The sequence below is a fragment of the Schistocerca piceifrons genome, chromosome 7, assembly GCF_021461385.2.
Source record: "Schistocerca piceifrons isolate TAMUIC-IGC-003096 chromosome 7, iqSchPice1.1, whole genome shotgun sequence".
Taxonomy (NCBI): Eukaryota; Metazoa; Arthropoda; class Insecta; order Orthoptera; family Acrididae; genus Schistocerca; species Schistocerca piceifrons.
In genome coordinates this window covers 419233847-419378025 of record NC_060144.1, presented here as the reverse complement: position 1 = coordinate 419378025, position 144179 = coordinate 419233847, and the positions used below count along the sequence as shown (strand labels likewise).

General features: G+C 41.8%; 1 protein-coding gene and 1 pseudogene across 1 annotated transcript; one reads left to right on the top strand and one right to left on the bottom strand.

The window, feature by feature from the left end:
• Positions 1 to 33307: 33307 nt before the first annotated feature.
• LOC124709164 lies at positions 33308 to 33425 on the top strand (annotated as a pseudogene).
• A 15399-nt stretch (positions 33426 to 48824) lies between these two features.
• Positions 48825 to 124821, bottom strand: LOC124805752 (myrosinase 1-like). The gene is made up of 11 exons (XM_047266320.1): positions 124662 to 124821; positions 123399 to 123532; positions 114399 to 114533; positions 113272 to 113394; positions 89209 to 89392; positions 77189 to 77283; positions 70209 to 70353; positions 68308 to 68456; positions 63597 to 63731; positions 55225 to 55331; positions 48825 to 48951 (listed from the first exon to the last, which is right to left on the bottom strand). The coding sequence occupies exons 1-11, from the start codon at positions 124819 to 124821 to the stop codon at positions 48825 to 48827; spliced, it is 1494 nt and encodes a 497-aa protein (XP_047122276.1).
• Positions 124822 to 144179: the final 19358 nt, after the last annotated feature.

The following is a 144179-nucleotide window of genomic DNA, read 5'->3' as shown; positions in this document are numbered from 1 at the left end:
CGTGTATTCGTCATCGGTATACTGGCGTATCACCCGGCGTGATGGTATGGGGTGCCATTGGTTACACGTCTCGGTCACCTCGTTTTCTCATTAACGGCACTTTGAACAGTGGGCGTTACATTTCAGATGTGTTACAACCCGTGACTCTACCATTCACTCGATCCCTGCGAAACCCTACATTTCAGCAGGATAATGCACGACCGCATATTTCAGGTCCTGTACGGGCCTTTCTGGATACAGAAAACGTCTGGTCAATGGTTGCCGAGAAACTGGCTCGTCACAATACGCCAGTCACTACTCTTGATGAACTGTGGTATCGTGTTGAAGCTGCATGGGCCGGTGTACCTGAGCACGCCATACAAGCTCTGTTTGACTCAATGCTCTGGCGTATCAAGGCCGTTATTGCGGCCAGAGGTGGTTGTTCTGGGTACTGACTTCTCAGGATCTACGCACCCAAATTGCGTGAAAATGTAATCACATGTCAGTTCTAGTACAATATATTTGTCCAATAAATACCCGTTTATCATCTGCATTTCTTGTTGTTGTAGCAATTTTAATGGCCAGTAGTGTATATCTAGATTGACCTATTGTATTTCCAGTTTCAGATTTCCTAGCTTTCCTGCCATATTGAAACTTGTGACATTCCACGCCCCGACTCGCAGAACGTTGTCCTTTCTTTGATAAATGGTCACCTCCCCTTTCGCAGCCCCCTCACAGAGATCCGAATGCTGAACTAGGTCTGTCATCTTTTGCCAATGCAGAGACCATCATGACACTTTTGATTATTGGCGACATGTCCTATGGATACGCATTACGTGTCTCTAATGGAGTGGTTTCCATTGCCTTCTGCATTGTCATGCTGTTGATCATAGCTGATTTTTCCGCCTTTTAGGGTCTCTTTCCGACCCCAAGGGCAAGAGAGTGCCCTGAAGCTCTGTCCACTCTTCCGCCCCTCTTTGACAAGGCCTTTGTCAGAATGAGGGTAACTTCTTATGCCGGATTTTTATTCAGTAGTTAAGCAGGTGCGGTTTTCGAACCGAGAACGTTTTGATTATCACTTTAACATGCTGCCCCATAGACCAAGGGCAGCGTATCTGTAATGAAAACCGCCTCCCGTCAGACAGCGATATCTTACGGAACAGTACTATTAACCCTCTACTGCCCACCGTGACTCTGAAGTCACGTCAAATTTTATCTTTGTATTTCGCATTAGGATCGTTATTTCTTTCTTGACCAGTGTGACTTGAGTGTTACAATATGGCTGCTTTTTATTTACGTTGTTTGCAGTGGCACCAGAACAATATTATCTTTGATAGGTAGCATTGAATGTTGGACTGCAGTCATTTGTCGTCTTCCTGTGCTGGTGCAAGATTAGCTATTATTTACAGTGATGCTATTGTCATTTCTCAAGAAACAAAAATACTTAATTAGAAATGTAAGTGTCATTATTCATTATAAACACTGCATTTCATGTAACTATAAATATTGCATGTGCTACGAGCGAATTTGGGTCTGTTTCTTTGAAGTCACGTTGGGCAATAATGGAATCATAACCTCACTTTGTTACAGAGTCATGGAGCCCAATAAGATTTAGGGAAAACGTAAGAAAGGTGAAGAATATGAAGTTAGAACTATTCCTGTGTATGAATCAGAAGATTCTTAGATTCAGATAGTGAGGATGATATTGAGATAGTAGAAAAGCGTCAAGGTGACATAATAATAGGCGAGAGTGATAATGATAGTGCAGAGGACGGTGATAATGCTGTACTTGTGAATAATGAAAGTGATAACGAGAATGTTAGTGATGAATTTCAAATCAACTATGATTGGAGACGTTCTAGCAACCGTATTATTCGTCCTGTTCATCCATGGAAGTGTTGTCTCCCTTGTGCACCGGAAGAACCTCATCTACCTATGACCTATTTTAGGCAGTTGTTAGACGATAAAATTGTGGAAAATGCTGTAGATCAAACCAACTTATATGCAATACAGAAAGACATTTCTAAACCAATAAACACTGATAAAAATGAGATTGAACAATTTTTTGGTTGTTGTATGTACATGTCCATTTATGGACTTCCATCGTCTCGTATTCATTGGAAAACTACTACTCGGATTCCAGCTGTTGCTGATGTAATGAGCCGCAATAGGTGAGAGCAGCTAAAATTAGGACTCCATTTCAATGATAACGAAACTATAGATCAAGCTGACACATTGTACAAGATCAGACCCTTTCTAGAGCCATTGGTTGAAAATTTTCGAAGAATTCCCATGAGTGAAAAACTGTCAGTGGATGAACAGAGGATTCCTTTCAAGGGAAGACACACCATGAAGAATTATGTCAAAAATAAACCTAAAAAATGGGGTCACAAAGCATTTGTCTTGTGTGTTTCACATGGAATTGCACATAATTTAGAGATATATTCAGGGAAAGTGAAACATGACCCATCCTTAACTGATGTAAGTGTGAGTGGAAATGTTGTTCTCAGATTGGCTTCCGTAATACCTAGCCAGATGTTTCACAAACTGTATTTTGATAATTGGTTCACAGGAGTTCGGTTAGAAGTTGAACTTGAAAAGATGGGTATTCAGTCTTAAGGAACTGTGAAACCTAATCGGCTCAAAGGCTGTATGTTCACTTCTGACAAAGTCATGAAAAAGAAGGGTCGAGGGAGTTATGAGGAACATTTATCTAAAATTGATGGCATTACTTTGAGTGCAGTAAAATGGTATGATAACAAGCCTGTTAATTTGCTCAGTACTTTTGCTGGTGCTCATCCAACATCAACAGTGGAGAGATGGGATCGTACAAAGAAAGAAAAAATAATTGTTGAATGCCCCAGTATTGTTCACTATTACAATCAGCGCATGGGTGGTGTTGATCTGTTGGACTCACTGATAGCGTTGTATCGCATCAATATCTGGTCGAAGAAATGGTATTTGAGAATTGTGTTTCACTTGCTTGATCTGACTGTAGTCAATGCTTGGCTACTATACAGAAGAGATTGTACAGAGTGTAACGTGCGAAAACTAGATCAGCTCAGCCTATTGGACTTCAAAGCTACTGTTGCTGCTTGTCTTTGCAAACAGAATAAGGATGGACAGAAAAAAAGGGGAAGACCTAGTAGTTCGTCAATGGAAACTGCAATTTAGTTGAAGAAGAAGACTGGGTCAGCAGCACCACTGCCTGAAAAATAAGTGAGGATGGATGGAATTGACCACTGGCCTCAATTTTCAGAAAAAAGAGGTCGTTGCAAAAAAACAGGATGTAATGGTGCACCAAGAGTGTTTTGCACAAAATGTAAAGTGCATCTTTGCTTCACACCAAATTCTAACTGTTTTTTTTTTTATTTTCATGCTCAGTAGTTCGTGTCAGAAACTAAAAATAACCAGAAAATTGCTGACATTAAAATCAATTTTTAAGTTTGTATTTTTTTAATTATTGTATTGCATATTGTATTACTGATGGCCTTGGGAGAGCCAGTCATGACAAAACTCTACCATCTGGAGAGCAAGATGTATGAGACAGGCGAAATACCCACAGACTTCAAGAAGAATATAATAATTCCAATCCCAACGAAAGCAGGTGTTGACAGATGTGAAAATTGCCGAACTATCAGTTTAATAAGTCACAGCTGCAAAATACTAACGCGAATTCTTTACAGACGAATGGAAAAACTGGTAGAAGCCGACCTCGGGGAAGATCAGTTTGGATTCCGTAGAAATGTTGGAACACGTGAGGCAATACTAACCTTACGACTTATCTTAGAAGAAAGATTAAGAAAAGGCAAACCTACGTTTCTAGCATTTGTAGACTTAGAGAAAGCTTTTGACAACGTTAACTGGAATACTCTCTTTCAAATTCTGAAGGTGGCAGGGGTAAAATACAGGGAGCGAAAGGCTATTTACAATTTGTACAGAAACCAGATGGCAGTTATAAGAGTCGAGGGGCATGAAAGGGAAGCAGTAGATCGGAAAGGAGTGAGACAGGGTTGTAGCCTCTCCCCGGTGTTATTCAGTCTGTATATTGAGCAAGCAGTAAAGGAAACAAAAGAAACATTCGGAGTAGGTATTAAAATTCATGGAGAAGAAGTAAAAACTTTGAGGTTCGACGATGACATTGTATTTCTGTCAGAGACAGCAAAGGACTTGGAAGAGCAGTTGAACGGAATGGACAGTGTCTGGAAAGGAGGATATAAGATGAACATCAACAAAAGCAAAACGAGGATAATGGAATGTAGTCAAATTAAATCGGGTGATGCTGAGGGGATTAGATTAGGAAGTGAGACACTTAAAGTAGTAAAGGAGTTTTGCTATTTAGGGAGTAAAATAACTGATGATGGTCGAAGTAGAGAGGATATAAAATGTAGAAATGAGACACTTAAAGTAGTAAAGGAGTTTTGCTATTTAGGGAGAAAAATAACTGATGATGGTCGAAGTAGAGAGGATATAAAATGTAGACTGGCAATGGCAAGGAAAGCGTTTCTCAAGAAGAGAAATTTGTTAACATCGAGTATAGATTTAAGTGTCAGGAAGTCGTTTCTGAAAGTGTTAGTATGGAGTGTAGCCATGTATGGAAGTGAAACATGGACGATAACCGGTTTGGACAAGAAGAGAATAGAGGCTTTCGAAATGTGGTGCTACAGAAGAATGCTGAAGATAAGGTGGGTAGATCACGTAACTAATGAGGAGGTATTGTATAGGATTGGGGAGAAGAGAAGTTTGTGGCACAACTTGACTAGAAGAAGGGATCGGTTTGTAGGACATGTTTTGAGGCATCAAGGGATCACAAATTTAGCATTGGAGGGCAGCGTGGAGGGTAAAAATCGTAGAGGGAGACCAAGAGATCAATACACTAAGCAGATTCAGAACGATGTAGATTGCAGTAGGTACTGGGAGATGAAGAAGCTTGCACAGGATAGAGTAGCATGGAGAGCTGCATCAAACCAGTCTCAGGACTGAAGACCACAACAACAACATTGCATATGTTTTTATCTGTAATTAATTGTTATCTCATTATTCTTTACTTACTTCCAATTTTACCGTAACATGCAGCTCCATTCTTGTCTCGAATTAGAAATACTAAATTATTTGTACAAGACTGAACAAAAAATGTAACTGCCCACTGTGACCTCAGAGTCACAGAACTATTTTTAAAAAAATACATTAATTCAAAAACAAAAATTTACGTTATATGTGTTAAATACATTATTCTCTAACATTCTGTGCATATAAATATTTTTTTCTACAGGAAATAATAATTTGTGCAATAGAGGGTTAACCAAATTTCTATTTGTGTGCTACTGTGTGATGGTCATTATTCATATTAATCATAATTTGAAGTTATTTGCGTGGAAACCAATGTAAAGCTACTTATTTTAACTAATAGTAAGAAAGAAAAGTACGCGAAATACAGCTATACTATGTCAACTGTCTTTTCAAATAATAATTATGCGCGTTAAGAACGATGACGCACGTTTTTAGATTGTTTTTCATTATCTACTCGTTCCTTTCCGGACACTGAATGCTGCTGATCTAAGTTCACGGCGCTGTAAGATTTTTATGAATAATAACACTGTGTTTAATTCAGATCTGTGTTTTTTCAGCATTCTGCTTAACCTATTATCCCTTTACGTTGAATAAATCATGAAAATAATATTTTGGCCGTTTCATTTGATGATGCAACGATCGAGCGACATCAGCGCTCTAACGTTAGCTGTTTTGTTACTGAAAGCCGAGCCTGCAATTTTAATACGAGGTGCGATGATATTTTTTTTTAAAATATTTTCCTTTGCATGAATATTAATTTACTTGCGCAGTCACACGTCGCCAAACATACCGACCACCAACATTTACTTTTGGCATGTAACTTAGCCTTCTAAACGAAAGCATATAAACAAATAATTTACATGTAAATTGAATAAAAGTAATCAAAATTTCAGTTGTAATAAAATGTTGTGCAGAACAGTCTTGATTTGCATAAAAACACTTTTATGCGTAAGTGATGACCGGTTTCTAGTCGATATGGACCATCCTCTGATCATTCTCTTCAATTCAGAGTGCATCAGAACTGAGAGAAACACGCAATGTAATAAACGCTTCGTTAAAAATAAATTACGTGCTGTTATATACAGTGATGTCGTGTGGAGACGACGGCATGGAGTAGGTGCTTGTACTGACTGCTGACTACGCAGTGCTGTCATAAACAGCAGATTCCCTGCCCCTAACCGGCCACCATATGTCACTTTTGCCAATAGAATACAATGCGTGAAACATTTTATTTCAGACAGCACAAATGTAAATCTTAATACTACGCTATGTATCATCGACAGTTATCTAAATAGCGGATTACGCCGGCGGGAAAAAAATCACAACGCTTAATTATAGCTGACGTAAAGTAACGAAACTACCTGTGTCTAAGTAACGTACTTAAGTGATTAAAATTTCAAGATCACAGGTTAATGCACGCACGAGATAAGGCATTCCAATTGTGAATTGGTGGTACATTAATAACCGGTGTGACCGCCAGAATCTTGAATGCAAGTTTGCAAACTTGAACGTATTGTGTTGTACAGGTGCCGGATGTCAGTTTGTGGGATGGATTTCCATGGCTGTTGCACTTGGCCGGTCAATACAGGCATTGGGATGACACTGGAGTCCCATATGTGCTCAACTGGAGACAGATCTAATCACAGAGCAGGCCAACGCAACATGTCGACACTCTGTGAAGCATGATGAGTTACAACAGCGGTGAATGGGCGAGCGACATCCTGTTGAGAAACACCCCTCTTCCGGAATGCTGTTCATGAATGGCAACACAACAGTTTGAATCACCTGGCTGACGTACAAATTTTAAATCAGGGTACATGGGATAGCTACGAGAATGCTCCTGCTGACACATGAAATCGCATTCCAGATCGTAACTCCAGATTTGGGTCCAGTGTGTCTCACACACAGCAGATTGGCTGCTAACTCCCAAATGGTCTCCTTCAGCCCAACACACGGTCACGCGGCAGAACCAGCTTTCATAGGAAAACACGATAGTCCTCCACCCCGCTCTCCAACGAGCTCTAGCTTGGCGCCACTGAAATCGCAAAAGTCGGTGGTTTAGGTTCAGTGCAGTACTCGCTACAGGACGTTTTATCAGTGCTGCCCTTGAAGTAAGCGATTTGTAACAGTTTATTATATCACTGTGTTGCCAACTGCTGCTGAAATTGCTGCTGGAGACGCAGTACGATGCGCCAGAGCCATACGCTGAACACAATGGTCTTTGCTCTCGGTAATACCAAGGGGCCGTCCGAAGCCCGGTCTTCTTGCAACTGTACATCCTCTTCACCACACAGTGGTTAGCACACTGGACTCGCATTCGGGAGGACGACGGTTCAATCCCGTCTCCAGCTATCCTGATTTAGGTTTTCCGTGATTTCCCTAAATCGTTTCAGGCAAATGCCGGGATGGTTCCTTTGAAAGGGCACGGACGATTTCCTTCCCAATCCTTTCCTAACCCGAGCTTGCGCTCCGTCTCTAATGACCTCGTTGTCGACGGGACGTTAAACACTAACCACCACCACCACCACCATCTTCACCACAGCTACTATCAAACAGGTACAGTAGCTACATTCCTGCCAATCCTTTCTGCAATATCACATAAGTAACATCCAGATCCTAGATCCAGTCTCGTTAAAACTCAGTGACGTGTTGATAACGGTGTCTTTGTGGCCTTAGAGCCATTCTTGGCTAATGTCAACGCACCACATTCAATTTCCAGGGAAACTAACGCTCACGACCATGACAGTGTGTATTTAAAGCACATCTGATTTGAATCCTTATAGTTGTGCTATTAGCGCCACTCTTATGTGACTAGCATGAAATATGAATAAAGATTATCTTCCTGATATAGACACACGCCTACCAACTTTCGTTTATGGCACACTGATATGAATCCTCATAGTTGGCTATTAGCGCCACTCTTATGTGACTAGCATGAAATATGAATAAAGATTATCTTCCTGATATAGACACACGCCTACCAACTTTCGTTTATGGCACACTGATTTGAATCCTCATAGTTGTGCTATTAGCGCCAATCTTACGTGACTAGCATGAAATATGAATAAAGATTATCTTCCTGATGTAGACACACGCCTACCAACTTTCGTTTATGGCACACAAGTGTTCCCTAGTGTTGCGAATTTTTCTTCGCTTTTTTCGTCAGTTTGTGTGCCATACTGTTAAAATTTTACATAATATAATGTAAAAGAGTATAACAGACGAGACAGTGGCATCAGTTAACACGTCTGTGGACTGTCTCTGTGGGATTTTACGAACACCAATGATGGTCTACAGGACGCCCTGGTTCCCTAGCGACGCGGACTATTAATTAACAGCAATCAAAGATGCTATGCCACTGCCTTACTCCATTCCATTTGGCCTCGTATGAAATATATATTTGCGATGGTCAAAAGTTGCCCTTCAGCCCCAAGCACTCAGGCTGCTTTCTGTGTTATGTACTTTAGAAATGTGGATTATGGTTGCATATGACGCTATTGGTAATTTGGTTTAACTCAGTTATATCATCTTTTGTGTCACTTCTTAAATAATGGTATCATTTACTCAGTTAATACTAGGCAGAAATCAAATCTGCATGTGGAATGCACTTCCTTGACTCTTGTGCAGAAAGGAGTGCAGTATTCTGCTGCATCCATTTTCAATAAGCTACCACAAGAACTGAAAAATCTTAGCAGTAGCCCAAACGCTTTTAAGTCTAAATTGAAGAGTTTCCTCATGGTTCGCTCCTTCTACTCTGTCGAGGAGCTCCTGGAAGAGCTAAAAAATTAAGCAAATCCCAGTGTTACGTTCTTGATTTTCTTTATTTAAACTAACGACGTGTCGCCTGAATATATTTCTTATATTTCATTTTATCTGTTTCTACAATCTACAACTGAATATGTTTCTTATATTTCATTTTATCTGTTTCTACAATCGTGTTGTAATTTCATGTATTGGCTCGTTCCATGACCATGGAGACTTCTCCTTAATGTGGTCCCACGGAACAATAAATAAATAAAAAATAAAATCAACATATCTGTAGTACCAGATGATGTTTTTAAAGATGCGGTGGTTGGAATTCAGAATTTTGTCTCCAAAGTTGTTTACAAATACTTATGAGTTCCAACCAACACACCCTTGAAAATGTCATTTACTTTTGCTGTGGGTTACAAAGACCATATAGCCAACAACGGTTATATAGTGCCAAAAAAAACATAATCGCAAAAAAGAAACAGAATAGCAAGAAATTAGGAAGTGGACATATAAACATTCGTAAAGTGAAATAAAAGTTCAGATAGACAAACAACAGACACACGACGGCAGTGATGACAATGACACTGGAGCAGAATTACTAATAACCACTATACAGCAACACTATGACTAATATGTATATGCTCTTATAGTAAAAGACAAAACATGAAAGGGAAAACATCGTACATCATGCAATAAGTATAAAAATAGCTGAAGAGCAAAATTGCATATAAATTCGTAAAACAATGTGAGAAGTCTAGTATACAGACAGACGTACATATAATGATACCATCACTTTAACCATTAGCACAATAGATGATATTAGTGAGTTAGAGTAGTATTTTAATCATTCTCACGAAAATACGAAGAATTGAGTCCCAAGTAGATGGCAGCATAAACTTTCTAGACCTGACCATTTGAATAGTGAATAATAGACACCAACTTGAAATTTATAGGAAGCGTTCCACAGTACACACTTCTATCGACAACTCCTTTTCTTGAAACTTACAGAAAATATATACTTACATGACTAAACATCAGATAATCACCTACAATATCCGTCTTGAACATCGAACGCCATTTTATAATAGCGCTTGGCAGGCCCTATTATAAAATTTCTACGACCACGAGCGTAGTAAAAACTGTGCTTTGTTTCATATTACTAGTATTCAATACGAGAACAAAACCAGTCTTATTTGACGTCAATTTGCATTGGATAAGGTTTCTAATTAAAGTAGACCTTAAACTGAAGAATCTGAATAAATCTGACACGTGCAACAGATTCGTCAATCGACAAAATAAAAACTAGCCTAAAGAGCAACTGGCATTCTAGCTTCCAGAAAAAAATACTGAAATCTGCACTTAGCCTATATTTTGATTTAATCACAGATGGATTACTATTGGTATTTTTAGGTACTTCAGTGATGTGTATCTGTAAATAAATCACAGTTATGAATCAGAGGTGTCTATCGATCCTTTTATTCGTTTCACAGATACATTAACATCGCATGCGTTCCACTCACAATGATAACTTGAACCTGTACCATGAAATAATTCTTAAGATTTCCACTAATTAATCTTCTTAATGAGCGCTAACGCTGAAGTGAAACCTAAGCAAGATTTATGGCAGAAGTGGGGGTCCATAAAATGGCTGTCGTGTCCTGCATAACTTCTAATGATCAGTGAGTAGAACGAAAATGACTACAACGATGTTTGAACTCCGCTAGCAAACGTCTTTGAAATCTAAATCGATCGACAGTCTAAGATTTGGAAATCGTGAAAAAATTCTCGAAATGAAATGTTATACCGTCACGCATTCCGGCAGCCAACCTCACACCTGCAGCTATGCCGCCCCAGCCGAAGTGCCACATTTGAGACAACAGATCTTAGATCACGTAGCGAAGACCCGACGATCGACTATTTCGCGCCATGGCGAGCGCTTCGTTTTCATCCACAAAGCTTTGGACAAATGAACTCACATCTTTCTTCGCACGGGTCTTATCATACCGTCGCTCAATCACCGTATATCGGCCGCTTTCCAGTGCTGCGACGAGGAAATCATACCATAGAAATCGGAAAACAGCGAAACTGGAAAGGTCTCTAGCCTCGCCATTCCCCAAGAAGAGCCTTGCAGACGTCATCTGCGGTTACCACACCCTCCGCCAGCCACCAGCCACACTGCCGCCGCAGCAGGTGCTGTTCCGCAATAAGGTAGGGTGCAGGGTTACATAGGAATAATCGACACAACGATCTACTTTGTGTGTGTGTGTGTGTGTGTGTGTGTGTGTGTGCGTGTGTTTTACCGCTGGTTTAAAGTTCATCTCTGAAGCTACCCTCAGTGTCCAGTTATCCCATTTTATTTACAGAACGTACGTTTAATGGGGTGACTAACAAAATGTAGTTCTGTACTCTTAAATGAAGTGTATATCATATTCTGTGACGTACAAATCTTAACCACAACTGTACTGTCGTAGCAAACTTCTTTGATATGTAAATCTTTTGTGATTTGAGACTCGAAAGTTTATATATTTTTCCTTTACGCAAGGCATCTACAGTCAAGCGTTTATTCATCGTTAGGTAACTCACATAGTGGTTTCCAGTAGGAAAATTTAGTATTTTCAGAAGCTTATATTTCATACTTTTGGCTGCGGTACATATTACAGAATCGTTCACTACCTTAGTTTCCATGTCTAAAAATATCTCAAAGCTTTAAAGTTGTTTTTGTTATTTAAACTCGTGTACGTAAGTGTCAAGTTAGTATCTAAGAAATTTGTAAAACTTAATTTCGATATCGAAATATATAAATCTCACTGTGGGCCGATATGTCTGTTTGAAAATTTATTGCTGAGAGAAAATACACGGAGCTCACGCCTTACGAGGTCAAATCCACACCAGCCGCCACATCAGACAACTGGTCTGCGAGAAAACAATCCGTTTTCAGTTAACTTTACAAGCCCCATGTGACTGCAAAACAAAATGACTAAGTTTAAAACGTTGGCCCTGAATACTGCTAACCTTTATCTTTACCCTTGTAAACAATCGCTGTACCACAGATGTTACTGTAATTACACGGAAATGAACATAAAAATTAATACGCATCTGATAAAACTGCTTGAAAATTCCCAAGGTACTGAACTTAAGCCGATATCATATTCACAAATACACTCTGACAACCATTGCGCCTTACAGTGGACATGAACATTGAGGGTAATTAGAATTACTGGCCTACTTGCGCGCACGGAAAGCTGCTCTGCTGCTATTAGGGAAAATGATGTTCAAATGGTTCAAATGGCTCTGAGCACTATGGGACTTAACAGCTGTGGTCATCAGTCCTCTAGAACTTAGAACTACTTAAACCTAACTAACCTAAGGACATCACACACATCCATGCCCGAGGCAGGATTCGAACCTGCGACCGTAGCAGTCGCACGGTTCCGGACTGCGCGCCTAGAACCGCGAGACCACCGCGGCCGGCTGGAAAAATGATGTGACTCTCAAAAATCTAGTATCATTTGCCGTACTTACGACGTGCAGTGCAAGACGGTATCTTGTCAATTTTCATAAATGCTTCTCAGTATTCAACTGACATTGTGCAATCTCGTGTGCAAACCGAGTCGTGAAAGTAATTAAAAATGGAGAACTAATCTCAATGACTGAGAAGAATGACTCCAAGTTTAGCTATACTTCATTACGCCGTAACAATAAAACACCTTTTTATAAAATTCCCACACCTAGACAAGTTAGCAAAATGTTTCTTAATAACTCTCCTGTATACAACTGGCTTCCTGGAGACTTGTTTCGACTATAAGACAGGACGATATGCTTCATTACGAAATTTCTTCATCAAACTTCAACCATACGCAGTGTTCTAACAGCGAGAAGATACACAGTTACAAATATAAAAAAAACTTGACTACGTTAGAAGTTAACTTTTATCATTCTTCCGTTAGTACAATCCCATTGCTCAATATCGTTCCTCAGAACACACAATTACAGAATCCTTTTATAAGTAACGCTGTCCCCACTACAAAGTAGGTCGGCTTCCATCCTTTTTAAACCATGTGCATTGCCAGACTGATCATCATACTCTGTTATTACTACTCTCTGAGTTACTCTGACAAAGCAAATTTAACTTCTGTGAACAACGTCTTTGGTGTCAAACACACTCTTACAAAGACTATGAAAACCATATTACGGAGGTTGAGTACATTTATTAACTTAGCGACTACATTCATAATTATGGCCAAAAATTTCCTGAAAATCGTCGTGGCAAATCACGTAATTCGTGGACAGATGTATGTCCTACAACGACAGTGTGCATGGAACAAACAAAATCAACTTAATGGTGGGCGTACTCTGTTAAGCAATAAACACTTAAGGTGAGGACTGTGAATTGATAACACACAAAGCTGAATTCACACTTCGTTTATCGACGACTGTTATGTCAGTAGCGATTACTGCGAATGGCCAGAAGATAACAGAGTGTAAAGAGCAAGGTTATCAGGTTTCTCTCAGCAACTCACAGTTGCTTATACCAGCATGGTATCTTACGTCCGTGGTCACTTTCCATAAAATCTTTCTGGTAATAACACCGTATTCTCGTAGCTATCGCACTAGCACTTTTTCTCGGAAAAGGAGCTTCCTATATTTTTCGCGTAAAAGTGTTATCAGAAAATCAATAAAGGTGAAAAGATTTGAGAAGAATACATTGCCTTGGCGCTGTTGTGAAACAAAGAAATTGATCTCTACTTCAAGAATTTCAAAGCGGAGCTTGAGAAAAAATTACCGGGGGATGGAGTTGTACATTAGGACACTTCTCAGACTATCGCTTCCAGCCAGATCTGTGGTATAAGTCAAATGTATTTCATTATTGCATATTTAAATTATGTCATTCACTTTCTTATGTGCTGCAACTTTTTCCTGAAGTTACGAAACTTACTCCTCAAACTGAAGGTTTTTACAAAAGAAGAGCATCTTCCAAGCTACGTAAAGGCCATGAACTTAGGAACAAATACTCTATTGACACTTAAGAGCGTTGCAATCGAGAAAATCTTACCAGTACTTTATTTAGTAGTCCATCTCTCACGTTATTATTTCACTACACAACAACAGTCAATAAGTGAAATAAATTCAAGCAAAACTATTATCAAGAACCAGGTTCAAAACATTTAGGAAGTGAAGCTATTCGAAAATAACATCAATTTTCATTTTCGAGACAAGTGAATTAGTCAAATTTAACAAAACTGATTTAATTTGCAAATATCCCATGTTCCACTGAATAAGACATTCTTCTGTTTCAAAGTACAACGACCAACGAAGCATGACATTAGCGTCTACACCTGGGGCAGTCAACTACACTCCTGGAAATGGAAAAAAGAACACATTGACACCGGTGTGTCAGACCCACCATACTTGCTCCGGACACTGCGAGAGGGCTGTACAAGCAATGACCACACGCACGGCACAGCGGACACACCAGGAACCGCGGTGTTGGCCGTCGAATGGCGCTAGCTGCGCAGCATTTGTGCACCGCCGCCGTCAGTGTCAGCCAGTTTGCCGTGGCATACTGAGCTCCATCGCAGTCTTTAACACTGGTAGCATGCCGCGACAGCGTGGACGTGAACCGTATGTGCAGTTGACGGACTTGGAGCGAGGGCGTATAGTGGGCATGCGGGAGGCCGGGTGGACGTACCGCCGAATTGCTCAACACGTGGGGCGTGAGGTCTCCACAGTACATCGATGTTGTCGCCAGTGGTCGGCGGAAGGTGCACGTGCCCGTCGACATGGGACCGGACCGCAGCGACGCACGGATGCACGCCAAGACCGTAGGATCCTACTCAGTGCCGTAGGGGACCGCACCGCCACTTCCCAGCAAATTAGGGACACTGTTGCTCCTGGGGTATCGGCGAGGACCATTCGCAACCGTCTCCATGAAGCTGGGCTACGGTCCCGCACACCGTTAGGCCGTCTTCCGCTCACGCCCCAACATCGTGCAGCCCGCCTCCAGTGGTGTCGCGACAGGCGTGAATGGAGGGACGAATGGAGACGTGTCGTCTTCAGCGATGAGAGTCGCTTCTGCCTTGGTGCCAATGATGGTCGTATGCGTGTTTGGCGCCGTGCAGGTGAGCGCCACAATCAGGACTGCATACGACCGAGGCACACAGGGCATCATGGTGTGGGGAGCGATCTCCTACACTGGCTGTACACTACTGGTGATCGTCGAGGGGACACTGAGTAGTGCACGGTACATCCAAACCGTCAGCGAACCCATCGTTCTACCATTCCTAGACCGGCAAGGGAACTTGCTGTTCCAACAGGATAATGCACGTCCGCATGTATTCCGTGCCACCCAACGTGCTCTAGAAGGTGTAAGTCAACTACCCTGGCCAGCAAGATCTCCGGATCTGTCCCCCTTTGAGCATGTTTGGGACTGGATGAAGCGTCGTCTCACGCGGTCTGCACGTCCAGCACGAACGCTGGTCCAACTGAGGCGCCAGGTGGAAATGGCATGGCAAGCCGTTCCACAGGACTACATCCAGCACCTCTACGATCGTCTCCATGTGACAATAGCAGCCTGCATTGCTGCGAAAGGTGGATATACACTGTATTAGCGCCGACATTGTGCATGCTCTGTTGCCTGTGTCTATGTGCCTGTGGTTCTGTCAGTGTGATCATGTGATGTATCTGACCCCAGGAATGTGTCAATAAAGTTTCCCCTTCCTGGGACAATGAATTCACGGTGTTCTTATTTCAATTTCCAGGAGTGTATTTTTACCGAAAGATCACTTTTGTCACTTACGTTGTGTAGCCGCCCTCCGTCGATCTGCTGTCATCGACTTCTCTGACGTACGACATTTATGTTGTTATGTATTGTATATACCTCACTGTTCGTTATATCTGCACCTCAGATGGAGCAGCCAGAAACATCTTTGCTGCAACGGCGACTAAATTTTCATGGTAATTACTGTTAACTTTTCGCTCAGTCGTTCACCCTCCATTCGTTGCTCCGTTACCGAAGACACGATGGTTAATAACGTCTTTGGATCTTATATATTAGTTGCCAATACACACTTAATAATGGAAACCAGTTCATTTTTTACTAACAACTCTCAATAATAATTAAATCATCATGAATGATTGCGTTTTGTATGGAGGGAAAAGGATGGTTGATCCTACTATTATTCTCAGCAATTACGGCAACTAAAAGGTCTGTGATTTTTAGTTTGTCACTCAAAGATATTATAGCAAGGACTATGGTCCGTTATTGTATTTCGATACAGTCATTCAAACTTGGTACTCTTTTATTTTCACAATATTAAGTGTCCAATTTCGTTCCTATATTCGATTTAACGTCCCTTCGTCTAGTCCACAGATCATATTATCAGTTATTCGGCATGCAATAGAAATTAACACTGAGCGCTACCATTCTCGCTCACACAATCCTCAGATATTCTTAGTCCGTGACCTTATGGCAAAAATTTGTCCCGTATAAATTAACTATAGTGATTTTTATTGCAGTTTAACAAAAGTGCCCTGATTCCTTATAGAGCGTATCACACGGAAATGCCCTCTACATCGCACGCCGCAGCTACGTAGACTTATTCAGAGTGCAGAAAACAAGACAAGACAACTAAAAATACCTACGCATGGTTTATATAGTAAAATTTAGAAACAAAAGCAGCCACCTTGAACCCTCTTTGATGCCCCCGAAGCGCTACTTTGCTGCGGGTGTTATTCTGATGAGAGATTACATGTCGGTAATTTTAATTAAAACTTTTTCAATGCTATTAATTATTATCGATGTTATCGATCACCTCTCCCCTATATGAAAATAAGCCTGATAATATTGTTCTTTTTATTCATATTTTGTAGCTTCAGGCGTGACTGTGCTTAATACTCTCTAGGTATGTATGAAAAAACACGAAAAGTTGTGACTGAAGGCCTTTTTTTATTCATGCCTCGAGAATATTGTTCATAATTTAAAGAGCGGTTATAGTTGGCAGTAAAATTTCCTAACTACGCACTGGTTACACAGCGATACCGATCTATAAAGCAGGGAAGTGACTTCATTTTATAAAATTTATAAAGCAGGGTTACTACAAGTCAAAACATAGAATAATAATTACTTAACATACTTCACGCCAAAATTTTATGAAAACCTAATGAAAATAATTTTAAAACCTTGACCGCTCATAATGAAAGGTGGAACGCCCATTTGTGAACGGTAAGGACCGGGTTGACGACTACTGCGCTTTACGTTGAATAACTATTTTTAAAGGAGTACAGAATTTTACTTGAGAGCTTTAATATGTTACGGAGCACTTAAAGGTGTACAACTCGAAATATGTACAAATGCTGCATTAAATACAACCTCATGTTTAGCAACAGCAAAAGCTGTAGAAAATATTGGTAACCGCTAATGGTGGGATCTAGTGCACATTCCTTCATACGATTCCAAAATCAGTAGGCTACTGAAATACCGAACAACGAACGTCAGATGTTTCTAGGTACACTATCCTCTAGGTACACTACTCTTCCCCACTAACGAGTAGTGATGGGCAAACCCGTTCATCCTTGCAAACTAGTCCACTGGTGATCGCTCTTTTTTTGGGAAACTTTCATTTTTACTCGTTAATCGTTCATTTGCGCGTGGTATGTGGTTCTTATGAAAAACTGAAATTCAGTAGCATAGGTGACAGAAGGATGGAAGGCGCCAAGAGGGGGCACTTGTCTCCTCCCTGGAGTACAGAGTTTTTATTCATTACAGATTTCTCACACACTTGTAGAAGTAATTTACGTAATTCTGCAAAATCTCTCGTTTAGCCAACTGTAACGTTATGAGGGTGATCGCAGTGAAATAATATAACGCGGCGCACGAAAAACAAGCCCCGAGTACAGACTGCTCGTCAATTACACACGATTTATGACCGTTATGAGCACAATAGATAAACAAGTAATAATTAAGCAGTAAAGCAATAAGAAATAACCTAATGCAAACAACAACTTCGAAACAATAGATGACGTGTGGTGGGCGACAGTGAGCATTCTAGTATTCGGGCAGATTTTTCTTGCGCCACACTGTGCCACTGAATTAATACTGTACAAGTTATCATATTCTCTTTACAAAGTATGAGACCAGACAGTCGATTATGAAGCGCGGGCTTCTTTCGGTTGTATGTCGGTCTGTCTTCAATAACAATGAACATGCTGTTTTACCTTGGATCAAAAAAAGACAAAAAATGGCCACTAGTGTGTGCCGTGCCAATTTCCTTTGCATGTGTAATAACAGAAAAGTTTCCTTTTTCTGAGTATGTCTTCTGCTGTTTATAAAAACAGTGAAGTAAGCTGATAAGCCTTTTTGTTACCTGAAAAGATGTATGTATTACATAAATATGAAATACTTTTTAACCATCGGTCGTGGACGCTGAATAGAATACGAAAAGAACTAAAAGTCCAGAGTTCAAGAAAGGTTTGAAAAAATCCAGAATGGGCGTGAGCAGCGAACGAAACGAACAACAACTCTGATACTGAACTGACTAGGAGCAGTCGGGAGCGGATATCCGTAGAGCTGCCACGCGAAGAAGGACGAGTCCGGCCGAGGGAGACAACCGGGAACGGGACCGAGGCTGGAACGAGACTGGCCGACGTGCCGTTGCGAGAACGAGACCGACCGTTTCCCGTTCCCGGGAACTATAAGTAGAAAGCCGCGATCGAAGTGAACTATGACAGACCGTTCCTTAGAATTCGTTGCTCGCTCCTTCCGTTCATCTTGGTGAGCCATTCCTTTGGACCCGTTAGTTCGCGAACGACTCATCTCTACTACTGAGAACTGTTAGCGAAGCAGACACTATTGAGGCAGAAACTATTGCGTCTAAAGAGTTATTGTACACTATGTGATCAAAAATATCCGGATACCTAGTAAACAACATTACTAAGGGGTATTAAAATTTTGTATTTGTGGGGATCCACAGCTTCCAGATACATAATAAACGAAAGCAAAGTCCGTAGTAGGCTGTAATACGATGTTAATCGCACGATCAAATACACATCGTATTATAGTTTACTATGGACCATGTTTACGTTTATTAAATACGAGGTGTGTCCATCCTTCAACCTTAGGATGACTTGAAATCTGCTGGGGATATTTCAATGTGATATCTAAATGTCAGTGCAAGAATGGCAGGCCATTCTGTCTCAAAGGCCGAGAGCAGACTGATTAGGGATGTTAATAACTGGGGTCTGGAGAGAATTTGAAAGTCTAACTCACCTCAGAGAGGTTCCATTGGGTTCAAGTTGGGGCTCTGTGTAGACCAGTCCATTTCAGGAATTTTACTATCCGCCGATCATTGCCTCACCAATGCTGCTGTATGACATTGTGCATTATGCTGAAACAGTTACTGTTTGTCTACTGTACGCTGTTCATAGTGTTGAAAAATGTGTTTATATCCTTCCACATTTATTGCTTTCTTAATAGCAATATGGTTACGACGCTCTAAGCACGAATATGACACCCATACCGTAACATTACCCCCTCTGTACTTCACTGTTAATACTATAAATGATGGCAGGTACCGCTCTCCAGTCATTTGCCAAACCTAAACCATTTCACCGGATTGCTACAGGTGTAGCGCCATTCATCACACCAAATCACTCGTTTCCCGTCAAGCATTGTACAATGGCATCACTCTTTACACCAAATTAAGGGTCACTACAGCAACCTGTGGCTTACGAGGAGCTGCTCGATCACTATGCCACATTCTTTATAAATTCCTAAGTACAGTTAATTTTGCTGCTCTCCGAAGTCGTGAGTGAATCCTTGATTTCATGCAATATTTTACAAACGCCAACTGCAGTACTATACGCTCCCAGTTAGTCCGTACATAGCTCTGCCTGGTAGCTGTAATAATTTCTTCGCGTTTCTGTTTAACAGTCATATCAACGACAGTCAACTTAGGCAGCCACAGAATTGTTGAAACGTCGCTGATGAATGTATTACCCAGGAGGGATCCTATGACTAGTCTAAATTCGAAGTCACTGAGGTCTCCGAACCAACCAGTTCCGCTATTACCACTTCACTACTAGTAACACAGTTCTCCACGCCTTTACACTGGCGAGTCCACATCTCGTGACATCTAGAGATCCGTTCTCTAGTGGACACTTCCATATTACATGGGATGTCGGAATACTTTTTTTGAGTCATCAGTCTTCTGACTGGTTTGATTCGACCCGTCACGAATTTCTCTCCCATGCCAACCTTTCCATCTCAGAATAGCACTTGCAACCTACGTCCTCAATTAATTGCTGGATGTGTTCCCATCTCTGTCTTTCTCTCCAATTTTTACCCTCTACAGCTCTTTCTAATACCAAGGAAGTTATTCCCTGAGATCTTAACAGATATCCTATAATTTTCTTCCTTCTTCTTCTTAGTGATTTCCATGTATTCCTTTCCTCTTCGATTCTGCGGAGAATCTCCTCATTCCTTACATTATCAATCCACCTAATTTTCTACATTCTTCTGTGGTACCACATCTCGTATGCTTGTATTGTTTTATTTCTCTTATTCTCCCACAATCCATGTTTCACTACCAAACAATCTGTGGTCCAAACTTACATTCACAGAAATTTCTTGCTCAAATTAAGAAAGCCCGTTTTGCCAGTACTAGTCGGCTTTTTGTGTCATCCTTGTTCCATCCGTCATAGGTTATTTTGCTAACTAGGTAGCAGAATTCCTTAATTTCATCTACTTCGTCATGACCAATTGTGACGTTAAGTTTCTGGATGCTCTCATTTCTGCTATTTGTCATTACTTGCGTTTTTCTTTGATTTACTCTCATTCCATATTCTGTACTCATTACACTATTATTTCGGTTCAGACAACCCTGTAACTTTTCTTCACTTTCACAGGGGATAGAGTATTTTGCCTCATTTTGGTGATGTCAAAATACTCTTCCAGACGACTTCCCACAATACAAAAGTGAACATGAACTATTGACGCTAGACAGCGTTACTTGGCTTCGCATATTGCTAGTGGCATTGCTACCAACTAACGAGAGTATACATTCAAGGGGTTCTATATTGGATTTCATTCTTTTTATGTTATGTTTACAGAAATGGCGTATTCTAACGAAGATGTAGTTGGTACGCTGAATATCGTTTATCTTATTGGTTTCGTGATGACAGATTCTAAAGGAGAGACAGCTGGTTCGAAAACGGTACTAGCAACGAGTAGCCAGAAGTTACTACAGGCGGAGATATACTGAGATCGTCCATTTCAGGCGCGAAACGTTTCTCTGCGCTTGGAGGGACGAATTCACTATAGCGATCACGTGTAACCGACCCATAATCGTAAAAAACAAGTCAGAAGGGGTGTTTGTATATGTTCAAATGTTATTGCTGAAATACATGTGTACCACATCTTTCGACACGAAAAATATAACAGAATTCCTGGATGTCCGGAAATATCATCTTGTGAGCTAACGAGCATTGCGCTCTCATTTAAATATATGACCGAATGAGTCAGCCTACAGGAATTGTGAAACGAACCCTGTCGTCGAGGACCGCGTGCCACAAAGGTCGCAGATTCACCACGAGATGGGGAAATTCACAGGCGTCTATTGTCTATTGAGGTCTAAGCGCTGTAGTGTGCGAGTGAGACAGACGGGAACCTGCGTCATACGGAAACCCAGTGGAAGCCGTTTGTGGCCGAGGAAACGTAGCAGTGTTAAGCATGACTGACCTAAGATTGACTATAAAGGGAAACATTTATGGAAACTATTTAATTATGTAGAAATGCATGGAATGGAGACACAGTAATTTTAAACTACCATCATCCATAAATTTTCATGGTGATCTCAATGAAACTTGAATATTGATTATATGTATAATAGTTTAGGATTTACTGTTAAAGTGAAATTAACAACAACAAGGACCTGAATGCTAAAGTCTGGACGCTTTGGTCGATCTTAACGATCGATATTTCATATCGAAGAGCATCATTAAAATGACAAACCTTGTAAATATCAACTCTGTAACTTTATTTGTTTAAAAGATATAGTACATTTAAATTATCGGTATTTTCAGTTAAGCATCAGATCATCATTTCTTCCACACAACACACACTGAACGATGACAGCATGACACCTTATTGAATCATTAAATAATAGAATATTTGTTGTAAAATTTAGTGCATTTACTTTCGTTCTTTATTTATTTATCAGAAAGCACATTGGTGCAAGGCTACTTGGCCTGGCCTCCAAAGGTAAGAAGGATATCGTATTGGTTTTATGTAAAAGAATTTAACGTTTATTATGTAATGTATATTATTGTTACTTTATGTAAAACGTGAAAGTGGTCAAGTTTGATTATTTAAATATGTTAAAATGTAAAATAATGTAGAATAAGCTCTAGCCAATCAGATGGATGGCTTCAGGAAGGGGAACTGCCCTAGTCAGTTGAGCGAGGATATTCGGCGCGCGGGAAACGCCTGCACGGACGGGCAGAAAGGCACAGGCTTCAAATGGCTCTGAGCACTATGGGACTCAACTGCTGAGGTCATTAGTCCCCTAGAACTTAGAACTAGTTAAACCTAACTAACCTAAGGACATAACAAACATCCATGCCCGAGGTAGGATTCGAACCTGCGACCGTAGCGGTCTTGCGGTTCCAGACTGCAGCGCCTTTAACCGCACGGCCACTTCGGCCGGCGCAGAAAGGGACAGTTTGGAGACACCAAAGGGTACTACAGCTCGGATGCAGACGCGAAAGCGGACGGTCGGTCTTTAGGCAGCTAGGAAGTGAAACGACTTAGAAAATTTCGCGTTGTATGGCATCGCAGAACTTCGTCTCTGAGCGGTGAGCAGCCGCGCGCACCTGGCATAGTTAACGAGGTGGAGGATCGAACTTGTAATTCGCGATGAGATTCTGAATGATCGAACTGTGTCAAATGGACATGAACTCGAGTATAACAGTAAGTCTAAATACGCCAACTTTCGCTACAAATTTGCTTTCTGAATAAACATTAAACATTATTCAAACCGAATCGCAACTGTGTGGCCTACATCATTTATGGGTCGTTAATTTAGTTCCCTATATTATTATTATTATTATATGTTATGTTAACTTTGTATTTCGCAAACTTGCCGTCCGCAGCTCGTGGTCGTGTGGTAGCGTTCTCGCTTCCCGCGCCCGAGTTCCCGGGTTCGATTCCCGGCGGGGACAGGGATTTTCTCTGCCTCGTGATGACTGGGTGTTGTGTGATGTCCTTAGGTAGGTTAGGTTTAAGTAGTTCTAAGTTCTAGGGGACTGATGACCATAGATGTTAAGTCCTATAGTGCTCAGAGCCAAACTTGCCATCAGCCAGACAATTTAACCAAAAGGTCACAAGCGTCTAATTTAGCGCGTGTAATGCGACACGTGCGGTTCAACCCCTAGACGAGTTTGAGCGAAGACATTTCGACGCAGAGGAACCGCATGTGAGCCCAAACATCATCGGGATGTTAGCTCGCAATCTGGAGAATTACTTACATTCGTTGCACTTGTATGATGCCCAAAGCAGAATCATTTCCTCCACCTGATTTCTACACGAAATTCTAGACTTATCGATTATCACACTGCGGACAGACGACGCCTCAGTTAGTTCTAATGACAAGACAAATATCCGCCGTGCTCACATTATTGGTCATCAGAAAACCCATCTCATTTCGACAATGTGTTATTTCAGTCATGATACATAGACATCTTTGACTAGACCATAGTTAACAAGAGATACAATCACCTATCCTGTAACACAGAAATAGCTCGTTAAGTATAGAGTAAAAATTAAACATACTACAAATCGAGAAAAGTGCGACCATTACGCAGGAAACTTTGACTTGACTACTGAGGCATAGAATTATCCTTTATTTATTTATTTGGTAGATGCAAACAATTTAGTAAACAGTTCGAGCTGGTGATACTAGCCAACAGGTAACTATAGACATGCCTCAGAAATAAGATGGATAGATTAAACAATTTTCACTGACAATAAAGTACAATTCGTAAATCGGAAGAATTACATCTGCGTTCTATACCCTTAGATTCTAAAATCAGTTTGGAATAGTGACAGCAACAAGCCCACACGCATTGACAGAACTCAACTCAAGTAGTACCAGGCAAAACCTTCATAAATAACACAACACTTACATACATATATATATATATATATATATATATATATATATATATATATATATATATATATAAAATAACGGGCAATCAGGTTACGGCGTCAAACTAGCCACCAAGCGACACCATGTGACGTGCACACTAATCGGATGCTCTCCGTGATTTCTCGTAAAATCCAGCAACCCATTGACAAACACTTGCTTAGAGAGCGCCGAAAGAAGGATGTAGCGAAGATTACTCTCAGTCGGAAACCCACGGGTATCACCCATCAGAGAGCATCGCGTCCAGTACTGGCGAAGGTCAGGCAGGACTCTAACCCGGCCCCACAATGGATGCAAACTACTTCGAACTTCAATAACAGAGGACACGCCGAATACAGTGCGTCTTACCGAAGTAGCTTTTAATGAGCAATGTTCACCGCCACGACCAACACTCGGCCCTGCCAAACCCGCAGTGACCAAAGGCAGAACTCTTCCCAAAGGGCAACAGCAGACGCTTGGCCACAACAGCAAGCCGCCTCACTTGCGCTCTTCGGTCGTGTCACACTCTCCTCCTGTCCAGGTCGCCACAGTCCTTAACGACCTTCTCCTCCGACCTGCCCTCTACCGGCGACATTAACGCTTCATGCGCTCTTGCGGCCAGATTGATTCCAAATCCGCGGGAATTGCTCGAAATTAAACGCAGGCACACGGCACAGGGGACAGATCTGGGAATGCTGATGGATACGGGAGCACCTCTGCGCAGTTCACAACGGAACGTGGCATTTGAGGACGAGCGTTACCTTTTTGAAATATGGCACAACTTTACTGTCACACGAAAAGTGATATGTGAAGACGTAAGATGTACAAAATGGCTCTAAGCACTATGGGACTTAACATTTGAGGTCATCAGTCCCCTACACTTAGAACTACTTAAACCTAACTAACCTAACGACATCACACACACCCATACCCGAGGCAGGATTCGAACCTGCGACCGCAGCAGCAGCGCGGTTCCGGACTGAAGCGCCTAGAACGGCTCGGACACAGCGGCCGGCACGTAACATGTCTGTGACGTACAGTTGTGCCGTTAGGGATCCCTTAATCACTAGCAAACGTGATCTAAAGTCATACTCCATGACCCCAAACACAAAGACTCCAGAATTAAACACCTCTGTGCCTCCCCGAAACGCTGGAAGAGTAGGACGTCTCCCCAAGTCGGCGCCATTCTCGCCGACGATGCTCAGCCGGAGAAGGGCACAACCGCCTTTGGTCGCTGAACTCAATGCGACGGCATTCACCAGCACATCGTGCCATTCTCAGCGCAGCCATTAGCGTTAGCGGGAAACTATGGGTGAAACGAGCGTCATGTAAAAGAAATTTGAGGACCTGTTAGACGACGATCAGCCTGGCTATAGGAAATGCGAAGGTACCAGTGAATCCGTTTTGAAGTTGCGCTCAATGACGGAAGAAAACCTGAAGAAAAATCAAGACAATTTAATAGGATTTGTCGACCTAGGAAAAGCGTTCGACAATGTCACATGGTGAAAGATTTTCAAAAGTCTAAGAAAAATAGGAGTAAGCTATAGGGAAAGGCGGGTAATATACGATATGGACAAAGGCCTAGAGGGAGCAATAAGAGTGGATGCACAGGAACGATGTGGTCTTATGTAGAAGGGTATATGACAGACACGTAGTCTTTCGCGCCTATTGTTCAGTCCATACATCGAAGAAGCAATGATGGGTATAAAAGATAGGTAGAAGAGCGGAATTAAAATTCAAGCGAAAGTGTATCAAAGATAATATTCTCTGATGACATTGCTATCCTCAGTAAAAGTGACAAATAATCACAGTATCTGTTGAGTGGAATGAACACTTTAATGTATGCAGAATATATATTGAGACTAAATCGAAGAAAGACGAAAGTAGTGAGAAACTAAACGTCAGATTTGGTGATAACGAAGTAGATGAAATTAAGGAATTCTGTTATCTAGGCAGAAAAGTAGTCCTAGAGGGACGGAGGAAGGAGGATATAAAAAGCTGACTAGCACTGGCAAAAAGGGCTTTCCTGACCAAGAGAAATCTACTAGTATCAAATGTAGACCTTACTTTGCAGAATAAATTTCTGATAACGTAAGTTTGGCGAGGAGCTTCGTATGATAACGAAGGGTGGACTGTGGGAAAACCGTAACAGAAAACAATCGAAGAATTTGAGATGTCGTGCTACAGAAGAATGTTGGAAATTAGGTGGGCTGGTAATGAAACGAATGAAATAGAATCAACGACGAAAGTAATATATGGAAAACAGTGAAAAGAAGAAGGGAGGGAATAATAGAACATCTGTTAAGATATCAGGGAATAACCTTTATGGTATTAGCCCGGCTTGAGTAAGATTGGGTATGTCATACCCGAGGTGTTTTGAAGGGCCGATTATTGAATGTCATAGTATCCAGTATCCACACAAATCTTACTGTCACAGTAGCTGGAGGTAAGAAAGAGGGAGCAAGTAGCAGAGTTTAGTTTATTGTTGCCCCAGTGTCAGAGGGAGATACACGTGTTCTAAGGTGGCTAGGGTACGTCACACCCGACCTGTATTACATTTTGAGCTATCAGCGAGTTTGTGAAATATATAGTCATTTACAATATTCTTTGAATGATTTTTAGATTTTGTATTTCTCAAGAAGTCTTATGAAGAAAATGAACGTCGGCTACAAGAACTACTGGAAGAAGTTTTAGAAAACTGTTCAAATGCCAGTTCCTGTGACTCCGAAAGCGAAGAAAGATTGACAAAGTTTCTCAAAGAAGTGAAGAAAGTGTTTAGGTGTAAGAGCATATTTTGCATGATTCGGAAGAGCCAAAATCTGCATTAGCGGCTCCTAGTGAGTGTCTCAAAAAAGTGAAGAAAGTGATTCGGTGCAAGAGTGTATTTTGGATGATTCCGAAGAGCCAAAACCTGTGTTAGCGGCTCCTAGTCAGTCACCTGAGGTACCTGGGATTTTTTATACGTCCAGTGATGGTACAAACCGATGAAGGACTGTACTACGCTATGTGTTGGTACTCGTTCGGAGAATATTATTACCAATCCTCCAGGCGTAAAAGGTGCTGTAAAACAGGCTAAAACATAGACTGAATGTTGGAGTCTTTTTATAACAGACAGTATATTGAATACTGTACTTACACATACAAATAATCATATAAGGAATATCAGGGGAAAATATCCACAAAATAAAGAGCGATACCGTATGAACAATGCAACTGAGGAGGATTTGAAGGCATTTATGGGACTTTTGTACATGGCAAGCCTAAACCGCTCAAACAGACAAAACTTGAGCGATTTTTGGGGTACAGATCTTACTGGAGTTGAAATCTTTCGGACTACAATGTCACTGCGGAAGTCTTACTTTTCACAAAATTGTTTGAGATTCTATGATAAGAAGGCTGGTATAAGAGTTTTTTGATAATTTTTTTGAAAATATTCAACAACTCTATATGTCACTTACTATCGATGAGATGCTCTTATCTTTCCAAAGGAGATATCCTTTCTGTGTACACACACGAAACAAACCAGCGAAATACGACATAAAGATATATGCTCTTTTAGATTCTGTATCCTCAAACTGGAAGAATACTCGAGAAAACAACCACCAGTCTATTACCAGCTTAGTAATAAAATATACGATATTGTAAACCATTTAGCGGAGCCAATAACGAATACAAGTAGGAATTTGACGTTCGATAATTGGTTTACTAGTTACCCACTTATGATCCATCTCTCGAGAGAACATTCATTGACTTCTGTCGGCACAGTCCGTGAAAACGAGAAAAATGTACCTGTTGTTGTTGTTGTGGTCTTCAGTCCAGAGAATGGTTTGATGCAGCTCTCCATGCTACTCTATCCTGTGCAACCATCTTTATCTTCCAGTACCTACTGCAACCTACAAACTTCTGAATCTGTTTAATGTATTAATCTCTGGGTCTCCCTCTACGATTTTTACCCTCCACGCTGCCCTAAAATACCAAATTGGAGATCCCTTGATACCTCAGAATATGCTCTACCGACCGATCCCTTCTTTTAGTCAAGTTGTGTCACAAATTTCTCTTCTCTCCAATTCTACTCAATACCTCCTGATTAGTTATGTGATCTACCCATGTAATCTTCAGCATTCTTCTGTAGCACCACATTTTGAAAGCTTCTATTCTCTTCTTGCCTAAGCTATTTATCGACCACGTTTCACTTCCATACATGGCTACACTCCTTACAAATACTTTCAGAAACGACTTCCTGACACTTAAATCTATACTCGATGTTAACAAATTTCTCTTCGGCAGAAACGCTTTCCTTGCCATTGCCAGTCTACGTTTTATATCCTCTCTACTTCGAGCATCATCAGTTATTTTGCTCCCCAAATAGCAAAACTTATTTACTACTTTAAGCGTCTCATTTCCTAATCTAATTCCCACAGCATCACCCGATTTAATTCGAGTACATTAAATTATCCTCATTTTGCTTTTGTCGATGTTCGTCTTATATCCTCTTTTCAAGACACTGTCCATTTCGTTCAGCTGCTCTTCCAGGTCCTTTGCGGCCTCTGACATAATTACAATGTCATCGGTGAACCTCAAGGTTTTTATTTCTTCTCCATGGATTTTAATTCCTACACCGAATTTGTCTTTTGTTTCCATTACTGCTTGCTCAATATACAGATTGAATAACATCGGGGATAGGCTACAACCCTGTCTCACTCCTTTCCCAACCACTGCTTCCATGCCCACTCGACTATTATACTACTCTCATAACTGCCATCTGGTTTCTGTACAAATTGTAAATAGGCTTTCGCTCCCTTTGTTTTACCCCTGCCACATTCAGAATTTGAAAGAGAATATTCCAGTCAACACTGTCAAAAGCTTTCTCTAAGTCTACAAATGCTAGAAACGTAGGTTTGCCTTTCCTTAATCTATTTTCTAAGACAAGTCGAAGGGTCAGAATTGCCTCACGTGTACCAATATTTCTACGGAATCCAAACTGATCTTCCTCGAGTTCGGCTTACCAGTTTTTTTCATTCGTCTATAAAGAAGTCTGAGGGTATTTCGCCTGTTTTCTATATCTTAGTCACTAGATGGTAGAGTTTTGTTAGGCCTGGCTCTCCCAAGGCTGCCAGTAGTTCTAATGGATTGTTGTCTACTCCTGGGTCCTTGTTTCGACTTAGGTCTTTCAGTGCTCTCTCAAACTCTTCACGCAGTGTCATACCTACTATTTCATCTGCATCTACAGTCTCTTCCATTTCTATAATATTGTCGTCAATAACTTGTATAGACCCTCTATATACTCCTTCCACCTTTCTGCTTTCCCTTCTTTGCTTAGAACTGGGTTTAAATCTGAGCACTTGATATTCATGCAAGTGGTTCTCTTTTCTCCAAAGGTCTCTTTAATTTTCCTATAGGCAATATCCATCTTATCCTGTGTGATATGTGAATCTAGAGCCCTACATTTGTCTTCTAGCCATCCCTGCATAGCCATTTTGCACTTCCTTTAGATCTCATTTTTCAGACGTTTGTACTCCTTTTAGACTGCTTCATTTACTGCATTTCTATATTTTCTGCTTTCATCAATTACATTCAATATCTCTTCTGCTACCCAAGGATTTCTATCAGCCCTCGTCTTTTTACCTATTTGATCCTCTGCTACCTTTACTATTTCACCTCTCAAAGCTACCCATTCTTCTGCTACTTTATTTCTTTCCCCCACTCTTGTCAGTCGTTCCCTAAGGCTCTCCTTGAAGTTCTCTACAACCTTTGGTTCTTTTAGTTTATCCAGGTCCCATCTCCTCAAATTCCCACCTTTTTGCAGTTTCTTCAGTTTTAATATGCCGTTCATAACCAGTAGATTGTGGTCAGAGTCCACATCTGCCCATGGAAATGTCTTACAATTTAAAACCTGGTTCCTGAATCTCTGTATTACTATTATATAATCTATCTGAGATCTTTCAGTTTCTCCAGGCTTCTTCCATGTATAAATGTATATAACATTCTTTTATGATTCTTGAACTAAGTGTTAGCTATAATTAATTTATGCTCTATGCAAAATTCTACCAGGCGGCTTCGTCTTTCATTCCTTACTCCCATTCCATATTCACCGACTACGTTTCCTTCTCTTCCTTTTTCTACGATTGAGTTCCAGTCACCCATGACTATTAAATTTTCGTCTCCCTTCACTATCTGAATAATTTCTTTTATCTCATCATACATTTCATCAATTTCTTCGACATCTGCGGAGCTAGTTGGCATATAAACCTGTACTTCTGTGGTAAGCGTGGGCTTCGTGTCTATCTTGGCCACAATAATGCGTTCACTATGCTGTCTGTAGTAGCTTACCAGCATTCCTATTTTCCTATCCATTATTAAAGCTACTCCTGTATTACCCCTATTTGATTTTGTACTTATAACCCTGTATTCACCTGACCAGAAGTCTTGTTCTGCCTGGCACCGAACTTCACTAATTTCCACTGTATATAACTTCAAACTATCCATTTCCCTTTTTAAATTTTCTAACCTACCTGCCCGGTTAAGGGATCTGGCATTCCACGTTCCGATCCGTAGAATGCCAGTTGTCTTTCTCCTGATAACAACATCCTCCTTAGTCCACGCCCAGAAATCCGAATGGGGGACTATTTTACCTCCGGAATATTTTACCCAAGAGGACGCCATCATTATTTGACCATACAGTAAAGCTGCATGCCCTCGGTAAAAATTACGGCCCTAGTTTCTCCTTGCTTTCAGCTGTTACAGTACCAGCAGAGCCACGGCCGTTTTGGTTAGTGTTACAAGGCCAGACCAGTCAATCATCCAGACTGTTGCCCCTGCAACTACTGAAAAGGCTGCTGCCCCTCCTCAGGAACCACGCGTTTGTCTGGCCTCTCAACAGATACCCCTCCGTTGTGGTTGCACCTACGGTACGGCCATCTGTATCGCTGAGGCACGCAAGCCTACCCACCAACGGCAAGGTCCATGGTTCATGGTTACTACATAAGTATATAGTCCTCGATTTTGGTTCCAGAATGACGTTACATTGATGTCCTGCGTACCAAAAAAGAAGATAAAGTTGTGCTGGCTTGTCAAATTAACACCATGATAAAACATAGACCAACAGACAGGTGATAAAATAAAACTGGAAATCTTTACTTTTTACAATGCAACTTAACCTGTTTTGATGTCGCAGATGAACTGAGTGCCATATACTTATGATGTTGCTCACAACAGCAAACATTTGCCTATGACAATTTTTTATGGTATACTCATTACGGCTGCCATAAATGCCATCAAAGTGTACAGAAAAAATAACAAAGGTGACAAAACAAGCAAGAATCGCGGAGATTTCATTCGTAATTTAGGTTTGATCTGATAAATGACAGTCTTTGCTTTAGACAAGAAATCGTACATCTTCCAAGGGAAATTCGGAAGTGGATAGATGATCTACTGGGTGAAACTTTAACGTCAGTTCCAAAAGAGATGACTGTTAGATATGTCAGGTGTGGTGACTGTACTGAAAAAAAAGACAGGAAAACAAAACATTGTTGCTCGAAGTGTGAGAAGCGATTATGTATGGAGCACGAGATTTTTATGTTCGGAGAATTTGCTGATTTGTAGGTGTAATGTTGGTGCTGAGCTAACTGATCTCATAATACCTTTTATTTTCTTTTTCTGTTAACAAATAGAAGATAATATCGTTATGTTGATTAATTGTATGAAAAAAATCTTAAACTCCTGAAACTTGCACTTTTTCTGACAATATATAGACACAAAATTGTTAAGGCTTTCGTGGCCACTTGTTGACGAACTGCCTATTGGCTTCTGTCTCGGGTTCTTCGGCCGACGTTCATCTAATGAGTTTTCTGACGTTTCGCCAGCACGAGTGGCTGGCCTTGTCAAAGCTTCACTCTCCATTGCCGGTGGTGAATTGGAGGCGAGCTCGCGGCCGCAGACTATATGTACCTGGCGCGCCAACGTCCGAGGGCTTTTCCGCGGTCATTTCCGGTGCGGTTCTCCTCTTGCTACCTGCGACGGCCGTTCGCTGCAGAACGGGAAGCCACGATCCGTTTACCTTAAGGCTTTCCTCTTTCTTGTTCAAACTGTTCGAGTGTTTTTGGATTTCTACAGATTCTCTGAACAAGCGCGTGTGATAGTGCTTCTCTACAGCCAGAACTTCCGTGTCGGCGAATTTTATTACGTGGTCGGTCTCATTCAGTGCGTGCTCTGCCACGGCCGATTTCTCCACCTGCCCCAACCTGCAATGTCGCTTATGCTCTTTGATCCTGGTGTTAATTGATCGTCCAGTCATTCCGACATAAACTTTTCCGCATGTGCATGGTATACGGTATATTCCCGACATTGCAAGTGGGTCTCTTTTCTCCTTCGCCGATCTAAGACACTCTTTGATCTTCCTTGTCGGTTTGAAAATCGTCTTTACGCCTTGTTTGCGCAATATACGGCCGATTCTGTCCGTCACTCTGGGAATGTATGGCAGAAAGGCCGTACCCGACATTTCTTTTTCTGGTTCCTTACTTCGGCGAGTGTTTGGCTCTGTTACACTTCTAATGTAATTTGTTGAGTACCCATTGCTCCTCAGAACAGTTTCCAGGTGTTGCATTTCACGTTTGAGGTGTTGAGGCTCACATATTCGTCCTGCTCTCGTTACGAGCGTACTAATCATGCCTCTTTTCTGGCTCGGGTGGTGGTTTGACAGTTTGTGCAGGTATCGGTCCGTGTGTGTCGGTTTTCGATACACGCTGTGTCCCAGTGTTTTCGCCGTCCGTTGTGACCAGCACATCTAGAAATGGCAGTTTCTTGTCCATTTCTACTTCCATGGTAAATGTTATGTTGGCATGGAGGCTGTTCAAGTGTCTCAGGAATTCACCGAGCTGTTCTTCACCATGGCTCCACACCACGAAAGTATCATCGACGTACCTGTACCACACCTTAGGTTTGCAAGTCGCCGAGTCCAGTGCCTGTGCTTCGAATTGTTCCATGAAGACGTTGGCCACCACTGGACTGAGAGGACTACCCATGGCGACGCCTTCCAGCTGTTCGTAGAAATCGCCATTCCACATGAAATAGCTCGTGGTGAGACCTGCATGGAAGAGCTTTATGATGTCTTGCGGGAACATGGAACCGATGTGCTCCAGAGCGTCACTGAGTGGCACTTTCGTAAATAACGATACAGCATCACAACTGACCAGGATTTCGTTTGGCGCCAATGTACAAATCCCTGGCAATATTGGGTAGGAACTCGGATATGAGCCCAAGAGATTAGTATAATGTATAAGGATAACATGTCGACCGAAGAAAATATGAGCAGAGCGAACTTACTGAGGGCCAACGGCCTTGCCGCAGTGGTAACACTGGTTCCCATCAGATCACCGAAGCTAAGCGCTGTCGGGCTGGGCTAGCACTTGGATGGATGACCATCCGGTCTGCCGAGCGCTGTTGGCAAGCTGGGTGCACTAAGCGCTTCTGAGGCAGACTGAGGAGCCACTTCATTGAGAAGTAGCGGCTCCGGTCTCGGAAACTGACATACGGCCAGGAAAGCGGTGTGCTGACCACATGCCCCTGCGTATCCGCATCCAGTAACGCCTATGGGCTGAGGATGACATGGTGGCCGGTCGGTACCGTTGGGCCTTCATGGCCTGTTCGGGAGGAGTCTAATTTTTTAGTTTAGAACTCATTGAGCACGGAAGTAACCCCATTTTGTTCAAAGATGACGATTGACACTAATAGGAAGCAGTTACTTCCTATCTGGGCTACTATTCCAACGCTATTGAGGCACGTAAACAAGATTAGTAATATTTTGCGACAGCAGTGGATTGTACGACGATATCAGTAAACAGAGGATGTATGTCGATGTAGAAAATTACTCAAGTCATTAATGGTCGTGTGAATGATAAGTAGGAAATCTTCTTTTATATACTGTTTCGAACATATAATAAACAGTTTAATCAAATTTAGACCAAATGTTTCTACTCCAATATTTCGTGATCTTCCGAAAGTTAATGACTGTACATATATTTGTAGTGGTGCAAAGCGTACGGCGACAGGAAAAGAAATAATTACTAGACGTAGTGTACTCACCGTTAACTCTCCAATTGCAAATTCCGAATGGCAAAAGTGTAGCTCAAAAAGAAAAATGCAGTTGTGCGATACAGAAGATAGTGTCAGCCTATAATATCTCGAGTAAAGGATGTTCGAACCAGAGTCTTGTGGGTCAGCTACTCTGGCCTCTCTCCATGTAAGTAGTATTTTCTGATAGGCAGTGCACAATTGACTACACGGAAATACCTGATGTGTCGCCTAAAAGGTAGGCAGGAACGGTAATTAATATTTCGAAATATTCTGTGCTGGTGATGTTGGAAATCGGTCACAACTGTTAGCAAAAAATTTGGAAATTTGTGATAAATTCCTATGGGACCAAACTGCTGAGGTCTTCAGTCCCTAGGCTTACCCCCTACTTAATCTTACTTAAAGTAACTTACGCTAAGAAGGGAGGACTCGAACCTCCGACGGGGGAGCCGCGCGAACCGTGGCAAGGCGCCCCTGACCGCGCAGCGACCCCGCGCGGCAGAAATGTTAGTAATTTCTCTGTGTAACACACATCTGCGATCATTATTTTATTTAGCTGTCGATACGGTCAGATTCAGACTTACTTCGGCTCAAAAATCATATTGTCTTGTGTATTTTATTACTGTAGTGGAATGCCTTGAGACAATGGACACGTTTGTCATGAGACATACAATACCTAAGTAGCACATTTCTGATATTTGAATGAGTAGTTCCTGCAGTTGTGGAATACGCAAGTGAGCAGGTTTTAAAATTTGATAGTCTGAATGAAAAATAAGTACAGCTATGCAGTTTTTGATATTTAATTTTTCTTTGTATATTCAACTGCCACTCGATTTCGGATTTGCAGCGCAAAAATAAGCACAAAAGATTTTTTAAAACTACGTTATATCCGTGTCCTGCTTCATATAACAAATGCAACAGGAAATACGTATGATGCAAGCGTGCAGAGTAACATTTGAGGTATCTCGCAATATGACGGGCCGCAGCAACGAAGGACCGAGAAACGAGCGTCCGTCGTAATTTTCCAAATGCCGGTGATTTATGGCTGACCTGGCGAGAGGCGCTTCCAGAGGCAGATGCTGCTGTTATTGAAATCGGACTGCGCAAGGAGGGAGACTACCTCCTAGGAGGAGTTTCGGGTGGGGGTGAAGGAAGGCGCCGTGGCGGGAAGGAGGGAGAGGTATAATACCTGACCTAGGGCGCGACCTGGCCTGGGGGGGGGGGGGGGGTTGACTGAGACCTGGCCATCTACACACGCGGTATCACTGGTTCCTGGCGAGCTCACGCTAACACCAGCAGATGAAAGTGTCTACTGCGAGAACGTACCGATCCCTTTGCTGCGTCGTCACTCCTGTCTTCGCAGCGCACACTCTGTGATTTCACGTGGTGACCCATACACCATAACTTCCTGGGAATCTGTATGTTACGGATGCTGCAATTCTTTGAGTTTGGTATACTCTTGAAAGTCTCAGAACACTATGGACAAAGTTCTTTAAGGCAGTTTTGTGAGAATGTACTAAATTATTATACATTTCGTCTTGTCATACCACACTTTTCTGTCACACATGTGACAGGTAGAAATGATACCATTTTACTCGTTATAGTTAGAGAACACCGCAAGTGTTTTCATAAATTGCGCTGTAGGAAGTACTGGAACCAGTCGTAAAATTATATAAATGATTTTATTGCACCGTTAATACTTTCGGGCCCGCTCACATCGTCAGACGGAAGTGTTTATTTCTTGGCAGGTTTTACATTCTTGTCTTCATGAAAAACTCTCCAGGTTTGATTCTCTATTTAGATCCACGGTGACCTACAATTAAAACAAATACGTAAATGTAGCTTTTATAAAACGAATGCTGCTCAGATTCCCTCAAACCTGACTCTTTCTGCCTCTGTAGCATATCCCGCCAATCCCGAACAGACTTTTACAAGTAACTGCTACCTTTTGTTATGAAATGAGTCACCGATGGTGATACCTTTCTGCGTATTAGTTGGTAGAGTGTTTGGAATTATTCTCATATCGCCGTAAACTCACAGAATACCCAATTTTTCCTCGTTACCTATACCTCTTAATTCACATACTGTCTCAAGCAAAGACACTGTAACGACTGGCACACACTTCTCCTACGTCGAGAACATATCCGTATGTTGAGCGAAGTTCAAGCATTCAGCAGAGATGAGACTGTGTCTTGCCACTTAACGACGCAGAAACTATTTAGTAAGTAACTGATAATTAAAAGTCAAAATTTCACTGCATACATTAAGAAACGTGTTTTCATGAGCTCATTGTAAGAGCCTTCATATGTAACGAAATTACCTATATTTGTATTTAAAATGCAGTATTTGCTTTAATGTTTCTGAACGTAAGTGATACCAGAGTTACAAAGAGGAGAAAGTAATTCCTCCCAGGTGCTCTCTTATTTACCAGGACTTTTGTTTCTTTGCCTACCAGAGTTCAAGAGGAAAGCGGAGTTCTGCTGCAGCAGAAGTTTGCTGACATGTAAGTGTCTGTGACAACGAAAAGTTAATGCAAATTGCGAAGACAGCGTTACTGTGTGACAATGGCTTGTCGGCACCGTCCTCGAAAGGGAGTCCGACGAAGCAGCATAGATCGGGAGCATTGAGTGATGATTTGTAATAATTTCTGACTGTTGGTGAGAGGTCCCTGCTTGGACCCTCTCATAGAATTAAACTCAGTTTGAGTAGAAAGTGCAATGACAATAATAAAAGTAAACTCAGTGAGAACAGAAAATGTAATAGCAAACTCAAGGAAGGCAAAACCAGCGGTCATTTATTAATGTAACACCTGAAAAAGCCTACATTTCCTGTGTGATTGCATAAATCAATATTCCATGTTGTATGTGTGTGTGTGTGTGTGTGTGTGTGTGTGTGTGTGTGTGTGAGAGAGAGAGAGAGAGAGAGAGAGAGAGAGAGAGAGAGAGAGAGAGAGAAAGATATTAGCACAATTTCAGTACTGCAGCAATCGATAGCGTCTGCTGGACAGAGATTTAAGGGTGCTCCAAAGAGAGCAATAGCAAGTCGCAACTTCAGGTCTTAGTCAAGCAGAGATGAGTAAGGTTGGCAGCAAGAAGGGAGCTCCTCTTAAGATACTTTGGAGGACATCCGGGGCGAACAAAGAATTCTGGCTGATGTGCTGTTCTACGGGGCTCTGGCAGCGGACTTTATGGTCAATAGACGTGGTAGGTAGCTCCGCTGAAAATGCGTGGCGTGGTTGGTGAGTTCACGTTAAATGAGCCAGAACGATACTAACTCTTTTATTTCAGCGTTAGGAAATCCGGATAGGTTTTAAATTAAGGTGCATGTGTGAAATATTTAACAATCTTTTGAATATTTTAAGATATCGTGTGAAGCTTTGTAATGGTAAATCTCTGTGCTGCACAAGAGCACGATGAAATGGTAAGACACAGCTGGTAAAGCATCTTAAATTAAGATGCGTGTGTGAGATACAATTCGGTTTTGAGATTGGATAGAAAGGCACGTGTGACTTATAAGTTCATTGTGCATGAGCGCCCCAGTGCCGAGAACATGGTATGTGTAATGTGTTTCCATGTTTTGTGATATTGTTATGTGTTCTGGGAGTTTTGTATCGTGAAGGAAGGGAATAGTAGTCACGACCCGAGATTTAAATTGAATAGTAGGCTAACAGGTGGACTTGGTGGCCACGTGGTAGGCAGAGTGTAGATCCACCGTTTGCTTAATACAGTGAATTAGTTAGGATGGCAGAGAGTTTCTCAGTTTAACTGAGTAAATTATCCGTTGGCTTATAATAGTAAAGCACCCATGAGATTGACATTATTAGTATATTGTAGGGCGATTTTAATATTTATCATGTGGCCAATGTTTACGAAGGTTCCAACTAACACGTGGGTTCGATCTTATACTCCAAGGAATGCCACGTGCCTTGCGTGAATTAGCTTGTCTTATTAGCGTTGTGAGTAGCGAGAGCACTATTCCATTCTTGGACAGTTTCTCTTAGTTAAGCTACACGTGCGGCTCCACCGCAGGAACAGATCCTAGTCGGCAGTTTGCTTGAGGAACCCTCTTACCGTTCGAGTCTGAAAGGAGTTGGACTGCGAGGGAAAGTACCGCATTGTGCAGAAGGGACAGAGGCTGCACTGGACCAAATTCTGGTCGCTCCGTAGAAAATCCGCCGTCTCGGAGGGAAGCAAAAGAGACCCTCTAAGCGATGTGTAGCGCCTCGTTAGTGTGCGGAGTTTTCGGCCAGACCTCTGCTAATTTGGAATCGCGGAATGCACCTTAGCTCGGAACTTCATAATCAAGTCCCGATAGCGTTCGACTGTGCTGCAGTACTTGTAACTTGTTGCACCATACTAGTCGTGATGCATGAAATAAAATCCGATGTGCAATAAATGTTTGACTCCTGCTCGCAAGTATTAGCATGAATGTGAATACATCCAATCCTCATCCATTAACTGAGTAAATTATCCATTGGCTTATAATCGTAAGGCACCAATGAGGTTGACATTATTGTCGAGATGTAAAATGTTGCAAACATCAAAATAAATTAATGTTTAATTCATTGGTTTGCTATTATTCCAAACAATTAAAAAAGAATCCCATATTTATAATGAGGATGAAAATCAGAGAAGTAATTACCAGAGAAAGAGAGCATAATAAATAAGCTAGAAGCGTTAGATGGAGAAACATTTTATTAACCCTCCACATGACCAAGAACCTTTCTACTTGTTCCATTAACAAAGATATTTCCATGAAACGAACCTTCCCCGTAACAGGAGCCTTTCAAATATGTGCAGGAGTCTTTCAGTGGATCACAGCAAGCAGCGTCATATGAGAAAGCGAGTGAGTGTATCCAGGGTTTGGACTACGTCCTTTGTTGTAGTCGTGCTCTTTATGATAAGTGACAATCTGCTGCTCGACCAGCACGTCTCATGTTTCATTTTCAGGTTCCTATTTAAGTTCATTTTTTCACTGCCTTCGATGTCATTTGATAAGCGGTCACGTTTACAGCAAGGGAGCTCAGTGATTTCGAAAATAAGGATGTCAATTAATACGAGTCACTAATGCACCACATATTTCTCTAATTGCCTGACATTTTCAGAAGTAGAAAAGTCTCTACAGCAATGTAGGCTTCCAAAACAGAAATTTTAGAGACCAGATCGCAGTAGATACGCAGCTTGGTTACTAGTTGAAGCAAGGTTATTGCCATCTTAAGATCATCGCACATGTGAATTATAAAGTTCCAACGTCTGCCACATTGCTACCTGGCCTTTGAAAATATGGACGTAAACTCACGGAAACGACAGTCCCATGCAACCTCTAAGAATTTTAAAATAAAAGTCGTAGATTTATCATCAAGGCAGAGAGGTGACAAAAACGTCAGATAGAGCACATCAACTACTGTCAGATGTGTGATGTTGATACGGAGCCTAGGCAATAAAACTTCTATTTTGGAAGCCTTAATTTTCTTTTTCTCCGCTAGTTTCGGTAGAAAAATTTGGGAATTGGTTGTGGACATCGTGGAATATTCCCGCTTCAGCCCCTATAGCTTCATGAACTTCTGATAGGTAGCGGCATTTACACGGGTTTCAGAATAGGTCTGTGAAGGAGGCGCGTTCCAAGCAGAGAACGGTCATTCAGTTTCTTTTGGCGGAAAACCAGAGCGTCGCAGATATTCGTAGGCGCTGGCAAAATAGTTACGGAGCCCTGGCAGTGAACGAAACAACTGTCAGTCTTTGGGCGGGGGGTCTTCATCATCGTAACATGGCGCGCAAACGTGTCTGACACCCGAGTGCCGCCAGGTGGCACACAGCTGTGGCCCTGCAATGCTGGAACTTACGGACACTCTCATTCTCTCATTCGAAGGGATAGACGGATCACAGTCAAACACCTCATTGCTAGTGGGGTGACAGTCACCTTCTACTTCTTCACCGTTGAAGCCAGGCCGCTAACTGAAAATTTACACCGAAACTTCTCATTTGTTTGCAAAGTCACTCAGCAGAGGGGTGGAGCTGAATGCTAATTATCAGAAGATCGTGATGTGGAGTCTAGCCTATTGGCTGGCGAGAAAACTCGACAGTAGAAAGGGGATGTCAGAGTTGTTAAGAGCTGCCTTCTAATACAGATTAATACTGAAAAACTCGGAATTTGTTGGTTTATTTACCGCTGTGACACTGGCCAGAATACTGCAAAAGCCATCTCATTGGCGCACAGAATCTCGTGCAAACTCAGAAGCGAGACTTAATCTCGAGAACGAGTAGAGAAACACTTCTCCCATGGCAGCCAACGAGAGGTGACTTCTTCCACTGGAGGTGACAACTAAGGGACTTCTTCTTCAGCAGTCAACGAGTGAGGACTTTCAGCTGTACTTCATGGAAGTTTGTGGTAAGGCCTTATGGGACCAAACTGCTGAGGTCGTCGGTCCTTAAGCTTACGCACTATTTCATCTAAGTTAAACTAACTTACGCTAAGGACAACACCCATCCCCGAGGGAGGATTCGAACCTCCGACGGGGGGATCCACGCGGACTGTGACAAGACGCCTAGACCGCGCGGCTACCCCGCGCGGCGCAGATCATAGCACCCGCAGTCTTCCGCTCAATGACTTTCAGAATTTGGTGAGATCACGGAGGTTTAGGCAGAAGGGCGACGGGCATAGAGGCGTTTTCACTATTCACCCTCTGATGTAGCATACGTGTTATAATTAAACACCGAGCAGGGTAGCGTAGTGGTTAGTATACTGGACTCCCATTCGGGTGAATGATGGTTCAAACCCGCGTCTGGCCATCTTGATTTAGATTTTCGTCATTTCCCAGAATCGAAGGATATGGTCGAATGGTTCCTTTGAAAGGCACAGCTCCTTTCCTTTTCCATCCTTTCCTAATTCGAGCTGTGCTCCGTCTATAATGACCTCGTTATCGACGGGACGTTAAACGCTTATCTCGTGTTTCTCCCTCTCCTACAATTAAACATTCTTTCGGCGTGATCAAGTAAAAACTGAGTAGGTACGGAGAGAGTGTACTTCTATAGTTAAGTTGTTACTGGACGATTTCACACTATTCCATTGTCTTCCGGTCTCTACGAAGACTATTGTGTCTTTCATGCAGACTGTTTGTTCATTCTGTCTTCGTGGCACTTCAGAATTTTAGTTAGATCTTTAATGTGTGATGTTCACGCAAGTTTTCTGGCAAGGCGCCGGCGATCGGTTGGTGGAGTGCCGTTTCCTGATTTTTGGCCTGGAGATTTGCCAAGCTGTGAAGGCCGTGAGCTGCCGCCGAAAACGCGGGTGTCTAGGCTCGCGTAGCATGAGCAGAGTTCAGTTGTGTCTGTGTCTGGAGACAGTGTGGAGGCCTGTTGTAGTGCGTTGCGGACGGCCCCTGCGCTGCTGCTATCTATCGGCCGAGCGGGTTCGTAGGGAGGCGGCAGATGCCGGAACAAGAGGTTGCCGTGCCGTGGCAGTCACGTTGGACTGCCGTTTGAAACTGCACAGACAGAGGCTGTGCGTAAATTTTCTGATCTCGTTACAGGCTGGACTTTATGGTGACCGTGCTGGGCGTCTGATCGTTAAGTAGATTTTGTTATTCCTGTCACCGAGGCACTTGAGCTGTGTTCATTTGGCTGTGAGCTAGGCTGACTGCGTTTGCCCGTTGGCAGTACCTGGTAAATTACCACAAACCTGGTGAACTTTCATACAGTGTGAACCAGATTAACGCGTCGGCACGTCGTAGGTGTTGTAATCCTGTCCGATGAGCGTTCGGATTTGTGTTTTGTAATTATTGTGATACATAAATTTCCTGTTAACTGGAGAGAATAGTGAGCGCTTAAAACTGTCTTGTTGTCTTGCGACGATGTTATTTCGAAACTGTGTGGTCTGATGTATGTCAGTGTCAGTTCACACGTAATCCTTTTCACCGTGCGCATAGGGATTTGTATATTGTTTTGTATCCCACCTGGAAGATGGCGCGTGGATCTGCTTCTGAAAACATAAAGGCTGGACGAATGAAGGAAGCGAGTAGGAGCAGGTGAGCTAAAACACGTCGGTACTGCAAGTAAGTAAAGGGGGTTTACTAGTGTGTAAACATAGGAAATCTGATTACATAACTTTAGGTGAAGAGCACGTAGGTGAGAAGCCTTAGACCAGTCGTGGGTATTGCAAAGTCTTTATTCGAAACGAAGCTTAAGGGAAGTGTCGCGGCCATTGCTCTTGAAGAACTCCGCGAAAGTGGAGCGGCGCTCCTAGAACTGTCCAGCGTCGGCTAGAGGGCGCTGTGGTCGGCGAAGATCTTCCGCTCTCGTAGTGCCAACCTACGCTGTGGGATCGGAAATATGGACACCACATATTGTACTTCTGAAATTATTGTTTCTCATATTTTTGTTCTAGGCCGACGGTTTGCTGGTTATGGTTTCTACATAATCCTGAGTACCGGCTCGTCGGTCGTGCCATTGAATCTGTCTACCTGTATTATGTCTGTTAGTAAAAGGTTTTGGTATGAATCATGGTCAACCAAAGGAGCAGGTTAAAGAGTTGTTACGTTCCTGTACTTGATACTGAGCCTTGGGTGTTAGACGACTTAGTGTTAAACTGTTCCTTTTGATTTTATAAATGTGTACCGTTGTTTCACCAGCTGAGACACAGTCGCGTATACGAACAGTGATCCAATACTGTAAAATATTTTTTTATTCCAATCTTTGATCACAATATCAATTCCTTAGATGATGAACGGTTTCACTCCGTAGTGACCATCCTCAGATGTTTTCTACACAATGTCTTGTAGTGATAAGGCCATATTGACATTGTCAAAACTATATTTATATGTTTTTACGCTTACATGATCAGATCTGAAGGAGTGAATACAGTCTCTTGAAAAGACGTTAAGAGCATTTTTATCAGTTTTTTTTAAATAGATATACTTTCCGTTTCTTTTTGATGGTTGTAGATGTTACGGTATTCAGCCTAGTAACAACTGCCTTGTGGTCGCTAATCCCTGTATTCGTCACGATACTCGATATCTGTTGTGGAATGATTTCGAAGGGAGAGTATCAATGACAAGTGAGTGATATATACCACATAAATTAATAATTGATGATACTGATCCCCCATGGTACACAAAACGGGTCAGATGGATATTGCAGAAACAGCGAAAAAAGAATGCCAAATTTAAAAGAGCGCAAAGTCCTCAAGACTGGCAAAGTTTTGCAGAAGTTCGAAATATAGCGCAGACTTCAATGCGAGATGTTTTCCACAACGAAATTCTGTCTCTAAATCTGGCAGAAAACCCAAAGAGATTCGAATGATACATAAAGCACACCAGTGGCAAGACGCAATCAATACCTTCACTGCGCAACAAAAACGGTGAAGTTACTGATGACAGTGCTACTAAAGCAGCGTTATTAAACAGGGTTTTCCGAAACTCCTTCACCAAAGAGGACGAAGTAAATATCCTGAATTCGGATCAGGAACTACTGTCAAGATGAGAAATACAGAAGTAGATATCCTCAGTGTAACAAAGCTGCTTAAATCATTTAATAGAGCCAAGGCCTCCGGTCCAGATTTTATAGCAGTCAGGTTCCACCCAGAGCATGCTGATACAGTAGCTCCATATTTAGCTATGATATACTACCACTCACAGAGAGATCCCTACCTAAAGACTTGAAAATTGGTCAAGTCACGCCAATACCCAAAAAGGGAAGTAGGAGCAATCCGCTGAATTACAGGCCCATATCACTAACGTCGATTTGCAGTAGGGTTTTGGAACATATACTGTTTTCGAACATTATGAAGAACCTCGAAGAAAACGATTTATTGACACACTGTCAGCACGGTTTCAGACAACAGTGTTATTGTGAAACACAACTAGCTCTTTATACTCATAAAGTAATGAGTGCTATCGACGTGGGATGTCGAATTGATTCCATATTTTTAGATTTCTGGAAGGCTTTCGATACCGTTCTCATAAGCGTCTTCTAACCGAACTGCATGCTATGGAATATCGTCTCAATTGTGCGATTGGGTTCGTGATGTTCTCCTTCTAATAATTTTCGGGTATGCAGCCGGATTCCGTCGAAGGGAAATTATTAGAAGAAGAAATACGCCGGGAATATTTCAGAAGCCACATCGTGATTTTCTGTCAGAAAGGTCACTGTTCGTAGTAACAGCTGGAAAGTCATCGAATAAAACAGAAGTAATATCAGGCGTTCCCCAAGGAAGTGTCATAGGCCCTCTATTGTTCCTGATCTATATTAACGATATAAGGAGACAATCTGGGCAGCCATCTTAGATTGTTTACAGATGATGCTGTCATTTACCAGCTTGTAAGATCATCAGATGACCAAAACGAATTGCAAAATGATTTAAATAAGATATCTGTATGGTGCGGAAAGTGGAAATTGACCCTGAATAAAGAAAAGTGTGAAATTATTCATACGAGTACTAAAAGAAAATCGCAAAATTTCGAAGTTACACAAATCTGAAGGCTGTAAATTCAGCTAAATACTTAAGGATAACAATTACAAATAACCTACATGGGGACGGTCACATCGATATTGTTGTGGGTAGAGCAAACCAAAGACTGCGATTCACTGGCAGAACACTTAGAAGATGCAACAGGCCTACTAAAGAGACTGTTTACACCACCCTTGTCCGCCCTATTCTGGAGTATTGCTGTGCGGTGTGGGATCTGCATCAAGTGGGACTGCCGAATCACATCGAAAAAGTACAAAGAAGTGCAGCTCGTTTTGTATTATCGCGAAATTAGGGAGATAGTGCCACATATATGATACGTGAACTGGAGTGGCAATCATTTAAACAAGGCGTTTTTCTTCTCATGAAATTTCAGTCAGAAGATTTGTCCTCCGATTGCGAAAACATTCTTTTGGCACCCACCTACATAGGGAGATACGATCATCAATATAAAATAAGAGAAATCAGAGCTCGCATAGAAAAATTTAAGTGCTCGTTTTTTCGAGAGTGGAACAATAGAGTCACAGCTAGAAGATGCTTCATTGACCCTCTGCCAGGCACTTTATTGTGATCAGCAGAGTAATCACGTAAATGTAGATGTGTAGATGCTTACAAAGGCTACCATCAAATAATGTATGACTTTTTTTCGGATCAGTTCTCCTAATTCAAATGTTGGATCTGAATTTCTGTACTTGATTTAGCACACAAACTTTCTGATTTGGTGTTAGAGCCAGCTGTTTCTCTGGTATCACACTCTGAACGCTCCCAGTAAATTATTTATTTTCTAATTTGTCTCATTATTTTTTGCAGTAATATGCGGAGCAGCATGACTCTGTGGTATCGGAATTTTTTTCTCAGGGACACACAAGAAGGTCGTATGTGTAAAATGGGGCAGGTAAAACACAGTAAGGCAGTTGTTGAAACGATCGGCATTGTAAATTGTCGTAGCTGTGTTAGGAAAGAACCAAAGCTCCAGGCTCTAATACAAAGCACTGAAGCTCAAATAGTTGCAGTAGTAAGAAATACATTGTTTTTAATCTCTCATGAATGTGGGATTTGAAACTTACAATGTTTTTCATTTGATCTCTTGGAAAGATTTTAACTCTCTAAGACTCATTGAATTGTATAAGAATCGGATTGACGTACTGCGCCAGGTCAGATCATTTAAATGAGCCGAATGTTCATTTTCACTAATTTATTTCAAGAGACGATGAGGAACTATGAGGTTCAGTGATTGTAACATTTAGTAATTCGAGATTATAATATGTTTAAGTTCTGTTTTACGAGTATTTCAACGTTTTACTTAATGTAGAGGGACAGCATTAGTGGCAATGTGAACTTTCAGTTTATTACATGCCGTGCAAGATTTTTAATAACGTTAACAACCGCTAAGTTTTATGTGTTACTTTTGTATGTCGAAAACTAAACTAGTTCCCTATTCTTAAACTCGCGTATGTCTATGTTGTGAGGTTAACCTAAAGAATGCACGTGGTGTGATTACGTGAAGGCCATCCGATAAGAGTCGCCAGACCCATCTGAAACCACGTAACTGTATTACATTTAACGGCGGAAGAGACGCGACTTACTAAATAACTGAAAAGAGACTAGCATTCAGATAGATTGTCTGGGGCCGACTGAGATGGGAATCGGAATTCGAACCTTCAGCAGCACCGGTGTCGCCGCTTGTATAGGCTCGCAAGACGCCCCTCCCACGCGATCTCGCACTGTCCTCCTGACCTCGGCTCCTTCCAGAAGCTACTGTACTGCTAGTTACGTGGTGCACTCTACACTTATCACGAAGATGCGGTTCCTACCGCTGCCTACCGTCCCTGCTGACGTTAGGTTACTCCTTTACTGCTATACCTTGTGCAACATTATGCCCGTAGCTATAATATCACAGTACTTCACGGTACTGATTCGCGACACATACGTGACACTTGATCTCGTCTCGAAAGTGAAGCTAACTGATAAGGAGAAATTCCTTCAAATTTGTTTTTTAAACAGTCACGATAAATTACTCGTGAGCGAGCAATACAGCGAGAACATTACCTGAATATCTTCACATCACTCAAAATCAATTTTCACCAAATCATATTTCCAAACAGCAGCATTCTCTGAATTTGAATGCCTGTGTTTGGTTAGTTAATTTGAAGTCACTCAGCTGTGGAACCAAAACCGACTCCTTCACTTACATCCCACTGAATGCTGCCGGCAAAGACAGTGCTACTGACAACCAAAAATCACATTGCTTGTACTCAGAGCCTGTGCGGCGTAACATATCGACTACTTAAGACCTCTGATTGAAAAATATCCAGTGTCGAATAAAAAGAGAATTCACCTCACCTTCAATGAACACGAAAAAATAAGCTAGGAATCTTACAGAATATTGGGTGAAGTGGATAGTAGTTACTTATTCTGTGGATCCGCTAGAAATTTTTTGACTCTAAAACTTGATGCAGAGAAGAACTTTGTTAAAAATGCAATCAGACGTATATTTAAAGACGCGGAAGTACAGTTTTGACCATAATTCATTGTTTTAAAACCTGTACGTGGCTGGAGGAGCAATCGTAGAATGAAATCTTTTGTAGAAATAGTAAACAGCCAATCAGTCGCTAATTGGAAGGTTCATTAAAACCCTCTTTAGCAGGGGCTCAACGCCTATAAAAACGTTTTCTTCAGAATCTATGTATCCGATTTGTTTGTATTGCTCAGCCAGACCATTTTTTCGCATTTTTGATAAAAAACATCTTTTTGAGGAAACTTATCAGTAAGCAGATACCTTGGGAAAGTTTTTGGGGCCGAAAATTTCGGTGCTGGGGAAATTGGGGAAGTTTTTGGTCTACATAGCCCTACTACTAACGCTTCTCTGATATTTTAGTTCAAACACACATAGCTAGTTTTCTAGATATGAACTAGGTGTCACTCTCTCCTCGTATCGATTGATATACCTTTCCTTTTGTTCGAGACATCAGGCTCACTGTCAAGATATCTCTCCGTGACATCACTATGAATTGTACATGCTCACCTCCGACTGTTTGGAATGTCTATCGTCTTTCGTGGTTGTACCTAGTTCTGAGGAGACCCCATGCAGAATTCGTCGTTTTAGTTGAAGCTTGCATTTGATGGATTTTATATTGTAGCAGATGTATTAAGAATGTGTTTTTTTTTAAATACGGAGGGTCTCTCGAAAACGTGTATTGGTATCGTTTGCAATAATAAAATGTAATTTAATGATGGATGGGCGGTTAAGGACTTTCAGGAAGTCTAGGTAGAAAACCTAGGAACTAATTTTGTGTTCACCGTGGCGTAGTGGATAGATAAGTCGAGCTGCAATGTCTGATATAGGTGATTCGCTAATGAGAAATCAATATAACAATGAAAAAAGCTTGAATAAAGCAGATGTGGTGCTCTTAAAGCAGGTTTTTTTTTATTTTTCTAGTCAAGCTAGTGCTTTTATTTACAAATTAAGAATTTTTGTTTATTTAGCAGTGCTATATTTTTTTGATTTGTACCATAATTTTACTGCCCTGAATACATAATTTCACCTCTTCTAGTTCCCAGCACTAATTACAAATAGTAGGTAAGATTATGATATTTTGGGGAAAATTTCCTAAACAGGAAACTGGGGGAATTGTTTGTGATATACGGGGGAGATTCGATAACTCTGTTTGGAAATCGCTGATTCAGGAACGAGTGTCTGGTACAGATAGCAACTGTTCCGCTATCAAATAAGAGAAACGCCACAATTGGGACACGCTAAAAGCATGGCGTTGTGCAACATGTACATATTTAAAGTTCTGAGAATATATGTTCCGTCGGAGTGTCAAAGAAATGTCGTGAAATGACCACGACTAGCGGATTAGATTAATTACAGATGATGTGTAGGCTTTCGCCAGTCTCTCCACTAACAAGCATCTTTCGTAGCTACGACAGCAGAAGAGGAACGGGTAGTAGTGCCCCGTTGTAACGTAGCTTGCAGAGTATAGATGTAATAATTTTGCTTATTGAACTGAAAAGTATAGGATTTATACTTTCTATTATCCACTCATCTTCAAAAAATGGGAAACATTTTACTTAATTTACTCTAACGTATTTTATGAACAGGAAGAAAAAACACCAGGTCTTGTCAGTGGTGAAGAATTTTTTTTATTGACGAAAACAGTTATGTAATACCGGTTACCAAAGTGCTTCAGTACTGTTAATTAATATCATATATATAACCAGGTTCTCCTGAGACTCGTGTGTTGTTCAAAATGAAAAATTGGACGTAGATGTTTCAAATATTTACCAGAGATGTATTTACAGTTTTAATATTTACTGGAAATATTCTTCTGGTACACTCATGTTCCTGTAAATATTAGCAAGGAAGCTTGTTGATGCTTTGGGTGTCCTCGTCCGTTCAGTGCTGTCGAAATCCACTTGATAAATTCCGAACTTCTGGCTGTAAGAAGAGAACAAATAGTAGCAAATAAAATCCGTCCGGCTAAATATTACAAGAGTTGGTTCATCACGTACAAACACCAGCGATGAAATATCAGTCTGCATTTTTGCGCAGAATTATTATAAGAGTGTAACTTATGGCAGATGTCTTAAATCACTGGCGATAAAAAAATCGGTCTGTGTTTCTCTGCAGAATTATCGTAAGAGTGTAACTTATGGCAGACGTCATAAATTGAAACACAGTGTAAAATAATATGTATTACATTATTATTACTCCGACTTTAAGAAATCCATAACGTCGATCAAGTTCATCATGTTCACTCGCTGTAAGAGTTATTGATCATTTTTTTCCATTTCTTAAAATCAATTAATGCATACTAACTGAGATCTTGGTTCAGTTACACACCTAAACAAAGATGCAGGTTAGATCGTATTTATATTTTGAAAGCTACATAGAGATTTGTAAACAGATGTTTCCAATAGATGCACATGCGCAGATATATAAGCGGGGAGAAATGGTACCAGCGTTAAATTCGCGTGCCTATCCAGAAACTTACCAAAGGTGTGGCGAGATAGACCTCAGCGAAGTGTGCAAGTACAGAAGGGCGCGAAAAACACGGAAACATATATACATAGAGGATGTTCGGAAATTCCCGTTACCTGCGCGACCGCTACGGTCGCAGGTTCGAATCCTGCCTCGAGCATGGATGTGTGTGATGTCCTTAGGTTAGTTAGGTTTAAGTAGTTCTAAGTTCTAGGGCACTGATGACCTCAGACGTTGAGTCCCATAGTGCTCACAGCTATTTGAACCAACCAAATTCCCGTTACAGTCTTATAGGACTTTTAGTGGGGAGTAAGTAGACGAACTTTTGAATTGGAACAGCTGTCCGTAAAAGTGCCGTTTCCATTCTACAACCAGTGTAAAACATGTTGATAACGTGACGACTTTTACAAGTAACTGATTAGGGTTGACCTAGTCCATCATTTGTTTTTACGGCTCCATTCATTAAAACCCAAAGGAATTGTTCGTGTACTCTCTTCAACGGCATGCAATACAGCCTCTAAGAATTCGGTCTCTCCTTAGAGCACCACAGTCACGCCTACTGACGGTGTAGGTAACCCTTATCGAAGCCGTTGCGTAACTGTTCTGAAAATGGTATGTGATGGAGTCGGACGTTGTGGACAACGATGTTGATAAAGGTGACGAGCAGCTTCTCCATTACCGTGAATTTCGCCTTTCGAAAGGACCATGTCGGTGTGTTCCGCAACCGTGTACTCAGCAATGTTGCTCTAGCGTTCGCAGACAAATGAATCAAGCTCGAAGCAGGTCAGAGAGGTAGGATGGACATCAAATGAAATCTGCCGATTTCACGTAACCCCCCCCCCCCTACCATGACTAAACTGTTGCATACCTACCTAGAAATCATGTTTTCAAACGGCTGTAGCAAGGAAATGGTACACTTCGGACATGGGTTCCAATTCAAAATTTTGTGTACTCACAATGAGAATTTCCGAACGCCCTGTACACACACACCAACTCTCACTCTCTCTCTCTCTCTCCCTCTCTCTCTCTCTCTCTCTCTCTCTCTCTCTCTCTCTCACACACACACACACACACACACACACACACACACATACACATGAAACAGAGACGATTTAAGAGATAACCGGAAGAGATCGATTCTTCTCTGATCAAGAATATCCGGAATTGATCTCTAGATATCACGAGAGGTGGTAAGTATTGTGTTGACGGTAGGCAGGCACACTGAAGCGCCAAAGAAACTGGTATAATATTCAAATACAAAGATACGTAAACAGGCAGAATACGGCGCTGCGGTCGGCAACGCCTATATAAGACAAATGTCTGTCGTAATTGTTAAATCGGTTACTGCTGCTATAAGCAGTTTATCAAGACTTAAGTGAGTTTGGACGTGTTGTTGTAGTCAGCGCTCGAACGATGGGGCACAGCATCTCCGAGGTAACGATCAAACGGGGATATTCCCGAACGCCCAATTCACGAGTGTACCATGAATATCAGGAATACGGTAAAACTTCAATTCTCCGAGTCAGATGCTGCCGGAAAACGATCCTACAAGGTCGGGACCAACGACGCGTGAAGAGAATCGTTCAATGTGACAGAAGTGCAACCCTTCCGCAAATTACTGCATATTTCAGTGCTGGGCTATCAACAAGTGTCAGGGTGCGAACCATTCAGCGAAACATCATCGATACGGGCTTTCGGAGCCGAAGGCATACTCGTGTAATAGTGATGGCTGCACGACACAAAGCTTTACGCCTCGCCTCGGCCCGTGAACACCGACATCGGACTGTTGATGACTGGAAACCTGTCGGGTGGTTGGACGAGACGCGTTTGAAACGGTGGACGTGTACGGGTATGGAAGCAATCTCATGAATCCAAAGGCCCTGCATGTCAGCTGGGGACCGTTCAGGCTGGTGGAGGCTCTATTACGGTGTGCTGTTATGTGCAGTTGGAGTGATATGGGACCCCTGATACGCCCAGATACGACTCTGAGAGGTGAGCATCCTCTCTAATCATCTGATCACTTGCATCCATTCATGTTCATTGTACATTCCGACGGATTTCGGCAAGTCCAGCAGGACAATGCGACACTCCAAACGTTTAGAATTGTTACAGAGTGGCTCCAGGAACACTCTTCTGAGTTTAAACACTTTTTCTGGCCACCAAACTCCCCAGACATGAACATTATTGAGCATATACAGGATGCCTTGCAACGTGATCTGCACCTCCTCGTACTCTTATGGATTCATGGACACCCTTGCAGGATTCATGGTGTCATTTCCCTCCAGCACTGCTTCAGACATTAGACGAGTCCATTCCAGGTCATTTCCCTCCAGCACTACTTCAGACATTAGACGAGTCCATTCCAGGTCATTTCCCTCCAGCACTACTTCAGACATTAGACGAGTCCATTCCACGTCGTGTTGCAGCACTTCTGCGTGCTCGCGGGGCCCTGCACGATATTAGGCAGGTGTAATAGTTTTTTTAGCTCTTCAGAATAGTAACAGGAGAATCGGTCAACCAGGAGGCTCCAGTGGCTTCGAATCTAGATTAGTCACTGGATGTCACCTGAGCAACCAATTCACCGGAACATCTCAGCCCTACTAAAGCTATCAAAGTCGAATGTTGGTGATGTGACGGTGAAGTGGAAACGCGAAGGAACAACTGTTAAAACAACGTACAATAGATCTCAAGTGCTGACAAGCAGAGAAATTCGACCACTGCGGTGTGTGCTTGTAAAAATTCGCACGGAATCAGCGGACGCTGCCATCCATGTGCTCCAGAGAGTGTTATCAGCATTCCAGCTTGCACAATGACTATGGGTAATGGAATTAAAAAGAATAGGGTACAGCGGTTGGGCAGCTTTTCACAAGATACGCATTCCTGTCTGCGTTAAGCGACACTTGAGGTGACGCATAGAGCGACGCCACTGGGCAGTGGATGACTGGAAACCAGTGATCAGGAGTGATGAATCACAATATACGTCTCAGCATCCCGATGGAAGGGTTTGGCTTTGGCGAAATCCTGGAGAACCGTATTTAACATCGTGTGAAACGCCAGCAGTGAAGTACGGAGGAGATGGTGTTGCGTTATTGGTGTGTTTCTCGTAGTCAGCTGGTGGTCGTCTTCATGCGCTTTGAAAATATTTTACTGCGTTGTGTACTGAGTACAGTAGAGGAACAGTTCGGAGAAGATTACGTACGTGTGACAGCGTACTACTTTATAAAACAGAGTCTTTGAGGCAATGATTTTAGGACAACAAAATTCCTGAAATGGACTACCGTGACCACAGTGGCGACCCGAAACCAATGGAAAACTGTTGATCCATAACAGAGCGTCACTACTTTTTCTGGTTTCGGCTCTCAACGAAAATGGCCAACATAAAGGCGAATGATGGACACACACGATATTAATGCCCTCTAAAGGCTGTCCGGATACATCTGATCAGATAATGTACGCTAACTGCGCTATCCGTAGGTGTTCCTAGGAGAAGAGATACGTGACCGTAATAACAGGCTGTTGAAACAATATAATTTCGTCCAGCAGTTACGAAAAGAAACAACTACTGCCGAACAGTCCTGTATATGAAGGTCTTGCTACAGCTCTCCCTTACGGTACTGTAGGATGCGAAAGGATAACGAACGGGTGCGAAATATGCTATTTGACAGGCGCCTACCAATTGTTGCCGATTTCAGCCGAATGAGGAGCGTGAAGAATTTATGGCGAAAATACCTATTCATCGTTTCAAATCTTAATAAGAAAGAGTTTCACCAGCCCGGATGTCCGTACGTGTTAAGGAACTTTTTCCGCGACGGGGAGCCTCACCGGCCCCGGATCGAATCCGTTCAGCAAGTTCAAACGAGTAGGAGCGGTGTGCCGCTTTACATAGATGTGTTTTCAGGCGGTTTCCCACAACTCACTAGGTGAATATCGGACTATTACCGAAGTTTCGCCTCATTTACACGATTCACAAACATTTAGAAATATTTTGTTCACTTTCGCGTGACTAACGCTGCACGTAGACAGTTCGGGATCACATATTCCGTCGTCCTGGGGGCAACGGGTTAGCGACAAGAGGGGCATCTGGCCACCCTCTAATCTAACCGTGCCAAATTCGTTAGTAAATATGGCGACCTTATTCAGTATCCCTACCAATATTCAGTAGCTGCGATAACTAATAAGATACAGGTTTTGTTTTACTTTCAAATTTTTTAAAAAATTTATCCAATTTCTGTGATTTATTTACTACAATCATAGATTTCATTTGTTGTGTGCAATATTTTTTTCATGTAACGTCATGTGACTAGGGCCATCAGAGCATCTCCTATTTCGTACCAAGGATATTACGCATAGAGTACCTTAATTTACATAATAATTACGCAAGAAGCGTGTACGAGGGTAACGAGTGCCTACAGGGGCAATGCTATTCATTATCCTTGGTTTAGTAGATATGTCATTAACTGTTTTCTGAAGCGGAAGGTATTATCCAGTTCTCACTCCAGAATCGGGTTCCTGTTACTGAGAAAGGCTTAGAGAAATTGGCTGAACGATGGAGTGGGACCGAGACGACTTTGTTCTGATAGGAACGGGTGTTCCTGCCATGTTTTTCAGACAAGAGCGTTGAGATCGAGGACAGAAATTGACGACAGTGTACTCTAGTAAGACAGTTGAGATGGAAATTTCTGTGCTTGTCTGCACTCTTCCAGGATAACTGTGCATATGTTGGTGAAATATGGTCAACGAATCGAACACCACAGATATAAAGGACACTGGCATTCATAACCAGTTTCAGGCACCGTGAGATTTCCTGAGAAAAGCCTTGTAGGATAACAAAGCTGTAATCAATAATTGCAAGTATGTGTTTCATTTTCGGGTCAAGAGGGATGGAGAGATGCTGATACCTTTTTGCACATTTTAGTTACGTGCTCAGTCCAATTTAAATTATCACCTATTAAATACTCCTAGAAGCTTTCGTGAAGGAGAGAAGTCGATATTTTTCCCATATAGGGATAAAAATTATATGGATTCTCGATAATTTGCGTTAATGAGCATAGCCTATCAGTAACGCTTGGGTTTTGGGTAGACTGAGCTTTAACCTTATAACCTGCTCCCATTTTGATAGCCAACGCAGGTCTGTGTTGAGATTCTCAGCAGCTGTCTTGAGGTTTATTGGTTTACATACAAGTGGAGGTCATCAGCGTACGTATGGTATTAGCAGCAGGACAAAACTGACGGTACATCATTGACATTCAACCCTCGTGCCGGAAGTGACGCATTACTGGCGAGACGTCAGGTAAAAGCTAAACCATTGCAATGCACTTGGCGAGAAATTTAAGATGCTAAGTTTGGCAGATAATACCCCGAGGTCAACAGTACCTAAGGCTTTGAAGAAGTCTACGAAATACATGCAGTCGCCTCTGGTGCAGCCATGGCAAACTTCAAGTCATCTGCTACCTTTATTAATGCAAAAGTTGAGCCTGATTGGCATTTGGCATCAGTATAGTTCTCTTTTCAATAATGCTTTATTTTTATTAAACAAATTTACAAAATTGTGAGATTTGCGATGTACACGCAAAAAAAATCAGAAAGGTAATTATATGGGTGTGGGGAGGGGTGTTTTGGATATAGTGGATAGGGATAGTTGTGCCAGGGTATCAGATCTGTACCTATCGAGTAATAAAGCTAAAAGTTTCTTAATTATATCCGATGCCACATGAAATAACAGCGGCTTACCTGTAACCAGAATTCCATTCGAAGTTATCCAGCAGGCTCCAAGCCGTATATCCTATTACGTTTGCCCCGTCTTCGTTAATAGCTTTCAACAGCTCTGCGAGGTATTGCTGAAAAGATAATGTTGTCTTCAACAATAATTTACTCTGATCATCAGACTCAAAGCACAATAACGAAACAAGTAACTGATATTTTCTTATTAATGTACGGGTTCCTGGCAAAATGCCATTTAACCAAATTTTGATAAGAACTTAAAATATTCTCTACACTTCTTGCATTTCTTTATTGTAATATTAACCAGTGGTGTAAGCGAGTATAAGCACGACATTGAGCATTATGAGACGTTTCCAGACTTCTATTTTGTCAAAGGTAACAAAACTTTAAGATTCAAATTACAATTAAACCAATACAATGAAATGAATACCCTCAGCTGCATACAGGCGTTGATATACGTCAACGGGGACGGTTGAAAATGTATGCCCCGACCGGGACCCGAAACCGGGATCTCTTGCTTATATGGCAGACGCTCTATCCACCTTTTTTTAATTTTTTAAAATCTTTGATCTCATTTAATTCAATGTTGTTCATTGCAGTTGTTCGGTGCGGATGTCCCAGGACACGAGTTCAAGTCAGTGTTTTTATTACAGAGGGCAGCTAACTCTCTGACCGAACACGCTGAACAACCGTGCTGACATCTATCAGAGCCACCGAGGACACAGAGGATAGTGCGACTGCAGGGACTTATCTCTGTCACACCTGCCGTGAGATCGTAATTCCCAACTTATTGTCCCGCTCTATATTCGTAGTGCCCCTGCCCATTACACTTATAACTCGCTGCTGTACCGATTCCTGTAAGAGTTCGGGAAATGCGTGTGCATCTGCACAGAAGATAGTGAAATGGCCGGTGAGCTATAACTATATATATGAAGATGGTATCTGTTCTTTCGGACATGTCCCCGTTGACGTATATCAACGCATGTATGCAGCTTAAGGTATTCATTTCGGACATTTCTGAAAGAACAGATACCATCATCATATATAAACCTTAATATTCATTTGCTAAGTGATGGTGGAAGGTCTGGGAACATCACGGATAATCAGAATTGTCACTTAATATATCATGATAACCAAACATTCTTCATAATGATGCTACAGGCTTTTTCCGTAGCTCCGAAAACAACCTTGTTGCTGTGAAATAGAGCTGGATATTTTAAAATATACATTACTCGTCATCCCTTCGAACTGCAATGTAAAGAATGATTTCACAATAGTTAATAATTCCCTTGATCACCGTCTAGTACGACGCAATTATTGTGATATGAAATTAGTTTTTAATGTTTGGACAGTCCACTAGAGATGAGTAAGTTATTTTACTCCTGAATATCAGTAATTTGACGGGAGACTGAAGTATTTTGATGTACAGAAGATAGTGTCGATTTCAGCAACTTGTTATTCATATTCAACAGGCAATATTCGTTGTCGTAGGTGTGGGAACACCGCTACTGAACACTACTCGTACAATGTTCAGTCTGGACTGTCAGCTGAGGAGTACACTGATGCTTACAAACTACAGATCTAGCGATATCTCTTACCAGTAGCACAAGTAGCAAATGTTAGCTTGGGAACATTAATAATCGTCTCTTGGACGCGAATGTTTTAAACAGCATCAGGCTGGTCATCCTATTTGAAACCTACACATTCAAGGACGCAGTAATCCAGAGGTTACATGTCTCAGTCCTATTTGCGTTACGTGCATACCTCAGATTGACGCGCAACTAATAACACGGGATCGTGAAGCAGTCAAGCGTTTCGGTAACTTCTGAAGTGCGTACAAGACGATTCGCAGCCGTCCTCAGTTTAAAACTGTAGTAATGGACTAAAAGAGGGCGCATGCATTAAACGTAAAGTTCTTCCGCTAGCTAACTAAATTAAACAAATACGAATCTATCAAACACACTGAAATTGACTGCTTCTTCCTTATAATGAAAGCAGACAGCTCTTTATGAAAGGATGCAGGGGTAGAAACAACACAATTCTAATTTTGTTCATGAAACTGTTTTTATGATGTTTATAGAACGTTTAAAGTAAGTCTCTCTCCAAATACCAAATATATTTTGAGTTGTCCATTTGCTTAACAATAAATTCTCTTGATCAGCAGCGATTAGATTTATAACTGGTCAATATACAGATAGTAATAACGAATACGCTGACAGCAGTAATTTTTAAGGAAGAATAGGGTTTAACGTTCATTCGGCAACAAGGCCATTAGAAATAGAGCACAAGCTAGAATTGAGAGGAGGAAGGATCTCACGCATGTTCTTTGCAAAAATAACCATTCCAGTAATCACTCTCAGCGAGTCATCGAAAAAGCTAAGTTTCGGTTTCCATTGGGATTTCAACAAACTCCCCCAGAAAGTATGTCTAGTGACTGGACCACCTCATTCTCAGTTAAACTGAAAAATTAATGCTCTTACAAATATATAAGATTATTGCTCTTACCGATTAAGCTATCGAGGCCCGACTCACGACGCTAATTCTCAGCTTTTCTTCCGTCGTTACCTCTCACCTACCTTCCGTACATTCTCCAGCATCTCTATCTCGATTGGACTCCTGGACGTAGGATATTGTAAGGGAACCCCTAGGCCATGCCTAAGCTATGCGGGACAATTTCTGTGAGGTATGGAAGGCAGCGAATACTCTGTTCAGGAAAGACAGGAAAAGGACGTATAAATGTAAAAAGGCCAAGAAAAACCGGAAGACTGCAGCTGTATTAGATCACGATGAGGCAGGAATTCCTAAATCAGATGTAGGATTGTAAGGCACACTCAGGAGCAGATATAGATTCAGACTACAATTCAGTACAGATAAAAAGTAGGGTGAAATTTAAGAAGCTTGTAAGGAAGAATCAACACGCAAAGAATGAGTGAGATACCGAGGTGCTAAGGAATGAAGAGATACGTTTGAAGTTCTCTGAGGCTACAGATAATATGATAATGAACAACTTAAAAGGCAGTTCAGTTCAAGAGGAATGGACGTCTCTAAAAAGGGCAATAACTGAAGTTTGAGAGAAAAACGTAGGTACAACGAAGTTAACTGCGAAGAAACCAGGAGTAACGGAAGAAATAGTCCAGTTCTTCGACAGAGGAAGCAATTACAAAAATGTAAATGGAAATTCAGGAACACAGAAATAAAAGTCGCATAGCAAATACATAGTAAGTGAAGGGAAGCTAAGGCAAAGCGGCTGCATGAAAACTATGCAGAAATTAAAAAAGGAATGATCATCGGAATGACTGACACAGGATACTGAAAAGTCAAAACAATCTTCGATGAAATTAAAAGCTAAATCTGGAATATTAAGAATGCAGTGGAAGTTTCACTGATTAATGCAGAGGAGAGAGCGGATAGGTGCAAATGATACACGGAAGTGCGCTATGTAGGGTTGGACCTGTCTGATGTGGTATATAGAAGAAAAATACATAGAAGAAAAAACAGTAGTAGATATGAAAGGATTTCGGATCTGGTATGAGAATTTAAAAGAGCTTTGGAAGACTTGAAATCAAATTAGACAGAAGGGATGGATAATATTCAATTGGGTGGAAATGGTAGCAAACTGACTGTACACTTTCGGAAATCATCCACACAATTCCGAAGTTGCAAGAGGTGGAAATCGCGAGAATCATCGAACATTCAGCTTAACAGCTTAAGAATGTAAGCTGCTGACAAGAATAATGTACAGAAGACTAGAAAAGTAAGTTTTAGATCTATTTGATGAAGATGAGGTTGGTAATTTACACCATGTACAAGAACCTAGAGGGAACAATAAATGTGGAATTCCAAGAACGGGAACTGTTCAGTGGTATGAACGCTCTAATGAGTGTAGGATATGGACTGAAAGTAAACTGAAGAAAGAGGAAAGTAATGGAGAAATAGAAGGAATGGGAACAGCGAGAAACGTAACAGCAGAATTGTGGATCACGAAGTAGACGAAGTTAAGGAATTCTGCTGTCTAGGCAGCAAAATAACTCATGATGGACGGAGAAAGGAAGACATGAAAAGCTAACTAACACTGGCTAAAGTGCAATAACAGCCAAGAGGAATCTGCTAGCGTCAAACATCAGCCTTATTTTGAGGAAGAAATTTCTGAGAATGTACGTGCCGAGAACAGCATTGTATGACAGTGAAACATAATCTGTGGAAAAATCGGAACAGAAGAGAATCTAAGCATTTGAGATGTGGTACTACACAAAAATATTGATAATTAGGTGGACTGATAAGGTAAGAAATGAGGAGGGTCTCCGGAGACTCGGCGAGGAAAGGAATACATGGAAAATACTGAAAAGGGAAAGGGAAAGGAACGAAACTTGGATTTAATACCCGGTGACATCGAGGTCACTAGACACGGAGCACAAGCTTGGATTGTGTCAAGGATGGAAAAGGAAATCGACCAGGTCTTTTTGAAGAGATAATCCTCTCATTTGCAAGGGAGGATTTAACCAGATCACGGAAAACCTAAATCTGGATTACCTGACGCAGGTTTGAATCGTCGTCTTCCTGAATGAGAGTCCAATGTGCTTACCAATGCACAACTCCGCTCAGTGGCAGGAAACAGGGACAGGATGACTGGACATCCGTTAAGACATCAGAGAACAGCTTCTATGGTACTAGAAATAGCTTTAGAGCGTCAAAGCTGTAGAGGAAGACAGAGATTGGAGTACATCCAGTAAATAATTTGTGACGTAGGTTGGCATTGCTCCTTGGAGATGAGGACGTTCGCACGGGAGAGGAATACGTGGCGGGCAGCATCAAACCAGTCCGATATCTCATTATTTTTTTCATATTTTGGTCATCAGTCTACTGACTGGTTTGACGCGGCCCGCCACGAATTCCTTTCCTGTGCTAACCTCTTCATCTCAGAGTAGCACTTGCAACCTACGTCCTCAATTATTTGCTTGACGTATTCCAATCTCTGTCTTCCTCTACAGTTTTTGCCCTCTACAGCTCCCTCTAGTACCATGGAAGTCATTCCCTCATGTCTTAGCAGATGTCCTATCATGCTGTCCCTTCTCCTTATCAGTGTTTTCCACATATTCCTTTCCTCTCCGATTCTGCGTAGAACCTCCTCATTCCTTAACTTATCAGTCCACCTAATTTTCAACATTCGTCTATAGCACCACATCTCAAATGCTTCGATTCTCTTCTGTTCCGGTTTTCCCACAGTCCATGTTTCACTACCATACAATGCTGTACTCCAGACGCACATCCTCAGAAATTTCTTCCTCAAATTAAGGCCGGTATTTGATATTAGTAAACTTCTCTTGGCCAGAAATGCCTTTTTTGCCATAGCGAGTCTGCTTTTGATGTCCTCCTTGCTCCGTCCGTCATTGGTTATTTTACTGCCTAGGTAGCAGAATTCCTTAACTTCATGGACTTAGTGACCATCAAACCTGATGTTAAGTTTCTCGCTGTTCTCATTTCTACTATTTCTCATTACCTTCGTCTTTCTCCAATTTACTCTCAAACCATACTGTGTACTCATTAGACTGTTCATTCCGTTCAGCAGATCATTTAATTCTTCTTCACTTTCACTCAGGATAGCAATGTCATCAGCGAATCGTATCATTGATATCCTTTCACCTTGTATTTTAATTCCACTCCTGAACCTTTCTTTTATTTCCATCATTGCTTCCTCGATGTACAGATTGAAGAGTAGGGGCGAAAGGCTACAGCCTTGTCTTGCACCCTTCTTAATACGAGCACTTCGTTCCTGATCGTCCACTCTTATTATTCCCTCTTGGTTGTTGTACATATTGTATATGACCCATCTCTCCCTATAGCTTACCCCTACTTTTTTCAAAACTTCAAGCAACTTGCACCATTTTATATTGCCGAACGCTTTTTCCAGGTCGACAAATCCTATGATAGTGTCTTGATTTTTCTTTAGCCTTGCTTCCATTATTAGCCGTAACGTGAGAATTGCCTCTCTCGTCCCTTTACTTTTCCTAAAGCCAAACTGATCGTCACCTAGCGCATTCTCAATTTTCTTTTCTATTCTCCTGTATATTATTCTTGTAAGCAGCTTCGATGCATGAGCTGTTAAGCTGATTGTGCGGTAATTCTCGCCCTTGTCAGCTCTTGCCGTCTTCGGAATTGTGTGGATAAAGCTTTTCCGAGAGTCAGATGGTATATCGCCAGGCTCATATATTCTACACACCAACGTTAATAGTCGTTTTGTTGCCACTTCCCCCAATGATTTCAGAAATTCTGATGGATTGTTATCCATCCCTTCTACCTTATTTGACCGTAAGTCCTCCAAAGCTCTTTTAAATTCCGATTCTAATATTGGATCCCCTATCTCTTCTAAATCGACTCCTGTTTCTTCTTCTATCACATCAGACAAATCTTCACCCTCATGGAGGCTTTCAATGTATTCTTCCCACCTATCTGCTCTCTTCTGCATTTAACAGTGGAGTTCCCTTTGCACTCTTGATGTTACCACCGTTGCTTTTAATGTCACCAAAGGTTGTTTTGACTTTCATGTATGCTGAGTCTGTCCTTCCGACAATCATATCTTTTTCAATGTCTTCACATTTTTCCTGCTGCCATTTCGTCTTAGCTTCCCTGCACTTCCTATTTATTTCATTCCTCAGCGACTTGTATTTCTGTATTCCTGATTTTCCCGGAACATGTTTGTACTTCCTCCTTTCATCAATCAACTGAAGTATTTATTCTGTTACCCATGGTTTCTTCGCAGCTACCTTCTTTGTACCTAAGTTTTCCTTCCCAACTTCTGTGATGGCCCTTTTTAGAGATGTCCATTCCTCTTCAACTGTACTGCCTACTGCGCTATTCCTTATTGCTGTATCTATAGCGTTAGAGAACTTCAAACGTCTCTCGTCATTCCTTAGTACTTCCGTATCCCACTTCTTTGCATTTTGATTATTCCTGACTAATGTCTTGAACTTCAACCTACTCTTCTTCACTACTATATTGTGATCTAAGTCTATATCTGCTCCTGGGTACGCCTTACAATCCAGTATATCTTTCAGGTATACTTCCTCCTCTTGTGATTCTTGAACAGGGTATTCGCTATTACTAGCTGAAACTTGTTACAGAACTCAATTAGTCTTTCTCCTCTTTCATTCCTTGTCCCAAGCCCATATTCTCCTGTAACCTTTTCTTCTACTCCTTCCCCTACAACTGCATTCCAGTCGCCCATGACTATTATTAGATTTTCGTCCCCCTTTACATACTGCATTACCCTTTCAATATCCTCATACACTTTCTCTATCTGTTCATCTTCAGCTTGCGACGTCTGCATGTATACCTGAACTATCGTTGTCGGTGTTGGTCTGCTGTCGATTCTGATTAGAACAACCCGGTCACTGAACTGTTCACAGTAACACACCCTCTGCCCTACCTTCCTATTCATAACGAATTCAACACCTGTTATACCATTTTCTGCTGCTGTTGATATTACCCGATACTCATCTGACCAGAAATCCTTGTCTTCCTTCCACTTCACTTCACTGACCCCTACTATTTCTAGATTGAGCCTTTGCATTTCCCTTTTCAGATTTTCTAGTTTCCCTACCACGTTCAAGCTTCTGACATTCCACGCCCCGACTCGTAGAACGTTATCCTTTCGTTGATTATTCAATCTTTTTCTCATGGTAACCTCCCCCTTGGCAGTCCCCTCCCGGAGATCCGAATGGGGGACTTTTCCGCAATCTTTTGCCAATGGAGAGATCATCATGACACTTCTTCAATTACAGGCCACATGTCCTGTGGATACACGTTACGTGTCATTAATGCAGTGGTCTCCATTGCCTTCTGCATCCTCATGTCGTTGATCATTGCTGATTCTTCCGCCTTTAGGGGCAATTTCCCACCCCTAGGACAAGAGAGTGCCCTGAACCTCTATCCGCTCCTCCGTCCTCTTTGACAAGACCGTTGGCAGAATGAGGCTGACTTCTTATACCGGAAGTCTTCGGCCGCCAATGCTGATTATTTATCAAAATCTAGGCAGTGGCGGGGATCGAACCCGGGACCGAAGACGTTTTGATTATGAATCAAAGACGCTACTCCTAGACCACGGGTCTACAACATGCATACATATCTCATGCATACAAAAAAAAAGGGTAGGTATTGGCGGAAGTAAAAGCTGTGAGGGAGACCTGCGAGTGGCGGCATATAGTTTTAATCGACCAGGGAGTTTCGAAATGCCGCACCCCGTGCTGCAGAGATATTTATTATTTAAACATAAAACCATAATGTCTAATTCTACTTTTAGTTAGCTTGTTTGTTCTTTGAATATCATATTTATCTCGCAAGGAGATACGAAACGTCGAAGTTACATATGATTAATTCGTACTTACGCCATAATAGCTTATGCGTCCTTCATCGTCGAGTTCTCCCGTATCAGCATACCCGTTCTCCGCGATAAAGATTGGGTAGTTAGGATATCTCGAGGACACCCAGTTCACAATATTACGGAAACCCCACGGCACAACCTGAAGAAGTAATTAAACAAAAAGTATTAGACAAAGATTAAACGATGAATGATATGCAATTACTGTGACGGTTTAGCCTTTTCCTCACTTGTGTTGTGGTAGAGACGAATGAGGGCTTATGGTACTTATGCCTGGGAGAACAAAGGAAAGGTATAGAAACGTAAGTCGAAGGACTTCCGTTATTTGTGGGCACAAGTACCCCGTGCCAGCGGACTAATAGCATAGCTGATTGTGATGCCTACTTGTAGAGGAAAATTTTATTTACATAATGTGAATAGTTAGTGGAAAGAGAAATGGTAATCGTTTACTCGATGCGGATGGTGCTAACAGCTTACAAGCATTACATATCTGTTCGAAGTGCACGTCACTCTCTCAGTGGCATTTGGAGATGTTGTTCACTAAAAGTAGAACATTGTACAGTATTATTCCGACTAGAAATAGTTTCTGTTAGCAGCAGATTTCGAACCAACTTAACTGTGTAAACAACACCACTCACGGATGACCTCGAACAGGGAGCTGCCTCCAAACATTCGTGAAGTTCACGACGTTTCCACATTGGTGACTGTAGTATAACACGAAGAAATGTTCTGCTTTGTGAGCTAATAGGAAAGCTGCTTTTGCATCATCACAGGCTAAAGTGTATCATAGATGTCTGTCACTGATCAGCCAGAACGTGGTATACAAGCAATGACGCCTTGGTATGTCGCTAGAGCGAGCTGGCATCACATCTGCACACACATATCATCAACTATTTACCGAAAATTCCAGGAAGTGGGTGATGAACTCTGACGCAACGTTCAATCATATCCCAGATGTGTTCCATAGTGTTCAGATCTGGTGAATTAGGGAACCAGTTGCTCATGTCGTGGTGTTAACATAGGCACATGCACGGGTCATCGGCTGCGGAGGCCCGTCCTTAGGAGCGTTCGATGCACTGTGTGTTCAAACACATCTGTTCTCTCCCAAACGTTAAAGTTTGATGTTGGTTCCGCCACAGTACGCCGCCTGTCCTGTTTTACCAGTGTGCCAAGCCTACCTCGTCCGACATCTATGATGAGGCGTCTGGACATAGTTTCGCCTTTGGTTCGCCACGTGTTGAAGACACTCACTACAGCACTCCTAGTATGCCCTACAAATCCTCCAGTTTCCAAAATGCTCGTGCCGGCCCTTCGGGCCATCAAAATCTGCCCTCAGTAAAACTCAGGTCGCGCGCCTCCTCATTCTACACACGGACAGCATCTCACTGACACTATACGCACCGTCTGTGTGTCTGACGATCAGTCATTCCTCGCCAGGTGACACTGCTATCGCCTGGACGGGCTTTTATCGATAGTAGGTCGGAGGTGAAAATGCTACAAACGACTGTTGCTGTGATGTAATATATTTCATTTGATGAAAAAGGCATAACGTAAAGATATGAAAAGATGACAAAATTGTATATATCTGCTATATGTGTGCAATATCCACGAATACGGCCTTTACACCGGTTCATTTCGTCTCCAGTTTAACGCGAAAAATTCTCTGTGTAGAAGTGTAACAGCATCATGATACCACAGCAGGTTTTTCTTGATAGTATTAGAATTAGGAGCCCTACGGAAAGAGGTCACGGCACAGCAACGACGTTGCCGAAAGGCACACCATCGAATCAACGTCAGCATTGTACAGTGATCAAAATAAATGTTATATATTGATCTTTTGGCTACACCAGACATAACAGGAAACAAAATTTGACATCGTTTTGTCGAGTGTAGTTATGATAAAACGAAAAGAAGAAGGTAAACACACTTCCACTAAGTAAACTTAAACAGAATAAAGAAACCTTACGAAAGATTCCATTGCGGACACTACATTTTCTATCAGTGTCAGTTGCATAACACATTGTTTATGATCCAGTTTGCCTTCCTCATAATTGGAGACACTTTTGATTGTGGTTAGGCATATTCCTTACCAGACTTTCCAGAAGAGTCTGCGGGATATTGTACCATTCCTCTACAGCGCCCCAATGATGCCCTGTAATGTCTCAGACTGGACAAGATTACCATACAAGATTCATCCTTACAACATGACTGACCCACTTTGATGAGGGTTGCACTATACCACACAGTTAGGGTTTAAACGTTGTCCTTGTTGCCTCCACACACAAATATCAGTATTTACAGCATGGAGACTAACATAGGTCTCATCAGAAAAGATCTCTGTGTCCCCCTGCTACATAGTCCTGAAAGAGAGGTTTCGTGTCCATGCCCGAACGCGACTGTAGAGGGGGATCCTTGAAAAGTCTTCTGGCAAGTAATTCCTCCTCGTTGCGCTTATTTCGTATCGTTTGTGTCGACATCTGCATTCCTGTAGCTGTTTGGAACTGCCATTATAGATGTGTTGAAGGTTTCTGCCTGTTGTTACACGCAGATATACCTCGTACACACCTATTTTTTTTTAATTTTTTACTTTTTTCTGAGGCCACTTCTCTGACAATCCTCACTTGGTTCTGTCACTAGATTGTTCCAGATTCTAGAGAAATCACTTTCACTCACAGTAACATTCGATGCTGTTTCCATCTTTCTCATACCCTTATCATACACTATTGCTTTTCGAACCATCCTGACGCAATACAACTCTTGAAATGATACACAGAACAGGTGCTGCAATGTTTACAGGTGAAACGACTGCACATACTGCCCCCTCATGATAGAAACAAGGTCTGTTTCCGCTGGAACCACATTACAAACAAACCAATTGATTGATATCGTAAAATTTTTCTGGATGAGAACGTCAGTATTAAGGTTTCGACGATATGCAACATCTATTTTGACCACTTTATTGTTTTCTTACTCTACAACGTTCAAATTTAAAATCTGATCGAGGACAATCTGTCTTTTGGAAACTTCACGTCGTTTCATCGTTCATCAGTCCATTACTCTGCCACATTCGTACAGCGTAAATATACTCCGTAAGGATTGGGACCAAAAGTCATTATTTTCGGCCATCCTACGTTATCATTATTATAAGCCTTAGTACCAGTGTCTACTTAGGAATAGATTTATTTCGTACGACAACGTGCCTTAGTTACATTGGTATGTGAATCAATGGCTTTTGTGCAGAATGCACGCTCTTACGAAGCTTCTAGACGCACGTAGATAGTGTACCCCTACATAATTGAAACCCAAATGCTAGATATTTGCCTTACACACGGAACACTTTTACCGGTACAAGTTTTAATTTGGCAATATTTTTGATTTAATGACATGTAGCAGTCTAATATAGCACAGTGCTGTTTAAAGTAGAATAGTGTAAGTAGGCTGTTTAGGTTTTTTTATTGGTAACGCCACGTAGCGCTCTATATGAAAATCACTGACAGTGCTGTGTGCAGTCTGAGGCTGGTCGGCATTGTTGCAATAGTCACTATTGTAGTGTTGGGCAGTTGGCTGTTAACAGCGCGTAGCGTTGCGCAGTTGCAGGTGAGCCGCCAGCAGTGGTGGATGTGGGGAGAGAGATGGCGGAATTTTGAGAGGGGACGATCTGGTTGTATGTCCATCAGAAAGAGTAAATTTGTAATATTGGATATCATGGACTGATATATAAGTATTATGACTTTTGAACACTATTAAGGTAAATACATTGTTTGTTCTCTACCAAAATCTTTATTTTGCTAACTATGCCTATCAGTAGTTAGTGCCTTCAGTAGTTTGAATCTTTTATTTAGCTGGCAGTAGTGGCGCTCGCTGTATTGCAGTAGTTCGAGTAACGAAGATTTTTGTGAGGTAAGCGATTTGTGAAACGTATAGGTTAATTTAGTCAGGGCCATCCTCTTGTAGGGATTATTGAAAGGCAGATTGCGTTGCGCTAAAAAATATTGTGTGTCAGTTTAAGCACAATCATGTATAATTTTTCTAAGGGGACGTTTCAATAGTATAACCCAGAATTATTATAATAATACATATTTGTTAGTTATGAATGTTTCTAGGCTCAAATATCGATACTTGATGCCGGCCGCGGTGGTCTAGCGGTTCTGGCGCTGCAGTCCGGAACCGCGGGACTGCTACGGTCACAGGTGCGAATCCTGCCTCGGGCATGGGTGTGTGTGATGTCCTTAGGTTAGTTAGGTTTAAGTAGCTCTAAGTTCTAGGGGACTTATGACCTAAGATGTTGAGTCCCACAGTGCTCAGAGGCATTTGGCATCGATACTTGATAGGCCCTTACGTTTCCATGACATCTTACACTGTCTAGGAAGAGGGTTTACAGCGCCATCATTGAAAGGTAAATAAACAGCAAGGAAGATTCATGGTGAGTAGCTATAGAAACCAAGGAGAATAACCACCTCTCACGTATCACTATGTCAAAATTAGATAGCAAAACTATATACATGGAAACACCATTCCGATACTACTTTCGTGAGAAGAACTTGCGATGGAACGGATACATGAAATGACTGTTAATTAGTGCTGTCTACACACCTGACAATTGCCAGAGCGCAGGTGGGAGCTACCTGCGGAGACTGGAAATCATATTTTCGTTTCGTTTTTTTTTTTTTTTTTTGGTTGGGGGGGGGGGGGGGGGAGAGGGTGATTGTGAAACTCACCTTGAGCCAGATGGCGGAGCTGCTGGGCCAGGTGAAGTTGATTATCCGCAGAACACCACAATCAAGATCCATTGACGGCGAGTGACCCAAAGCTGCAGATATCACTAGCATTGTTGTGTACGAATTCAGCCCGAAGAAATCCGCAGACCCTGTCGGTGAAATGTCAAATTATACAGTTTAAAAATTAGCTCAGTGAGCCTTTATTTTAAAATACGTGGTAATGAGTTCAATTATATGTGTGTCTTAAGAGTGGTGGCGTATCTGAGTTAATGTCAGACGATACGTTAATATACTCCATGTATTTCTTTTCACATGTAGAGGTAGTAATGTAACTGAATGGAACAATATAAAAAGCACAGATCAATGCCACTCAATTGAAGACTGTGGTACCATCTAAGTTTCGTATTTCATTGTTTCAAACTTACAATAGCAATATTAAATGAATGTTAGGAATGTGAAAATCTCGATCAGTTTACTCAACGTCATCTGATAATGTTGTCAGCTTAGTCCGAATGAAAACTAATGCCCAGACTACAATTTCTCACAACACCATACAATAGAGCAACAGTAATAATTGAAGTAATCATTGTAATGCTGTCAAAAACATGCTAGCAATGTGTGTTGGTCAGTAATTCGAATGTTGCAAAGAATCCGACTCAGTGACTTACACAAGGCGTTTCACAACGTTCCGATGTATAGAGGAATTTATGTCAAACGAATTATCGTCTGCAACTGGTTGCTGTAATTCATGAAACCAATTTTTGTAATCTGTCTTAAGAAAATTCGAAGATTTTTATTGCAAGTTTAACTATGTACAGTTCCCACAATACGTAGAGACCATTTGTAATTGTTATTTATTATATAAGCACTAGTGGTGGTAGCCACAGTAAGGGCGTCTTGGGTTGAATTCCGTGACGTGTAGCCTGTGTGTGTCACTGTATCAGTAAATTTGCTAACATACCAAAAGTGATGCGTTGTACATGACTTAAACATTAACAACCGGTAAAAAACGTTTTAACAATGCCAAAAGAACCAAAAGACTTTTAAGGACAGTCATTTATATGTTTCGGGTATCTGGGCTACAACCATTCATGCAAGGGCAAGACTAAAGTTGAGTATTATTCGATGTATGTGTATGAAGGGTGATGTAGCAATATTTTATGCTGACATAATAAGTGTCGCGAACACTTAGTGTGACAAACTGAGTATTTAGAAACGGGTACCAATGGGTAGAAATCAATATTTCAAGTGGTACAAGCTGTTGAACAGAACGACTCTGGCGCGTGTTTTGTAATCTGATGAGATTTAATGGTAAGTCATCCGTTATGTGTTTATGGGTCAATTCTTGAGTCAATCAAAGTTTTCAGTTCATCAATAATTGCTGACGAGGGTACAGTACATGTTGCAGCCAACTACATCTGCCTCATTACACCGGGCACCACTTGGCGCTGTGTGGGTTATGGTACTTCTGGTTCCACTAACTGATCGCCCTCACCCACCTTCCCTGATCCACTCGGGGATGGCGAGTGGGAAGAAGGTGCTTGAACAGAAACACTGAATATGTAGTGTAGCGGAATATCATCCTTGGAACGCTCAAAGAATACGCACAGAAACGTTATGGGACAGAAGTCATCCTAAGTGGCATGCACTATACAGGCGAACTCTTATTAATTGAGACACAAAGAATTAAAGACCACAGATATATATCTCAGTAACATCAATGCTGCAGAAGCAAATAAAGCAGAGGCAGGCTTGTCATTTTAACATTAAGCGTTCGTAGGGAGACGTAGTGACAAATAAGATAAAAACGTAGAGGACCTCATAGGAGCAAAAGGAAACACGTAGGACGGGACAGAAAAGAGACTGCCTGGTTTCTGCATCCTCTGGTGCAGGTGACTGACCGTTGATCATCCGCTTCTCCTCCTCTGTGAAGCTGGGCAGCCGAGACCTGGGTCGACCCTCGGCTCTGCTGTTGTTGTCCACACGTTCTCGCACCACTGCCGGGTAGTCGCCGTCCACGTATATAGGGTTCGCGTACAGGCCCAGCTGTAAGGTGTGCATAATGCAGCCGCTGCTTAACACAAACTGAAGTATCTTAGTGAAGAGCAGTTGGGAACTGTTATTTTGATCTAGATCGTACGGTTAAATGGTTCAAATGGCTCTAAGCACTATGGGACTTAACATCTGAGGTCATCAGTCCCCTAGACTTAGAAACTACTCAAACCTAACTAACCTAAGGATACCACATACATCCTTCCCCGAGGCATGATTCGAACCTGCGACCGCAGCAGCAGGGCGGTTCCGGACTGAAGCGCCTAGATCCTATGGTTAATCTGAAGTAATTCCCTTTCCCGTCACCTGTCCCCATTTCACTAACAATGCTACATCACAACCCTGTACTGCCTTATGTACATATTTTTAAACCCACCATTAGTGTTCTCTCTTTCTTTACCTCTCTCACCTTTCATTCCCTCAAATACAGTTTCTGCTAGTGACTTATTTCGTAGTCCAAACATATTATAAAAATGGATGTGTATGTGAGTGTGTGTATGTACGGTGATACTCAAAAGCCGCAGTACACCCTGTTATGTTAAGAAATCTGCAGGAATGGGGGAACCTGAATATTCCAGTAAAGTATGGGTGAGATGGTCTATCTTTTACCATATGTACCGAACATGGGCGCCATCTTGAAATCGGCTATCTGGAATCATTTTCTTAAATGGAAAGGGGCTCGTGTTATATATCAAATAACATCGGCATTTTCTGAGATGTTCATTCTTCTAAACAGATTAGAAGTAGTTGTTATAGTTCAAAAGTTACAACACTTTTTTGTCACAGGTAACTGAAGATGGCTTTGACCAAGGAGTAGACAATTGAGGTCATTTTGTTCTCTGGAGAATGGTAATTCCGAGGTATGGCGGCAGATTTTAACAACCGGCACCCAGAAAGACAACACAGGTGATTAATTTCCAAATTCTAAAAAACTGGGACGAGCTGACAAGGCACAGTGTGGCCGCCCAAAAAATGCTGCTAACGAACAACTTAAAGAACGGTTTTGGTGTCTTTCGTGAACAGCCTACACTGCAGCACACGACGTCTGTCAGCATAATGTTGAATCAGCCACTCATCGATCGTACGAATCCTTCGTGCTTATCAGTTCCATCCATTCAAGAAGCACCTCCTCTAGCACCTAACAGAGAATCACCCGGACAGACGTATGTAGTTTTGTGCTTGGGCCCTAGAGCAAGTTCAACAAGATCCCTCTTTTGTACACGATATCTTGTTCAGTAAGGCAAACGTTTTTGTCAGTGGTGAAGTCAACTGTCACAGTCACAGATACTGGAGTGACCAGAATCCGCACTGGATGGATCCTTCAACGGTAGTTGATGAGGTAAAAGTTATGTTGTGTGGAATATGGGGTACCAGCAAGTTGGACCCATTTTCATTGCCCATAACCTAAATTGTCAACGATACCTGTAAATTCTGCAAGAAACGGTATTTCCGTTAGTTCTGAATGTAGATGGCAGCTTTACCCCTTAATTTCATCAGGATGGGCAACACAATACTACGGAGCAGTGTTTTGTCAGTGGTTAGATGGTAAATTTCTTGTTCACTGGATTGGCCGACGTAGTTCTGTGGAATGCCCACACAGAACATCTGATCTCACACCACTTGGCTGTGGGATCACTTGAAGAACTCGAACGTGCAAAGAAAATAAGAAGCAGACGTCATCACACGTTCTCGAGCAACCTTAAAGAATCGTGTGCCTGCATTTCTGCGGAAACGTTCAGCTAGTGCATGATTATTGGATCCAGCGCCTTCATATGTGCGTTGACCGAGAGTAATTCGATTGAGACCACATTAAATGACTGTCCCTTACGAGAACAGTCCAGCCTGTAATTCCAGCTAGAATGATTTGTTAACTTTTGAATCATAATTGCTATTTCCAATTGGTTTATAGAAATGAAGTTGTCAGAATATGTTGATGCTACTTAACATATCACAAGAACCCTTTTCAATTAAAAAAAAAAAAGACGCATTCAATATGGTCGATTTCTAGATAGCGCCCATTTTCGGTACATGCCGTAAAATATAGACCGCCTCACCCTTACTTTAAATGAATATTTTGACTCACTCTGTACAACCACTTACGTCTAGAAAGAGTCACTGTGAGGTAAGAACCATCTACCTATCAGAGTGGTTGGGGGGGGGGGGGGCAGGTTCGTAATTAAAAAGAAATGTAGTCCACGATGCGCGAATACTCAGATTTTATTTATGCAGTATTTGAGAATGACAGCAATAAAGTTTCCAAATCGTTTCAAAGCTTTGCGAAACAGTTTCTCGCTGATAACCCCCAAAAATTATGAATGGATAAATGTTTATCGCTTACTACATTTTCCCCGTTTATGCAACAAATCTACCGCATCAGGTGCCACGTTTAATTATTACTTCTTCGCTACTAACTGTATTCAGAAGTTTGCAGAGAGTATTCACATAAACCAGTTAATATATTTGCAAAATTATATTATTATACGACACACACTTCAGGTGAAATGACTCCATAAACACTGAGATGATTAAAAACTGCTGCATGATGTATAAAGTTTCAATTTATTTCTTTTTTTCTACTAACTCCATTCGCAACCACATTTCGCAGGCATTATCCAAGTATGCCGCTGAATGTACCTACGTAATACAATCTTACGACTCATACTTAAGGAGATGCCACATGATAAAGCTCGAGCTGCGGGAAACGAATCTGGAGGGCGAAATTAGCTAGACATACATATTAAATAAGTGCACAAATATGTGGAATCATATTTAATATATGTGACATGTGCGGATGCGGACAAAGTCGCGGGTAAAATACTCTTCCTAAACTTGTGGATAGATTTCAACCAAACATGGTACACATATTACTTATTCTGTGGTAAGAAATAATGTTAGGGTAACAACTAGCAACCTACCATTTCCGTGGGAGGGATAACTGGGACAGAGAAGGGAGCGGAAAGAGATGGAGAGACAGACTGGGGGAAGGAGGGCGTGGACACTGATATGGTGGACGAGGAGATAGACACACAGAGACGGAAGGAGGAGATGGAGAGAGAGATGGAAAGGATAAAATGAACAAGGAAACGGAAGAGATGGACAAAGAGAGTGAGAGGAGGAGAGGGACTAGTAGAACTGTACTAAATGCATACCCAAGCAATGCCCGGTACTCAGCTAGTAAGGTTTTTCATCAGCATTATGAATTGTATGGTTTTTAAATTAGCATGGGTATTATTATTATTATTGGAATCCTCTTTCTCAGCTTTCACATTTACAACAGAGGCGTAAGTAAAGTTCAATAGAGTGTGCTGTGTATAAACGTGAACAGGACAATGGGTCTTTTGCACATTGTTCAGTTTGTTCGACATGCCTAGAAAGGTCGTTTCGACCTTAGAATATGCACACATTGTTACCTGAAGGCAAGCAGGTTGGTGAGCACAGCAAGTTTCCGAATTGGTGTGCACTACAGCAACGTTATACGAACATTCAGTCACTGTTGCGAGACAAAAGCCATAGAAGATTTGCCTCTTAGTGCCCGTGCACAGTCAACAGCTCGCAAGTAGATTCCCGGAGCAGAACGCAACAGAAATGAGCACCATCGTTTTGGAGGCAACTGCAACGGTCTTGACGACCCTCGCAGTACACAAGTGATTTCACACGATAAATCCTGTCTCTATATGTCCGTTAACAAAAACGGTACGAATCTCCCAGTAAGCTGGTGCTTGAAGAACAGGGCTTGGGAACACGTGGAAAAGATCCTGAATCTGTGGCGTCAGGTTCTCTTCACTGATGACAGGGGTATATGCCTGACGCCTGAATACTGCCATAGAAGAGAGAAAGCCACCCCAGTATACCATTGCATGTTCTACGCAAGCAATTCACTACGTTTAGCTCAGAGGTATCTTGGTCATATTTCGGCCCATAATCAAGTGCAGATGTCGAACGATTTCACCACTGTCGACGCTAATTTGAGAGCTGTACAGTATCTACACAGTACCATCGAATCTATTATCCAGCGCGACAGTATTTTGGCGATTGATTGATACTTTAAGATAATACATAAGCACATTGAACCTACTTCATGAACACTTTCCTTTAGCAGACAGTATCAACGTAATTCAACAGCCTGCGGCACTTCCCGCCAAGAACCGGAGTCACCATTTGTGAGACCAACTGAAATTTGCAATACAGCGTTTGCTGGAACGCTCCTGTCACAATAAATGGCCTGATAACGGCCTACGTCTAAGAGGTGGGGAAGCTTCAGTAGCAACTTGTGTACCATTCTGTGGACAACATGCTGAGGAGGATCCAACCAAGTAACAATATTCAAGGTGAGGAAAATGGTATTCAGTTTTACCTAAGTAATTTCCTTATAAGAGATGTACAAAGATGTGGACTTCCGAATACAGAGTGCTTTTTTTGGGGCTGTTGTGTTCTTTCCCTCGTTTCCGTGTCATTCCTCCTAAGACAATGCTCTTTCAACAATGTTTCTGCTTTTCCTGTGCCTTGATCTTGACTTTATCTCAGTGTTTCTGCACTATTCTTTCTTAGTTTCACTACTCGTTTTTCACGTTTACAGCTTCTAAACGTAATTCTTTTAGGATTTATAGAAGAGTTTGTAACAACAACTGTACGTATAATAATTTTTTCTTCTGATTTTCGATAAATTAGTGTAAGCAGTGTTTTGAATTCATTTCTTTTTCTTTTCGTGTCATTATGTTAAAGAAACTGTAAGCAACTTTCGATGTGAATATTAATATTTATGTCAAATTTCAAGCAGAATTGAAGTGTAACCCATGTTGAATCTATTGTAAGATGTTAAAGTTGTACTTGTGCGTCTGGTCCATACGTAGGCAATATATTAGGATATGTAGAATGCAAAACCTCGGGTGAATACCCTGTCTGTAGGGGAGCGGTAAAAGGTGGATGGCAGGCGAGCGCGGGAAAATGCACACGGGCGCGGCACGGCATAACGGGCTCAGCAGTAGTAGTCGGAGTTGGGCATCGGTCTGAGAAACACGCTCTGGATCGAGGAGGCTCTCCTGGAAAACGTGATTTCATTGAGCCTCGGATGTGCCGTTTCCGACGAATATACAGCATGTCTATATTCCATAGGCACTAAATGGAAAAGGATTGCGACGCTAAGAAGAACCAAAGTGCCGATACATCAAGAGCCATAGCTGTGATTGTATGTGTGCTGTGCGCCTCGCCATCTCGCCGCCCGCCAGCCGCCGCATCGACACGAACAGGTTGAAACATTTAGTACTGTATTCGTGTGGACCAGTGTTACTTTTGTTCCTGACTGTTCAATAACAACTTAACGTTCACCAGAATTGTCCTATCATTTAATTATCCTCATCACTAACCTAGACAGGGTCCTTTCCACATGTGCAATCCGAGTGTCCCGAAATGAAGATTTAAAGTTTATGTTAATAAGAATTACCTGCAGACCTATCTATGCTAGAATGATGTTTAAGGAATTTTATTGTTAATGAATATACAAGTAAAGAACATAGGTCTGACAAAGTTGTTAGATAATGTTGAAATTGGTTTAGTAATGAAGTTTAATTAATTTGAGACAAAAATAATGGTAGTTAAATAAGCAAGAAATAAGACAAAAAGAGTAGTAATTCATATATTGGAAACCTTGAGTGCTTAATGAGTTAAATAGTCAAAGAATTTCAATACAGTGACCATTACAGTTTCAGGGTCCCCCCCCCCCCCCCAACCGTCCTCTTTTATTTTTTATTCATCTAAATTCTGAAGTGTACTGAACTGATTTGACCAGCAAAGTTAAAGTCAATATAAAACCAAAATTTATTAGTGTTTTACCTTTTTCAAAATTGATATTGTATGTGTGTTTCGAAAGTGCTATTTCTAGGGTAACCTATGCCCGATTTTAATCAGATCAATAGACAGTACGAAGTTTGTAGTAAACATTATAGTGTATTGTTGTATATTTATGGCTTGTTCATATTAATACAAAAAGGGAAATTATTAGTTCAGTAGATTTTCTGGTTATAATATTTACCATATTATGCAATGTCATTAAGTGTTGTTTTGTATGAACGTACTTCAACTTGTACTGGGAAGAAACTCAGTTAATGCCTAATTAGGCTGGCGACCGTATTATTAACAATTTGGTATCATCTGCTGTGTTGCTTCTTGTCCGTCTTAACGTGTAGTTGCACTTCAGACTTGCTTGACGTATCATTGTTGTTACTGAGTGGGTGAAAGTCTGATTTTGCCTCCATTCAGGTACACTCGGTCAGCATATATACCAAAATCCTTTCTTATAAGGTGACGCCCGTCAACTTACCGTAGTACAGGCTTTAATAAGTATCGTGCGCGATAGCGTAGTGTTACAAGTTGTTCCGCCTATTGAATCGTAAACCTTTCTGAAATCTACGAACGTCGCTAACAATGTGATACTTCTGTGTGTCATGTAAGATATTACATAATTACGATTCAGTATTAGTTCAGCATATCAATGTGCTTTCCTGAACCCTCCCTCATTGTTTTATTCTGTCGCTTTTATTTGAAAGTAATTTTATTAATTTCATAAGCCTTATTCTTAGGTTACCAGCTCCCCTTGAATCTAAGAACCCTCCTTTTCGTAGTTATGCATGTGATACAGAACCTTGTTAGAATTTACACTTAGAATAGTATATTAATCCATGGAAAATGCTTTATTATATCCTAGCAACCATTAATACTAAGGTAGTAGACCTCTTAACAATAGAGGACTGTTTCATTCAAGGATTATGTCGATAGACGAGCAAGACGCTCGAGCTAAAGACAAACAGAGTATTTTAAAATGAAATTATCGTACCTGGAACTGGAACATACGTTCCTGAGCCTCCAAAGTCTCTTCCAGGTCATTGTACGGTTCGAACCAGTCACAGTTCAGCGTGATACTGATTTTACCTGCAAAAGAGACGTATATTTGAAACACCAAAACACAATGCAGTATTTTATGATCGTTCTGTGTAACTGAAAGGGGAAAAATAAACTGAGATCAGACAGATACACGGTGAACAAACATGCTTTCCTATCACATAGACGAAATAGTATTATGATGTGTTGGATATCGGTCTCACTAGGACCAGCAGTTATCAAGAGATAAGAATTTCACTAGCCATCTAGTATAAACGTGACCACGACGTCTTATAATGCGTGTTTGAAGACTTTCAAGATGAAAAAGAAGTGCAAGAATTGAAGCTGTTAATCCCGCACCTAACGGAACAGCCATTACGCTCTTTCTTCTGGAATAAATAATCACCACACGTTTAGGAGCCCACAACCATATTTCATCCGATGAAATCCCACATGTCTTTGTGGAGAAACGTTTTCAGGGACGTATCTCAGAAGATATGTTGTGTAGTACGACAAGTAGTGGCTTGGCTGGACCTAATGTTACCGCACTGTCGTATCGGGCAACGTTATGTGGACTTTATAGAAAGAGCTTCCAGCATTTTAGGAAAAGGTTCCTTTGGCTACAAGAATGGATATGTTCTTCCAGCACGAAGGACCCTTTGCACATTCAAGTTGTCAGGTGACATAGCAACTAAAGCTTACTTCCCATAGAAATTGTCACGATTCTTGAACTCCAGTATCACCAGAACTTACTCCTTTACCTTTTTACCTGTGGGGATGAAAGATGGAGTCTGCAGAGGGAAAGAAAATACAAAAGGTGAATTGATCGTTCGGTTATGAATAACTTTGCCGTGACAAAATAATACCAAGGTGGCATAAGGAGAGCAACACGAGGATTTGTCAAGAGAATTCCTAAATGCTCTCAAGTAGGAAGTGGAACATATGGAAATAACATTTGAATTATTTGCCTTTGCTTCTCTCCTACGAGCATATCGTTGGGTTACACCATAACCTGTAACCACTGAAACTGAATTCCTGGCATGTGGAGTGTTTTCTTCTAATGAGTCTGTAGTACTATCTTCTAAAGTATTCGGTATACCTCCTGAAAGCCATTATGCAGCTGAGTAGATAGCACAGAACCTTAGACCACACTAGTGTGCGGTGTTGCGTGCAGGAACCTCTGTTGGAACCTCACGACGGCACCACAAGTGAAGACAGTCAGTGTCAGGAATCATCATGTTTCATTGCGGCACCCCACCGGGAAGTCATTTATGTCCGAGCACAGAGGCGGTCAGCCAGTCCCGGCCCAATCAGCGACCAGCTGTAATCATCGCTAACGACGACAATGTCGTCATAGCATAGGTCCGGTTCCGTGCTACAGAACTGTACTCTGAATTCTAATCACGTTAAAGACAGTTACACTCTGATATGAAACAACGGTTCAGTGTCAGAATCAAATACACGTCATTCTTTGGACAATAATTATTAGAAGCGTAAGTACTTAATATGTGCAAGCGTTAATAAATTACTAATAATTTGTGTCTGTGGTGTAATATCTGCCCGACGTCTCACTGAAGCAATCTACTTGCTACGCCACAAGCATCATGGTTGATACAGATGTTGGTGTTATGTAGGGTGAGGACGGGCGACCATAGGTGATGAGAGCACTCCACGAATCGTTTCACGCAGTACAGCGAGCGAACATAACAATGAGTTTTAGCACTTCCTGCGTTATCTGTGACGAAACTAACGTAATCACTCCACTTGATCGCTTAGTATTTCACTTCAGTATTAACCGTGGAATGAGCTATAATCCAGTAGATTGCATTTGTGCACTTCGTCACCATTAACAATGGTTTTTGTACTGAATTAGATGCTGAGTCAATTTGACACAATGATGATGCAGAAAGTGTGGTGTAGAATTCTATTCAAACCCCCATAACTTTATCGCATGTAGATATCATTGTTTTCTTAGTAACTGATAATGCCCAAGATCCGAAATCAGCTGATACAACACAAGTGAGAAATGAAATTTTCTTTTGTTTTTTGAGTATTGCTTGACGTTGAATTTTTCTTTGTGTAACTCTTTACGTATGTTTAAGTTAGGAGTATTTATGGTATCTAAAGTGTGCTTCTTCATCTCAGAGTAGCACTTGTACCCTATGTCATCAGTTACTCCATGGATGTGTTCAAATCTCTGTCATGCCCTACAGTTTTTACCTTCTACAGTTCCCTCTAGTACCAAGAAGGCTACTCCATGACGCCTCAACACATGTCCTATCATCGTGTCCCTTTTTCATGTCAGTGTTTTCCATATGTTCCTTCATTCGTCGATTCCGCAGATAACCTCTTCATTCTTTATCTGTCCACCTGATTTTCAACATTCTTCTGCAGCACCACATTTTTAACGCATCTGTTCTCTTCTGTTTCGGATTTCCCTCTGTCCATGATGCATTAGCATACAATGCTGTGTTCCAAAAGTACATTCTCAGAAATGTATTCCTCAAATTAAGACCAATATTTGTTGTCAGTAGATTTCTCATGGGCAGGAATGCTCTTTATGTGCCTAATAATCTGCTTTTTATGTCCTTCTTACTTAGCCCGCCATGAGTAACTTTGACTACAAGGTAGCAGAATTCCTTAAATTCGTCTGCTTCGTAATCCCCAATTTTGATGTTAATTTTCTCGCTGTTCTTATCTATGCTAAATCTCATTAACTGTAATTTTTTCCTGTTTATTCTCAGTCCATAATCTGTACTCATCAGACTGTTCATTCCATCCAACAAATCCTGTAATTTCTCTTCATTTTGACTAGGGATACTAACCTCATCAGCGAATCTTGTCATTGATAGCCTTTCGCCCTGAATTTTAATCACACTGTTGAAATTTTTTATGTATTTGTAAATCGTGTATACGATTTGTGATTTAACTACTATGCGCAAAGGAATTAATATCAGTATAAAACCATAGAAATTTTGAGAGAGAAGCAGCTGAATGTCATTAGGTATGAGTGGAAAAGCGTGTAACGTAGTTAGTTCGATTCATTAGTGGTTCGATTAGCGAGAGAGGAACAAAAAGTTGCGTTAAAGGATATTAATAATTATTTATTGGCGAAGAAGGAAAATTAAATTCAGTCTGCCCTCAACTGAAGCTATAAAGTCTACATACGAGTTCGCAGTCATGTTCGGCACTTTATTCCTAAATGTGTATGCTGACCGCACATTTCGCCAGTTCATTAAGAATATTACGATACTCGCATCAGATACTCTTCCTGGTCTGATGATCGATGATGCTACACATAAACAAGGAAGAACATTATTTAAAAAGGGCATTCGTAATAATGGTGTTGTTGTAGGAAAAACTGTTGGAGACGTTGAAGTGTAAACACGCAGTAAGGCCAGTTTAGTGTTACTGGTAATCATTAAATGATCTCCTATTTGTTTGAATAAAATTTGAGTGAGCTATCTATCCAAATGGAACAGGTGTCTGTATGAATATAGTATCCATTCCAGCTGAACATCCTGACATAAACTGTATTACATAAATTTAAATCTCTGAAACTGCCAAATTACTCTGATAACCACTCAATTATCAGTCTTCTAGAAGCTTAACTGTGTATTTCGTTATGTTTAAGAAGGAGGAATTGCCATATTGAATACTGCAGAGACAGTGGGAACAGAGACTCCAACAAAACTAGCCATATTTATCACAAGGTAGGCGCAGCTTACTTAGTTGTACGTCTGATAAAAAAAAAAAGAAAGAGTGAAACAAAAATCAGCACATCAGCAGTCTCTTGTATGCATTCAGAGAGCAGGAACCATTATTGTTTTGAACGGGAAGAGAGATTAAAGACTGCCCTCTGATATTTAACGAAACAAGTTATTTTAGGATCATTCTCATAGATGAAATATTTAATAAGCGATTCGCCAGCAAACTGTTTACAAGTTTTTGACCTTACCCAATATACACATGAACAAATACACATTTACGAGCCCTAAGCTTCTTATTTTAGTACATACAACTGCAAAACCCAGTGTGTGTTTCATATGATTACCCTGATGGAGAAAATTAGATGAAAGCTGGACACACCTGTAAGACAGGAGCTGAATTACTGTGCACAAACAAAATTATGGCACTAGCAGTCGTACCTAAAGTGGGGAACTGCACAATATTAAAATAAGATTAAATGAAAATGTTAACTGACACAAATTTCAAACGAATACATACATTTATTCAACCAAATACTCAAATATGAAATATATAGGACTATCTAACAACCTCAGTTAATATTTCAAAGATGCACTGCATAGAATGTACTACGTGTATCTGCTGGTTCTCAGGGCTACTTGAAAGTCCTGATAGCATGCCCACCGAGCATTTTCATAATTTTCCTAAATCGCTACAGGCGAATCCTGGGATGGTTCCTTTGAAAGGGTAGGTCCGACTTCCTTCCCCATACTCCCCTAACCCGATGAACCGATGACCTCGCTGTTTGGTCAACCAACCAAAACATATCCGTTTGATGCAACTGTAATTCTAAAAATGATCAATGTACATCTAACAAAACGAACACAGTGACTATGGGCTGTCGGTTGGACTGGGAAGTGCAAGCGTCTGCCCATAGCACTACTGGATTTGAGACATATCTGCAGTGCCTTGACTAAATTCTGATCAAGGGTTTTTCTAAGGTGCCGGTGCTACTAATAACGCTGTCCATAAAGTATCAGCATGAGACATGCGGAGCATTTCCGTCATAGCTGTCTCTCTGAAGTATGGAACATGGAGCGCTGTTCCACCTATACGAACACTGAACCGTGAAGGAACTCCTAAATCCATCCCCGTCTCCATCTTCGGACGAACTCTTCCATGCACACCCGCCTCCCTCTTCAAACTCGGTCTCCTTTCTAGAAGAACCGTAAAACCTACTATTTCCTTCCTGCCAAACAAGACATGACCGCTTATCAATGAATAAGAACACGTAGCCCACCAATGCTATGATTGCTTCGTCCGCAAAATTCCCACCAAGAAAAACACGGCACATTAAAAGTGCAGTGACTCTTTGATCAACCCCTCTTTCCCTAAAAGCCTCTCTCTGTGATCCGTGTTCATCACACCACAATCATTTCTATCAGCATTTTTGCACCCATCAGAGGTTCTCAGAAAGTAAAAACTGTACTGGAGCCGAGGCTTTTATTTTCGTGCTAGCTGCGATTTTTTAGGAAATTGTTAGACTGTTATTTACTGAAGGCAGTCTACAGAACATGGCAGAGCGCCGGTCTCCCACTGACAATAGTTCGCCACGTAGGCACTACTTGGCTGCTAGGCTGGTGACGAGCAGTAGAACTGATCCCGCAGGGCAACTTTCATGGAGACAACACCTTCCCCGTGAGAATGTCAGAGACTTTGGCGGCTTTTAAATTCTGCTGCTTTGTTTCGTCCCACACTGTTTTGTCTGTGACGGATCCAGTGTGTGCCCCTTTCCCAAGCTCTCTCAGAATGTGAAGAAAAAAACGACCTGCATCATGTTACAGGTATTTAGTTAGCGGCCAGCATGCAGAGTCACTGCAGTCGGTTTCGCTAACATTATGCTTGTTCATTATCCTCTTAGTAGAGCGTCATCCTCATATTAAATGAAAATGGCCATACCAGTGGCTTGCCATAGATCTCAGTGTTGTAATAATGTGGAAAAATGGACTGTGTTTTCCTTGTTTCATAGTACCGATAATCGAGTAACACAGCCCCAAAATGTGTTTCATAAACCACATATTTAGTACAATTGCTGTGTAATATCTTCTGTACTCACTCATATATTTTGTCTAAGACACGTCATTCCTGAACTAAATTAAAAATAGTTCCAATCGCCTAGTTCAAAGCAGGGTTTTCGGGGCCGTAAGGGGTCGTAAGGCAAATGTTTAAGCTGGAAGTCCCCGTCCAAGAAACGTGGAAACTGGTCCGGACAGTTGTCTGTTGTAAGGCACCGTTTTCGAGTTGGTGCTGCGCACTGGCACCGAATTGAATCCACCTCGTGCACATTGATCCAACTCAGGTCAGACCTGAATGGAACAGAAATACAAAAAATATGCGCGTGCCGACTTTAATCCTCCGAGATCTTCTGTAGATCATACTCGTGTCTCAAGTGGCGGGAATAAGGAATTCACTATTGGTTCCAGTATATGTTGAGTAGTGGTGTTAAAAGTGTAAGACTATGTTCAGTGACGGGAGCACTAAGCGTGAGTAGTGTGCAGGCTGCATGAGACATTCTACGATAGTGCGGAGGACAAGTTTAGTGTGAAGACAGTGTGCTTGTAATGTTACTTGAGTATCTTATGATTTGTTCTGTAGTCTCCGCTTGAAGGGGTTGTGACTTTGGTGTCTTGTATTATGGGTTTTTATGCTCTTGGTTCAGCAGGCCGTTAACTTCTCCAGACTTTATGCTTGTTATTGGGGTCTGCCTGCAGGAGTAAAGAATTATGAGCTGTCAGAAGTGAATAATTTTCAATGCTATTTGTTTAGGTCTTCCATGCGTTAAGGGTATTAATTTAAAGGGGGGCATAACTCTCAAAATAAGAGGGTTTGTGTTGTGTCCTTTGGTTTGGTTGTCTGGTTTCTTTTTTTATGTTACAGTGTACTACGAGCAGCGGGCACATTCAGCTCCGGATTGACCACAACAGGGTGCAGCGCCTTGATTGAAATATGTTTTCGACGCCTTTAGCTCGGCCGGCTACATTCTGATGAGGCTCGGCGCTACTTGTGTGTTTCCTGTCAGGGTCGATGCTCGCCCCAGTAGTTAACAGAAGTTGGGTACTCTCTCTTGTAATTATTTGGAGATTCTTATTGTCAATGTGTCCTGGCTGCTCCAGAGTGCGTCCCCTGTTCCTAGTAATTGGGTCACTATTGTATTAAGGTGTGTCATCCGTTGGGGGTGTGGCCGCTGTTGCGTGGAACTTGAACCGACTATTAACATAACTGTCTTTTCTGCTTAAATATTGTTGTTATGCTTGAAGGGATTTCACAAGTGAGTTCAGTGGCATAAGTCACTGTATAATTGCAGGAATTACGTTGCTCTGTGATCTGTCTTTCAGTCTAAGGTCCCCGTTGGGGAATTAGCTCTTTTACGTAATATTTGTTATTTAATGTTCTGTTCTGTTGCTTGTTTTACCAACGAGGATTTTGTTTCGGTAAATTCCTGTTAAATTTGTGGGCTATTATGCTTGTAATCTACATTTATCTAGGTCTATTTGTTATTTAGTTAAAAGGAAGGGTCCTCTTGTAACGACTGTATAAGGTTTTTAAATATATTTGTTATTGGTGGCTATTGGAAGGCCGGTTTTGTAAAAGATTTTGTAAAACTATTTTTGGGGACATTTGTAATAAATTATTGTGAACTACAAGCCTTTGTTTGTGTTTCCTTATGATTGCCCTTTGTGACGGTTTGAGGATTGCAAATATTAGGTCACACTAATATTAACAGAATTAATACACCGTCAGAATGAAATATACGAGGGTTGAAACTTAAATAGTGGCAACTATTTATTCACAACCGATACAAAAGAGTTACATGTTTGCACCTGTTACTGCCCTTCAAAATAGTCACCAGCGTTGTGTAGAACCCGTTGCCAGCGATGTGGAAGGCGCAGTAAACCGTTAGCAGAGCATATTCTGTTGATGGTGCGAATGGAGCTGTCTACTGCCTGTCGAATCTCTGAACAGTTCCGAAGCGAATCATAAGATGTCGTTCCTCCATCTTCGAAATCAAATGAAAGTCACAAGGACTTAAGTCCGTGGAGTATGGTGGATGATGCAGTACTTCCCAGCCCCATCGACCGGACAGAGCACCCACAGCTAGCGCTGTGTGCGACAGCGCATTGTCGTGCCTATGATGGGTGGGTTGCGCAGAAAGTGTCGCCGCTTCTTTCGCAAAGCTGGTCGCAGGTGATGCTCCTAAAACGAACAGCATGCACTTCTTCTTCGCAGATGCCAGGACGACCTGCCCCATGCATGTCTGCTACAGTTTTCCGACCTTCGTTGAAGGCTTTCACCCAACGTGCCACTGTTCTGTACGGCAATGCCGATTCCCCGCACGCCTCTTGAAGACCTTGATGACACTGTCGTGCTGTACGACCGCTGGCACATACAATCTTGATGAAACTTCGTTGTACCTGTTCAGAAGACATAGTGACACCGTTACGCTAGGCTGCTCGCTCACAAGTGACTCTGTTTCCCTTGATTGTGCGCACGCAGGTGACATAGGACGGGCGAGTCCATTTGCTCGGTGCTAAAGTAGGTACGTCAACAACGTGTGCTGTCAGCGACAATAGTAGATTTCATTGCATAGTGTCTCCACAGCAGATTGCCACTATTTAAGTTCAAGCCTCCGTAGTTATGAGTTTTAATAAGTTTATGATGCACAAAATATGTAATCTCGACTGTTGTGACCAAGTGCTGTGAAAACTGGTGTCTGACAAATATTTTTACCTACATCTACATCCACATTTATACTCCGCAAGCCACCCAAAGGTGTGTGGCGGAGGGCATTTTACGTGCCACTGTCATTACCTCCCTTTCCTGTTCCAGTCGCGTATGGTTCGCGGGAAGAACGACTGTCTGAAAGCCTCCGTGCGCGCTCGAATCTCTCTAATTTTATATTCGTGATCTCCTCGGGAGGTATAAGTAGGGGGAAGCAATATATTCGATACCTCATCCAGAAACGCATCCTATTGAAACCTGGCGAGCAAGCTACACCGCGAGGCAGAGCGCCTCTCTTGCAGAGTCTGCCACTTGAGTTTGCTAAACATCGTAACGCTATCAAGGTTACCAAATAACCCTGTGACGAAACGCGCCGCCCTTCTTTCAATCTTCTCTATCTCCTCCGTCAACCCGATCTGGTACGGATCCCACACTGATGAGCAATACTCAAGTATAGGTCGAACGAGTGTTTTGTTAGCCACCTTCTTTGTTGATCGACTACATTTTCTAAGGACTCTCCCAATGAATCTCAACCTGGTACCCGCCTTACCAACAATTAATTTTATATGATCATTCCACTTCAAATCGTTCCGCACGCACACTCCCAGATATTTTAGAGAAGTAACTGCTACCAGTGTTTCTTCCGCTATCATATAATCATACAATAAAGGATCCTTCTTTCTATGTATTCGCAGTACATTACATTTGTCTATGTTAAGGGTCAGTTGCCACTCCCTGCACCAAGTGCCTATCCGCTGCAGATATTCCTGCATTTCGCTACAATTTTCTAATGCTGCAACTTCTCTGTAAACTACAGCACCATCCGCGAAAAGCCACATGGAACTTCCGACACTATCTACTAGGTAATTTATATATATTGTGAAAAGCAATGGTCCCATAACACTCCCCTGTGGCACGCCAGAGGTTACTTTAACGTCTGTAGACGTCTGTCCATTGGTAACAACATGCTGTGTTCTGTTTGCTAAAAACTCTTCAATCCAGCCACACAGCTGGTCTGATATTCCGTAGGCTCTTACTTTGTTTATCAGGCGACAGTGCGGAACTGCATCGAACGCCTTCCGGAAGTCAAGGAAAATAGCATCTACCTGGAAGCCTGCATCTAATATTTTCTGGGTCTCATGAACAAACAAAGCGCGTTGGGTCTCACACGATCGCTGTTTCCGTAATCCAAGTTGATTCCTTCAGAGTAGATTCTGGGTTTCCAAAAACGACATGATACTCGAGCAAAGAACATGTTCTAAAATTCTACAACAGATCGACGTCAGAGATATAGGTCTATAGTTTTGCGCATCTGCTCGACGACCCTTCTTGAAGACTGGGACTACCTGTGCTCTTTTCCAGTCATTTGGAACCTTCCGTTTCTCTAGAGACTTGCGGTACACAGCTGTTAGAAGGGGGGCAAGTTCTTTCGCGTACTCTATGTAGAATCGAACTGGTATCCCGTCAGGTCCAGTGGACTTTCCTCTGTTGAGTGATTCCAGTTGCTTTTCTATTCCTTGTACATTTATTTCGATGTCAGCCATTTTTTCGTTTGTGCGAGGATTTAGAGAAGGAACTGCAGTGCGGTCCTCCTCTGTGAAACGGCTTTGGAAAAAGGTGTTTAGTATTTCTGCTTTACGCGTGTCATCCTCTTTTTCAATGCCATCAACATCCCGGAGTGTCTGGATATGCTGTTTCGAGCCACTTACTGATTTAACGTAAGACCAGAACTTCCTAGGATTTTCTGTCAAGTCGGTAAATAGAATTTTACTTTCGAATTCACTGAACGCTTCACGCATAGCCCTCCTTACGCTAACTTTGACATCGTTTAGCTTCTGTTTGTCTGAGAGGTTTTGGCTGCGTTTAAACTTGGAGTGAAGCTCTCTTTGCTTTCGCAGTAAGCTGGTCTAACAGCTTCTGTTAAGACACTTACTTATCTATAGAGCAGAAGCAGTTGCCTAGCAAAAAGTCTTTCAAACCCTCTTAAAACTGTGCTTTATCTAAACCCAAGTTTTTAATGGTTGCTGGCACTTTATTGAATGTTTGTTCCTGAATACTGGAGGCCTTTCTGGATCACGGTAAGTAGTTTAGAGATTTCTGTAATTCGTTCTTATTCCTAGCATTAAAAATAGAGATATGTTGTTTGCAACATAACCGGCCGCTCTGACCGAGTGGTACTAGGCGCTTCAGTCCGGAACCATGCGGCTGCTACGGTATCAGGTTCGAATCCTGCCTCCACCATGGATGTGTGTGATGTCCTTAGGTTAATTAGGTTTAAGTAGTTCTAAATCAATGGGACTGATGACCTCAGATGTTAAGTCCCACAGTGCTTTGGGCCATTTGAACCATTTGCAACCTATCTCATTAAGGAATAAATATACTGAGAAACAGAGGTTAGAGTACGCAGTTCCTTGAACGAATTTCTAAACGAATTTCTACATGATCTTCTTGAATTTACACCACAAACATGTCTTATTAATGCCTTTGACTCTGAAAAGTTTTGCCCGGTTTGACGAGTTACCCCAGAATATGATCCCATATGACACGATAGAATGAAATTAAGCAAAGTAAGCAAGCTTTTTATATTTATATCTGCTACATCTGACGTCATTCGCATTGCAAATACAGTCTTGTTTAGGCACTTCAGCAATTCAGTGGTACGCCCTTTGCATGCGTGACGTATTCCATCGGTGTGTGCCACTTTCGGAATCACTCAACCGGGGATTCCAGAGAACGACAACTGAAGTAGATAAAAAGATGCCACCTAAGGTAAAAGATCGGTTTTTCGAACCATCTGTCGAGAGACAATCAGACAGCGGCGTTTCTGGAAGCGATAATGATACAAGCGACAAAAGTGACTACGATTTCGATTTAAAAATGTAAATTATCTAATCCAACATTTCAGTACGTCATTTCGACTTCTCCTTCATTATAAGCGACCTCACAATACTTTATACCCGATGTTTTACTGGAATCTTCTAAATTTATAGTTTTTGATGTGTCAAGTAGGTAATTCCAACTCAGATCCCTGCTCAGTAATCCAAACAATCTATAAAGAACACCGTTTTGCAGAGTTTTATGTCCAATTTTCTGTTATGTCCAGGTTTTGAAGCGAGTTGGCCACTTCACGGCGGATTTATCACGAGGACCGACGTGCCGGCCATCCTTGATGTGGTTTCTGGGCAGTTTCCCACATCTCACTAGATCTATACCGGTCTAGTACCAAAGCTCCACCTCAGTTACGCAATCCGCAAACATTTAGAAAACTTTCGCTCACTTCCATATGAATAACACTACAAGCAGACAGCTAGCCGTACATAGGTTCAGTCTCTGGGGGTAACGGGATAGCAACGTGAAGGGTATCCAGTCACCTCTTAAATTAACTATGCCAAATGCGTAAATTACGTCGCCTACCCTGCACTGACGCGGGACAAACGCATAAGAAAAAGAAGAAGAAGTAGAAGAAGGAAGATGAGAGCAGGTGAATTGCTGTGAAGCGTCTGGGCCTACCATTCTGCGTGGGGCGGTACTGCTCGTCGTAGAGGCGGTAGACCATGCCGTGTGCCCTGATGACGGTGTGCGCCGCCAGGTAGTCGCCGATGCCCGGAGCGTTCTGTGAAGGTGCCTGACTGCCGCTGGAGGCGTAGCCGCGGGTGAACGTGTACGGCTCGTTGAACGTCAGCCACCACTTCACCTGCCAAAGAGGCGTGGTCCCACAACAACATTAGATACAGTGGCTCTGCATTCTAGTGGTAGTAAATGTGGTTTGATTTTTAACATATTATAATAAACGGTTATACTAATTGCTTTTACAGATTTTTCTTATTATTTTCCCTGTGTTTTCCTAGTTTAGTCCAAGTATTTTTTTTACTTATGTCAGTGCGCACCTGCCAGTGATTTTTGTAACAACAAGATAAAAACTGGCAGTTACCTAATAATGAGTGATACAAGGAGATACATTCTATTTCTCAATTCTATATTTGCTACATTAACGAAGGTAGATATATGGGTTCAATAATAAGTGGCACTTCGAAGCTAAAAGTTGACTTCGGTGTTATCTGTAATTTGTCGGTTGAATTGGCTGGTGCAGCTAGCTCTCTCGATCGCTCGTTCTTCACCTACCTTGCGTGTGCTTGGCAAAGGCCTTGCCGCAGTGGATACACCGGTTCCCGTGAGATCACCGAACTTAAGCGCTGTTGGACGTGGCCGGCACTTGGATGGGTGACCATCCAGCTGCCATGCACTGTTGCCAGTTTTAGGGGTGCACTCAGCCTCGTGATGCCAATTGAGGAGCTACTCGACCGAACAGTAGCGGCTTCGGTCAAGAATACCATCATAACGACCGGGAGAGCGGTGTGCTGACCCCACGCCCCTGCTATCCGCGTCCTCCTCGGAGGATGACACGGCGGTCGGATGGTCCCGGTAGGCCACTCGTGGCCGAAGACAGAGTGCTTTTGCGTGTGCTTCATGGCAGTGAGAAGATATCAACCAAAGCCGTTTTGCGTTCTCAGTTGTAACAAATGCAAATGAGTGACAGTAGTGTGGCGTCGGGAGAACTGCCGCAACGGTGGACTGGCCGATGAGGATCTTGCCGTTCTCGCATCTCACCGTTCGCCTACAAGGTCGGCTTGCCTTGCGTTATGTGAAATTTTGTGGTGGTTTGTGGAGGACTGCCTGCCTTCGAACAACTTTGGGTGAAATAAGACACAGTAAAGTAACAGAAGTCAATGCTGTAATTGCAGTACTTTGTGTAAGTTAAAATGTACCCCATGTGAAAACCTTTGTTCTGAGAACGGGTAGACGTATGAAGTTGAAATTTATGACACATACTGAGGTCTGTGGTTCTTTGGAGTTCCTAAAATAATGAAGCTTCTAAGTCAGTGCAGTCGTAAGACACAGCCCTTCAGGTTCTATGTATTGCTAATCGCACACTCACTCATAAAAAGCTGTTGGTTACTTTCCGTTCATCAAGAATCATAAAATTTTGCTAAAAGAACGGTTTTATACACACATAAAAAATTTAGCATCATCTCAGTTCTGAGAGTTCCAGCTCCTGTACAGAAATTTGGAATAGAGATCAACATAAACATCATTCCCGCCCTTTTTATTGCTCATGAAAACCACATATTGCATGTTGTGCCACCACACAGCAAGACCTTCAGAGGTAGTGGTCTAGACTGCTGTACACACCGGTACCTCTAATACCCTGTAGCACGTTCTCTTACATTGATGCAAGCCTGTATTCGTCGTGGCATACTATCCACAAGTTCATCAAGGCAGTTTTTGTCCATACTGTCCGACTCCTCAACGGCGATTCGGCGTAGATCCTTCAGAGTGGTTGTAGGGTCACGTCGTCCATAAACAGCCCTTTTCAATCGATCCCAGGCATGTTCGATGGGGTTCATGTTTGTAGAACACGCTGACCACACTAGTCGAGGGATGTCATTCACCAGATGTGCACGATCGGGTGCGAACTGTCGTCCATGAAGACGAATGCCTAGCCAATATGCTACCGATATGGTTTCACTGTCGGTCGGAGGATGGCATTCCATACGTTACGGTGCCTTCCCTGACCACCAACGGCGTACGTACGCCAAAACAGCAGGGAACCTCCACCTTGCTGCACTCGCTGGACAGTGTTTCTAAGGCTTTCAGCCTGACCGGGTTGACTCCAGACACGTTTCCGACGATTGTCTTGTTGAAGACATTTGCGACGCTCATCGGTGAAGAGAGCGTGATGCGAATCCTTAGCGGTCCATACGGCATCTTCTTGGACCTGTCTGTACCGCGCTGTATGGTGTCACGGTTGCAAAGATGGGCTTCGAAATGGACGTTGCGAGTGAAGTTGCATAATGCAGCCTATTGCGCACAGTATGAGTCATAAACAACGTTCTGTGGCTGCAAGGAAACCCCTTAGGCGACCTGAGCGAGGCATCTCATCGACAGTTCCTGTCTCTCTGTGTCTCCTACATGTCCAAACAACATCGCTTTCGTTCACTCCCAGACGCCTGGACAATTCCCTTGTTGAGAGCCCTTCCTGGCACGAATTAAGAATGCGGACGCGATCGAACCGCGGTATTGACCGTCTTGGCATGGTAGAACTACAGACAACCTGAGCGGGTGGAACGACTGGAACTGATCAACTATCGGATCCCCTTCGTCTAATAGGGGCTGCTCATGCATGGTTGTTTACATCTTTGGGTGGATTTAGTGACATCTCTGCACAGTCGAAGGGACTGTGTCTGCGATACAATATCCACAGTCGATGTCTATCTTCAGGAGTTCTGGGAAGCTGGGTGATGCAAACCTTTTTCGATGTGTGTAGTGCAATCAAAGGAAAAGATCGGAAAAGTTAATTTGTAATTATATCGCACAAAGGAAAATATTATTTTGTCATTTGTTATCCTACGTCAAACTTGAAAATAAGACAGTCAGTACTTCTGCATTCAGGCGGACTTCGTCGCAATGGAAAAAGTCAAACATCAGGCACAGAACGAATTCAGTGCTCATACGACGTCTTTGGGAATCTATCCATTATCATATATACGTGTTGTATGTGAAACAAACATTCGCTGACTATTCTGCGAAAGCTTGTTTCACATATAGCATAAAAATTCATTCCAAATAAATGATTATTACTGTAAGTTGAGGCCAACGGCCTTGCAGCAGTGGTAACAATGGTTCCCGTCAGATCATCGAAGTTATGCGCTGTCCGACAGGGCTAGCACTTGGATGGGTGGTCATCTGATCTGCCGAGCGCTGTTGGCATAGGAGGGTCCACTCAGCCCTTGTGGGGCAAACCGAGGAGCTGCTTGATTGAGGAGTAGCGGCTCCGGTCTAGCAAACAGACATACGGCCGGGAGAGTGGTGTGACGACCACATGCCCTCCATATACGCATCCAGTGACGCCTGTGTGATGAGGCCTGTTGAGACGGAGTTAAGTTAATGTAATTTGATGTATAAAGCCACCACACTCATTTTATGTTATTTTTTATTGATTATTTTTAATTATATTTATACATTTGTGGTTGTATCATATTTTGCATACATTCTTAGTGCTACTGAAGTGTGTCTCCGAAGAAATGTTTTTGTGTAGTGCTGCTAAACTCCCAGTTTTATTCGTGTAGTATCACGTGAAAAATGTGATACACCGTATTCCCGTTATAATCTCGTCAGGCATTCCCTGTAATAAATAAACCAACTACTGAAGTAGGGCTACCTTATTAATATTGCGTTTATATTGTCAATACAGTGACGTGTTTACTTAACCACTATTAAACAGAATATCAGAGCGAACGTGTCGGCGGACGGTCCCATCGCCATAGATAAAAATCCATTTCCTAATTAAGTAGCCTACACTTTCGGCACAAGCCTCTTGCTTAATAAAATACCTACAGATGTTTTGTTTTCCGTAAAGTGCGCCAAATATTTCCTACGTAAGCTGTAACTAGGATGTCTCTTACATTGTATATTTCAGTGACAAAATTCTGCACAAATATGGATAAGAACCAATTTCTAAAAATATGAACCAATTTTAAGAGTTTGGGCGTTCTCTTAATTATGAAAGTGGAGCAGCAGATTGCAACTCACCATCACTTCTGCATTATTAAAATGAATCCAACATTACACAGTCAAGACACAGCGTGGATCCTATACAAATTTAAACCACTCATTTAAAGATGCCAAAATACAGTATTTTAACTAAGAAAGCGATATGAAAGGGAACGATAACGTGAAAACCGTATTAGCAGAGGCGAATGGGTAGCAAGTTGCTTTTGAGGTTTGGAGAGTGTATTTGAATCTGCCAAAAAATATCATGCTCTTCACTAGCCCATCTTAATTCCAATTCCTCCAGCGTTAGGCGTGCCTTAAAGTAGACGTGGACGTAGTCACCGAACGAACTATGAGACACGCAGTTACGTAAATGGTTAGTCACACTGTCACTAAGCGACCATAAATATAGTCATAGCTGTTGTATTATCCGAAATTTTCTGGATAAAGGATCATGGCTTGTGAAGTCTGGAGTATTGAGCTCTTTAAATTCCCTGTTGCAGTAACGTGGTGAGAGAGACCGACTGCAAACTTAGGACATTGGGTGGCCGAGGAGCGGATTTTTTGGGACGTTACCCTGAATTCCTCCACGGAGACTAGAGCCGCGTGACGATGCTGATGCAAGTAATGGCGCTCCCAGACAAGGGTACCATAAGACGCCTTCTCAGACCTGTGAGAAGTGGTCCCTGGTTGGTAGCCAGAACGCCCTCGGGATGTCATAGAAGCAATCACAGAGAAAGAGACACCGCCATATTACCGTACACAACGTGGGAACGAGCTGCATTTTCCACCAGACGAATTTTAGCCAATCGGGATGAAAGCCCATCTAGCACCAACTTCTAATCAGTTTGCAGAAATACAACAAGCATCTTTGGAGAAATTTCTGGGGGCGTCACCTGCAGTTATGAATGTGACGTGAAATTCTCGTCTACCACTGTGGCAGAACTAGGAATTGTACCCCTCCTCCAGTAGCGTACTGGAGCGGTGAGGAATATAGGACAGTCAGGTTGTTTTAGGGGACGTGGTATTCACAATTCGGTGGATGTTTCGTTTCGGAGATATAGAAACGTGTCCGTCCCAGCTTCTTTCGCTGTTCTTTTCGAGTAAGTGTAACGGTTAGCATTTACCTTGCTTTTTCTCTGAATGACTCATTATTTGCGGGTTTATTTCACGACGTGAATTTCCTTTTTATAACGGATTTCTTGGGACTGTGATCATGGTTCGAACTTCTCCAGTATTACTGCATTTGCGAGCTGCTCAGACTTTGAAAGTTAATTGGCTTGTTAGGTAGTAGTCTTCCAAGAGCATTCAGGTGCTGTCACCTTTTATTGAATGAAGTCAATATCGCCACAATTTTTTTTTCAAGACCAGTTTCTTTCTGCTTGTGATTCCGTGTGGAGTAATTCTCTTATCCATGACACAGTGAATTGTCGCTGTGAATTTCCTTTGATCCGTGAATCGTATTACTTTTCAATCAATAAATTAATAACTGACTTGAACGAATTGATCTATTTCTTCTGTAGTACAACCATCTGACGAGGCGACCCTCATATAAATGTTAACATGTGGATCCATACGCCTGAGTTATGCACTCGCTGTGTCAGTATTCGAGTATAAAACATGTTACACATTCTGGAATATTTTTTTAGTTACCAGGAAAGATAACTTTCCATTCCTTTTATTTATAAAGGTTTAATTGTTTATTTATTGGTAATTAAACTTCTCCTGCACCTGTACTGAACAATCTGAGTGATTACCACTGCAAGTGTCGTCCTCTGGGGTCGCATATCTACAAAGCGTCTAATAGCTTGTAAAATCAATTGTGACTAGAGCCTGTAAGTGTGACAGGCCGCTTGCATTCACAACTACCGACGTCCAACGGCTCAAACGAAACTTGAAGAACTTCAGGCGCAAAAATGATAGCATTACAGCGCTGCTAGGATTCTAATAGAACGGATTATCCCATATTAAATTGTACCAGGAATGACTAAAGAACTCACATTCATCTATATATACATCTGTATCTAAACTCCGCAAGCCACATTACGGTTTGTGGCGGAGGGTACTTTGTGTTTCAGCGTCACTTCTCTCTTTTCCTGTTACAGGAATGGATTTCTGGTGCGAAGAACGATTACCTATGTGTGGGCTCGAATCTCTCTAAGTTTGCCTTCATGACCTTTTCGCAAGATATACGTAGGACGAAGAAACGTACTGGTTGACTTCTACGAAAGTACACATTCGGAACCTCAAAAGCAAACCATATCGTTATGTAGAATATATCTCTCTTGCACAGCAATTTGTTGGGCATCTCCGTGACACTTTCGAGCTTACTTTATGAACCTGCTACGAATCGTGCTGCCCTTCTTTGTATCTTCTTCATTTCCTCTACCAATCTATCTCGTACGGATCGCAGAATACCGACAATATTCGAAGTATTGAACTGGAATCCTCGGATGAAATACGATGCAGTTCTCCCGAAACGCTGTCGGGTAAATTTAGAGAACATGCACTCGACGAACCCTCTTCTAAGTATTTTGGTGTGAATCCCAGAATAGATACGAAATTGTTGATGAAGATTCATCCTGCTGCCACCCGTCGTATACCTTAAGAACTGTACGTGTAAGAGAGATTACGTTGGATACAGAGGCTTGTAGACAAATTTCCATCGCTCAGTACAAGGAAAGAATAGAACTGACAATAGCTAATACTGATGAACCGAACAGTAGCTCGAAGAGTATGTACAGGGTGTTTCACAGTTTTCTGAAGATTTCAAATTTAACTAACGCTCGCTAAAAGCAAGATACGATGAAGGTGGCACCGTCTATTACTAGTGCTGCAAGTCACATTTCATTCCATTTTCAGATCAGCAATCATGTCATACTAATCCGAGGGCCACGAGGAAGACATTCAGAGACACGTACATCACACCACATGACACTGCAGGTCTTAGGAGTGCCAGAACTCGTCTCTGGGGCGGGGGGGCAGCTAGTAACATTTCGAGAAGAGTTTAATAATTCTTCACTGCGTGTTGAAATGTAAGCAATTTCTCAGTAACACAAAACAAAATTAAGGCCTTTGGCTGGTACATCTCGTTGGCCCCGACTGACCGGAAAACAACGTCGTACGTCCGCGGACGAGTGCAATTTTTGGCTATGGTGAATCTATCGTGAGCATAAAACATGCCTTTCGTAAGGATTTCAAAAATCAGCCGTGATATTCAATTCCCACTCGTAGAATAAGATTGAACAGGATAAGGAATTTCCGTGTAATTGCCGGTGCATCGAATCGAACGTCAACCGGCCATCGGAGCACAGTTCGACCTCCGGAGAACATCGAACACGTGCATAGCAGTTTACAGGGAACCGCTCGCCGTTCATTAAGACACCTTGGTTCCAACAGGACGGTACGACATGTAACACATCCAACAAGGTCCAATAAGTACTCCGTTAAGCGTTCGGTTAAGGCATCATTTCCAAAGGCGCTGGTATCGAATAGCCGCCTCGCTCGCCTGATTTAACCGTTCCAGACTTATACCTATGCGGTGCCCGCCCGGCTAGCTGCGCGCTCTAACCAGCTGGTTCCCGAGCGGGAGCCGGCCGGGATTTCCGTACTGTTCTAGGCGCTACAGTCTGGAACCGCGCGACTGCTACGGTTGCAGGTTCGAATACTGCCTCGGGCATGGATGTGTCTGATGTCCTTAGGTTAGTTAAGTTTAAGTAGTTCTAAGTTCTAGGGAACTGATGACCTTAGAAGTTAAGTCCCATAGTGCTCAGAGCCATTTGAACCAACCCGAGCGGGAAAGCGTGCCGGGTCCCGGCACGAAGCCGCCCGGCGCATTAGTGTCGAGGTCCGGTGTGCCGGCCAGCCTGTGGACAGTTTTTAAGGCGGTTTTCCATCTGCCTCGGCGAATGTGGGCTGGTTACCCTTATTCTGCCTCAATTACACTATGTCGGCTACTGCTGCGCAAACACTGTCTTCATGTATGCGTACACCATAATTACTCTACCACGGAAATATTTGGGGTTACAATCCTCTGGTATGAAACGTTCCCGGGGGTGGGGGGTGGGCGTGGGGGGGGGGGGGTAAGGGAGCGAAGGGGGAGGGGGGGTGGGTGAGGTAGGGCAAATCCACTGTGTGCTGAATGGCACAATAACACTGGGTTCGGTGTGGAGGGGTGGGGGGGGTGGATTACTGTGACCTGTTGTGGGGTTGTGAACCACTGAGGGCTACGGCGGGATCAAGCCTCTCTGTCGTTTCTAGGTCCCCGGTTACATACGCACACCTACGACACTATTTGAAGGCGAGTGCGTACTGCCACCGGCCGAGAAGCCTGTAACGGTTGAAAGATCAAATTCGCGATGAAATTTCCAGAATTTCTGCAGCTGTTATAAAAGATGTGTTCAATAACTCGTCGAGTGTTGCGTATCCGCGAATGGTCGTAATTGGTCCCGTGTACAGTCTCATAAGTAAACTTGAATAAATGTTGTACGTTGTGTAAAATGTTCGGCTTTGTTTCGTGATTAGTTTGTGTGATACTGAAATTTGAAATCGACAAAACATTGTGAAACACCCTATAGATCTATGTAAAGATTGACTTTATGCTACCTCTCATGTTATTTCATCCAAAATTTTTAATATCACATTCTTATTATCGTCAGTCTGGCTTAAATTACCGACAATACTGCAACGATAACGGCTCCGTATACGCTAAAACTCAACATGGGGTTGTGTAATTGCAAAGTAATATACAGCACATTATTTGGCAGAGATCCTCCGCAAATTGAGTAGCTATTGTTTCATATGGAAGCAGAAAACCGTGCCGTAGCACTTCGAGTAACTGGCCTAAATTTGCTGTCCGAGGTTCAAAGACTTTTGCCGTTACTCTGTGCTGTTTCATGTATGTCAGAAGCACTTTATCTACCTCTGATACTCGCACCCTCCAGTTTTTCTCAGTACATGTCATGCAAGCTTCCAATCCTCTACTGATGCACGTGTTCCAGTAATACGAGGACAATCATGATATGAAGTTACATAACTGACGAAACTTTTTTTGCAAGTCGCCCAAATTTCAAAAGAAGTCAAAGCTCAGTTTTCATTTCAGTACCAAGGGAACAGCCCATGCAGATGTTGTTCGGTATTATTCCGATTTACAATCTTTTGTGACGCGTGAATTCGATCAAAATGGCGTAAATACGTCAGATGAAATTTGTATTTCTTCCTCATCGTTTTCTTCCTTGTAACTCAGCCTCCCAGGTAAATTCACATAAATCCCTAATATGCAAAGTGTGGCTTGTTGGGGGAAAAAAAGTCGTGTCATAACTTAGTGATGTCCTCCAAACCGAAGTAACCTGGATTAAAGTAGACGTGTTTAAATTAGGCGTACCACGACTCTATATTAAACTACATGACATTCATAGACAGTAACAAATGACTTGGTTATGGCTTTATTAAAACTGTAAGACGTACAAGGGTTGTCCAGAAAGTAAATTCCGATCGGTCGCTACATGGAAACCACAGTGAAAAGCAGAAACATTTTATTTGCAAGAGTTAGCTACACTTTCCGGATACTTTTCTACATAGTCGCCGCTCCTGCTTAGAGATTTGTCGGAGCTTTATACCAAATTTCCAACACTAATTTCATAGAAGGCAGCCACCTGTGCTTTCCGATAATTGTCTACACTGGTCTACAGCGCGTAGCCTGCGCCCAAGTGTTGTCTTCGTATACAGCGTTTCATGTGAACAGAGATGATACTCAGGACGAGCCAGTTAGGGCTGTGGTGTGGGTGATCGACCACTTCCCATCGAAAAGGCTGCAGGAGTGTCTTCACTGCCCCTGCAGAGTGCGACTGAGTATTGCCATGAAGGAGGAAGTGCGTGGCAGTTGTGTTAGGTGGGCTGCATTCAGTAAGGTGAAGCCTGTCAGCGGGCCCTCCTACTTGGCGGGAGATATCGTTGTTCTAGGCACCTTTACTCGCTCACAGTGCTCTCACAACTGAAAAGAGGGTCTTGATGCGATAAACGGTCACACTAGAGACACTATCCAACACAGTTGTGCAAAATTTCATCGGGCTTTCACTATCGTGTCCATTTAGCGACCGATCGGAACTTACTTTCTGGACAACCCTCGTATTTCCATGATTTAACTTTCATCTTGCTGTGGTGTTTGTCTACATTAACTCGATAATGAAAGCAGTTCATAATATCACTGTGACCTTATTCGAATTATAGTTGCATTGTTAGGAACCAATCTTGAGACATACGGTGATCTTGTTACCATTTAAAAGTAGTGTGGCTTTAAAGTTTCCTGAAAAGCGTAAAACATCCACATGAAAGGCAGTCACATAAAATGAAGATGTCAATAACACTTCCATAAGCCATGAGAAGCAGTAGCGGTCAGAGATTCGCCCGCCTGTGGCCAGTCTGTTGACCTGTGTTGTGTGTCCCGATCCTGCCCAGGTATTCAGCATTTCAGACTGCTACGTAACCTTAATGGATAAACATGCGACAATACGCTGCCAGCGGTAGACTAAGGCGACGCCTGTCACGTGCAATAATTATGAGTAGAGCTATACATTCTGAACAATACCTGGCTGGACACTGTTCACTTCCAACATAAGGTACTGATCAAAGCTAAAGGGTGGTATGACTTTGACCCAAGTATTTCTAGTTCCTCACCTGTGCTTGCACATTGTGACACCTTAGTCTCTTCTTCCTGATTCTCAGGACGGAAAGTAGGTCAGCATCGGTCTTAAAGTCGTCTGTCATTTTTATCGAATTGCAGATCTAGATTTCAATTAATAGTGCAGCTACCATGACTGCCTATAATTCACTGATGAAGCTGGTCTGTCAGTTAAGATCTGTAATGCAACAGAATAGACAAATGACATTACGACCCATGCTGATCTTTCTATCCTTCATTATATTCCCCTGCGATTTTGGTTCGTCCACTAAGACATCCAGTGAGCAGTTATAGTGAATATCACTCTTTTCACTATAGTTAAATGTTCGTGTGATGTCTTCGCATTAACATACTTAGCACGTGGCTAAGCATAGAAGGGTTTCACTGCAGTCAAGAAACACTGTCTTCGGCTACGAATCAAAACGTCCAGTGTCCAAGCTTCGATCCCAGACTCTGTTTAAACTCTGAATAAAAATTGTCACTATATCGGCCGAAGACATAGGAGAAAGCCGTCATCCTCTGTCTGCCAATACCCTTGTCAAACTGAGAGGAGAAGTGGTCAGATTTCGGAGCACTTAGCCTGTGAATCAAAAACTGGCCTTCGAATGAGGAAAAATTAGCAGCGACTAAAGATATTAGGATAAAGAAGACATGGAAGTTTTTGCATGAAAGGGGTGGTCGTCTACGAAAATGTCAAACAATCTATATTCTCTTTTCGGCTTAAAATGTAATCTGGGGTGTCTACTTTACTGCAATGTTCATCTTATGTTCGTAAAACCCGGGTTATCGGATTACAAGGGAATTTGTGATGAATTGTCTCCAGAAACCGTTCACTGTCGAAATGTAATTTCAACGACGGTCTAAGAGGAATTATGGAAATTGTCAACGAACTCAAACTTGAGCTCGTGTCAGCCTGTTACAACTTCTGCAGCAAAGCAGACGAAAAACATTTTGAGCTTGCAGAGCAGTAGATGACAGAAGCTGCCAAAGAGGCCAGCAGGACTACCGTGGCCACGAAGAAGACGGAGGAGTACTTCCATTTGGATGTAGGAGGAATGAACCTGTAATTAGAGGCTGCACGTTAAGAGCACAGCGTTGTATGGAACTGAATCACGGTCAGTAAGAAAACCGGCGAAATGAGAACAGATGCGTTAGAGGCTTGGTTCTACGGAACAGAGGATGGAACGTCGACTGAGTAGATAAAAAAGATGATGTTTTCTGCAGAATTGTCGAGGAAAGGAAGATATGAAGGACACTAAGAACAACAAGGAATGGGATTACAGGACATGTGTTAAAAAATCTGGGTATAACTTCCGTTGTACTAATAGGAACAGTACAAAATGGAAACTGTAGGGAAGACATAGGTTGGATTACATCCAATGGATAACGGAGGGTGTGGAATGCCAGTCCTAGTCTAATATGAAGTGGTTGGCACAGGAGAGAATGATGTGGTGGGCCGCGTCAAACCTGTTAGCAGACTGGTAACCCTAGTCAAAAAAATGGCAGTTAGGCATGTGTTCAGTAGCATGCAGTCAAGGAATCTTAAGAAGTGGGAGTGTGAAGGTTTCCAGGGCCAGTGCTAATTTGTTTAGAATCTTTTTGATCATTGCATCGTGTTGTTTTGAAACACAGTCACTATCAAACATGTGTCAACCGTTTTGCAGCCATCTTCTTCAGGGTTACCAAAAAGTATGCTCTGTAAAGTTGGTCGCATACACTGTTGTTGACACGCTATCATGAAATAGGTTTATCTATGTTCTGACAAAACAATAGGTGGGCCAAGATTTTCGCTTTTTGTGAGGCACTTTAGTCTTTCTGCTGTGCTCCAATTCAATACGGGGATTGTTTTTCGGCGTGCGTCTGGATATTCGGTTATCATACTGTACATGACCTATTGAAACTCTCCATCAAACAGGCGCACCGTTTTACCATATGATGACACCCAGCGTTAGTAACTTTTATTAGAGCAGTTCATCTTGCTAAAGGTGCATTATCTGTATGTACCTTAATCTAACTAGTGCTTACAAGATTCACGGGCACATTTAGGTGCGGCAGGTGAAACTAGTGATAGAAGTTCTCTTACCTTGTTAGGTCTCAGTATGTTCTATTCAGCTTTGTATTTCTTTCTGGGGTATGTAGCTCTTATAAACAATTAATAAAATTTCTCCTCGATTATGTTGGTATCTGTAACGGTAAATGCATTTATTTCTAACAAAAAGTTATTTCTTTCGCTGAGACTGTAAATCTGATGATCACATAGCTACGCACACCTTACATTGCTTCGCTGACTCGATTATGAATGGTCACGAGGAACACAACAATAACAGTCCCGTGTTTTATGAAATTCAACTAGATGAACGCACACAAACACATACGTGAAATGATCTATTGACTATCCTGACATATCTAATTCATTATTAGGAAAATAACGCAAAACCGTGAAGATATTTATTTGAAAACTTCCAGCATGCTGGAATAATTGCTGGTCAACAACTTCTGTTAATCAGTACAACAAACTGTTTATCTTAACCTCTGGCATGATGTACACGTAACTTATGCAAATATTTTATCCTGTAACTCCTGTTAGAATTTTATTTTGACAAAAGCCTATACCAGTGGGCATTTACAAAGTACTAGTACGCTAAATGTAATCTGGCTAATATCTGAAGCCATGGCTTGAGATAATTCTTGTTTCGTCAATTTTATATATGACAAGAACCACTTGGCTAATCTCATGTACTATCACGTCATGTAACAAGGCCCACGCCTTCCGAAGAAGATATTTTTACAAATACTGAAACATAATCCAAAGGCTAGTAACTGTTTGTTTTGCAACTGGTGGGCTGTATTTTTCAATCTCTTCAAAACCTTCGATGTCTTTTCTAGAAGTACCAGGCAGATGACCCTGTCCAAAAGCTGTCTGGAAGAAGGACCCACATGTTCTTCAAAACGGGTGACGCCACTTCTACCCGTTTGTGCAATACAAAATGATTGACAGGATCCTCATTGCCATTTACATATGCCTAATTAATTATATTTACCACCCTCGTGACCCCCTTCCCGACTGCCAAGCCTAATACATTAGATGCCCACTCGTAAGGAACCATACCCCAAATTTTTTTGGGAAGGAGAGGCCCAACCATTTAGCGTTTGGTCCCCTATATTGCAGCATTAGGTACTTTTTGATATCATCTGCCCGTGTTGGTTTGATCTACCTGTGCTATCTGTACATTCCGAAAACCACCGACTGCTTATAGCCATTTTCCACCGCAACCTGCTTCAAAATGTTTATCCATTTATTAACTTTGTCCTTATTTAGAGGCAAACTCTACGGTCGTACTACCATAGAACGAAAGGAGGCTAGCTCGTGTCGAATGGGATAATTGAAATCATTGCACATTATAGCATCAGACTGCGTTGGCTTCATAAGAATTGAGAAGCTAAGGGTCTGATGGCTTCCAGTAATAAGCAAATCCAGAAAATTCAGTTTACTATGTACTTCAACTTCCAACTTGAACTTAATCATCGGAAGTTGCTTACTAAATAAATTAAAAAAGGAAACAACTTTATTATAGGGCCCTTCACAATCATGATAACATTATCAACGTTGTTGTTGTGGTCTTCAGTCCTAAGACTGGTTTGATGCAGCTCTCCATGCTACTCTATCCTGTGCAAGCTTCTTCATCTCCCAGTGCCTACTGCAACCTACACACTTCTGTATCTGTTGGGTGTATTCATCTCTTGGTCTCCCTCTACGATTTTTACCCTCCATGCTGCCCTCCAGTACCAAATTGGTGATCCCTTGATGCCTCAGAACATGTCCTACCAACCGATCCCTTCTTCTAGTCAAATTGTGCCACAAACTTCTCTTCTCCCCAATCCTATTCAGTACTTCCTCATAAGTTATGTGATCTACCCATCTAATCTTCAACATTCTTCTGTAGCACCACATTTCAAAAGCTTCAATTCTCTTCTCGTCCAAACTATTTACCGTCCATGTTTCACTTCCATACATGGATACACTCCATACATATACTTTCAGAAACGACTTCCTGACACTTAAATCTATACTCGATGTTAACAAATTTCTCTTCTTCAGAAATGCTTTCCTTGCCATTGCCAGTCTACATTTTACATCCTCTTTACTTCGACCATCATCAGTTATTTTGCTCCCCAAATAGCAAAACTCCTTCACTACTTTAAGTGTCTCATTTCCTAATCTAATTCCCTCAGCACCACCCGACTTAATTCGACTACATTCCATTATCCTCGTTTTGCTTTTGTTGATGTTCATCTTATACCCTCCTTTCAAGACACTGTCCATTCCGTTCAACTGCTCTTCCAAGTCCTTTGCTGTCTCTGACAGAACTACAATGTCATCGGCGAACCTCAAAGTTTTTACTTCTTCTCCACGGATTTTAATACCTACTCCGAATTTTTCTTTTGATTCCTTCACTGCTTCCGCAATATACAGATTGAATAACATCGGGGAGAAGCTACAACCCTGTCTCACTCCCTTCCCAACCACTGCTTCCCTTTCATGCCGTTCGACTCTTATAACTGCCATTTGGTTTCTGTACAAATTGTAAATAGCTTTTCGCTCCCTGTATTTTACCCCTGCCACCTTCAGAATTTGAAAGAGAGTATTCCAGTAAACATTGTCAAAAGCTTTCTCAACAAATGGTAGAAACGTAGGTTTGCCTTTCCTTAATCTAGATTCTAAGATAAATCGTAGAGTCAGTATTGCCTCACGTGTTCCAATATTTCTGCGGAATCCAAACTGATCTTCCCCGAGGTCGGTTCTACTAGTTTTTCCATTCGTCTGTAAAGAATTCGCGTTAGTATTTTGCAGCTGTGAATTATTAAACTGATAGTTCGGTAATTTTCACATCTGTCCACGCCTGCTATCTTTGGGATTGGAATTATTATATTCTTCTTGAAGTCTGAGGGTATTTCGTCTGTCTCAGACATCTTGCTCACCAGATGGTAGAGTTTTGTCAGGACTGGCTCTCCCGAGGCTGTCAGTAGTTCTAATGGAATGTTGTCTACTCCCGGGGCCTTATTTCGACTCAGGTCTTTCAGTGCTCTGTCGAACTCTTCACGCAGTATCATATCTCCCATTTAATCTTCATCTCCAGCCTCTTCCATTTCCATAATATTGTCCTCAAGTACATCGCCCTTGTATAGCCCCTCTATATACTCCTTCCACCTTTCTGTTTTCCCTTCTTTGCTTAGAACTGGGTGTGCATCTGAGCTCATGATATTCATACAAGTGGCTCTCTTTTCTCCAAAGGTCTCTTTAATTTTCTTGTAGGTAGTATCTATCTTACCCCTCGTGAGATAACCCTGTACATCCTTACATTTGTCCTCTAACCATCCCTGCTTAGCCATTTTGCACTTCCTGTCGATCTCATTTTTGAGACGTTTGTATTCCTTTTTGCCTGCTTCATTTACTGCATTTTTATATTTTCTCCTTGCATCAATTAAATTCAATATATCTTCTGTTACCCAAGGATTTCTACTAGCACTCGTCTTTTTACCTACTTGATCCTCTGCTGCCTTCACTACTTCATCCCTCAAAGCTACACATTCTTCTTCTACTGTATTTCTTTCTGCCATTCGTGTCAATTGTTCCCTTATGCTCTCCCTGAAACTCTGTACAACCTCTGGTTTAGTCAGTTAATCCAGGTCCCATCTCCTTAAATTACCACCTTTTTGTAGTTTCTTCAGTTTTAATCTACAGTTCATAACCAACAGATTGTGGTCAGAGCCCACATCTGCCCCTGGAAATGTCTTACAATTTAAAACCTGGTTCCTAAAACTCTGTCTTTCCATTATATAATCTATCTGAAACCTGTCAGTATCTCCAGGCTTCTTCCATGTATACAGCCTTCTTTCATGATTCTTGAACCAAGTGTTAGCTATGATTAAGTTATGTTCTGTGCAAAATTCTACCAGGCGGCTTCCTCTTTCATTTCTTAGCCCCAATCCATATTCACCTACTACGTTTCCTTCTCTCGCTTTTCCTACTGACGAATTCCAGTCACCCATGACTATTAAATTTCCGTCTCCCTTCACTATCTGAATAATTTCTTTTATTTCATCGTACATTTCTTCAATTTCTTCGTCATCTGCAGAGCTAGTCGGCATATAAACTTGTACTACTGTCGTAGGCGTGGGCTTCGTATCTATCTTGGCCACAATAATGCGTTCACTATGCTGTTTGTAGTAGCTTACCCGCATTCCTATTTTCCTATTCAATATTAAACCTACTCCTGCATTACCCCTATTTGATTTTGTGTTTATTACCCTGTAGTCACCTGACCAGAAGTCTTGTTCCTCCTGCCACCGAACTTCACTAATTCCGACTATATCTAACTTTAACCTATCCATTTCCCTTTTTAAATTTTCTAACCTACCTGCCTGATTAAGCGATCTGACATTTCACACTCCAATCCGTAGAATGCCAGTTTTCTTTCTCCTGATAACTACGTCCTCTTGAGTAGTCCTCGCCCGGAGATCCGAGTGGGGGACTATTTTACCTCCGGAATATTTTACCCAAGAGGACGCCATCATCATTTAACCATACAGTAAAGCTGCATGGCCTCGGGAAAAATTACGGCTGTAGTTTCCCCTTGCTTTCAGCCGTTCGCAGTACCAACACAGCAAGGCCGTTTTGGTTAGTGTTACAAGGCCAGATCAGTCAATCATCCAGACTGTTGCCCCTGCAACTACTGAAAAGGCTGCTGCCCCTCTTCAGGAACCACACGTTTGTCTGGCCTCTCAACAGATACCCCTCCGTTGTGGTTGCACCTATGGTACGGCTATCTGTATCGCTGAGACACGCAAGCCTCCCCACCAACGGCAAGGTCCGTGGTATCAAAGTGTCTTTTATAAAAAAATAATGTCATTAGAGAAATCCTGATTTAGATTAAAAATTCTTCATAACGCGTAAGTGTTCTTAACATGATTTTTGAATTTTCAGAAATATCATTTCGAATATCTGTTACGGAAGTATTGAAACGATATGTTCTGTACTTTTGGCATATGCTTAAAAATTTGGTAATATCTGTATTGATCAAGAGTATAACTTTGGTTTTCTGTAGGATGATTTGAGAAAGGGTCCCTGCTCGAAACTAACCATCCAGTAAATTAAAAAGTGAAATTTGTAGTTTTGGCTAGTTTTTCGTTGTGCTCATATTTAATTAAAGTCAAACCCCCTTTGCACTCTCATGCAGTCGTATCGTAAAGCGTTGAGAAGAGAATGCACTCTGCCCTTTAATTATTTATATAGCAACGTCACATATTTCGTCAACATGTATATGTTTCTTTGTGAGCTATATAATCGTTAACGTGTTATAGTTTCCGCAGGAACTTCTTTTTAACTTCCTCTATCAGAAGGGAACTAACGTTCGACGCCTACTGTAATGAAAACGTTGCTGATATCTTACAGAACTTCAGCGATTTGTCCATTCTGGTTTTATTTTTTTGTCTTTAGTGTTTTAGCCACTTACTACTTATTACAATCTTCAGGAAGACTCACTAAGTAGTTAGGCTATAATATTTTATTTTTTTATTGCAACGGAAAGCTCATATTAACATTGAATCAATAATAACAGAACTATTATATATAATCAAAGAAGAAACAATCTCTTCCTTGTGCGCGCCCCCACAGAGTAATGCTATCTTTCACTGTGCGTCTACGGATGTTCTGCTGGCGACTCCCAAACAGCCCCCCTCCCATAGAGCGGAGCTCCGGGAATGTAGCGGTATTTATATTTCACCCGACGCCCAGCCCTTGTGTGTACTGAGGTCATTGGTTGAACTTCTTCAGCTTCTGTTGCTGATAGTGACGGTGGTGAGGTGGTGTCATCCTGGTCCAGTGGTGTGGAAGGAGGCGCTTGGTGCCTGACCTCTGTGTCCTCTCCAGTCGGTAACATATGTGCAGCTCTGAGCCGTTCCAATGATACCACTTGACTCTTTCCATTTAGATCTATCTGTATGGTATGTTCATCCAGTGAGAGCACTCTGTAAGGTCCAGAATATGGAGGCTGCAGCGGTGACTTGACAGCGTCCGTTCGTAGCATCACATGTGTACATGAGCGTAGATCTTTGTGCACGAACGTATTTACCGCTCCATGTCTCGAGACAGGAGATGGGCGAAATCTGGCCATATGCTCGCGTACCATTTGCAATGTAAACGGCAATTCGGTCTGTCGTGCCCCGTCTTTATCGATGAAGAATTCTGCAGGCAGTCGTAACGGTTCACCAGAAACCAATTCTGCAGTGGATACCCCTAAATCCGATTTCAATGCTGTGCGTAGGCCCAACAAAACTAGTGCTAACGCTGACGATCAAGACTGGGCATGGCACATTTATGCAGCTTTTAATGTTCTATGCCAGCGTTCCACCATCCCATTGCTTGCCGTGTGGTACGCTGTGGTGCGATGATGTTGGAACCCGCACAGATTGGCCAATTCTGAGAACAATGTCGATTGAAACTGACGCCCCTGGTCTGTGGTGACATGTAAAGGGCAGCCGAAACGTGCGATCCAAGATGAGAGAAATAAGTGTGCCACCGTTTCTGCTGAAATATCCGATAACGGAATCGCCTCTGCACATCTGGTGAAGCGGTCCACCGCAGTGAGGAGATAACGGTATCCTTCCGACGGCAAAAGCGGTCCCACGATGTCCAGGTGCACATGAGTGAAACGTTGTGTGGTAAGTGGGAAGTTTCCTACCGCTTTGTGCACGTGTCGTCCCACCTTGGCCCTCTGACAGTCCAGGCACGTTTTTCCCCAATTACGGCAGTCTCTATTTATACCGGGCCACACGAATTTGTCTATCATTAGTTCGACGCTGGCGTTTATTCCCGGATGAGCCAGTCCACGGGTGCCATCAAATAATTGTCGTCGCAATCTCTCAGGTACGAACGGTCTCGGTTTTCCTTGCGATACGTTACACCAAACTCATAAGTGTTCACCCGTAGGTTGTATTTGTTGCAAGCGAAACCCGGACGTACTATCACGAGAGAATTTAGCAAGTTGCTGGTTTGTTTCCTGTGCTGCAGCTATTTCCTTGTAGTCAATAGTCTGAGAGATTGTTTCCAACGTAGACAGGAAATCTGCCACGACGTTCTCAGCTCCTTTTATGTGCTGTAGGTCTTTCGTAAACTGGGCGATAAACTCGAGTTATCTAAATTGTCGTGGTGAGCAACCATCCTTGTTCTTACTGAAGGCGAAGGTAACTGGCTTCTGGTCTGTGAAAACAGTGAATGGTTTGCCTTCTACTTGCGGTCGGAAATGTCTGATGGCTCCATAAATTGCCAGTAGCTCCCCATCATAGGAACTACATTTTACTTGTGATGATGTAAGCTTGCGGGTGAAGAAACCTAGGGGTGGCCAATTGTTTCCAACCTTCTGGTGTAGAGCTGCACCTACTGCCTGCTGGCTTGCATCCACAACAATCGCCAGTCGAGCTTGAGGAACCGGATCTGCCAACATTATTGCCTGACGTAGACAGGTTTTGATCTTGTCGAATGCCATCTGCATCTCTGATGTCCACTGTAAAGGTTGTTTGCCCACTGCATCCTTGCCGACTAGTGCTGACATCAAAGGCGCTTGAATGGCCGCCGCATTAGGCAGATGTTGTCTGTCCAAGAAACCGGCGTAGTTGGCGATAGTCGATGGGGGAGTCGTCTCTTCGATAAGGTCGAGTTTGTCTTGCAGTGGGCCGATACCGGCTGCTGTCACTGAGTAGCCCAAGAATGGCACCTGACGTCGTCGAGGTAAACACTTTGATTCATTGACCGAAATACCACATGCCTCAACACGTTGGTAAACAGTCCTTAGATGTAGTTCGTCCAATTCCTCAGACAACGAAAAAACCAAGATGTCGTCGAAGTACGCGAAGCAATATGGTAAACCTTTGAGGACTTCGTCAATGAAACGCTGCCAAGTTTGTGCTGCATTTTTTAACCCGAACGCCATACGGAGGTATTCGAATAAACCGAATGGTGTCGTGACAGTGGTCTTCGGTATATCAGGAGGTGCGACCGGTATCTGGTGATACGCTTTTTTCCAATCAATGACACTAAAAACGGTCGCGCCTGCGAGTGCGTGCGTAAAATCCTTGATATGTGGTATCGGATAACGATCGGGGATAGTACGAGTATTTAGTGCCCTGTGATCTCCGCATGGCCTACAAGTCCCGTCTTTCTTCTTTACGAGGTGAAGTGGCATTGACCACTGTTTGTCGGATCTACGGACGATTCGCGAGCGTAATAATTCTTCGAACTCTGCCTTCACTGCAGCAAAACGATCCGGAGCTAAGCGGCGTGGGCGTTGAGACACTGGTTGACCGGGTGTAGTCCTGATGTGATGTACCGTATTGTGCTTTATTGTCTGCCCACCAGACATGGATTCGCAGTTTGCTACTTGTCTGCAATCAGACGTGGACATAGGGTTTCTTCCTAGGGTGGCTCTAATGCACTGTGTCCCCCGTCGAATGCTCACTGAGCTAATAGATACTGCAAGTGCATAATGAAACAATATTGCGTCTGACACATCGGCAATTACGAAAGTCCATGGTAAACTTTCATGGAACCCGAGGTCTACCTCTATCAGATATTTTCCGTAAGTCGCTATCGACGTCAGGTTTGCTGCTGTGAGTTTCGACTGAGATTGAGGGAGCTTCACATCACAGTTTCTAACAGGCAATGCACTAACGTCCGAACCTGAGTCGACTAGATAAGCACGGCCGGACTTAACGTTCGTAACAAATAGCCGATGGGACAGTGAAGGTAAAGAAGAAAGATTACTCGCCCGTAGCAGCCCCTCGTCGATCTCACCTCGTAACAATAGGAGATGGTGCTCGAACTCGCGACCAGCGGCGCCTAACGCCGCCCGCTGTCGCCATTTGGGTGATTTCGGGGTGATGTGCAGCGCGTCGCCTAGCTTCCGAATCGTCGATGGTACCAGCAGATACGCTCCTGAGACACAATGTCATCTTCCTTGCTCTTCTTGTTTGTGCCTGTCTTGCCTCCGAGCAACGTCGATATCTGCTGCATCAATTCGTCAACTTGTTTTCGTAGGTCATCCAGTTGTTGAGAAATGTCCGGCTGTTGGCGTCGTTGTATCGCCGCCGTTTCCTGTAAGTTTGTACTGTTGTGTTCGAACATCACCGTCGACGTATGCGCTGCGTCTAACGAGGTGTAGACCTTGTGCGCCTGAGAGCGCCACAGCCGTTCTAACTGCCTCTGTCAACTGCACACGCCATACATGTTGCAGTGTCGTATCTGGAAACTCGGTGTTGAATAAACTTCGCAGGTGCCGTCAAAATTCCGAAGGTGACTTATGTCCTCTCTTTTCACCGTGCAATACTTGCTGAATACGTTGTTCCACCGGCAGACGTAGTCGCTCAGTGAGAAACTACTTAAAATGCGTATACTTTTGCGTGGCGGGCGGCTGAAGTATTATATCTGCGCTGATCGTTGCTGTTTCATTGTCAAGCGCGCTAACGGCAATCATAAATTTTGTCTCTTCGTTTACAATGCCATGATGCTGGAAAGTCAGATCAAGCATTGCAAGCCACAGGTATGAACTGCGGTGGGCGTAATTTCATCTTGCTACTGTTCTCTGTCGAAAGGCCGTTACTTGATGGTGCAGAAAAATTCAACACAGCGTTTTCTCGTTCTTCAATGTAGCGTAGTAATTCCTCAATGTTCTTTAGCAAAACATCGCGCCGATCCGTAACACTCTGTGTGCCGCGCGGACTCGCCGATCTCCTGGTAGACGAAATTGAACTGGGCTGTATTTGTTCGTCCACAGCGAAATTCTTTATACGTTGTCACCACTTTAGCCACGTACTACTTATTACAATCTTCAGAAAGACTCACGAAGTAGTTAGGCTATAATATTTTTTTTACTGCAACGAAAAGCTCATATTAACATTGAATCAATAACAACAGAACTATTATATATAATCAAAGAATAAACAATCTGTCCCTTGTGCGCGCCGCCACAGAATAATGCTAGCCTTCACTGTGCGTCTGCGTATGATCTGCTGGCGACTCCCACAGTGTATTGAATCACAAACATATGAAGGCAGTGTTTTTCAGCTGTTTTGATACTTTTATAGTTTATTAGCCTTTCTTACGCACACGTTTCAGCCATCAGAATGCTGTACAGAATTATTTTTGTGAATGGAAATTTGACGATCAGTGAATAGAGATTATGTTAACTGACTCTCCCGTCGCTTCGAGGTAGAACAACTTCATAATTTAGAATTGAAACACAATATTGTTGATGTTCTACAGTATGAATTTATTTCGCTAACCGGTTTCCAGCTTACATCAGTCAGATGATGGGCTTGCCAGCAGGAAACAGGTTAACGAATTAATACTATTCAACGTCCACCATACTGTACTTTTCGTTTTATATTAATATTAAGGAGTTGGTATATCTTCTCTGATTTAATTTAATCAAGGAATATTTTGTATTACTTATAGCTGGGAACTTTCGATACAGAGTTCTTAGAGCTCCTGTGAAGTGGTTGGAAACACAGCACAATGCACAATGCACCTACCAAAAAGCCTTTACAAAGTCATTAATGTAATATGAGTCTCAAAGGCAGAATTCTTCCATCATTTTATTGCTTGTACTGGTGTTAGAAACAAAACCGGTACATATTTGTCGTCTTATAAAATGTTTCTAGATCAGATAAATGAAACCTTCTGTTTCCCTGAACATCTCCCGAATAATTGTATCATAAAATGTATGTGCTGCCATCTACAGTTTCCGCAGTTAATTTGTTCATTCCTAGTCCTATTTATCCAATAACAGTGATGATGACATATTTCTCTCAGTGATAGAACAATTTTTACCCCAATGGCTCCAGTCCACAATTTTTCATCTTCCCATCCGAATACACTGATGCGTATTCGAACGGCAGCTTGCGCTCCTTGTACATCAGGGTATATCAACTAGTTCCGCACTTCAGTCCACCCATCGTCCATTACGCTAGCTCCCTTTTCAGTATTTCTATCAACTTGATGCCCCAAATTTTAAACACAAACTTAGTTCGTCCGGCTCCTCACAATTTCTTCCTTCGAATTTTTCGTCACTGAAAGGCGCAAGACTGGAGACCTAAATCACCTGTGGAATTTTTGTAATGACGAGAACTTTATAATTGGAAGAAAGTTGTCCCACCTGTCTTACTTCTGTCGTTAATACTGTTGACTACATTCATACTATGAATATCTTAGCTCCAGTTTTGAATGACTGATCATGTGAAACCGCCTGTGTTAAAGAAGAAGGACAGGTTTTGAGTACAGATCAACTCACTCTGTCGCCGAAGTTGTCAAAGAGCACCCTGGCGTATTCGAGGAAGTAGTCTGCGAGGATGGGGTTGGGCCAGCCTCCTAAGTACTGTAGGGCTTGCGGAAGGTCCCAGTGGTACATCGTCACCTGCAAGAGAAAGACAGATGTGACACACGGCGATAGCTAGATTATCGACTTTATAAATTTCTAGAACATACTGGATCGTTTTTATACTTCAAACGAAAACTTTATGACAGCCGTTCATACAACGTAAGTTACTACACTGAATTACGACAATGATATTCGACTAATCAGGCTAAATTAGTCTAGTCAAAAATTAAAAATTAACTGAGGATTCCGGCAAAGAGTATCCATAGCACAAAAACCATTGTCGACCCTCGTGGAGGAAGCTTTCAGACACATCAACTCGGAAAACGAAGAGGGAATATGAGTTCATGGCACAGTACGAAGCACCTTCTTTTCTGAACACCAGGAGATTTTCGTTTTTAGCGCAGTTAAACTTTAATAAATACAAGTATTACACAAAACAAATTTTAAATTAGATTTAAAGATCAATCACAGTGAGACTGATATAATGCTTAAACAAAACATCAATACTTATGAAAACAGTAAATGTATTTTGGGAATAGGGTAGTTGAAGATAGAGAATGGATGTAGGATTTGAAATAAACAAGTAGAGTAAAACTGTCTTGAAGTGGTGTACTGATTTTGGTTATCAAAGCTAAGTTTCAAACGCCTCTGAAAAGGAAAACTTACAAAAGAGAGATATGGGTTTTTCTCCGAAAGCCATTGGAATGTGAAGACTGCTCAGCCAGGAACAGAGGATGTGTGATGGGTATCACCATGATAAATTGGAAAAGAAACAAAACTATCATGGAACAAACTGGAGGTACATTACGAACTGAACACACATCGTTGATAACATATCCGACAAGAATATGTTGAAAACCTTCTAGCTTTATGTGAAGAACGAACAAGAAAGGGATAAAACAATAAATAAAAATCAGAAAAAATTCAGCAGGTATAGTAATATATATTACTAGCCACGTTATCATTTAAAGGATAAGCTAAAAAAAAACATTTTAATGACTAATTACACAATTAGCTCAGTATATTTAGTAAACTCATACCATTGGCTCGATGCCATTCTCCAGCAACAGATTGATGAGATTGTTGTAGTAATCAATCCCTGCCTGATTAATCACGTCCAGGTCCCCAGTAGGCAGTATACGAGACCATGAGATGGAGAAACGGTAGACCTTTGCCTGCAACAAATAGTAGGGTTCAATGTAAGCGATGCTACGAGAAGCCGAGGGGGAAATAATCAGCATTACGTATCTCTTGAATATAATGTGACTTACTACAAAGATCTACATCACTTTCTATTGAAAGCAAATTGTTTTATCCTTACATACAACTATTACATGTATAGGAATGGAACAAATAAATGATTTAGCTCAATTATTTGAGAATGGGATAAGTGAAAACATCCACTCCGGGGACAGACATACTGTGTGTGGTGGAGGATACATAGTCAACCATCTTCTTGTTCTGTCATTCCCCACATCCCATTACACTCTGTCCCACTCATATATCATTATAAGATGGTACAAGCCCTAAACTAGTGTCTGTACCCTAAATATGTAACAGAATTTATGGATATTTAGCGTCGGGATCTTTACGTGAGATTTATGTGGGAAGAAGCAATACATAGAGTAATTAGAGGTATAAGTTCACATTTTCTGATCGTTACACCTTCATATGTTCCAACTTCAGTGTGTAAGTTATTTTTTCTCTGTGTTTAACTGCTTTCCTGCAAACGTATCACATAACTTCCTACCTCATGTTTTCTGTGCTGTAGTAACTGCTCAAATAAGTGTAATACACCCTGTGAGTATAGACTTCACGTTTTGCATCCACGCGTGAACACATCAACAACTGCAACATCTGATCTGCTGCTCAGGGGAAAATAAGTATTAATGGCTTGCTCTTGCCACATGTGCTGCTTGTAATTACAAACCAACCTAAGAAATATTATTCCTATTGGCTATAATTATTGGTGGTCTGCAAATGAAGTAAATATTGATGCAATATTGGTCAGTACACTGTCTTCAGTCACAATAAAATTATATGCGTTTAGAATCCTGACTCCCTGGATATGGGGAATATTTACAGAACACGGGGCCTTTGAAGCTGGGGATGAAAGCTAACACAATGAAAAACGCGTTTCTGTATGAGCGAACTGTATTTCGCTAATGTTTTTCAACAGATCTGATCCCGGTGGCTGCACTACAAAAAGCCAGATCTGTGTAGTTAAACGATGTTGGTGTTGTGGCCTTCAGTCCTGAGACTGGTTTGATGCATCTCTCCACGCTAATCTACCCTGTGCAAGCTCCTTCATCTCCCAGTACCTACTGCAACCTACATCCTTCTGAATCTGCTTAGTGTATTCATATCTTGATCTCCCTCTACATTTTTACCCTCCACGCTGCCTCCAATGCTAAATTTGTGATCCCTTCATGCCTCAGGACATGTCCTACCAACCGATTCCTTCTTCTAGTCAAGTTGTGCCACAAACTTCTCCCAAATTCTGTTCATTACCTCCTCATTAGTTACGTGATCTACCCACCTCACCTTCAACATTCTTCTGTAGCACCACATTTCGAAAGCTTCTATTCTCTTCTTGTCGAAAGTATTTATTGTCCATGTTTCACTTCCATACATGGCTACACTCCATACAAATACTTTCAGAAACGAGTTCCTGACACTTAAATCTATACTTGATGTTAACAAATTTCTCTTCTTCAGAAACCCTTTCTTTGGCATTGCCAGTCTATATTTCATATCCTCTCTACTTCGACCATCATCAGTTATTTTGCTCCCCAAATAGCAATACTCCTTTACTTCTATAAGTATCTCATTTCCTAATCTAATTCCCTCAGCATCACCCGACTTAATTCGACTACATTCCATTATCGTTGTTTTGCTTTTGTTGGTGTTCATCTTATATCCTCCTTTCAAGACACTGTCCATTCCATTCAACTGCTCTTCCAAGTCCGTTGCTGTCTCTGACATAATTACAATATCATCGGCGAACCTCGAAGTTTTTATATCTTCTCCCTGGATTTTAATACCTACTACAAATTTTTCATTTGTTTCCTTTACTGCTTGCTCAATATACAGATTGAATAACATCGGGGAGAGGCTACTACCCTGTCTCACTCCTTTCCCAACCACTGCTTCCCTTTCATGCCCCTCGACTCTTATAACTGCCATCTGGTTTCTGTACAAATTGTAAATAGCCTTTCGCTCCCTGTATTTTACCCCTGCCACCTTTAGAATTTGAAAGAGAGTATTCCAGTCAACATTGTCAAAAGCTTTCTCTAAGTCTGTTAATGCTAGAAACGTAGGTTTGCCTTTCCTTAATCTTTTTTCTAAGATAAGTTGTAAGGTCAGTATTTCCTCACGTGTTCCAACCTTTCTACGGAATCCAAACTGATCTTCCCAGAGGTCAGCTTCTACCAGTTTTTCCATTCGTCTGTAAATAATTCGTGTTAGTATTTTGCAGCTGTGAATTATTAAACTGATAGTTCGGTAATTTTCACATCTGTCAACACGTGCTTTCTTTGGGATTGGAATTATTATATTCTTCTTGAAGTCTGAGGGTATTTCGCCTGTCTCGTACATCTTGCTCACCAGATGGTAGAGTTTTGTCAAGACTGGCTCTCCCAAGGCTGTCAGTAGTTCTAATGGAATGTTGTCTACTTCTGGGGCCTTGTTTCGACTCAGGTCTTTCAGTGCTCTGTCAAACTCTTCACGCAGTATCGTATCTCCCATTTCATCTTCATCTACATCCTCTTCCATTTCCATAATATTGTCCTCAAGTACATCGCCCTTGTATAGTCCCTCTATATACTCCTTCAACCTTTCTGCTTTCCCTTCTTTGCTTAGAACTGGGTTTCCATCTGAGCTCTTGATATTCATACAATTGGCTCTCTTTTCTCCAAAGGTCTGTTTAATTTTCCAGTAGGCTGTATCTATCTTACCCCTAGTGAGATAAGCCTCCACATCCTTACATTTGTCCTCTAGTCATGCCTGCTTAGCCATTTTGCACTTGCTGTCGATATCATTTTTGAGACGTTTGTATTCTTTTTTGTCTGCTTCATTTACCGCATTTTTATATTTTCTCCTTTCATCAATTAAATTCAATATTTCTTCTGTTACCCAAGGATTTCTACTAGCCCTCGTCTTTATACCTACTTGATCCTCTGCTGCCTTCACTACTTCATCCCTCAGAGCTACCTATTCGTCTTCTACTGTATTTCTTTCTGCCATTCTTGTTAATTGCTCCCTTATGCCCTCCCTGAAACTCTGTACAACCTCTGGTTTAGTCAGTTTATCCAGATCCCATCTCCTTAAATTCCCACTTTTTTGCAATTTCTCCAGTTTTAATCTACAGTTCATGACCAATAGGTGTGTCAGAGTCCACATCTGCCCCTGGATATGTCTTACAATTTAAAACCTGGTTCCTAAATCTCTGTCTTACCATTATATAATCTATATGATACCTTTTAGTATCTCCAGGTTTGTTCCTTGTATACAACCTTCTCTTATGATTCTTGAACCAAGTGTTAGCTATGATTAAGTTCTGCTCCGTGCTAAATTCTAACAGACGGCTTCCTCTTTCATTCCTTAGCCCCAATCCATATTCACCTACTACGTTTCCTTCTCTCCCTTTTCCTACTGTCGAATTCCAGTCACCCATGACTATTAAATTTTCGTCTCCCTATACTACCTGAACGATATCGAATACATTTCTTAATGAAGTTTAAATTAGATCAGCGGCATTTAGAGTCAGTTGTAGGAAATCAGTTAACAAGATCCTGCATGATGTTTCGACAAATGGCTTAGATAGTACTCACCCGCATTTCGTTCGAGATATTCTGACAAATGAGATTCAAATCGAACCTCTTGTTTTCCGCTAGAGGATATTGCATCAACGCGACACTACGCCAGCCCACGTTGATGTATATGTGAATGAGCCTCTATATAATAGGTAGCTGCAACGGTGGACTAGAAGGGGTGATCATGTCTTATCGTCGGATCTGGCTACTGTACATTTTGTAAAAGGCTTATGTAAAGTCATAGGTGTATGAAACCTCAGCATAAACTTAAAATAGATTTGTTAGTAGAGTCAAAACTGAGCTCATCATTTAGCATACAACTGGGATGTTAGAAAGATTGAGGTAACCTTTCTTCGTCCGTAGTAACCCATGCACTGACAATGGATATTGTCACAGCGAACAGATGCAATGAGTTGTACATGATCTGAAAGTAAATTTTGTTGATAACAAAGTAAATATTCTTTCGTAATACTGGTTTCTAAACTACGACTTATGATGCTTTGAGGTTCTATATAGTTGGTTTTCTACGCATTTGATGCTCCCTACATCTCTGCGCTCTATGCACAAAGTGTCTGTTGCATGTACGTAGCTGGTACTCTGGTCATAAGCCACCCTTTAACTTCCTCCAAAATCATAGTTTAGCTCATTCGATGTATCAAATCGAGGGTAATATCCTTCTCTTGAAGTCAGCCTGGATTCGAACGGGAGAAATCGTAGTGACTTCTCTGGTAGAGACGATTCAGCACCATATTACAGCTTAGGAACCCTGACTGATGTACACTAAGGAGACAAAAGTCATGGGAATGATGCTAATATCGTGTCGGACCTCCTTTTGAAGGGCGCAGTGCAGCAGCTCGACGTGGCATGGACTCAGTAAGTCATTGGAAGACCAATGCAAACATGTCGAGCCACGCTGCCTCTACAGCTGTTCATAATTGCCGGCCGGGGTGGCCGAGCGGTTCTAACCCCTACAGTCAGGAACCGCGCGACCGCTGCGGTCGCAGGCTCGAATCCTGCCTCGGTCATGGATGTATGTGATGTCCTTATTTTATTTAGGTTTAAGTAGTTCTAAGTTCTAGGGGACTGATGGCCTCAGAAGTTAAAGTCCCATAGTGCTCAGAGCCATATGAACCATTTGTTCATAACTGCGAAAGTATTGCCGATGACGAATTTGTGCACGAACTGCCCTCCCGATTGTGGGCCATAAATGTTCAAGGGGATTCATGTGCGGCGATACGAGTGGCCAAAGTACACGTTTGAGCTGTTCAGAATATTGTTCAAACCAGTCGCGAACAATTGCGGCCTGGTGACAGTGCATTGTCATTCACAAGAATTCCAAGGTTTCTTGGGAACATAAAGTCCATTAATTGCTACAAATAACCATTTCCAATCAATGATCGGTTTATTTGGATCAAAGGATTCAGTCCATTCCAAGTTAACACCACCCACACCATTGTGGAGGCACCACCACCTTGTGCAGCGACTATTTGACAACTTTTGTCAATGGCTTCGTAGGGTCTGCGCCATGCTCGAAACCTACCATCAACTCTTACTAATTAAAAATCTGACCAATCCACGGTTTTACAGCAGTCTTGGGTCCAACCGATATCGTGTCGAGTCCAGAAGAGGCACTGCAGGCGATTTCGTGCTGTTAGCAAAGGCACTCGCGTCGTTCGTCTGCTGCCACAGCCATCAAATTTCACAACGATTTCTCGGGTTACTTCACACATTGTTGCTTGTCTGTTAGCACTGACAATCCTGAGCAAACGCTCTCGGTCGTGAAGTGGAGGCCGTCGGCCACCACGTTGTCTGTGGCGAGAAGTAATGACGGAAATTTGGTATTCTCGGCCCACTCATGACACTGTTGATCTCGGGATGTTGAAATTCTTTACGATTTCCAAAATGGAATGTCCCATGCATCTATCTCTGACCAGCATTCCATGTTCAAAGTATGTTAATGCACGTCGTGTGGGCATAATCGCATTAGAAATCTTTTCACATAAATCACCTTAATACAAATGACATCTCCCCCAAAGCACTGCCCTTTTACATCGTGTGTACGGTGTTGCCATACGTCATGAATAAACGGTTTTTCCTCAGAATAAATTAGAGAGATCGACTGCCCCCAAGGTTGGCGACATCTGACGGCTGCTTTTAGAGACGCGAGTACGCATTCCGACAGAGGGCGAACATGTAGGTTTGCCTTTACGCATGCGCCTGATCGCCACAGGCAGAACAGAATTTGCAGAAGGCGCGGATTTCGATAGAGGACGCTCCTGTGAAGGCCGCCAATGCCCGTGCGTTTCCGCGCCGCTTTTTACAATAAAACTGACGCCGAGAACTTGCAGTCTCCAGTGGCGGACACTCATCTGAAGGTCGCTGGACGATTGCCAGCCCAAATACTGTGGCACGAAGTCAACCGACTGCCATCCCGAAGCCTTTTCGAATATTCAGTACGCCGGGAAAGCTTCAAGAATCACATGGTGCACTTTGGTTATTTTAATTCCGTAATACCATACGAGACTCCAATTTGAGAGTAAGTCATCAAACCAAGCTAAAATTTCCCGAATCCAAAAGCGTGTAATACGAATTACTTGCGGTGCGTAGTAAAGAACATCCTGTAGAGACCTGTTCAGTGAAATGAGAATACTTAAGCTAGCTGTCCAGTAAATAATATCCTAAATGTAATTTGTCATACAGAACACATAGGTTTTTCAAACAAACAGCCCACCTATTAGAATAAACTCTAGGAAAAAGATTAATATGCATACAAAACTAAAAAAGAAAAACTTTGTCCAGGGATGTATCCAGTACCCAGTAACACCTATTTTCAGCACTGTATAACATTGGCTGCCAACAGTTTACAGTTTCTCAAAAGCCTAATGAACTTGTTCATATAATTAAATAGTGTACTTTGTGTTCATAATATCAAATAACATGACCGTTAAGTAAAATTGGACTTCAGGACAACTTCAGTGCTGTGATGCGATTGTGTAACTATCCGTTGTACACTGTATTCATCTTGAAGATTCGGAACTACAATAGTCTAAGAATTTCCTTCCACGGTGGTTTTGCCTTTTTTAGTGTTGCCTTGTAGATGAAAAGAAATTTCTGGTTTTTTTTACTTATCAACAACCTTGATCACGTGGTTACCTAAGATGCAAGGAAGGAATTTCTTTTCCAAACATACAGGGTCATTCAGCTGCCCCTACTGACGTTTTATGCAACCAGAACTGTGTATCTGACCTTCAGAAACCACGGGCGAGATTTTCATATTCTCTCGTTCGCTACACGCAAACTGTAAGTCCTACAGAAAAGTGAACAGGACTTTCTCTAGAAAATTTAATTTATTTTAATTTTATCCAAGAAAAACGTACAAAAGTGACCTTCAAATACACCTCCACCCACACAGTCAACTCTCACCAGTCAGGTTTTCTAGTATTTTCTTAATCGCACTCCCTCCTACAACACTACAAAATCTTGTGACTGCAAGAATTATTTTCCCACCATAATCCAACTTGCTTTGGTCTTCACTGACTGGCGTTATTACGCCACCGGCATTGTGGAGAAATTCCAAGTTGTAAAACTGACATTAGTGTAAATTTTATCTCACAGTTTTGCAAATTTTAACAACGTAAAATAGACAATTAAACCATCACAATCTTCAGGCCTTTTGACTCTGAAACTACTATGGTTGCAACGGTTAAGTTTAGATTTAGTCGTCACAGTAATCAGTTTTACCGTAACGTATTGGTTCAAATGGCTCTAAGCACTATGGGACTTAACATCTGACGTCATCAGCCCCCTAGAACTTAGAACTACTTAAACCTAACTAACCTAAAGGACATCACACACATCCGTGTCCGAGGCAGGATTCGAACCTGCGACCGTAGCAGTAGCGCGGTTCCGGACTGAAGCGCCTAGAACCGCGTGGCCACAGCGGCCGGCACGTAACGTATTAAAGACGTTTATCTTTCATTACACTCACGGGCACGTTTCAATTATTAATGTTAACGAAGGGGCTGACAATGCTAGAGGCGTAATAGCCCGATCAATAGAGACCAAAAAACGGTCGAATATCGGGAATAGTTTGGTTACTTGGAAATATTGTGTACGTTGGTAGGAGGGTGTGCCGCGAACAGCATATTAGAAATCCTGACTAGTGAGAGATGAGTGTAGGCGCTGAGGTGTGTTTGTAGCTCACTTTTGTACATTTTTGTTGAATATCCCAAAAGGACAGCCTTCAGTAAAAACGTATCCCAGTAAAGATTTCAGTACAATTTCCTATAGAAGCTACTGTTCGTTTTCTCCTGTAGGACTAATAGTTGACGCTTAGCGTGCGAGAGAATATGAAAACCTCGTGCATGGTTTTTCAAAACCAAACATAGACTTACTGGTTGCATAAAGCAACATCGTTAGGGGCAGCTGAATCACCCTCTAAGTTATATAATTTCGATAATATGATATTTTCTTTATCCTTCGTTCATTAGGTATGAACGATAGGTACATGTGCCTATGATGAAAAAAAATACATTAGTAATCTCACAAGCTTTCTCTCTATGACTGCAGAGATATTATGAGGTTAAAACTATATTTTGAGACAAAATTTGATGATCAGCAACTGTACGCTATCACTTCTCGTCCTTCATTCGAAAGTCTTCCACCATTAGTAGCCATAATAGCTAGTTCTCAGTCGCGCACAACCGCGCATTCATGTGTTAGTTTTTTTCGGCTGTGGAGGAAGGTTGCTTGACCCAGCTAAGTGGTTGGTGCTCTCATGTGCGACGTTGGAGAACAGTCTGCTGTCGGGGAATTGCCCCTTCAGTGTTGATACTCCAGTTGGCAGCAGCCTAATATAGGTGCGATTGGTGACTATGACCTTCAGCAACAGAAAAGTAGGACTAAATTTCGGCTTACCATTCTCTGATACAACTGTTAGGAGCAGGACTTTCTGTAACTGCTAGTTACAGAAATTAGCCGGCCGGAGTGGCCGAGCGGTTCTGGGCGATACAGTCTGGAACCGCGCGACCGCTACGGTCGCAGGTTCGAATCCTGCCTCGGGCATGGATGTGTGTGATGTCCTTAGGTTAGTTAGGTTCTAGGGGACTGATGATCACAGCAGTTAAGTCCCATGGTGCTCAGAGCCATTTGAACCACACAGAAATTAATGTTTAACTACAGAGAGATAGAGTGCTCTACGTTTGTCTCGCTCTCTTATGCACTCACCCCCAGATCCTTGAGAGCCTGCACGTCCTCGGCATACTTGTGGTACGAGTCACAGGCCACGTCTCCATTCTCCCCGTTGTTGCCGTACTCTGGATGTTCGTGCAGCATGTGGTCCCATATGTTCTCTCCTTTGCCTGTAAAGTAATATGGAAGCTTACAACAGAAAGCACGAGTTAACACTATACAGTGGTACAATGCATATTATTGATGTATATTGTCCATGCAGTTATCAGCATATATGTCACGTAGGAAATGCATAACACAAATGCTGACTTTAATAGAATCTAGTTAACGACTGGTTTCAGGCCAAGACCGTGTTCAATGTAGTCAGATGTGCATTGTTTATAATTGCATATTCAGCTACTATGAACATGGGCATGGACTGAAACCGGTCGCTAAATAAACTGTATTATAGTCTGCGTTTATATTATGCATTTCCTACAGTATATTATTGACACAATGGATCTTATGGACAAATTTTAACTTCCGTGCGTAAAGCTTTTCTATCCAGTTCGTGGAACGTCACGTCTCTATCCACCCACACACTCTAATTGAGACACTTCTCGCCCAGTTCCTACGACTTAGAAAAAGGAAAAAATTCAAGAAATGACTTATCGGTTCCTAGAAATACACAAGCACTTACCCTTTTAAAGAGTGTCCAAGGACAAATGGTTAATATTCTGGGACGTGAAAAACTTCATATGGAGATACGTGCACTATCCCGAACGGTTTCCAAGATGATACATGTTTACGTACATTGTTATTCATATCCCTGAGTATTAAGCACATCGGAACTTATATATGTGCACATGTACAGCAGTTAGTAATCACTTACACGTGCAGTTTAAAAAGAAGCAATTCCAAAATGTGTATTATTAACCTACTCACCTCTAAGCATCATCACACACTTCACATTACAGTTCACAATACATGTCTGAATATCACATCATCAACTGCAGTGCGTTTGCACGCTCAAGGGAAAACGTGTTGCCTTTCTGAGAGCCTCTGCACCTTCCCTGATGGGGACAACAGCGCCCGTGTGGCCAAGCACACCCTGTATACTAATTTTTGGGAGTAGCTTTATTCTCTTAAAAGAACGTTACTTTTTTGTTAGAAGTGTGATTGTGGGTACTGTCTCTCAGCGTAAGCCTCAAGATACGTGTAAAACCATGGAGCATCAGAGTAGTACGGCAATTAATCTGTCATATCACGAGCCTCAAAACCTAGCCTGCTCGAGACATTTTTGAAACTTTTGTCGCTCACCATCCTCGTTCCAGGCGCCCTCTATCTGGTAGGAGGCCGTGGCTGCTCCTAATAGGAAATCTTCGGGAAACTGGTTCACCGCTCTCCCGTTGACCCCGTGGATGGCTGCCAAAAGGCAAGCGAAACTCAGAAGCTCCACGTACAGTGTCGTAAGTGCCATCGTGCTGCGTGCCATACCAATAACAGAAATTTTCCTTGCCTTATAAACCATCCCTTATCTGGCAACACTTTCTGAGAAGAGTTCGATATAGGTGATAACATCCGGCACTTCTTGTGGAGAGACAGCCGGTCAACGACTGTGAGTGTTGCGACACACTTACCGGACTCATGAGAAACTTATACATAATGTTAAAGAAAACATTGCATGTAATCTGTCGTCATCTTATCTCTAGTATGTGCACTCAGTGAAAGTATTACTACACGTTTTTAATCTCTTTCGACCCTATCAGTGACATATTTATCAGTTACTTAGAAAATTAATTTTTTGAAGGGAGAAATATACTTGCGGAAGAAGTTGTTTATTGTAGGAGACAGTGGACGGCACAAAAAGGAAATGACTGGGATGCAAACGAACAAAAAAAGCTTTTTACTCGATTCCTTGAGGTAAGAAAAGGTCAATACCCTAACTAATGGAAGGCATTAGGAAACAATCAGAAACAGCATGGGTGAATGTGTATAGACTGTAATGTGCGGATACCTCTTTGTATTACTGTGACCTGACGAAGAAAAGAACGAGGCTTTTTGTGCATTATTGAGGAAATTGCGTACTATTTAGCAACTGCTTTTCTTCATGGACCTATTTCCTTTAGGATGTCTAGTTTCATTTTTACGTTTCGAAAAAATTTCTGTCAGTAGTGACTGGAGTACATTTTTGAAATTCTGAAGGTGGCGGAGGTAAAATGAAGGGAACTTAAATGGAAACGAGACGCCAGTTATGAGAGTCGAAGGACTTGAAAGGAAAGCAATATTCGAGAGGGAGTGAGCCAGGTTTTATCCCATCCCGAAGTTTCCCAGTCTGTAGATTGAGACAGCTGCAAAGGAAACCAAAGAAAAATTTTGGATTGGAGTTATTTTTCAGGGGACCGGAAAAGAAAAAAAATTAATTTTGTCCATTGCTGTCAGTGTTGCTTCAGCGACTGTAGTACTGTCATAAAATGAAAAATCAAATGCCTTAAGGCACAAAGCATGATATTTATTTCGATTCACGGTGAACTTTTAGCCCTTGGGCTTCATTCTCGGGTGCTTCATCAGTGTACATCATTTTCCTGCTTAAAGTTAGTATTGGTCTTGTTGATATTATATTGGTTTATTACAAGTTGGCAAACTGTAATTACTGTTTTTACAAAACTAAGATAATACTAAAAAATCAATTAATGTTTCCGCTAGTGGTTACATGGTTTTTAAATACAGCGTGACTATTAATATACTCTGCGTGCTACAGCACATTTGTGAATACAATTCAGTACAAGTCAACATGCTACCTTTCAACAAACACACATGTGCTGTTATGACTAAAAAGATACAAAGATGTTACATTACTAATTATACATTGACGTCATTTTTGAAACCATTATATGTATGGATATCAGATGTGACTAAATGTTATGAGGTGGTTGTACTTTAAATGTTTTTTTCATTTGGGAAAAAGTTTATTTTGAAATTGCTGAAAAATTGTGGCTAATAAATTCTGTTCGTTCGTTGAACATGTTTTCGAAAGATTTTCTTTGTGTACCATTATTTGTAATTTTTTAGTAGATCAAGGTTTCTAGCATTATTTTCTATGTAAGTGCAGTTAGGCTGTTATGGATATCAGTTTTTATCTATCAAGGCACATTTGCATAGCTACTGTGGTTTTGTCAAAATGGTTGAGTCTGAAAGCATCAGTACTCTTTTTGTAATTTCAGTGGTAAGTTCTTCCCGATTTTCTTTTTCGAATGCATGGGAACTGTTACACGGTAACTCGTATATTCCTCTGTTTTCTGCTCATGTAGAATGCAGGGCAACTGTTACGCTGCGATAGTTATATATACCATTGTGTGCTATTATTGGGATGATTTATGTTTGCTGCGTCAGGCAAGTGGTATCTATGTTTGGTGTTCGTAGACAAAGATATTTTTATATTGGTTTTCAAAAATATTTTTGCAGTTTTGTGTGATGCTGCGTCTAAATAGGAAATGTTTGTGAAAATTTACGTTGTGTCAGTTTTTTCTGTAATGCTTCTATTACTGATATTGGCTTATATTTTCCATGAAAGTTTGTCAGTTTATGTTACTAAATGCCCTTTACTTATTTCAATTGATTTGATTGTATCTGTTTCTTGTGTTAGTGATCTGGGTTTTGAAGATAATGTGTGTGCCTGTTCAACTGGACCTTATGGCAACCCATCTGTGTCTCTGTGTGTGGTTAGATGATGTGACGATCTGCGTATTGTAGAATCAGTGTAGACTGGTTTCCCGTAAATTCCCCGACGCAGTTTTCTGCCTACCTGACAGTCTTAGTAATTTGAAACATAGATCTCTCCATTCCTCGCTGGGAATCGCTCAGGATCTTTGTAGTTTTTCGATCGTGAGTCGAAATTTCCCTTGGTTGGTTGGTTGATTTGGAGAAGGGGACCAAACAGCAAGATCTTCGGTCAAATCGTATGAGGGAAAGATGGGAAAGGAAGTCGGCCGTGCCCTTTCAAAGAAATCATCCTGGCATTTGCCTTAAGCAATTTAGGAAAATTACGGAAAACATAAATCACAATGGCAGGGCGCGGTTTTGAATCCTCGTCCTCCCGAATTCGAGTCCATTGTGCTAACCACTGCACCACCTCGCTCGGAGTAATCTCCCTTTGTATATTCTTTTCCCTTATCTTTGTTGTTATTGTTGCATGGTGAGGGAAGCCCCTCGCACCGACGTAACAATCAAACAACTGAATGCTGAAAATACTAATGGTTCTGTGCATAATAGGTGTTTACACACTTGGACTGAAGATAGACACACGGTACGAAAGCGAAGTACTCGTGGATCAATGGTGATGTTAACATTAAACATAATGAAGTAGTCAATGGCAACGAAAACCGCCGCTGATGACGCTGCAGTTCAAACTATTAGACTACACCAGCCGAGCAGAATATTACGTTATGCAGATGACACTATTCGGAAGAGGATCATCACGCAAATAAATGTACTAAATTGAAACAGTTTGGAGACAGATAGCCGAGCGTTGCTCCAGAATCCTCGTTCCATACGGTTAAGGTGAATAAAATGTTTAAGAGTTCGGTAATTCTCTTGAGATATAATCATGGACCATTCACCAATCATCTTCACGAAATACACATGCGAAACAATCTGTTTGCACATAGAATCCATGCAGACAAGCAACAACAGTAATCAAGCAACATCAGCGATTAACAGTGTCTACAGTAATCCTGTTGTGTCAAAGTAGCGTAACACTTCTAAAAATAATTACGAAATTTGTGCATAGGTGTATCCTTACCCTTACCTTCTGTCTACTTGAGAATATTTCAAAGGTGTGAACAGAGAGAGAGAGAGAGAGAGAGAGAGAGAGAGAGAGAGAGAGAGAGAGAGAGAGAGTGGTTATAGTGCTGATAAAGATGAGGGAGTGTTACCTGAGCAACAAGCTGCATCAGCTGACCATCCGGCCCATACATTTAGATGGGATATTACGTGAGGTGTAGAGTGTACAATTTAAAACAGTTCGTTGAAGGGAACGCTTAAGATATCACCATCTGGAACCTTTGAGTGCTCTTGCCCGCGTAGTAGATCGGAAGTTGCATCGTAGTGGCAATAATGTTGGCATGAGCAAAAGAACAGCTTGCCAGAAGGAGGACGCTCTGCTACTGTTTGATCCATTCAAGTGGTGTAATGCTTTTCTGCTAAACGTGAACACGTATTCTAACTTTTGTAATACACTTTGCGCAGTCGTGGCTTCGAATGAATAGGCAGTAAAGATTAACATTCAGTATTTGAAGCCTAATTTAAATTACACGATCAATACCAAAAAATCTCTGGCAAGAACCATAGAAATAAATCACCCTAGTTCTCATTCCCCGAGAATTTTGCATCACAGTCCACAACCGCCCAATCACCCCAACAAAACTACTAAAAGACCAGAGACTGGCAATATATGAGAAACTAACGTGGTATCATCACCTATTAATCCCACAGAAGAACGCCCACAATAGACAAATTACTGATAAGCCGAATATGGGGACTAAATCTATTCTTCATACCTACAAGACCCTCATCTATCTCATCCATAGCTAGCCCACGGTTGTGGGGACCCGCACCCTTCCTTAATTTAACCACTGCCACAAAATCCTAGAGCGTCATGCGCTCCGACTGGTCTTTCTCATTTGTCTATTTTTCCACAGCCATCTTCTGTACCAGTCATCGAATTTTCCCATCTCTTTCGACACGTTGAATACCTAGTCCTCTTCTAAATTTTCCGTAAACTTGTCTCCCACAGCCAGTAATCTGCTCCATTCTTGAGAAGCCCAGCTAGCTGTTGCACCTGTATCAACATGTCCCAACTTCCCTCCACCTCCATGCACTCCATATCCTTTCCCAGCAGCAGCTACCTTCCTCTCTGACACCATGAACTCGTCCTTGACATCTGCATTTTCTTCCAACTATACTCAACAACACAGATCCCTTCCATGGCCTCGCTGTCACCACAATTCTATTCCAACAACTGCGTCCCATTTCTCAGTTCGTTCCCCCAAAGACATCCCTCAGCTATCTGTATCCAACATCCTCCCCAGTACATACCACATCCCAGTTCTCTCTCACATTTACCAGGAACCCATCCCTCCATCTAACAGGCGCTGCTCATGCATGATTGTTTACACCTTTGGGCGGGTTTAGTGACATCTCTGGACAGAGGGACTGTTTCTGTGCTACATTATTCACAGTCACCGTATATCTTCAAGAGTTCTCGGAACAGGGGTGATGTAAAACTTTTTCTGACGTATGTATTTTAACTCACGCAAGGTATGCAGAGCCAGAAAAAAATTGTTATTTTATATGTACAGTTGTAATGATACTTTCGAACTTCACATTTTCTTTTTTCGATAAGGGGGAGACTCACATAATATATGAAAACCTGATCAGAATGCTATACAAAGGGAAACCTCTGTCAAACATTTTTACCTTTTGTCTTTCTTCCTTCTTGTGTTATTTCCTTGTCTTTTCTCCTCCTAGCCTCTGTCTGTACCACTGTCTGTAAACTTTTAAGTCCCTTATGATGATAATTACCATCAAACAGACATATCACACTGTAGTTTTCATTTTATCTGGCACTAATACTAAGAATGTACAGAATTTTTAACACCCCATAATTTCGAGTGACTTTCTTATTCTTGATCAGGATTAGCTGGTTTGTATTTGATGTTTAGCGACTATTGTGGGCATCTCACTGAGGTAACTGAAACTGCAGTGATTATAAAAAGCCTGCTCGCTGAATTACATACGAAGTCCAAATCCCTAGTGCAAACAAGATAGGCGCCATTGAAATATTTAAAACTCATCGTGATAGAATAATTAACCAAGGCAGCTACTTGTAAATCATATTACTTCGTTTTCCCTACGTTTGTTTCGAACCGTTAACGTAACCCACGTCTTAAAAAAACGCGTTACAAAGACTACAGTTTATTTTCAAATGGAACAACTAATTTTACAAAGATTTACCTTGTAGTATTTTTTAAAGTTAAAGTTAAATGATAAAGTTAAATGATATCATTTACGTGTCACAAATGTTCAGGAGCATTACCAAGCTTCAGACTATACTCGGACTCGTGCTACATTTTTTTTGCAAATATCCATGGACTTACTGCATTCATTTCTGTTGCTATACTGCCCTGTAGATCGCTCAAAGTTGTCGGATGGAGAAGCACATAGGCAGAGTCCTCCATGCACATATAAAAATAGAATCTAGACGGCACTTGGTAGGGTGAGTTGTAGATTGACGGGCCAGTGTGCCCAGTGGCACACGGCTGGTCAGGAAAACTGTTTTATTCAGCTTCAAATACACTTCATGTCTTTAGTAATATGAGGCAGAGACACTCCACTCAAGCGACCCTGGCCATCATCGGCTCACAGTTGATGGGTCCAGGTAAAGCGATGCACGCGTAGGCAGCCTGCGCTGCTGACGTCTGGTCCAGCAATAGCCGGCGGCCCGACAATAGCGTCAGCGGCGCTCTCTTACTTCTACTGCTATGGTTTCCCGTTATGAACGGACTCTGCCAGCAACTCAGGTCCCGCTCGCGTCCGCGGCAGAGGCAGGTGAAGACTGCTGTGAATGGCGAATGATGCGCCGCCCACTGGCAGGAGCCTGGCCACTGCAGATGCTATGGGCAGCTCAGCGACACTGTGAAGTCACCTCCCACAGGTGGGCGTAGTGCAGGAGGCAGCTGGCCCGACCCAGTGCCAACCCATTGGCTGCAGCTGTGGTGCCAAGTCACCTGCTGATATAGCATGGACATGGCGTCGTGATGGTGCTGCTGGACTCCGAATGAATCTGATTGAAGATACATTCTTATTTATACAATTCTGAGGCGCACTTGTTGCATTATTATGCAGCACACAGTGTTTTAGCTCACAAAATGAGCCTTTCATTGGCATACGGACACCTACATGCCCTCTTCTGTTATTACCGCTGCGAGTTGCATGTTTGGCCAAACATGGCTGTCCCATCTTGCAATCCTTCTGCACATATTTTGTTCTAACCTACTGTACTTACCATCCCGCAGCTGATACTACAACACTTTGAGGTTGCTTCCTCACAAATTTCACTAAAACTGGGTCGCAACACTACAAAACTCACATACCATGAGATCAGGTGATCATCGAGGCCAATGGTGGAATGAAAGTTGCGAATGCCCATTTCAGAAGATCGGCAACTGAGGCAGCTCATTATTCAGAAACGTTCTTGTATGCACATGGCCATGGCATCCTTGATACATGAAAATTCAACATGTTTTTCGAAGTTGCTTAAAAGGCGTAATTTCAAAATTATGTAGATAAGTCTCTTCTACAAATGCTTCTTCCGCGAAAGACGAACAGGCCGTAAAAGTTTTCTAGGAAGATTCTGCGAAACACAAGAAGGTTTTCAGAGTCTTTCTCGTGCTCAACTATAGTATGTGATTCTTATGTTCATATTCTCAAGCTGCGGCGGTCACTTTTCCGCTTAAATGGAATGTTCCCTCATCACTGAACACTAGACATAAAATTTAATCTCCACATACGGAATGGTTTCACTAAAGTCTACACATTGTTTTTTACGAACACTTTGAAGGGCTAGTAGCAACTGAATTCTATATGATTTTAAACACAAATATCACCCCGAAACAAGCCAAAAAAAGCACACGAGAAACTACCGACTCTTGGATTACACGACGAGTAGATCACTGCCGACGGCGTGCAGAAATTTTGTTGATACATTTAGTGCCTTGGAAGTGCACACCGCGGTTATCTGTGGATTTCCCCTTACAAAAACAATCAGTGCCTTGAATCTGTCGATGCCAAATCAAATGCTGTGAGATATAGGAAGTGTATTCTCGGACGAAAATCACGCTGCACTGCTCCAACGGAATGGGATCTCTTGAACGAAAACGTAACACTGTTTTTGTTTCGGGGTTGTCACTATCACGACGTACTGTACATGGGGTACTGTACGGGCAAGCTAGCTACTGTGAGAACTACTCACTTAAAATTGGCTTCAAGGTAAACTTTACGTTCGACGTCTAAGGATACACTTTTCAGAATTTCGCCTCTAGCCAGGCCTGTAATAAAATTTTAATATATTTTAATATTCCATTTTTAAATAGTGGCGTTCAGTTTTCTAATGGTATAGTGTTTTTCTGAAACTATAAAAATATTTCCGAATATTAAAATTTTTCGAAATATGAAAACACGTTCAAAGCCACAGCATGGTCATGTACCTAGGAACATATATGCTACTGAAATTTAAAAGCGTTATAATCGAGAAAATTTTGTGAATATTGTATGTAATCATCCATCTGTTACATTATTGTACGACAACGGTACAATCATCAGTGACTGAAATCAAATTAACCAGAAGTATTATCAAAAAACAGCTATTTTGAAGTAGAAGCTATTGACAACTAAGACTAATTTCCAAGTTCTAGACAGCTGTAATTTCTGACACATTAAAGATGCTAAGTTCATTTGTAAGTGTCACTTGATCTATGGTAAAAGACCTCCCTCCGCTTCAAGGCACTAGCTGGTACATGACCAATAAATAAAGGGTTGTATAAATAAATCATATCATTTGAATTACCATGAATTGTTTACCTGAAGAATTAACTGCGTATTCCAAAAAGATTTAACATATTATGTAGCACATAAGTGTGTAGAACACGAAATATTTACAAATGCCGCACAAAACGCAACGTAATGTCTAATGGCAACAAAAACTGCTCATGGCAGTCAGTAGCGCACATTCACACATTCCAATATGTGATTCTAAAATGTCAGTAGGCACAGACCAAAAAATATCATATACTTCTAGGTGCACTATCCTCTAGATATAACTTTCCTCCCTCCCCTTTCCCCCTCCCTCTGTACGATAACGCAAATGATGAGAAAGGAGGTACTGTAAGGAGAAGATCTAGGAAGAAAATCCGTAAGTAATTCTTACATAGGAAAAAATCATACACGATGGGAAAGAATGACTTAATTTATTTCAGTCCCATTATTACTGCATTGTTATTTGTAACATACTTGCTTCAAATACTTTTCTGCCACAGCTTTTCGTGCTCTGGCTTATTTTCTCTGATACCTTGTTATGTCACAAGAACATTCCTCGTAGACTCATAGTTCCATCAGCGAAGAAAAGCGATGAGGAAGGAGTATCTACAACGTCATCTACGGATAAGAAAAAAAATTATCTCGTCATCGTATCTGATGCCATGGATGATTTTTCGCCTTCTGTGCGTACCATATGTAGTGATGGGGCACCCCTACATGTTCGTCATTAAATATGACAGTCTATGTCATCCATAAAACCATATCACGGCAGATTAGTGCCGTATTGCAATGCCGTCTTGTCTTCAAGATACGAGAAACCTTAAACACAGCACTGAAGATCATCTCGAATTTCAGATACAATCTTCATTTACATCTACATTTATACTCCGCAAGCCACCCAACGGTGTGTGGCGGAGGGCACTTTACGTGCCACGGTCATTACCTCCATTTTCTGTTCCAGTCGCGTATGGTTCGCGGGAAGAACGATTGTCTGAAAGCCTCCAACCGCGCTCGAATCTCTCTAATTTTACATTCGTGATCTCCTCGGGAGGTAAAAGTAGGGGGAAGCAATATATTCGATACCACATCCAGAAACGCACCCTCTCGAAACCTGGCGAGCAAGCTACACCGCGATGCAGAGCGCCTCTCTTGCAGAGTCTGTCACTTGAGTTTGCTAAACATCTCCGTAACGCTATCACGGTTACCAAATAACCCTGTGACGAAACGCGCCGCTCTTCTTTGGATCTTCTCTATCTCCTCCGTCAACCCGATCTGGTACGGATCCCACACTAATGAGCAATACTCAAGTATAGGTCGATCGAGTGTTTTGTAAGCCACCTCCTTTGCTGATGGACTACATTTTCTAAGGACTCTCCCAATGAATCTCAACCTGGTACCCGCCTTACCAAGAATTAATTTTATATGATCATTCCACTTCAAATCGTTCCGCACGCATACTCCCAGATATTTTACAGAAGTAACTGCTACCAATGTTTGTCCCGCTATCATATAATCATACAATAAAGGATCCTTTTTTCTATGCATTCGCAATACATTACATTTGTCTATGTTAAGGGTCAGTTGCCACTCCCTGCACCAAGTGCCTATCCGCTGCAGATATTCCTGCATTTAGCTACAATTTTCTAATGCTGCAACTTCTCTGTATACTACAGCATCATCCGCGGAAAGCCGCATGGGACTTCCGACACTACCTACTAGATCATTTATATATATTGTGAAAAGCAATGGTCCCATAATACTCCCCTGTGGCACGCCAGAGGTTACTTTAACATCTGTAGACGTCTCCCCATTGATAACAACATGCTGTGTTCTGTTTGCTAAAAACTGTTCAATCCAGCCACACAGCTGGTCTGATATTCCGTAGGCCCTTACGTTGTTTATCAGGCAAGAGTGCGGTACTGTATCGAACGCCTTCCGGAAGTCAAGGAAAATAGCATCTACCTGAGAGCCTGTTTCTATTATTTCCTGGGTCTCATGAACAAATAAAGCGAGTTGGGTCTCACACGATCGCTGTTTCCAGAATCCATGTTGATTCATACAGAGTAGATTCTGGGTTTCCAAAAACGACATGATACGCGAGCAGAAAACATGTTCTAAAATTCTACAACAGATCGACGTCAGAGATATAGGTCTATAGTTTTGCGCATCTGCTTGACGACCCTTCTTGAAGACTGGGACTACCTGTGCTCTTTTCCAATCATTTGGAACCTTCCGTTCCTCTAGAGACTTGCGGTACACGGCTGTTAGAAGGGGGGCAAGTTCTTTCGCGTACTCTGTGTAGAATCGAATTGGTATCCCGTCAGGTCCAGTGGACTTTCCTCTGTTGAGTGATTCCAGTTGCTTTTCTATTCCTTGGACACTTATTTCGATGTCAGCCATTTTTTCGTTTGTGCGAGGATTTAGAGAAGGAACTGCAGTGCGGTCTTCGTCTGTGAAACAGCTTTGGGAAAAGGTGTTTAGTATTTCAGCTTTACGCGTGTCATTCTCTGTTTCAATGCCATCAACATCCCGGAGTGTCTGGATATGCTGTTTCGAGCCACTTACTGATTTAACGTAGGACCAGAACTTCCTAGGATTTTCTGTCAAGTCGGTACATAAAATTTTACTTTCGAATTCACTGAACGCTTAACGCATAGCCCTCCTTACGCTAACTTTGACATCGTTTAGCTTCTGTTTGTCTGAGAGGTTTTGGCTGCGTTTACACTTGGAGTGAAGCTCTCTTTGCTTTCGCAGTAGTTCCCTAACTTTGTTGTTGAACCACGGTGGGTTTTTCCCGTCCCTCACAGTTTTACTCGACACGTACCTGTCTAAAACGCATTTTGCGATTGCCTTGAACTTTTTCCATAAACACTCAACATTGTCAGTGTCGGGACAGAAATTTTCGTTTTGATCTGTTAGGTAGTCTGAAATCTGCCTTCTATTACTCTTTCTAAACAGATAAACCTTCCTCCCTTTTTGTATATTCCTATTAACTTCCATATTCAGGGATCACTGATTCCCTGTTCTGCACTTACAGAGTCGAAAAGTTCGGGTCTGTTTTTTACACTAGGTCCCAGGTGTTATCTCCACGAGTCGGTTCTCTGTTTAATTGCTCGAGGCAATTTTAGGATAGTGCACTCAGTATAATGTCACTCGATGCTCTGTCCCTACCACCCGTCCTAAACATTTGAGTGTCCCAGTCTATATCTGGTAAATTGAAATCTCCACCTAAGATTATAACATGCTGAGAAAATTTATGTGAAATGTATTCCAAATTTTCTCTCAGTTGTTCTGCCACTAGTGCTGCTCAGTCGGGAGGTCGCTAAAAGGAGCCAACTATTAATCTAGCTCGGTTGTTGAGTGTAACCTCCACCCATAATAACTCACAGGAACTATCCACTTCTACTTCACTACAGGATGAACTACGACTAACAGCGACAAACACGCCACCACCAGTTGCATGCAATCTATCCATTCTAAACACCGTCTATGCCTTTGTAAAAATTTCGACAGAATTTATCCCTGGCTTCAGCCAGCTTTCTGTACCGATAACGATTTCAGGTTCGGTGCTTTCTATTAGCGCTTGAAGTTCCGGTACTTTACCAATGCAGCTTCAAGAGTTTACAATTACAATACCGATTGCTGCTTGGCCCCCGCACCCTTTGAGGTTGCCGCCCTTTCTGTACTTGCCCGAGACCATCTAACCTAAAAAAAACGCCCAGTCCACGCCACACAACCCCTGCTACCCGTGTAGCCACTTGCTGCGTGTAAAAGGAAATTATTTACTGTTTTCCTTCACTAATATATTCAAGAAAGTTAAATATCTGGATTGGTGTGTAGTAGAATAATAATATACTAGGTAGACAAGTAACAGTAGCATAAAAAAAATTCGCAATTGCAATGGTTTTAAATTTCAATACAATGATTGTTCCTAGGCTAATGGTCATGTAGTACGTTGCGGCACTTTCTTGCACTTCGAAAAACATTAATATTCCGGAGTAGCTTCTGTAATATCTGACAAATAGTGCAGTGGTTAAAAAAGGAATGAAGTCGTTTAAAAATGGAGTTCGATAATATATTAATCTACTATTACAGGGCTGGCTAGGAGCGAAAGTCTGAGATATGTACCAAGATTCAAAACTTTTCATTATACACTCCTGGATATTGAAATAAGAACACCGTGAATTCATTGTCCCAGGAAGGGGAAACTTTATTGACACATTCCTGGGGTCAGATACATCACATGATCACACTGACAGAACCACAGGCACATAGACACAGGCAACAGAGCATGCACAATGTCGGCACTAGTACAGTGTATATCCACATTTCGCAGCAATGCAGGCTGCTATTCTCCCATGGAGACGATCGTAGAGATGCTGGATGTAGTCCTGTGGAACGGCTTGCCATGCCATTTCCACCTGGCGCCTCAGTTGGACCAGCGTCCGTGCTGGACGTGCAGACCGCGTGAGACGACGCTTCATCCAGTCCCACACATGCTCAATGGGGGACAGATCCGGAGATCTTGCTGGCCAGGGTAGTTGACTTACACCTTCTAGAGCATGTTGGGTGGCTCGAGATACATGCGGACGTGCATTGTCCTGTTGGAACAGCAAGTTCCCTTGCCGGTCTAGGAATGGTAGAACGATGGGTTCGATGACGGTTTGGATGTACCGTGCACTATTCAGTGTCCCCTCGACGATCACCAGTGGTGTACGGCCAGTGTAGGAGATCGCTCCCCACACCATGATGCCGGGTGTTGGCCCTGTGTGCCTCGGTCGTATGCAGTCCTGATTGTGGCGCTCACCTGCACGGCGCCAAACACGTATACGACCATCATTGGCACCAAGGCAGAAGCAACTCTCATCGCTGAAGACGACACGTCTCCATTCGTCCCTCCATTCACGCCTGTCGCGACACCACTGGAGGCGGGCTGCACGATGTTGGGGCGTGAGCGGAAGACGGCCTAACGGTGTGCGGGACCGTAGCCCAGCTTCATGGAGACGGTTGCGAATGGTCCTCGCCGATACCCCAGGAGCAACAGTGTCCCTAATTTGCTGGGAAGTGGCGGTGCGGTCCCCTACGGCACTGCGTAGGATCCTACGGTCTTGGCGTGCATCCGTGCGTCGCTGCGGTCCGGTCCCAGGTCGACGGGCACGTGCACCTTCCGCCGACCACTGGCGACAACATCGATGTACTGTGGAGACCTCACGCCCCACGTGTTGAGCAATTCGGCGGTACGTCCACCCGGCCTCCCGCATGCCCACTATACGCCCTCGCTCAAAGTCCGTCAACTGCACATACGGTTCACGTCCACGCTGTCGCGGCATGCTACCAGTGTTAAAGACTGCGATGGAGCTCCGTATGCCACGGCAAACTGGCTGCCACTGACTGCGGCGGTGCACAAATGCTGCGCAGCTAGCGCCATTCGACGGCCAACAACGCTGTCGCGGCATGCTACCAGTGTTAAAGACTGCGATGGAGCTCCGTATGCCACGGCAAACTGGCTGACACTGACTGCGGCGGTGCACAAATGCTGCGCAGCTAGCGCCATTCGACGGCCAACACCGCGGTTCCTGGTGTGTCCGCTGTGCCGTGCGTGTGATCATTGCTTGTACAGCCCTCTCGCAGTGTCTGGAGCAAGTATGGTGGGTCTGACACACCGGTGTCAATGTGTTCTTTTTTCCATTTCCAGGAGTGTAGATAGCCATGTAAAGTTTCCAATTCTTATTTAAGTAACCTCCATAGAATGGAAATGGCTATTTATGTAAATGTGTTTTAAGAGCTATTGAGTCCTTTCTTTCGGTTTTATCAGCAAGGTCTGCAAAAATTTTCTTGAACGCTGCACAAGGCGAAAAAGCGTAATTTGCGTTACGTTCAAGTGTCAATCTACCAATTCTGACAGTATGAAGAATTAGCTTAGGTATGAATGTGGAATTTATACAAATTATAAATAGATGAATGAATTATGTGTAATATAAGCGGTCCTGTTTCTATGGAAATGATGAAACAAGTAACCACATTTTGATTGAGTGCTGGACATTGTAGTGGACGAAGCTGTCTGATAACAGTGAGATATTTGGAACACCATAAAGAACCAGAGTAATTTACACTACAACAGTGAAACAATAAATAATTTGATTTCAGATTGTGATAAGTACTTTCTTAGCTTCTGTTTAATTGCAGGATGTATTTTACTTTCTGCACAAGGTCATGGCTATAGGAAGTAATATTACAGACCATCCATAAGCGGCAATTAACAAGGAATTCGCGAGTGCTACAGAAAAGGGGATCAGGTCGTGGCAGTAGAAGCACCCTCTGCCACACGCCATCAAAAGGCTAGCGAAGAAGTGACGTAGATGTAGACCGTCGTGGTATGTCACGTTACTGATATTTCACAAGTAACAACTACGTTCGGTCTGTTTATGTACAAGAAACAAAATGTTATTTAAAGTCGTCGTAGTTACCCGTCAATGAACAAATACTATCGAAGAACATTTGTGGTACGTTTTACCGTGAATCATAAAAAATTAAGACCTTCTACTACAATGTGTTAAATGATGATTACGTTTCTATACAAAAAGATATTTTGTACAATAGAATAGATTATCAGGAGCATCGCAGTTAATTTATATTTTGCCTTCGGCACGGGATAAAACAACTTAGTATAAACAAGATCAGTTTGGACTCTGGAGAAATGTAGGAAACTCGAGGCAATTCTAATCCTATGATTAATCTTAGGAGACAGACAAAGGGAAGAGAAACTTATCTTTATAGCATTAGTAAACTTAGAGAAAGCTTTTGACTAAAATTGACTGGAATATTCTCTTTGGAACTCTGAAGTTATCAGGGATAAAGTAAACGGGGCGAAACGGACGGCATTTATAAGAGTCGAGGGTAATGAAAGGGAAGCAATGGTTGAGCAGGGAATGAGGCAGTGTTGTAGCCTATCCCCGATGTTATTCCATCTGTGTATTGAGCAAGCACTAAAGGAAACCAAATAATATCACTTGCTCTTAATACTAGATCCTCCTCTTCAGTTCTGATTCTATCAGTGGCTTTCTTCACTATCAACTATTTTGATTTTATTTTGTTATGTAACTACATTTTCGTTGTATTGTAATTCGTTTGCTTCCAGATCGGTGTTACTATTCTTGTGTGTCATTAAGTAATTATGCAGTTCATAACTGATCTTGAAGACGTTGTGCAGATCTTTGGGAGTGAGGATCTGGATGTGACGTGACAATGCAGGTTGGAGTTCTTGGATGGTGTGCGGATTGCCGTCATAGGCTGTTTCCTTCAATGTACTCCATAGAAAGTCGGGCAAACGCGGAGGCCAGAGTCCTCGAGAGATGATGCGTTCATCGAAGGTGTCCTTTAAAAAGTTCATCGCCTTGTTGGCGGTATGTGCAGTCGCCCAATCCTGATGGAACCAGGCATTCTCAATTTCGTCCTCATTCAATTCAACTAGGAAGGGCTCCAGGGCGCAGGTGCAGTACCGTTCTGCACTTAGGTGGGTCCTGAAAGAAGATAAGTCAAATAATGAGTTTATGAGTCAAGGCGCACCAAACAGCAACGTTTTGATCATACAGTGGGGACACCTTAAATTCATGCGGACTCTCCGCAGTCCAGACACGACTATTCTGTTTAGTCATGTAACCGGAGAGATGAAACCATGCCTCATTCGTCAAAAACGTTGTGTCAAGAATCCTCTCACCATTTTCCTGCAGGAAGGACAGAAATCAGTTGCAAAAGTTCACAAGCACCGGGCGATCGTTGTCTCTCAGTTCATGCGCGACCGACATTTTAAACTGGGGAACCCATGCATATGTGGGATTGCTGAGCTAGTCGTCTACCCGATTTCTTTGAACTTAGCAGTATCATGTCTTCCACCTCTGCCACCTTCTCTTCGGTTGTGGATGTGATTGGCCTGCCTGATTTTGGAGCATTATGAACGCTTCCGATCATCCGAAACTTGGTCATGTGGTTCCATACAGGATTGTGGCTAGGCATCTTCACTCCTAGAAACTTCGCTCCAAACGCAGCTTGCACTGCTTAGGTAAACTTGTCTCCTCAAAAAACACTGTTTGTTCAATCGTTAGCATGATGACCTGGATCATAATGATGTCACACAAGGCGTTGGTCTTCACAAACACAGGACGTGCAAAAAAATACAAATATCTGGTTAAATATGGTTCTAATGTGTTAAACAATGGAAAATGTTGTATTAATAAATGACTGTTATATCAGTCATTACTTAGCACATCACAACATGATACTGCATAGTTATTTTCTAAACACCCGGTATATTATCAAAATCAGAGCTGTTTCTGAAGACGGATAACGCTTCTTTTTTGTCTTACAATATTTCTGTCTTACTTGTGTTATTCATCATTCTGTTTGCTGAACTTGGTCATAATTTAGCTTACTCTTAAGGGAAAACAGCTTTGAAATATGCTATGGGTTTTATTAATAAACCTGTTCTACTTTTAATTCATGTCACGAGCATTGCGTATATCACTGCTCTCCATTTATTTAGGAATATTCTAAATCACTCAGTTTTTGGCTTACTTGCGACCATCTTGGCTTCATATTTAGCAAATTTCACATCGTGATCAGTATTATCATTTAAAGTAAGGCACTGCTTGTCATGGATTGGGAGATCATTAACTCTTGGTTCTGTAGAATAGTTTCGTTTCATAGATCATTCCTTATAAACATTATCAATGGCTGTTTTGAGCAGTGAGGTACCCAAGATGGAAAGTTTACAGCAGGGCGAGATATCAGTGATATGTTACTAGCTGCAACGAAGCCTGACTCGAAGGGTTTATAGAAAATCTGGATTCAGATCACCAACAACAAAATATTCCGATTGCGTTTTACTGCTACATAGGCCAACAGATCTATAACATATTGCAATTGTCTGTAGGTGCTACTTACTACTGTAAAAGAAATAATGAAAAAATCAAGTAACCAGCTGTATTAGACATAATTATCAGAATTGTTGACCTAGGTTCCGTTAGTTTATGATTATCATCTTCAGAAGGAGAGCGTGACACCTAGAAATTACAACTTGGTTACAGACAGTCCATGGAAACCAGAAATAGCAAAAGCGGGTTAAGTACTAGAAGCCAAGAGTACACGCTCAATTGTTAGATGTAGTTTTGAAAAGATAACGTAGTTGTGGTAGCTTCCCTATAGATGACACCATGTATATAGCACGCAATACGAGTTATAACACAAGTAAGCACCCTGAGCTGCTTGCATGAAATCGATTCACAAACAAAAATCAGTTGTGATTAAATGCGAATAATCATGTTTAGTAGCTTAAGTATAATAATTGACAAAAACAGTGGGTTCTTATCAAACACTTTAAGCATGCCGTTAATACTGTAGTCCGTTACATAAAATATTTTACGAAATAAATATGGTAACTAAACATTTAAAAACCCTTTTCTTTAAATTCATTATAAGAGAAAATTTGTATAAAATGTAACGTCCTTCAAACAATTACAGTTCCAATTGGTACGTCTCTCTTTTCTAGCAACATAAATTGTGGCTTTAGGTGCATGAAATGTATAGTAAAATTTTATTTTGAATCTAAAATAAAACATGACGCCTTATAATATCTGTTGATACTGAAATCGTTTCTACCCAAGACTATCGTTTCACAGTTGCTGTTTACAGCTGAGTTCAACATTTCTTTTCTATAAGAAAAATTATGTCTACTTCTATTGCATATGCTGCTCCACAAAAGAAATTATAAATATCTGTGTTCTTAAACTTACGGTAATTTTAAGTTTGTGGTCACTTGTCATATCTCTATACCATTGGTTACATAATATTCACAGAGGCAGATTATGTTCACTGGGTTTGGTGACTAATACAACAAGCAGTTCTTTAATTACTTTACTTCTCAGTCCTTGAATACTTGATACAATAAACACTTATGACGTTTCACACCGTCTGATACATAACTCGAGGGAAATAAAATATCTCGTGATTGTCGAAATTTTTTAATTCACAACTCTGTATTAATGCAGTTGGCTAGAATTATGCAGTTCAATTTATTCTCAACCCAACTGCAGGTTTGTTTCAATCGTAACCTCTTTTATGTCTTCTATCCCAGGTAATCTGAAAAGGTTCTGCACCTTACAGTGGCACGGCAACTTTCGTTGCTTGGTGACGAAAAGGTGCTACCCGTCAGTTACGATATGCTACTGCAGTAAAGCCCAACACATACTGTAGCTACCGTGCATTGTACATTTCCGAAGATATAATCAATATGCAGGTTCTGTTTTAACGGTCGATTGTCGAGGGCGTAAGCGCATTGGTAGTAGTAGTTTTGGTAGTATTCATGATTATCAAAATTTTATTATTGCGGCCTTGTTTGTTATTTTGCTGACATAGCAACCCAAAGATATTCACTTTCTATCAAGCTTTCACAGCAGTTGAACTTTGGTCCTAATAAGATTTAATGTTAGAACAGTTTATGATTTTTCACTAAGAAACCACATACGAAATTTCACTTTTAAAGATTAATTGGCTTTTGGACTAGTTCCACCAAACACTGTTCCATAATTAGTATGACTTTCCACCGTAAAATTGCTTTTAACCTAAGTTACCATATCAGCTACTTTAGCATAGTGGTCCACCGTAGCTGTGCTTCAGGGACATAGATTATCTTTGTCTGTTGATTTATAACTGTCACTTGAAAACTTATTTCGCCAGTAAATTGCTAAAACTTCTTTATGCAATGTTATGAAATTAGATTTATCTTTTGTATACCTGCCAAAGAAAATCTCAGAATCCTAATCGGCGTGATGTATAGTTCATAAAATATCATGTCCGTGCATTCAATATACCAAAGATAACATCATCCCATATAATTTGGTCTCCCGTTTCATTACGCTCACATCAACTTTAAAAGACCAACTTCACTTAATCCACAATATATTCCACTCAGAATTACTTCGTAACAATTATCTTCTTATAAACTTTTCGACTGAACACTTCCAAATTAATAACTTCACTTTTTATTCACTTTATTACTGTGAAATCACACAGTTATAAATAGCCACGTATCATACATTAAAAACGTGGATGAGTAAGTTCGCACCCATCTGTGACCAAAGCTGAACATGAAATCCCTCGGTCTTTACAGTAACAATTCCTTACAAAATATTTTCCAGTTTTTAACATTCTTCTTTTTTCCATTATTACGGCAAGGTTGGGCGAGTCGCT

Coding starts and splice junctions, on each gene's coding strand:
- LOC124805752 (XM_047266320.1), bottom strand. CDS start 124,821: ATGGCACTTACGACACTGTACGTGGAGCTTCTGAGTTTCGCTTGCCTT. Junction 123,533..124,661: donor GGGCGCCTGGAACGAGGATG/GTGAGCGACAAA, acceptor ATTACTTTACAG/GCAAAGGAGAGAACATATGG. Junction 68,457..70,208: donor GGAGAAGCGGATGATCAACG/GTCAGTCACCTG, acceptor TTTCACCGACAG/GGTCTGCGGATTTCTTCGGG.